This window comes from Chanos chanos, chromosome 8, assembly GCF_902362185.1.
Source record: "Chanos chanos chromosome 8, fChaCha1.1, whole genome shotgun sequence".
NCBI lineage: Eukaryota > Metazoa > Chordata > Actinopteri > Gonorynchiformes > Chanidae > Chanos > Chanos chanos.
Genome location: NC_044502.1, coordinates 36,475,566 through 36,607,732, shown reverse-complemented (window position 1 = coordinate 36,607,732; position 132,167 = coordinate 36,475,566). Strand labels below are relative to the sequence as shown.

At 40.3% G+C, this 132,167-nt stretch overlaps 11 protein-coding genes across 14 annotated transcripts; 7 read left to right on the top strand and 4 right to left on the bottom strand.

Annotated features, from left to right (window-relative positions):
* Window positions 1-5,192: 5,192 nt before the first annotated feature.
* Window positions 5,193-6,447, top strand: si:dkey-11p23.7 (V-set and Ig domain-containing protein). The gene is made up of 3 exons (XM_030783159.1): window positions 5,193-5,250; window positions 5,531-5,917; window positions 6,026-6,447. The coding sequence occupies exons 1-3, from the start codon at window positions 5,193-5,195 to the stop codon at window positions 6,445-6,447; spliced, it is 867 nt and encodes a 288-aa protein (XP_030639019.1).
* A 3,883-nt stretch (window positions 6,448-10,330) lies between these two features.
* Window positions 10,331-11,807, bottom strand: rpp25l (ribonuclease P/MRP 25 subunit-like). The gene is made up of 2 exons (XM_030782669.1): window positions 11,640-11,807; window positions 10,331-11,220 (listed from the first exon to the last, which is right to left on the bottom strand). Exon 2 carries the CDS (start codon window positions 11,202-11,204, stop codon window positions 10,554-10,556), a length of 651 nt encoding a protein of 216 aa, XP_030638529.1. The 5' UTR covers window positions 11,205-11,220; window positions 11,640-11,807; the 3' UTR covers window positions 10,331-10,553.
* Window positions 11,808-13,864: 2,057 nt separating this feature from the next.
* atp2c1 (ATPase secretory pathway Ca2+ transporting 1) lies at window positions 13,865-38,646 on the bottom strand. The gene is made up of 27 exons (XM_030781409.1): window positions 38,621-38,646; window positions 30,122-30,226; window positions 28,946-29,062; window positions 26,689-26,778; window positions 26,545-26,580; window positions 26,158-26,219; window positions 24,904-25,012; window positions 24,524-24,679; window positions 24,340-24,408; window positions 24,070-24,145; window positions 23,867-23,933; window positions 23,580-23,704; window positions 22,536-22,633; window positions 21,727-21,822; window positions 21,495-21,584; window positions 20,025-20,129; window positions 19,606-19,765; window positions 18,942-19,112; window positions 18,630-18,727; window positions 18,453-18,503; window positions 18,024-18,190; window positions 17,845-17,913; window positions 17,590-17,706; window positions 17,315-17,462; window positions 16,108-16,203; window positions 15,478-15,619; window positions 13,865-15,246 (listed from the first exon to the last, which is right to left on the bottom strand). The coding sequence occupies exons 1-27, from the start codon at window positions 38,642-38,644 to the stop codon at window positions 15,125-15,127; spliced, it is 2,766 nt and encodes a 921-aa protein (XP_030637269.1). The 5' UTR covers window positions 38,645-38,646; the 3' UTR covers window positions 13,865-15,124.
* A 1,154-nt stretch (window positions 38,647-39,800) lies between these two features.
* On the top strand, window positions 39,801-44,604 carry ubxn11 (UBX domain protein 11). The gene is given in 13 exon segments (XM_030783158.1): window positions 39,801-39,865; window positions 39,974-40,008; window positions 41,165-41,265; window positions 41,737-41,773; window positions 42,050-42,135; window positions 42,329-42,389; window positions 42,648-42,865; window positions 43,037-43,114; window positions 43,215-43,326; window positions 43,422-43,570; window positions 43,957-44,028; window positions 44,138-44,280; window positions 44,394-44,604. Coding segments are annotated over 13 exon segments (1,368 nt in total).
* Window positions 44,605-46,398: 1,794 nt separating this feature from the next.
* On the bottom strand, window positions 46,399-57,075 carry cep85 (centrosomal protein 85). Its single transcript, XM_030782000.1, has 14 exons — window positions 57,029-57,075; window positions 56,077-56,129; window positions 55,853-55,984; window positions 52,403-53,178; window positions 50,196-50,338; window positions 49,432-49,549; window positions 49,132-49,317; window positions 48,852-49,004; window positions 48,608-48,762; window positions 48,362-48,479; window positions 48,044-48,094; window positions 47,828-47,935; window positions 47,136-47,385; window positions 46,399-46,743 (listed from the first exon to the last, which is right to left on the bottom strand). The coding sequence occupies exons 2-14, from the start codon at window positions 56,114-56,116 to the stop codon at window positions 46,580-46,582; spliced, it is 2,394 nt and encodes a 797-aa protein (XP_030637860.1). The 5' UTR covers window positions 56,117-56,129; window positions 57,029-57,075; the 3' UTR covers window positions 46,399-46,579.
* Window positions 57,076-62,474: 5,399 nt separating this feature from the next.
* Window positions 62,475-64,985, top strand: LOC115819109 (tRNA selenocysteine 1-associated protein 1-like). The gene is made up of 7 exons (XM_030782655.1): window positions 62,475-62,555; window positions 63,204-63,301; window positions 63,503-63,602; window positions 63,828-63,880; window positions 64,079-64,235; window positions 64,398-64,434; window positions 64,558-64,985. The coding sequence occupies exons 1-7, from the start codon at window positions 62,532-62,534 to the stop codon at window positions 64,686-64,688; spliced, it is 600 nt and encodes a 199-aa protein (XP_030638515.1). The 5' UTR covers window positions 62,475-62,531; the 3' UTR covers window positions 64,689-64,985.
* Window positions 64,986-67,282: 2,297 nt separating this feature from the next.
* On the top strand, window positions 67,283-70,814 carry stx12l (syntaxin 12, like). The gene is made up of 9 exons (XM_030782680.1): window positions 67,283-67,382; window positions 67,652-67,721; window positions 68,005-68,104; window positions 68,189-68,326; window positions 69,481-69,524; window positions 69,661-69,766; window positions 70,167-70,239; window positions 70,427-70,509; window positions 70,722-70,814. Exons 1-9 carry the CDS (start codon window positions 67,283-67,285, stop codon window positions 70,812-70,814), a joined length of 807 nt encoding a protein of 268 aa, XP_030638540.1.
* A 5,384-nt stretch (window positions 70,815-76,198) lies between these two features.
* Window positions 76,199-77,314, top strand: popdc3 (popeye domain cAMP effector 3). Its single transcript, XM_030783157.1, has 3 exons — window positions 76,199-76,707; window positions 76,804-76,912; window positions 77,012-77,314. The coding sequence occupies exons 1-3, from the start codon at window positions 76,199-76,201 to the stop codon at window positions 77,312-77,314; spliced, it is 921 nt and encodes a 306-aa protein (XP_030639017.1).
* Window positions 77,315-80,305: 2,991 nt separating this feature from the next.
* popdc1 (popeye domain cAMP effector 1) lies at window positions 80,306-84,408 on the top strand. The gene is made up of 7 exons (XM_030783155.1): window positions 80,306-80,546; window positions 80,957-81,081; window positions 81,789-81,976; window positions 82,127-82,235; window positions 82,360-82,527; window positions 82,748-82,889; window positions 84,278-84,408. Exons 1-7 carry the CDS (start codon window positions 80,306-80,308, stop codon window positions 84,406-84,408), a joined length of 1,104 nt encoding a protein of 367 aa, XP_030639015.1.
* A 3,912-nt stretch (window positions 84,409-88,320) lies between these two features.
* On the bottom strand, window positions 88,321-99,747 carry LOC115819652 (protein lin-28 homolog B-like). Its single transcript, XM_030783154.1, has 4 exons — window positions 99,738-99,747; window positions 99,043-99,224; window positions 92,534-92,721; window positions 88,321-88,645 (listed from the first exon to the last, which is right to left on the bottom strand). The coding sequence occupies exons 1-4, from the start codon at window positions 99,745-99,747 to the stop codon at window positions 88,321-88,323; spliced, it is 705 nt and encodes a 234-aa protein (XP_030639014.1).
* A 7,976-nt stretch (window positions 99,748-107,723) lies between these two features.
* hace1 (HECT domain and ankyrin repeat containing E3 ubiquitin protein ligase 1) lies at window positions 107,724-123,380 on the top strand. 4 transcript variants are annotated; one of them, XM_030781982.1, is made up of 24 exons: window positions 107,724-107,837; window positions 108,370-108,424; window positions 108,731-108,820; window positions 109,183-109,287; window positions 111,407-111,482; window positions 111,894-112,025; window positions 112,798-112,880; window positions 113,892-113,988; window positions 114,087-114,188; window positions 114,403-114,509; window positions 114,899-115,049; window positions 116,198-116,520; window positions 117,639-117,707; window positions 117,826-117,913; window positions 118,956-119,067; window positions 119,268-119,365; window positions 119,558-119,645; window positions 119,834-119,983; window positions 120,082-120,278; window positions 120,714-120,845; window positions 121,845-121,943; window positions 122,206-122,276; window positions 122,485-122,598; window positions 123,021-123,380. In XM_030781982.1, the coding sequence occupies exons 1-24, from the start codon at window positions 107,747-107,749 to the stop codon at window positions 123,121-123,123; spliced, it is 2,733 nt and encodes a 910-aa protein (XP_030637842.1). In that variant the 5' UTR covers window positions 107,724-107,746; the 3' UTR covers window positions 123,124-123,380. The 4 variants fall into 4 exon arrangements, with proteins under 4 accessions (XP_030637842.1, XP_030637843.1, XP_030637844.1 ...); XM_030781983.1 differs by lacking the exon at window positions 111,894-112,025; XM_030781984.1 differs by lacking the exons at window positions 111,407-111,482; window positions 111,894-112,025; window positions 112,798-112,880.
* The last annotated feature ends 8,787 nt before the right edge of the window (window positions 123,381-132,167 follow it).

The window sequence follows — 132,167 nt, the reverse complement described above, 5'->3', positions numbered from 1 at the left end:
TGAATTTAGTTCCAGATTGTGTATTTCATATAAAGTAAGTACTAGACAGTTTCATGAAGATCAGCTGAACAAATATTATCCCCCATTTTTAGATTAAGCATTACCTGGAAAACATTGCAGTGAAGGATTACCATCTGGTGGACATTTTATGTATTGTATCTTCATCATTTCATTCTTATAACATTTCTACATACACAATCAATAATATTGTTTCATGCTTTCATACACTGACATTTTTTCACAGTTTGAATTTCTTTTTTCTGTATGGATCCTAACTAATACTTATAGATTTACACTCTAAATACACAAATAAATATGTATAGATTCAAGTCACAAAGTACTTCCACAAGACATAGTATTCACAGAATGTTCATTGTACAGCCTTTAGATAATTCTTAAACCAGTAATAACTATCTTACTCTTCTCATTCATGAACAGTGAAAACCCAGGGACTCCTGTCAAAAGAGATGACCCTTTCTTTGGCATTACATCATTTGGCCATGGTGCTTCACTTGATCGACGTCTCAACTTTTCATCTAAAGTTCAAAACAGCATAGTGAACTTCTGAAATGAAAATAGTTACAATTAGGAGCAACAAACAGATTTTTCTTATTCTATACAACTCTGCATCAGTAATCAGTCACTGTTGGGAAGATTATATTTTGCAGTACTATAAGGAGTATATACATACCATTCTCTGTACGTGCTGTAGAAATTCTGTCACCTTTACGATACAAATCACAATTAAAATAATATGAAATACAGGTAAAACAATTATTTAACTGAGCAGATAAGTATAATACATGTAAAACAATCTTTTTCATTCCTTACATTTTGATGAGTCACCAAAATCAAGGTCAGAGTACACAAGTTCCTCCTCTTTGTTGCCACCTGTAGGAGAACATACTGATGGACACTGGACATTTCATTCAACCACTAGAGATCAGCATGAAGTATGTTGCAGCTCCACTACACACCTTTTCAAATTACATGTTAATAACTATAACATACTGGTAATAACTAACTCACATCAATTACTTAAAAAGATAGAGAGCTAGTTAGATACCCGGTTCCTCATATTCAGTCTCCTTTCAGTCTCTCTTTCCCCCCTCTTTACAAAATGGATGTCTTTCGTGTTCATAACCAATCACTTTGTTATTAGCATAATTCTCTTCAAGATGAAATTAAATACAAGATATATATATAGAAGAAGATATATGCACCGATGGTGGTAATGATATGTCTACTCACTGATTTCTTGACTGTTAATGTATGTAGACTTTGGAGTGGTCAAACCTTAATCACAAAAGCAAATAGAGGCAGTCAAGATGGATTTTTTCTTATTTAATTCACTCAGTATTCAGAAAGTCAGCACTGATTATGCATGATTACCGGTTGGAGATTTGGTGAAAACTGTTTTTTGCTTTCTGCCTCTGCCAAAGGAAAAAAAAAAAACCTAAATCACTTAAGATGTCTCTATATATAAAAAAGGAATTTTCCAGAAGAAGTTGCTGAATAAACTCACCTATATTTTAGCATAACAGCGTCCAGTTTTCCTTCAGCGAAGAAGAGATTGGAGTGAATATTTTGCCAATACATGTCATTTCCCATAATTCCATGGTTACTCTATCAAGCACTTACCTTTTCTCCACAGATACCAGACAGCAGCCCCCAGTCCCAACAGGAGCAGCAGAAATGCACAGACACTAAGGCTGATTGTCAGAGGGCTGGGGCGAGAGGGGAACTCCCTCCGTGCAGAGCCAAATTTGTTTGCTGCCTGGCAGACGTGTACATCTTGGCTGCCAGAGCTGATGATAATGTAGGTGTGGACTTGGTGTGCATTTGTTTCTTTTACAGTATAACTCATTTGTCCCGTGGATGAAGAAAACCATGTGACCTCAGGCAGGGGTTTTCCCTCAGCGATACACTCCAGTTGCTGTTCAGGTGAGCTTGGTTCAGACACAGAGGAGAGGCTAAGAATCCGTGCTGGAGCTATTGCGAGCAAAAGGAAGAATATTAAGATGAAACGAATCCTTTATTCAATTAATGCAAAATTTCATCACAACATAGGTCAGTACCATTAAAAAAGGATGGTCATCATATCCATTACGTTATGAGACAGCCAGTCAATTCATCATGATTTAATAATTCATCATCAAAAGTGTTCATTAGTCACACTTTAAACAAATATTAACCCCTCACAGGGATCGTGGTCCAGTATGAGAAGCAGGAGGGAGATCGCTCCACTGGCTGCCTACAGCAGTCCGAATCATGTAAAAACACCAGTGTACATAACAATCAGCTGTCACCTTTAAATGCACTGCCAACAGTATAGATATAGTTTGGAAAAGGTAGTATAGACCTGGAAAATGTACAATAATTCAGTTACAGAGAGGAGTGTATTTTGACAAGAAAAGAGCGATACTCACCCCAAACATCAAGCTGTGTTCCAGGCCATTTCTGGTAACTGTTATGGCTCAGCTCCACCCTACAGAAGTACATCCCGCTGTCTGTAAACTGTAGGTTTTTGATTTGGAGAGACAGATTTCGCTGCTTGGGATTGCCAATAAGAGAGTATCGATCAGAGGGAGAACAACTCGCAGATGCTTTCATGTCTGTACTGCAGGTAAAAAATGACTGTCCAGCAAAGTCATTCAAGATCCATTTAACTGTAACTTGGCCATTGTAGTTATCCTGTTGTGGATGCGTGAAGTTACAAGGCAGGACCACATTCTGATCCACAATGCCGTCAACCTGAGGTGCAACATACATGTCCCACCTCACCCTAACTGATCCTGTAGAGAGATCTTAGCATTAGTAGATTGTTTTTCTTTACATCTTGCATTGACTTTTCACTCTAATTGATTTATCCCAGTCAAAAAGATTTGAACTTCAAACTGAAATGGGATGAAAAAAAGTATCTCATGAATCTGAATGAGTGTAGAAACCTTTGTTGCTTTGAAAACATTTCAATTCATGGACATGCTCAAACTTTGTTGTTGTTGTTTTTCTTTTTTAAATCAATGCAGGTGTTTTTTCAGGAACTTGATATTTACATTTACATCGACAATTGGCAGAATACGAACCAAGTAAATGACCAGATGTGGAGCTGTCGGTTGCATAAGTGCCATTGCTAAGAACAGTATTAGACCAGATACAAATGTAAAAATACTGAAGGAAAATAAGAGAGTGGACAACAGAAACTCAGAATATTGTAGCTGATATATTGTTTTATATTGTAATTTGCTTGGATTTCTGTTACAGAGAGATGTAGGCCTATCATTTCACCAAAGACGGTAAGGTTATTTAATGAATCACAATCATGTATTTTCACAACCCAATGACTATCCTCATTTCTATTTATTTCTGAAATAATTAAATATATCCTTTATTTTCTTCTTTTTCTTAGATCTTCCAGTCCATACCTCAGTTGTGAACTACTTAACTGCTGGACCCTTTCATATCAGAATCAGAATTTAGTTTATTGCCAAGTAGGTTTACCCCTATGAGGATTTTTTTTTTTTTTTGGAGTGTTGGTGCACCATGCAAATACAACACTAAAGTGCAACAACTAGTAACAAGTACTGAAACACAAACAATGTGAAAATTAAATGTCATGTTCTATTCATGTTCTAAGGAATTTTGGATTGAAGCCTTTACTAGCAGTCAGTACAGTACTTTTATGTGACATAAATCTTACAATTACATTTAGTCTTCTGAAAAATGTCACTGTCCCTGTACAGCAAATATCATTTAAGAGATAACATGAGTGTGTATCAGAAATAGCACAGAAGAGTAAATTTTACCTGAAAGACCACAAAGGAGAAAGGCAAAGAAGAAGAAAATATGAGACATCCTCAAGGAGACAAAAATCAAACCACGAAGAAAGAGAAATTTGCTCTTTTCCTGTCGAACATGAGATTCTGTACAATCAGGAAGCAGAGTTGAGCAATATGTTCTCTAACTGGCTGGAATCCTGTGCTAAGGCAAAGTGTTTCAAATGTAACTATTTTAGTGAGGACTGGAGTTTCTCAGTTTAACCCACAGCTGTAAAAGAGTGGTTAATACGCTTGTCACTGAAAGGCAAATTATAAATGAAATTATTTTCATGTTGGGGATGGAAATGGTGACATGAAAAAAACATTTTCATCAGAAAAAAAAAGAGAACAAGTAAAACAAATACAAAGAAACAAATAAAACGTCTTACTGTGGAGGTACAACTACCAGATTTGATGCATATCATCTTTAAAGGGTCTATTATTTATATCTTAATAAGATTGTACTGCAACATCTATATCATGCTCACAGGAGGTATAAACATGTCAACATTCACAGTCGTGACTGGTGGGATAAGAGAGTGGCTCATTGTAAATTCATGATAAGCTGTTGATCATTCTCTGGGTGTGTAGATGCGGTGAGTGTCTGTAGATGCTGTATGTCTTTAGGTGTAAAAGTCATGTTCTTACATGTTAAACGGGTTAATTTGGATATTACATGCTAAGCCTTGATCAAGAAGAACTTTCAAAGAATGAAGCAAACTATACTGATTAAACTGATGATGACGATGTAGAATTATTGCTCTGGTGGCTAGCATATTTTAGAAATGGATGGAAAAATTCTTTATATAGCTGTTTAAATTTCAGGCAAACCATTCACATAAGCTGGAGGTAAACAAACCTTAGAACCTCCACATCAGCAGCACAAAACTTTATCTCAGATATTTTTAACAACAAATTTCAGTTCAATTTCAACTACAGAACAATAATTCAAAAGAAATGCATGGTCAGTGCACTCATCTTTCACTTCTCTTTTTCTGGCTTTTTTTTTCAGCTGTGCGCAAACAGGAGCCAAAGAAAGAACAAAAATATACATTGAAGTTATATGTCACATATCATCGTGTTTTTCTTGAACACTCTGCATATAACTGTGTAAAGGTAACCAGACAATAAAGCTTTTACTTTTGAATGTTTAAATCAGTCAGCATAACATCTTTATAGACTTTTGGGAACTTTCTGAGGGAATCTCTCTTCTGAGGGAATTCAGAGCGAGTCCTATATCAAGATGAGTGACAATGTGTCTACATTGTGACTGTGCGTGTCCATGACGTTGAATCAGACGGTGGAAACAGGCAGCTGAAGATTTGATCCTCATTCTGTAGCCTCACCATAAGAGAAGAGGAGATCAGGAGAGCCATGGACACACATCTCCTCAGTGCTGCCCTGAGCCTGCTGCTTCTGCTCAATACTGCAGGTGAGCATGCTTATGAAGTACAGGGACATTAAGGGTTATGGGTCATTTCCTTTCATTTATTTTCGGGTTAGAAATTCACCTGTAAACATTAGGAAGCGTTTGTCTGTAGAGCAAAAGCCTTGTTTAAGATTGAATTGTGACATTGATCAGCTTTTTGAATAGGCTACTTGATATAGATGACGTTACAGTCAGAATGTTACACTTAACTTGTTTTCTGTTGTTCAATTTTGGACAATCCCTATGTGACATACTGAAATATAACACTTCACATCAATTCTAGCAACCCATGATGAAGATGGCTGGTCCATAAAGGGGCCTTCAGAAGTGCAGGCTGTTGAAGGTTACCCGGTGGTACTTCCCTGCTCCTACACCCACCCCCACCACACAAAGCACCCTTCCGTCCGCATAGTGTGGCAGGTTGGACATGGACAAACGGCCACCGTGCTCTTCCAGTGCACCACCCTGAACGACAGTAACCAGTGCCAGACCCGGAAAGACCAAGACCAGCGTTACCGTCTGGAGGGAAACCACCGCGAGCATGACCTCTCGCTCAGAATCAAGAGCCCTGCTCTCCAGGACAGCGGACGCTACTACTGCCGGATAGAAGTGCTTGGACATCATCACGTCAGCATCGAGAACAAAATGGGCATCTGGCTCAGAGTGGAAGGTAGGAATGTGAAACAAAGTAAATAGAGAATTAAAAATGACTTAATGGTGATGTATGATACATGGAGGTTTCTGATGTGTTTGTGTGTTGTGTGGTAATCCTGAGCAGCCGCGCCACGAATCCTGAGCCTTAGAGTGGAAAGCAGTGAGGAATCGGGATATATAGCTCTGTGCCAAGTTCGTGGCTCCCCTTTACCCAACATCCAGTGGATGGGACCAGAGGATGTTCTAGAAGGTGATCCAGCATCTCCTCTCTCACAGGAAGGTAAAGGACAGCACCACACCACCAGTCGGCTACTGGGTGTCCAGCCTGAGGGGTACTACACGTGTGCGGCTTTTAACTCCCTGGGCAAGGATCAGGCCACGCTCTATATTTTGAAACCTGATCAACAGAAGAGAGAGAACTTCCCCTCCACCCTAATATTGCTGCTCTCTTTGTCACTGGGGATCAAAGTGCTTCTGTCCTTAGGAATCGGAGCTTGGGTGGCTCAGGGAAGCTTGATGTCGTGGGTCAGCTGCCTGAAAAACTGAAGATTTATGCACACATAGATGCATATATGTTCATGCGTTTGTATGTGCTGCGTGCACACATAATCTTCTTTTGAAGACAGCACTTTTTAAAAACTGCTTTATAGTGTTTGTGCATATAGAGTTTAAAAAGGAACTTCCTCTTTGGTGCTGTCCAGCATAAGTCTACCAAACTAGCCGACACATGACTCCAACTTCCCTTTTTGGCTTGTCCTCTGTCATGTTAGATTTGTGCTGGGAAGTGAACAGTGACAAGAATCAATAGAGGCGATCTGAATCATATTAACAGTAAATTAGTTGGTAATTCTTACAGACTGATTGAAAATGAGAAGGAACAAATAAATATTTCTTATTAAATCCAATATTTGGGGATGATCTCAGTTGTTAACCTCAAACGAATTACTCATCTGCCTGTAATATTAAACTGAAATCGAAACAACACACAAGATTTTCACAGAAATGTAGCACATTACTTTCCTTCAGTATTAAAAAAAAATTCTATATGTGTACACTGTGAATCTATGTGTGTATGTGTGAATGTACTCAGCTCTTGGTTGGTTGGTTGGTTGGCCATTCCAGCAAACATGGGTGGGAGGATGAAGATAAGAGGCTTCTTAATATAATGTTCCTCTTCTCACTCTGGCCACTCACTCCTGTCATGTGCTTTTGTTAAGACTGACGTTTGGCACTACAGATGAGACAGTTTTGCCTGTAGTATGTACGTGTGTTTGTTCACACCAGCTAAGTCTAGCCATTTTGCTCTTTTAGTATTTTTTGGGGGGGGGGGGGGGTCTTCGCGCATCACATCCACTTAGTTTACATTCTGTAGATGTCCAGTTTAGTAGTTCCTGCTTGTATTTCTTTTTTATTTTGACAGAAGCTCAAATATAGTGTACTTTGAACCACTCCTTTTCTTTTGGCATGTTTTTGAGTTAGTTAGTTATTTAATATTCAGAGTTAGTTTAGCTAGAATTTGCTTCAATTTTTTTGTTTTTTGTCCTTTGTCACCATCAGTTGGTCACAACTTGCTCTACTCTCCTTATAAATATAAAACACTTTTTGCTTCTGTGTCTCTTTTTTGTATCAATCCCAAAGACAAATTTTGGGAACATAACAAATGCCGCCTATAGAGTTTGTGAAAGGTTATCAAGGACAGTTCAAATTTTGTATTCATGCTCACATTCTGAAGTATTCCCACGGTTCAGGAAAATGACAGGTTTGCCACCTTACATAAGGAAGGTAATTAAAATCAGAGTGACCTTAACTCTATACTTTATTTATAGAACATATCTTATAAATAGCTTAATGTTGTTTATATTGTTATGTGATGTTTAAACCTTCATAACAGTATTGCATATGCGGTGTACCACAGCCACACTGCTACTGGCGGGACATGACTAACTGGTCGGGTGGGGGTCGGTTAGAGCAGCTTTCAGAGCTCAGGCTTCAACTGTTTTGCGGTTTTAGAGATGCTGAGAGGGACACACAGTCTGTTTCAGTTCGCTAACTTGGTTCTCAGCCCACTGATTGAAGCCTGTCGGGTCAGCATCTGGCCAATCCAGATTGTGCAGGCAGTGGTCCAGGCCAATCCAATCCAAGACCCATGGCTCTCCTCTGCTATGTTCAAACTCTTGGCCTCTTCAGTGCTGGGATGATCACCTAAGTGCTTTTATCCAGGCAACACTGTCATGAGGCAAGCCAGCTCACTTTCTGTTTGATGATGGTTATTATCTTAGCCAGATAGGCAACAGGGTATTTGCACCCATTCAATTCATGCACATTTTTTGACTTTATTATGTGACTCGGAGAACGGAAAGCAGAAATAAAAACATGTTAACAAAAGAAAGCTTTCATAATGGCATCATTGGAGCTAACATGTATTTTAATAGCATCATCTAATATGGGATTAAAAAAAAAGATTAACTAAATCTATGTATCTAGTCAAGTTTTACCTGATTCTACAGCCACAATGATAGCTAGCCACCAAGCAAACTTTACTGAATTTGCCTAAGCATGGTCAGAGACCCCCATCCTGAATACACTATGCCAGGTTGTGTACCAAAGACTCTTAATGTAGCTTCACAAAAAAACCATGGAGACAATGGAATTTGCTACAGGGTGCCACTCTACTGAAAACACCTTTCACAGTCTCTTCATGGGGTGTCAAAAGCACATGGATCTCTTTTTTTTTCGAATCTTCAGCAAAGTTCACTAGCACAAAAAAAACACCAGAGAGCACCACTTACTTATCTGTATGCTGCAGGTACAGCAGCACAACCCTACACACAGGTGGGTCTGCACCATGACTACATTACCTTCACAGCAGTAAACAGAGGGATCCATTCGTCAGGCACTACACCAGCTGGTACAGGGTGAGAGTGAGGCTTTGTTCCTCATTCTTCTCTGTTGCCTGGTGATGATGACTTTATTTTTACATTAATAAGAACTTAGACATGATAAATCTTTATCTTAAAACTGTAACAAGTCCTGCAAAAGATCTTGATCAGTGGGTCCTACTGATTGTCACATAACACCACACAATACCACGTGAACGCCCCCCACATAATAGCACACTACACCACAAGATACCACATAAAACCACACTACACCTCAAGACACCACACTATACCACATAAAACCACACTAGACCACATAAAACCACACTACACCTCAAGACACCACACTACACCACATAAAACCACACTACACCTCAAGACACCACACTATACCACACAAAACCACACAGGACCGGTGGTATGTGGTGCTTATGTGGTGCTGAGCAGCAGGGGTGCAAAAGGTAAAAGTAGAAGTACTCTTGCTCAAAAATAAACAAAAAAAGTACTCCAAGTAGAGTTGAAGTATCCCTGAAAAAATACATAAGTGTAAAATAGTAGTAAAATACATGAGTGTAAAATAGTAGTCACTCATTTACAATTTACAAAAAGGGTTGTCAGTTTAACTCCACTTAGAGTACTTTTTAGCAAGAGTACTTCTGCTTTTACTTTTTCCACCCCTGTCGTGTGGTATTATGTGGTATTGTGTGGTATTATGTAGCAATTAGTAGTACCCTGATTTATTGCGTGTTGTGTCCATACTCTGCACTGTCAGAGTGTTTGATTGGACAATAAATTGAATTTCATATGTGGTTTCAAAGAATAATTGGCAATATAACACTTAAAACTGCTTGGTTTGTATATTCAGGGGCCAGTTTACTAGGAACATAGTACCATTCATGGAAATAGATTGCTCTGACAAACAGTGAGACATGTATCTGTGGCTTACTGAGTATAACAAGCAACCTAAGTAACTTGCTGTAAATGGTAGGCACACTGGTTTCAGACTCTTAGAAAATGCAAAGTCCTAGGGTTTTCCCATGTGACAGCATCAGCATTTAGGGTTTACTAAGAATACTTATGATGAAACAGAAGGAAATGTTAATTATTAATTCTGAATAAAACCCAAAATGTTACCAACCCATGGTACATTTGACCAGAGGCGCTTTCGCACCGGAGGAACTTTTCCATAGTTATTAAAACTGTGGGGAAAATACCCCCTTTGTCGCGTGTTTGCATCACAGGAACGTAGAACAATTATAGTTCTTAGAGCATCATTTTGAGGGGCTTTTTTAGCTCCTACTTCAGGATAGGTACTTTCGCAGCGCAATAGGAAACTTGTGACATAGGTGTACGGCCATTGGTTGAGATGTAGGTATATAGCATGAGGCAGAAAAACCTCATATCTGGGGTGGGATTTCCCCTTTAACTATATTATTCATTCAAGCAAGACCATGACCATGTTATTATCGATAACGTCTTTATTTGCTAACTGAAGAGTTGGTAACAAACATATTTTCGCATTCAGTTAATTCCAGAAAAGTTACACACAACACAGAATTTTTATACCCAAATAGATCCTTCATTCTTTTAAGGCATCTGTGTGACTTCTGGTCTACATTAGACTCTTTCTCTGGTCATTAGACCAGAGCACATTTATAAGAATGCTGTTCTTTGGTCAGTCCCCGTTGACCATAAAAGACATCCTTGACTCATACGGTGAGAGCCATTATCCATCACATACAGAACTCTGGAACACCCTACTCCATGCAGGACTCATTCTTGGCTGTTCCCTCCCTGATTTGGAGTTTTACGTCCATCACGTGGCCGTCCAGTCTGCCTGCCTGGGCCTTTTCCTCGACCAGCTCCGCCTCCCCTCTTTCTCCTCTGACCAGTTCTCTGTCCCTCTGCCTCCTCCCTGGCAGACTGCGCCCACAGGGCATCAAAGCAACCCGGGGCCTGGTACCCCGGCTGGTTCTTATCGAGCGGGTCCTTGGAAAGCAGCACCCATATGCCCGGCACATTTCTGCTGACAGTAAGGCTGTCCAAACCGGCCTCGGGCTCCAGTGGTTCCCACACCTCCTGCACTGTACGGTAGAGCAAACGAGTGTGCTGGTGCAAGCCTCGCACTCGACGCTTCAGGATCTCCACGCACGTGATCGCTTTGGCCACACTGGGTCCGGACCCTGTGAATAGGATCTGACGACAAATTTTCTGCGGCGCTCCTTTGTTTGTCTCGGGGTTCTCATCGCCGCCCTCACTTTCCACACTGGCTGGCTTCTCCTCCATACGACTCAAGGCAAATCTCATCAGATTCCGGATCTTACTTCCATCTTTCACTCGCACCTCTGGAGTGTCACTGGGTAGATCAGCGAAAGGACAGGGGCAGGGCTGCTCCACAGTGCGTGCTTTGGTATAATTCTCCATATCTCGTGACCTTCAACTGCACATAGACAGAGTAATACACTGTGAAGGGAGAAATTCGCACTCTCTCGGTTGCATAGCCTACTACTGTTGTACTGTCATGCACCAGTACATGTGTTATGTACAAAGGTTAGCTACATTTTATGGTCAACAGATTTTGTAGATTATAAGAGAAGCCGTTGTTGAGAACGATTTTTTTTTGTTATTCTACTCTACTCGTTAATTCTAGGATCCCCTGTGCTGAAAACACATTTCAGAAATGCTAACCTGTAAACAGAATGCTAAACAGAAACTAAGTCAACGATGTCAAATGACCTCCTCAGAGGAAATACCACCCAACGAACCGTCTCCACAATTTAAATTCATAAGCTGAATTAAATAAACATCTCTATGTGTTGTGTCTGCAAATAAAGCTATTTAAGGCAACAGTTCACCTACCTAATCTTGAATGACATGAAGGGGTAACTACAGTTGAGCACGCTGCTTCTTGTTGAGGAATGTTCGTCTTACTAGTAGTCAGTGACTCGCTAGCTCGGAATATCAGTTTCCAGGCGCGTCAGTGTGTTTCATATAATCAGAATCTGTCATGTGGTAAATCCATAGTTTAACATTTACTTTTGCTCAAGCCATAAGTGAACCACCTCATGTGTACTGCCGTACGCATTCATGACGGTTATACACGGCTACCGTTCAAATTTGCTGCAAACTGTTGCAAACTGTTACACGGGATTCTGGGAAATGTAGTTTGTATTTATAGTTTGGCATTTTTGAATCGTTTCCCCCAGCAGTGTCGCCATTTGACGTACATGTCTCAATTCCGTACATGTGATGTTAAGAGCAATAGTGAAACAAAATTTTTTAATAAAGTTGATAAAATTGCTGCTATGTAATTTTTCCCTTTGCAAGACCGTGCATTTTTTAAAATATTTTATCCGGTGTTTAGCAATGCTTTCATGACCCTATGGCACTATAATAATTGTTTTATGATACTTGGTGAAACAAAGTATAAAATAAGAAGAGAAGAAAATGACTGCCTTCCCTTTTTGCAGTTAAATTGTTGTTGCCAAAAATTTTTTAAATGTGGCTAAACTCTACTATCTTCTGACAGTCCATATTAGGGCAGATAATGAGTGGTATATTCTCATAAAACTTTCAAAAAGGTTAGATAAGTCCCTTGAACAAAAACAGATGGAGGTTTTACACTAAATATCCATATTTTGCCCTGACACAGAGAGTGCTGATGCAAGATAACAGAGGTTTCAGCAGAGAGTTTGGCTATATGTCGGGATCTTATGACTCTGACCTGTGATTCTGAATGTTTATCTGTTTGATCCAGATATTGGAGAATAAGCATGATCACCAATGTTACATGTGCCCAGAGTGATGTTTAAAGAATGCCCAGCCACTAATTAATCACTAAGCCAGCAAACATCAGTTGATCAGTTATGTAGGATATTAGGACCCAGCAGATGTGCTGGTGTTTTGGGGCTTAGTGGCAACCTTTATCACAGGCAATTCTCATCATAGTGTAATACAAGCCTAGCAGTTAGTAAAGCAGGATGAGACTGTAGGACGTTTGCGAAGTTGTCTGCTCTTAAGAGTGCCTTTTTCACTTGGAATTTAAGATTTCACTGTATATAATGTTTGTAATGTTGCAATTTCAAATGAAGCCAGTGGGTGTATCTCTAAATTCATGTTCATATGTTGTGCAGGTAGAGTGTGCTCAGTATAACAGTGGGATGGGAAGCTACCTTTGTGGCTTTGCTGGCTAAATCCAACCCTAAATTATCAGCGTTTAAAATGAACTAAAGCTTTTTGGTGCTGAGCAGAAGTACTATCTTTCATCAGCTTCACAAGTTCCTGGAAATACATAATATCGGGTTGCGACAATAGATATTATCGTGCAAAGCTGTTGGTTACATAAACACTTACCTATCAGATGTGGCCTTGTGGTTAGAAAAGTGTGTAATGTTACAGGGGGCACACTTAACTAGAACTGAGAGTTGATATATTTATGTGTCTCTACTACCAAAGTGGTTATTCACATGGTTTTAACTGGTCATCCTGTTGTATAGAGGGATTAAGGGAGGCCTCCTATTGTCTATAGTGAGAGAAGAAAGGGAGCTCAAGTCATTTAACCTTTGTGAGGCTCTAATTCATAAGCTATCTGATTGTCTTGTATATGAACTTGGGTTCCTGTACTTCAGTGCATCGAGAGCTTGAATATGCAGTCATGCATAAAACCAGTAGATACCCAATGAACTGTTCTTTTAAGGTAGGACAACATATATTACAATTAAGTTGGCGAGTTATTAAATTTTTCCTCTTAAGTTACATCATTTCATAGGTGCAAACAATTAGCTATGCATATTATTCGTACACAGGATAAAAGCATTTTGTTCCAGTTTAAACAGTCGCACACAGAACATTTTTAAAGATTTGTAAAAATTTTAATATACAGATGTGTTCAGAAAACACCACAACAGAGTACTGTTTCAGCTGTGCAAAACACATTAAAAATAAATAAAAATTCAAAAATCAAGCTTTACAATTGTCATACATACATTTGTTTGTTTGGGTTTTTTTTTTTTACCATTCAAACAACCGATTTCTTCAGTAAGAAAGCACACATATTTAGATCAGTCTTCCTAGAAAAAAAAAACCCCTATAGACAAAATTCAGACTGCATTATTTAAGAGGGTTGATGGTAATAGGACTAGTCAGTCAGATCGGTTTTTCAAAAACGTCACCTATCATCCACCTTCTGATAGGACTATGAGGACCTGTACCATAGTTATTCTAGTGTGACCTGCACAGGAACTGTCACACTGGCACCATAAGGCAGAAAAAGAGAGCTGTGTTTCAGTATTTGACCAAGAAATGCGTGTCGGTAAATACCAAACTATCCCAGTGTTTCATCTCTCCATGTTCCGTTATGAAGAGCGGTTCATCAGAGAACAGAACAGAACAGTGAAGTGTACAGAGTGTGTGAGTGACTAAGTGAAGTGGTACCAGTGTATGGGAAGAATTTTAGTGTGAGAACCATGAAAAAGACAAAGCCCTAAACTTCTGATTAATGAAACCTATCTGAAACATTACATTTCTGATTAATGAAAAATGTCTCAGTACAAAAATGTAAGAAAGTAAATTCCTGATGGTAGAAAAAAGGGAGGTCTTGTACTGGGAAATGGTAACCATAAGTGCCAAATTAAATAAACCAAATGTGACCCTGTTTGCAGCGTTCTTAAAGAATTTACAAATATATTTTGGTGGAATCAATGAGTCGGCGATCGTAAATAAAATGACTTTAATGATTGTTACAACACTGTCTACAAATCCAAACACATCTTTTCACACTGTCTTCTTTGATAAATAAGATTCTGCCAAAAATAGATCATTATGTAGTGGTCAGTTCCTTTAGACATTATAATGACTCACTATTAGAAGCCAGTATGCTGTAGCATGATGAACTGGAATGCAAAAAAGGTGATATTCATATTGTACCACACAACTATGGTCAACCACTTGTGCTCAAAGTAAGGTGTTTAAAAAAAAAAAGGACACCTTTAAGTCATGAAACCAAGACATCAATAGCCACTGTATTAACAGTTACAGCATCTTATAAATAAAGTTCTTCCAGATGCAGTGGAAAACTGTACAGTCTCAAAGCAGCACACCAAAGCATCTTGACAGGGAAACAGGTGCGTATGAGGGATTTTTTTTTTTTTTTAAACCAGGGCCAGCACAGTCTTATACAGTGAGTGTCGCTCTTACTAAGAACAGTAAAAGCAAAGTCAGACCGACCCAGACTTTACATTCTGGTCCATTACACCGTGAGATACCAAAAGCCCAAACCCCAATCCACACCAAAGACCCGCCACCTCTACCTCCCAACTGTCCTTTCGCCCGGGACGCAATGTGCGTCATACTTCGTGGAAAGAATCGCTGTTGTCGGGTTTCTCTGTCCTTCTCAACCTCTCAAGTTTCTTTATAAGTTCAGACACCACGCAAACGGAGGACGTGAGGCCGATGAGGAACAGCAGATCTGAAGGCATGAAAACAAAGCTATATATACTTACAACATATAGGAAATGGTTTTAAAAAAAAACCATATTAAAAACACACTACTTAAGCATTTTACTGAACAGGTCAGCAACTGTTAAAAATATACTACAGATGGCGGTGTAAAACTAGACTGAAGTAGGCATATTTTGTCACCAAAGCTATGCCCATTTCCTGTCTTTCTGTCTGTCTGGAGTCAGAGAGAGATTCATACCGAAAATGCTAAGGCTCTCCGTCTGAAAGACCCTCTGCAGTGGAGGAAAGTAGATGACCAGGAGCTGGCCCATGATGGAGCCCAGGACGGCATAACAGAAGGTTCTGTTACTGCACAGGCCCATCTCATGCACCATGCGAGTCTGTAGGTAGAAAGTGGAGGAGACAGTGAAGGAGTGAACCTAGTGCGGGAGAAGGCACAGGTTTCATAGGCCAGACCAAAATCATTATTACATCATTATGTCACTGACCCCACTCGAATATCTGATGCAACCAAGGCTTAGAGTGTATTTACTTGCAAACGATGGGTTGATGTCATTACTCAGTCAAAAGCCAACAAACACGCAGTCCTAGCCTTGCAACTAAATGTAATCGTTACGCTTTGACAACAAAGGAGAGACCAAATGATAGCAGCACGCACTGTTTGAATCCTTTGTCTCATTTGTTCTTCCCGTTCAGTTCTCTGAACCTCACCTTAGCGGAAACCACGATCGACGATTCTTTCTTAGGCAGTGAGAGAATGACAGTATGAAGGCGTCGTTTCACAGCCCTTTCATTACTGGATTAGCACAAACTGAATTTTTGGATGCCTGGCTGTCGGGGCAGGTTTAACTGGACAGGACAACTGTACCTGCGAGCGAGAACTGAGGGCGTTGAACATGTCAAAGAAGACAAAGCATGTGAAGGTCATGGTGGTGTCTCGGGGTGTGATCACATTGTCTTGTAGCTGGCAAAAAATTTGAGGGGGAGAAAAGAAAAAAAGTTTACAACAGAGTCCTCATGTGCTCCATATAAATATACCAAATTAATGCTGTCCTTTTGTTTTGTTTGCTTTTGATGTTTTTAATGAATGCTTATAATAAATATCAGCAATTGGCTCAATTCTACTTTGCGTTTAAGTTTCCTTTCATCTAATTCTTTATGCATATCCAAAATAACTAACTACATGGACAAATTAATTAAAGCAGACAAGTAAACAAAGATCAAAAACAAAACGGCGTAATTGAAATGCACCAATGCCTTTGCGTGCATCGTTCTCAAACAACTTTTAAAATTCACAGAACTAATTTCCACAGCTAGGGGGCAGAGTGCTTCTAGAATGACTGCGTCTATGGCTAAATCATCACATTCCAAAAAAGGACGAGGATCCGGAATGCGCAGTGCTAAATGACAGTCCATGATCTTCATAGTTGATTTCTGTCACGATAAGAACATATGTGAGGGGTCAGATTCAGAACTGTTCATATTAGTAAAGCTATTCCAGCCTTAACCTTTGATTTTATTTTATCCTCTTTCATTGACATTTATTTGCATTTATTAAATGAACTGCTTTTATGCATACTAATTAACAAACACATTTGTAATCATTATTATGGTACTCCATGTTGACTGTAATGCTTGTCAGATTTAATTATAGTAGTTCATAGTGTATGTGAACTATGTAAGCCCAGGTTTAATTTCTCAGGGTTTGTGCAGAAAGAAATGCGTGGATGGAGAGAAGGTGGGTATTGGAATAAACGGGCAAAATATAAGGGAGATAAGACTGCAGGTGCAGAAGTGAAATGCAGAGTGGATGTTTGGTCTTACATCTCTGATCGCTGTGCTCACATTTACAGATTTCAGTGTATGTATTTTTAATATAATCAAATATAAATGCACGTTTTGCTTTCAACATACGGATCAATGGAAGAGTGGTTTTGAGGCATAAAACCATAATGTACACATTTAAGACATATTTGTAACCCCCAAAACCCTGCTCTACTCCTGCCAACCTCTCCATTCAGTTATTCTGTAGCGCTCTGTCAGCAGGCCCAGAGACAGCTGTTAACAGGACCCACCTCTCTCCAGAAGACAAACAGAGTGCCACACACGATGATGAACGATGACACCAGGATCTTCACTATCAGACTGCGAGTGATGATGCTGTCCCTAACGTTACGCGGAGGCTTCCTGATAACATCTTTATCCACGGGCTCCACTCCCAAACTGAAAAACAGAAACACGACGATTCACAGATTTAAAACCAGTTCCAGAATTTTCCCAAAAACGTCCTTGTTCCTATAAGTTTGACTGCAAAACCCCTGTCTTTGAGTGGTGTGTGTGTGTGTGTTACCTCTGAGCAGGTGGTCCATCCATAATGATGTTGATCCACAGAATCTGCATGGCATTTAGAGGGTTGGGAAAGTTCATGAGCGTTGCCAAGGAGATAAGGGTAAGCGCAGCGATGCTCCTGAGGGAATGAGCACATTTAACTTCAGCTTTCAAATTCAATCTCTGAGGCAATTACGACATGCAAAAACGCCCTGCCCTGGCCTGGGCTTCCTAAGACAGATTGTGTACAGGTAACGAAAAACACAGGACCACTCACGTGCTCAGCTGAAAACGCACAAAGTTCTTAATGTTGTTGTAAATCCCCTTTCCTTCTTCAATGGCAGACCTGAAAATGAGCACCAAAGGCGTCAGATTAATCTGCTTTATTGTTATTTGTTGTCATAGGAACAACCCGGTTCAAAAAAAAAAAGAAAAAAGAAAAACGCTTCAGCTCACATAATGGTCTGAAAGTCGTCGTCCACCAAGATCATATCTGCCGCCTCCTTGCAGACATCTGTCCCCGTCTGACCCATCGCCACGCCGATATCTGCCGCCTTCAGGGCCACGGCGTCGTTCACTCCGTCTCCCGTCATGGCAACCACTGCTCCTATGTTCTGTAGTGACTGTCAGGAGGGGTTACGTCCGGTTAGACCATGCCACAGGCTTTTTTCTCCGCCACATCAGCTGACTGACCGTGTTTCTGACCATAACTGGCTACTAAGTCTAATACCAAATATGTTTTCATTCTTAAAAGCCATTACATGACATACATGGTCAGAATATATGGTACAACAACACAGGAACTGATGACCTATAAAGTGCACTCATTTTGATTCCCCTTAGTGTTTCATTTATAGGTTTGGTTGAGTTTCTCTCTCTACTCACCTTGACTATTTTCAATTTATGGCGGGGGCTAGCTCTGTAAAACACGGCTATCTGTATAGAAAAACAAACAGAAATTCAAACACAAATTCTTCTTTCGACCCTAGAGAGACCAGAGCTTTCCAATAGCAGTGCTATTACTGATTACACATGTTGAAGAGTATGGCAGTGTGCTTGTACCCTGGGCACTATTTGAGACAGCTGCAGAATATCCATGTTGTCCACCTCCTCTCCAGACAGAGACTGGGAACCCTTAGTGTACAGTCCCAGACGACTAGCTGTGGAGATAACAGGCGCGCAGTTAGGAGCAGGAGAGTTGGGGAGGAGGGGAGAAGAGAAAAGAGTAGGGAAAAGAACTGGTTGAGGAAACGTGAGGGGGAAAAAAAAAAAGAGGAACAGAGAAAGAATGACAAGAGGAGATAACGAAAAGACGGAGCGACCCGGGAGAACGAGGTTCTGAGGAGGACACAGGGAACGGCGGAGCTCTCTCACCGATAGACACGGCCGTCTCCTGAGAATCTCCGGTGACCATCTTGACAGCCACACTCGCGCCGATGAGGGTACCCACTGCTTCCTTCACCCCTTCCCTGGGCGGGTCGATGATGCCCACCAGTCCCAGGAAGGTAAGACTTCCCATTTCGGTACCCGAGGCAAACGCCAGAACTGGAAGGACAAAAAAAAAAGAAAAGACGAGAGCGTCCTCAGCAGTCCAGATGAGCTTCAGCTGAATTCTGTTTATTTTCATTAGCGAGACCTCTCAAAGGGACTAACGTAATTAAAGGCTGCTTGCGGAAAAACACAGATATCGAACATGACTTCTTGCGTGTCTCTCGGGAGCACCAAATCTCAGAAACGAGATTCAAATTACAGTCTGAGTACGAGGAGGGACAGCCATGGCACCAGTGGGAATGCAAAGTTGCTGCCTCAATGTGGATATGAAGTTAAGGCAGACCGTAAAGAATACTCACACCAAACCAATAGTTTGGCACAGTGGAAAATAGTCAGTTAAACAGCTGTGAGCTTCAATATGTGCCACGAACAGTCAAAGACATTAGGAAAGTCATAATGTTGCGTGAATCTAATCGATACATTTAAAGACAGGAAGGGTACGGTAGCCCCCTGCTCTGGGTTATGACCTCTTAGACTCCTGTCATACCTCTTAGGCCTGCTGTACCCATGTAACTCTTCTGCTGCTGGTACAGCTCCCTCTGTTGGTTAGTAAGAGGTAATGACACTCCTCCTTGACTGTTGTAGGAGTTGCAGAAGCGAATGACCTGCTCATAGGCTCCTTTCGCAAAGTAAGTTCCTGGTTTACCCTGGTAAATATGAGACATTGACATGGAAAAACATCAGTATGAATTCGCTTGATAAAGAACAAATGGATAACACAGAAATTTGTTAGAGTCTTGTGTCTCTAAAATACAAAATCATGGAAAAACAACCTTCATGGTCTTTAACTTTGATATGAAAACAATGACTAGACAATGTAGGTATCCTTTAGAGTCATGGCTTAATATCATGGAAGGACTATTTAAAATATGTGTTACGGTCCTTAACACAGGGACACAAACCCACCTGCTGTGTGCGGTGGACACATCGAACCACCATCCATTTCTGTTCTGAGGAGAAAGGAATTTCTTCCACTCTGATAAACTCTTGCTGCAGACCTTCCAGACCCATCTGCACAGAGAAAATACACCCAGAGCCCTTGAAGCACGCTCAGTGAAAAGACTGTTTTATTAAATCAGCAAACATTACCCAATATTTTACTAAAACCAATTCATCTATTTTCAATTCCACTGACACTGCAAGGTAAAAAGATAGAAGATGCAAAATGAGTGTGTAAGTGCTGTGTGTGTGTGTGTGTGCGCGTGCGGAAAGGTTCAGTCCTCCCATGAGACTGATTAGTTTTGGCCTTGTGCTCTGGACACGTCATTTAGCACCGAGGCAAGGTTGGAGTGGTGGGTTCCTCTCTCCACCTGCCATGTCCTGTCTGCTCTCATTAAGGCTCTGACTACTTCACAGTCTCTCACAGTCTCTCAGACTTTAACACTCCCCACCCCTGGGACTGGGTAAAGAACCACGGGCTTAGGCAGCAGCGTGTGGTGACTCATTCCGTCTGGAGGAGCAGGACGAGCTCTATCGACGGGGGGTGGGGGGGGGGGGGGTGTCCGCTGCCCTAAGAACCCAGACCTACTGAAAGCTCTTGTTAGCGAGCCCAGGTGGCCAGTGATGTGGCCCGGTGCTGTTAGTGACATACAGCAGTCTGGACCTTGTAGAGGAGAAGGATTTGGACTGATCTATCTTCTCCAAGAATAACTAATGGAATGTGGTCATATACAGCATGTCTAACTACACTGATATGCCCTGCACGTTCACACGAGTATACCTGATATTATTTTCTTCTTAGAACATGTTTTTATACGTTCTCTAAAGACAGAGTTCATTTTTCCAGCCATTACAGAGAAGGCTGAACTTTGGTCAACATAGGCTTGAAATTAGAAACTGGAAGTGCTTGTTTTACATGGCACCGACAGAAGTTCATTACTGTTGCTGCGTTTTTCTAAACTGTGTTCTTCCAAGTTAATTCATGCACACTGATTAGAATGGTGTTGTTTACAAGCAATTGGCAAGGGGAGAGATGATGTCACCCCGGCAACCTCTCTCATGGGGACATGGGAGTGAGTCTTGTTTGTCTGAAAATACATCAAATATGAGATCTGCTACTTTCACATGTTTGTTAATCCAACAAAGTCATTCTAGGTGAACATTGCACCAAGCATCTGTTGGGTAACGTGACAATATTTGTCTTGGGTGAGTCAGCGTCATTTAAAAGTGTGCAATAAGAACTTCCGTCTCTTGCTGATGTACTGAGATATCGGTCTCTTGCATTAGCATTCACCACACCTTAGAGTCAGAAATGGTTTATCAATACCATCCTCAAACTGAACTTTTAAAGCAAACACAAGGTTGGAGATAAGGATGATAAGAAAGTTGAGATATAAATATCTTGGCAGGCATATGTGATCCAGACAGGTGCAGTACCTTCATGGCCAGGGCAATGAGAGCTCCCTCAGTAGGTCGTCCCATCAGTGTGTTGTTCCTGATCACAGCATCATTACACACGCAGCCAACCTGCAAGGGCATCACATACACACACACACACACACACACACACACACACACCACGCCATACCACACCCATAGAGGACAATGATATTTCTGCAAGAATACTGCATCATGTCTGTGATTCAATACACTAGCCACTCTCTCTCACCTCTACAATTTTAGAGATGGAGGTGTTGGAGAAGCCATGGACCACCTCCCCATCCAGAAGAACCTCTCCTGCATTGTTATAACCTACACCAGTGACCTGAGAGAAAGAGAGAGAGAGAGAGAGAGCATAACATGAAATGCATAACATGAAAAAAGAGCAAAGCAAAGGGATGTAAGTGCCTGAGGATGTGGGCAAATGCTGCAGCCGAAACACATTCAAACAACAGTTGACATAAGAGTCTATTAAGACAAGCTGGGGACCTGGACAACACACAGCAATAAAACAGATTTTGCAAAGGCCCTGAAGGAGGTGACCTACTATTTAGAGAGAGCAAGGCAGGGAGAGAGAGGGGGGGGGGTGAGAAAGAGAGAAAAAGAGAGAGAGAGAGAGAGAGAGAGAGAGAGCGAGAGAGAGAGAGAGAGAAAGAGGGAGAAGGAGAGAGGGAGAGATTTTCTCCTGCAGCACTACCTGAGATTTATTAGAGCAGGCCAGCGGCACTGAACTGAATTTAGGACACTGGGAAGATCTCATCAGCTGACGGAGAGATTTCTATTTGTCCTCAGGAGAAAGACCTCCAGAGTCTTTCAAAAACTTATCACAGCAGAAACACTCTGTATTAAAAGTCTGTTTTCCCAACACAGTGCAACAGAAAGGTTGCCAGCTCTCTCAAGGAAACAGTGACATTCTCACTTTGCTCTAGATTCTACAACACGGCACCGTCATAACAGGAAGGGCCCGTCTTTCTTCCCAGCACAGAAAGTAAAGGTTGTTTGCATTTGTGAATACGTTAAAGGCAGCTGGACTCTTACCTCAGCATGGAGACCGTCTGAGGTGAAGATCTGAGTAACTGTCATTTCGTTCTTTGTCAAAGTGCCAGTCTTATCAGAACAGATGACATTGCAGCAGCCTGTAACGAAAGAATTGCTTTGGGGTCAGCTCATAGCTAGAGAATAAGACCTATTGCTGTTTACCATGTAGCACATTACACCCTGCACTGAGAACTATGCATTCTAAAGAAGTCCTGTTTAGCTTGTCCTGTAATTTGAAAATGACTCAGATGTTGAGAGAGTACACATTAAGGAGGCCACATCACTCAGGCGGCACGCAAACCTCACAGCCTCGATTATAACCTTCTCACAGCGACTTACACTGGAATGAGTCAGCTTTTGTAATTAAGTGCATGAAAACCCATAACAAGTTGCGTAATAGACGCCAAAGTTGTAATAACAGCTTTTATTAAAAGCAAATCCTTTAAAAAAAAAACAAAAACAAAAACGGTTTCCGAAACTGACACCACCGTATCATCCTTCAACAATTTACTGTATGTCTGCCTTAGCCCTGTCGACACGCTGCGAAAGACGCGTCGCTGTAAAGCAGTGACTGACAGAGTTTTAATATGGTTAGTTTGTAACGTAAAGACGGAGCCGGCCTCACTTTTATTCCGTTTTTACAAACAGCGAAGCACAAAAAATGTGCGGTAGGGCTACGGTAGGGTCTGGTCTAAATCCACTTGCCCGTTCTGAGAGCCAGGCTAAGAGCTTGTCATTAGGCTAAATGAGGGAGGCAAAAGTACTCTGTAGCTAATGGATTCTTTTATGTGACCTTCTGACCTGACTGGTCTCACATGACCGAAACAGGCTAATGCAATTGATCCAGGGCAGGGCCGGGACGACTCCGCATCATCTGCTCCTCTCTGTTAGCAACTAATGGGGAGTAAAAATTGAATCTGTGATATTTCACTCTGCTACTTTCACGCTCACTTTGACAATCTGCTGTGGATTGGACCTCACATTAACCATGCCCGGAGCCTTTAATGGAACCGAGACCTTCATTAGTTATCAAGAGGAACACACCCAGCGTCTCTACGATGGGCAGCTTTTTAACAATAGCACGCTTCTTCACCATCCTCATAACCCCCAGTGCTAAGGTTACAGTCACCACAATGGGAAGACCTTCTGGGATAGCTGCCACGGCCAAGCTACAGGAGAGAGAGAGAGAGAGAGAGAGAGAGGGAGAAGAGGTTATCGAAGACACACACACCAGGGAGCTCTGTTACACGCCAATCAACACAGTCTCCAGTTCGTCATCTACCCACAAGCTAACATTAGCGTTTGCGCTCAGAGTGGTCACCGTGACATACCTGACACCAATGGTGAACATATCTAATATGTTCTTTCCCTGGAGCCAGCCAACCATCATAATCACCCCTGAAACAAACAAGAAACAAACAGTAAACACAACAGTAAACTACGTTAGGAGTCCATCTGTAAGCAAATGACTTAGGATGGTAACTCCTCATAAAAAGCTATGACTTTTATTGGATGTTCCACACAATAGCTTTACCTATGATTCCAAAGGAGTAGAGGGAGAGCTGTTTCCCTAGCAGATCCATACTCTTTTGTAATGGGGTTTTAGGAGCCTATTCAAAAAATGAGAGAAACAAATTTACTAAAATGTGATGTTATACACCATCAGTGCACAGCTAAAAAAAAAAAAAAAAGTGTTTAAAACTGTACTGAAAATGAGACGCCAGTTATAAACCATCTGTCTTGAGAAATACTTATATAAGGTCACTAGCAATACTAGTCCATATTTCACTAGTTACACAATTACCTCCTCTGCTTGCATCATCTTGAAAACTTCTCCGAATTCAGAGTTCTCTCCTGTGCCTATCACAATGCCCTGCAATACAAAACCGTCAGGAAAATGACAAGCGTTGGCCAAGAAATGAACAAACAAACAAGCAAAAATTCATAACTGTTAAAGGGGGAAAAACAAAAAAAAAAGGTATTTGTACCTTGGCCTTTCCACATCGCACCAGTGTGCCCATGAAGGCAATGTTACTGCGAGATGTGATGTCTCCATTGGTAGCAGCAGGCTGAGGGGCTGTAGATTTGGAGCAGGGCGTGGTCTCCCCCGTCAGACTGGACTCGTCCACCGACAGATCCGCCGCCTGCGGTAGGAAGGCGGAGAAGGACAGAATCAGCCTCTGGTGTAGGTTAAACTCAGCACTGCCTGAACACTACTGATATTTTTCAAACTGGGCCATGACGACTCTCTAGTGAATTTCAAGCTAATTTGTAAGCTGGAAAGCCCTCAAGTGAAAAATGATGCAAGTGTGACTGTTGAGAGTGCACGCGCGTGTTGGGGAGGACAGGACGTCTCGTGCGGACGCACCTCAAAGAGACGCAGATCAGCTGGGACCCGTTCCCCCACAGACAGGCAGACAGTGTCTCCTGGGACCAGCTCACGAGCCAGCAGGTGCTCCAGGTGTCCTTCCCGAACGCTGGAGAGAATGACAGACAGGCTGGGAGTGAGAGCAGGGTAAGGGGCGTAGGCAGCTGAAATAAGACCAACTGATGCAAGGAGAGCTGTCAAGTCAGCATGAGAGTTAGGGTTGGTCGTGGAGACATAGCTGAGGTCAACTCATACGGGCTGACACAGCGGTATTTTGAATTCTTTTGGTACAGTTGTTACCTAAGCACATGTCTGAGGGGGAAAAAAAATGATATCACTCAAAATAAACATGGTTATGCAGCGTGAGTTTTGGGGTTTTTTTGACCCTGTGAACAGAAATGGGTTAAATATTTGTGTAAATGTGCCTAGCAGAACAATTCAGAGGCGCAGACATGGAAATGTCATTTTAAACACTAGCAGATTTGACAAAATGGTGATATTTTCCAAACATGTGGAAATGTATCCACACAGGTCACCATTTGCCATTAAATAAAATGCACAGTAAAATGGCTACCCAAAGTAAGGATGATCACGAGTACTGTGTGTCTGAGGAGAAGTGAGTAAATTCGGGAGACGTGCTGACTCAGAGGTGTGGACTTTACTGGGAACCGAATGACAAGGAGTTTCAGTGTGACTGTGTTAAACTGTCACGTGTGTCTGGAGAGGTGGCGAGGAGGAGCTCCACGGGCTGTGGACAATATCTGTATTTGAAATGTAAATGTGAGGCAGTAAGCCCCGTTTGAAGTGGAAATTGAAACCTGTCTCTCTTCCCTCTCTTTCTCTCTTTCAGTATGGTGTTTGAGAGAAGCCCGTTTTCATGCTTTTAGACCGGAGAGCCATGAGCCAGGGTTACTGGGATTCTGGATTGAATGTTCAAGGTGCTCTCTGCTCTCTGCTCTGGGAAAATCAGCACCTCTCACACACCGTAACCTCAAATATGTGTATACAGAGGCTGCTTCACCGAGAAAGACGCGGGGGAGGGAGGGGTTGGGACAGGGAGACAGAGACAGAGACAGAGAGGGAGAGAAAGAGAGAGAGAGAGAGGGAGAAGGAGAGCGGGAGAGAGATAAAGAGAGAGAGAGAGAGAGAGAGAGGGAAAGGGGGGAGAGAGAGAGGGAAAGGGGGGAGAGAGAGAGAGAGACAGAGAGACAGAGAGAAAGGGAGAGGGGAGAGAGAGAGAGAGAACTAACTTACCAGTGACACTCAGGAGGTACGAGTTTCCCCAGCTCCTCCAGGGATTTTTCAGAGCGGTATTCCTGCCAAAGCAGAGCAAGCACAGCTGAAAGCACCCTTAAGCTCAGGCATGGTGATGAAAACACAGCATCTGCAAACAGCCGCAGCTGTTTTCACTGGTGCCTTTTGGGGTTCTTTTTCACCACATGAAAATGCTCATGGATAGTAACCCAAAGAAAAGAAAATGCTCTTATGAATCTCTCTGATCATTTTCCTGTCTACGTATGCACTGGCACACCAAATCAATAACCACAGCCTCATCAGAGTGAATGGGTCTAAACCCGTATCAAAAGGGTGTGACATTTCATCAGAACAATAAGCGTGTTAAAGATTGTCCAGAATTCTTACCTGTACAAAGGCAACAGTAACTACAATAATAATGGCCTGTGAAGAGAGAAGAGAAGAGGAGATGGTTAATGGAGAGCATTTGAAAACAAGAAGGTTATCTGGAGGAGAAAACAAAGATTCAAGATTCAAGGCAGGGACTCTTACCACGGTGATACTGACGGCATCGTCAAACTGGTGCATCAACACGCTTATCACAGCTGAGGCCAGCAGCAACATGATCAAAGGATCTTTAAACTGGGGGAGAAAGAGAGCGTGTGATTAGACACACTTTACTACAGACAAAATCCATAAACTCAATATCCTGTTATTTAGGCGGAGCAGAAAGGGAAACAGTCAAACAGTCATAGAGGCATAGAGACGGTAACAGTGTGGTTGTGTAATTAAAGTTTCAGGGCTGAATAACTGCGGCGGAGCATCGGTAAACCAGCTGTGAGCGGCCGCGCGACACGATCGATACCGCTGGCCCGTTGAAAACTTGTTCTGTGTTGGGGTAAAAGTGTGACAGTTGGGTTTCGGACCGACGGAGAAAGAGTAAACACAAAGCATGGTATCCGATAAACACAAACCTGAGTGGGACGTTCTAAAAATATCCCGGTTGAAAGTCGCGCTCCGTAAACATGCAGAGAACCGCGCTTGATACAAACAGTCAAGAAACAGGCCGCTGTCCGTACACAATAAAAGCATTTTTACGGAAAACAGTTTGTTAAACAGGTTCAGACTGTTATGTAAAGATTCTTACCAGGGGCTGAACTGAGAGCTTACTTAAAAATTCTATGAGAAGTATCCTCTCTAACTGCACAGAGAGAAAGTAAAAATGAAAACAGGCTAGAATCGCACAGCAGTGCCTAGCAAACTTCTAAAACCACCTGGTGAAAAAGGTTGTGGATTCATTATTTTTCTACAGTCACAGGCAAAACAGAGGACAAGTTAACAACAAGACCTGACTGTCCCTGATCACAGTGTGTCTATTGGTTGGTAAGGAGAGGAGACATAGGGTGAGGTGAGGACTACTTCCTCTGACCATGTCAGTGAGACAAGTGTTGCAGAGACAATGGAAAACACGCATGGTAACCGGCATGTTAAGTGAAATAAATGGGGGGAAAAAAAAAGTCACTAATTTGCTAAGAGGACAGTACAAATCAATTCCATCTCCAGTCACACGAGTATAATAAGCTGGAACTTTATCTTTATGGCTACTGAAGTGTTATGCTGAAATGAGAATTGCAAATGAATAAAAGAAAGAAAAGAAGAGAGAGATTATTTTTCAACGGCGCTCACAGCCTTGTCTGAATGCAACTGCCTTTGATACATACAAGAACTGTACAAGAAGGGACGGTACTGAAAGAGAGAAAGAGAGGGAGAGAGTGTAAGAGACAGATAGAGAGTAAAAGAGAGCAAAGGCACTGAAGCACAGAGGTCCTTTGCATCCAGAAAAGAGATTTTGCATTTAAAGTGGCAGTAAAGAGCCATCTCCCTGTCGCTCTCGACGGTGAACAAGCCATTCCCCTGACAGTCTCTCTCTCTCTCTCTCTGCATGTTCACAGAGCGAAGGAACATAGCCATTGCTCATTTGAAAGCCCTGAGTCGTGCCCTGTATGTAACATTACTCTTTCTGACACCGGGCAGTGTCTGGAGGGATGCGAGAGGCTGGTGTGAAGGAACAGTAATTGAGGTCTGTCAGCTTTTCAGCAGCTGCTTTGGAAAACCTGAGAAGATTAGACGTGTTTAATCCGTAGAGGGGAAGAAGAAAAAAATGTTGAATTTGGGGAAAAAAACACAGGTCTACGATATCAGTCTATTACGCTGAGAATGAACATCGAATTTAAACAAAGAAGCCACTGTACTTACAAAAAAAAAAAAGCCTAGAAGACAACCAAAAAAAAAAAGAAAATTCTGCTTAATTGTTTTGTGATGATACTGAAGAATACGGCGGTAATAAATCAGCAAGGATGTTGACTGGCCTTATCAGAGAGCGCAAGCACAACTCCAAACAGGAAAGGGCAGGAGAAATATCAGCCGTTCAGGGTCTTTGTGGAGGAGTGAGTGTGAGAGAGAGAGAGAAAAGTTCCTTTCAGTTAGGGTGCTATATTTAGCCAATATCCACACGGCCCCTGGCTACAGCAGACGAGAGAGCCTGCGATATCTGGCTCCTTCCAAGAAGGACACTGGCAGCTATGTCCAACAGTTAAACTCCACAGCTATGTCCAACAGTTCAACTCAACAGCTATGTCCAACAGTTCAACTCCACAGCGCAGAGAGAGGAGTGTCGGGTGCAGGGGTGCTTTTTCCTGGGATTGGATAGCGTTCAGAAAGTGTGTGCTTTTTCACTGGAGGATATAACAGACTTAGGGCTTAGTCATCATTCGGTAACTATGGAAGTTTTACCAGGAGGCCGACTTACCTGAGAAATATATTTTTTCCACAGCGGTTCATCTTCGCTGATGTCGAACTCGTTCCAGCCGTGGTAGGCACGGCGACGCGTCACCTCATTGTGGTTCAAGCCTCGCTGCAGGTCAGCCTTACGGCAGATGGAGGACAGAGAGAGAGAGACACACAGATATTAAAATCCAAAAATAGTTATATGTTTATCACGAAAAAACAGCTCCTGTCCGGTACAGAACCAGATTTTAGCTGACAAATATCTTGAATACTGCAGCCATGGCAACAGCTATTAATGCTTAATTATTCTTTCACGTACTCATGACTCAGTTAGAGGGAGTATAACGCAAACGCAGAACACATTTTATAGAACATTTTGTAAACTACATATCGTAAGTCCTTGATGAAGTCCAGGTCATTTGATTAAGCATACACTGCAGTCAAGCTGTCGATTCCTGCAGAGTCGATTGTGTGTCATATTTAGTAGCAGTGACCAGGTTAGGAGCACCGAAAACGCTGGCTGGGCATCGTTTAAAACGAGGGTCAATCTGACACTGAGCACCAGTGATCTCTGACCACGTGACCTCAACCAAATAAAACTTTCCAATCACCGCCTCTCGCAACCGAACCGAGCACAAAGAACACAGCCCAAGCTCTCCCTCCGAAAACATCTCAAAGTTGTATTTAAAAAATCATCCTAACGAAGGTGTATTATTTATGCAGTCCGTGTCTCTCTCAGGAAGGAGATGCAGTAGGATGCATTAGTGAATAAATAACAAGCTTGTTGTAGCAGATGGCCTTTCCCTGGGTGCACTGATGGGGACAGACTCTGCTCTGAGAGCCATCACCGCGTGTCCTGCCTAACAGGCAGACGAGTGCTCTCTGCAGAAATACAACCTCTGCTTGGACCTCCATCATCGACCGCAATTAAATAATCTCATTTCACACAAGGTCACGCAGTGGTTTGTCAGCTGCTAGAATCTACTCTGCTGTGTGTGGTGTGGAGAGAAAGAGTGCCGAGGGCTATAAGAACTTCGTCCTGAGTTAGTTTGAGCAGATAACAGGCCCTAATCCCTTGCCAGCTGCAACCGCTGCAGCTAATGGGGAAAAAAACCCAAAAAACTAACCGACTGTCCTACCTCCTACTGAGCAGTCGTGGAGCTCTGAGAGTTTTGCCTTTTTATTTATATTGGCTTACCTGCAGCAAGCATGCGACTTCGTTTACAGGTAGTTCACTGGCTTTTTTCGATGTTAGTACCGGAACCATGGTCTCATCTTCACAATGGGGGTGGTAGTCAGGAAGCTGAAAGAAACAACCATGAGTAAAATGTCTAAAGTAAAATAAAAATGGACAAAAAAAAAAAAAAAAGCAACTCACAAATCTCACAAATCAAATTGATATACAATCCATTTCAACTAAATGTAACAGATAACGCAATCACAAAGTAATCTCTCTTTGTAAAAAGATTAGACATTATGGTGTTAGACATTAGGATTATGGGCTCTGAATATTACATGAGAAGATAGTATGACCCCGTAATCCATTACTAATATGGGAATGCACGTGCTACCATTTGTCCACATGAAGACTGGAGATTTCCAGTCTAACAAGAGCGGAAGAAAAAAGAATGTGACCTAATTTCAAAATGCACAAGCCTGAAAACCATGTATCTCTGACATGCCGTACCGCATGAAACAGCTAAGTGGTCACTATTGAAGCCTGAACTGGCTAGAGTCAGGACGATTCCAAAGGGCAGCCTGCAACAATGTCGGAACGCTGGAGGTGGATCAATGGAATGCATTAGAATTCGCAAGGACATTTTGAGAATTCCAAATGAAAATCACAGGTCGCTAACACGCCTGGCACCCGGGAACGCTTCAACGAGCGCCGTCCCGGTTAAACATTCTCCCACATTCCCACATACGCAGTCAACTGCGTATTAACGTATGCACATCCATACCTGTTTCTAGTTCAAGGACTGTTTAGGGAAGAGATGTTAAGATCAGTCTTAGACCTGCTCTGTCATCAGACAGACACATTACACGGGCTATTAAGCAGCATTCGTCCAGGATTAAATCAAGCCGTAGCCAGAGGTATTCAATAAAAAAAAAAAAAAGGATATGGTTTAAAAAAAAAAGACAACGAGGTAGCACAAGGCAGTTATCTGTGTAAAGCTGAAATGACCAGATTAGACCTAAGCCTGTGAGTGCACCTGAGCAAATCAATGACTGAATCAAAGGCACTATGCATAAAAAATGCACACAGAGGACACAGAGAACCTGACACGTTGATCAATGGTTTGGCAAAGCTTAAAAGACAAAGTAGGTCAAAGGTAATTTCAGTTAGTGATTTCAAGACAAGTTTTCTACCATGCAAGAAGGAAAACAAAGGGCCACTGCAAACCGATGAAACGTGTTACACAAACGGTTATCTTCCTCTTCGGTTATCATACCTTTTTGCTCCTGCAGCGCGCTGACTAAACACCATGCCGTTTTTCTCAAAAGAGCCGAGCTTAGACCTCAGTGTTGGCTTTTCAAGGCATTGCAATGGTCTGTTCAATGTCCTGGACTTAAATGCCATTTTAACTATGCTGCTTTCAAGCTTTATGCATCATGAAATACTTCAGTAAATAAATGAACTGTTTCAATGTTAAGTTATTCATTTTGTGGTCTGAAAACAAGCCCTGTATGGCAAAAGGGTTTCTGACAGTCTGGATTAGAGCCACAAACAACAAAGTGCGCTGAAAGGATTAGTGATGATAGTTTGTAGAGCTGTCCTCTGAATCAATATTGTACCAATGCTACCAATCAAAACAATAATAATGTCATTTATGACACGTGGCCCAGGTCTGTACAGACACGATCCTTATCTCTTTTCAGTGATCATGCATGGATTCAATTCATTTTCTATATATATATTTTTTTCTTGATTCTTTACCAGAGTGAATATTGAACAGTGGGACGTTTCAGATTAAAATTAAATGTGTGTATGGATGGAGTCATAGCATCTCAGAAAGCACGTGTTTCTAACATGAATAAACAGTTTATCAAGTCTGTCATATTATAATCTTACTGATAATCAACTGACTAAGGCGTAAACAAACTTGAGATTACTACATACGACAGTGACAACACATTTAGAATATGCAGTGGAAAGCAATGACCTTAAAGTAGCAATGCCATGTGCTTTTAATTAAAGACAAGCATGACCTCAGTTGACTGAATGATACAGAAATGCCTTTTTCAATAGGCAAGATAAGTGAAAATACATGCCAGAGAAATTACATCAGTGCACCACTTCCTCAGTACAAAGCTTTAAATAGGTTTTTATCTCTGAGGGTAAAAGCTGGTGTGTGTGTGTGCGCGTGTGCGTGCGTGAGAGAGAGAGAAAGAAAGAAAGAGAGAAAGAACAATACACTACTTGCTCTACTCTCCATCGTATATCCTAAGGTGGCAAGATCTTCCAAAAAAAAAAAAAAACCCTCCATTCCGAACATCTCGATCTCTTTTCCCACACCTTTTTTTTTTTCCTTTACACACGGTTCCTCTCAACACACCGTAGATAAAACAAAGCGTCTTACATAAGCCTCTGGCAGCGCTTTGTGTGAGCAGATCCGCGATAATTAAGAGTGGCAAGTGCTTAGACGCGAATCAGACTCCCTTTGACTTAAACCATCATGCTCCATTTTACCTTTCGGTCTAATGAATGAATGAATGCTCTCTGAGTGACATTAGGGGCTACCGTCAACAGCGTCAAAGCCAGACCTATTATCATAATAACCTCATTATCATTAACCTTAATAATCAGAATTATAAACATGCAATTTTCGCATTCATTGTATGTGCAATACATATATCATGTCTGGGGATATTTTCATTTTCAAATATTTTGACTGATCGTCGACCATACGGGTTTTATGTGAGCTGCAAAGCACAGAACTTATTCGAGGCTTATGTTAATCGGGTCAAAGGACGAAGATTCTCAGAGAACAAAGCCTTAAGACCCGCTATGACACACACTGTCAGCTCCAACACATACTTTATTCTTTGCTTTGGTCTTACTGTAACTTTGGAGCATAGATTTGTGCCAGTCCCCCCCCCCAACTGAAAATTCAAATAACATTCTAACGAGGTCTCAAAAAGAGAAGACCATCTGATACAAGCGTGTTTTACCGTAAGACAGTGAGTGCTTCCTTCTTGTACAGAACAACACTGATCTGAACAGAGACATGTGTTTTTGTTAGCCTGATAATGCTACGTCTGTGTATATGTAAGGTCATAAATGACACACCATAGGGCAAAGACACACGTCGACCAATCACGGTGCGGTACATTATCTCCAGGCTTTTGACTAGCTTGGGGAAATGGGGTGATAAAACAGGCTCTGTCAGAGTTTCAGAATGCTGTTCTCTTAGGACACAAGAATCTTCCCTCCAACAGAAGAGTTCTAGAGAATACTTAACCTAAAAATCTGTTTTGGTTCTAAGGCAACAAGGACACCCTACGGCTTTACAATCTGATGTGATTTTTTTTCCCTCTTGGAGCATCAGTTACAAAGCAAATATTTCATGTTGCTTCAACCCTCCGCCCCAAACTTGTGATACTCCAGAAACTAAGTCATGTTGTACTTGTAACTAGAGACGCAGGTAAACAAATTGAGAGATGTATTCCAAAAAGTGTTCTTCTTCATATCAGAATGCCGGTACACATTTTGAAGGTCTTGGTGCTTCTGAATTTTAGTAATTAGCCTAGTCATCGAGAAGAAACCAGGGAATTCAATTTACTCCCCCAGGCAACAGTATCTGGGACTCGGTTGGGAACCCTGGTGATTTTAACCTCAATGCGATTTCACATGTGACAGAATTAGGTAAGTGGAAGTTCAAGGCCACACATACACGGCCAGCACACCCACGGGACAGTCAGTTAGTAACAGCAGTACTGATCATAATACAGCCAGTTTGGCTCAAAGGATCAGGTAATATCCATTCTCAGAGTACATGTCTTCCAGAGCTGAAACCTAGAAAGCACACAGCTAAATTAATTCAACATACACTGATATCGGTCGTTTTTCTATACTGAGTCATCGTCAGATGGAAATGTGAGAGGAATTAAAAGTACACAGGTTTCTTTTTTTTTTTTTAGTTTCATGCAGAACTTTTCACGCCTCAATTTTAATCCTTCCTAACATCAAAACAACAATATAAAATATTGGAAAAGTAAACAAGGCTCCAAAAAAGTGTCTTTTGACTTTGTCAAACACTGGAATGCAGCAAAACATGTTAGATGTATTACGTGTCTTGAGTAGACATTAATTTGAATGTGAAGACAATGAAGTTTGCCGGCAGCAGAGACAGTACACATTAAGGGTGTGAAATGGAAGAAGAACAGATAACATCACAAACCTGTTCACATTGTATACTTAAGAACTCGCTCTCCACTTGCCCATTCACTTGCCAAACTTTTTCCTTTCAAACCTGGTCTAAAAAGTGTGGTTGTTTAAATGATAGAGTGGGAAAAAACTACTCAGAAACGTGAAAACTCTAAAAGCCGACAGAACAATGCATCACTCGCAACTTGTATTTCTCAGACACGTTGTAAATGATGGGTATTTTGAATATCCACATTACACTCAGACCACTAACAATAAATCCATATCAAACACACAACACCTACTTTTCCTCTTTTTCTTTCTCTTTGTATATCAAATTGGTCTCAGAGCCAGTCTTTTACAGAGCCAGTCAGCAACATTCATATCCATTTTAACAAATACAGAGTGCAAAACCAGTGGAAATCAATTCCGTTATTCAAAAGTCAAGGAAAACCCTCGGTTTAACATATTTGTCTTACCATGGTGATAAAATTGTGCTCCTAAACAGGAGTTGGTACCAATCAATCAGTAGAAACTTTATGAAGTTTAAAGGAGACTTCTCCTTCTCTCTGAGAACATCACAGGATTCCAAGAGGACTGCTTTAGAATGAGACCTTTCTCGTTACTGTAGAATGGAGATCCCAGTTAACTACCAATGAGACTACACCTGCACAAAATAACGCCCAAATGCAAATAAGAGGGCCAATAGGCATGATGTAACACAGAATGAACCATTCAATGTGAGCTTGAAAGTTAAAAAAAAAAAAGTTACAAAATAATCAGCCCACATACGCCTAAGTGAAAACGCTGCAGAGAAAAAGCACTGGCAAAGAAACTGGATTCTACCAAGGTGGCCTATTAATTTAACACGACATTTCACAGAAACACCAATCTGGCGTTCAAGGCAGACGACATACGACACCGGTCAGTGAGAGGCACAACGAGGACATTGTTAGCCTACAGGATCTGCTCTAGAGAAGGCATTTGCGAAATGGGGAAGGGTCTATCGGAGGTGACAGCAGAACAAGACAGGTGTTTTTTTATAACCAAGGAGAACGCACGCGCACACACACACACACATCCCACCACCGTCAGTTAAAAGGCTGGAGAAATGTAAAGCATTTCATGCTATTCACTGCCTTTAACGACAGTACCAAATAAAGCACCAAGCTCTGGGCAGTTATGATCTTTTGAATGAGACAATGAGAATTGGCACTGACATAATGGGAGAAGATAGAGCTGGTGAATGGAACTAAAAATAAGGGAACGGAGTGTTATTATTCTAAAAGGTTCATCTTTAAAGGTGTGGACTATTTGCTGTTCGACGAGAAAAATTTCATGTCAACTGAACAAAGCCTAAGAATAACATTGCTTTATTTTCACACACAATAACAAAAAGAAAAAGAAAAAAAAAGATTATGGTTCGGACCTCAAAGCTTTAATTGTGCAGCTGCATAATCCTTTAGAGCAGAGCCATATGTTGCAGACATTACTCAAACCAATCAGTCACAGAGCGATGATGTATTATAATTGAAAGCCATAGTTAAAACATATAGGGGGGGACTCAGCATATGTGAGACTTGTCTTGAATGACTAAATCGCCGATCGTGGTGAGGATAAAGTTTATCAGCGAGTCCTCAAATCTCAAACACAACCTCCGCGTGGGCTTTCATGTCCTACTGTAAGATACCACCCTCTTTATAGAGAACTCTTCAAGACAAAAAAAAAAAAAAAACAGAAAAGAAAAAACACTTAACTAATGGAATAATGAACAAGTGGAATCAAGTTTCAGGAAAGTCTGGCCATCAAACAAATGCATAAAGCATCTCTGAGGGACTCACTAAAGATGTTCAGTCCTCAATTTGCCGTACAGTGCGGTGTTAACTGCACTGATCTTCAATAATGTTCTCCATTTATTATCTGGAAAAAAGACATTAACATTACAAGGTGAGTTGGAGGGGACTTTAAATAGATTTTAATGGATGGAGAATGGGCACTGTGGACAGCAGGAACAGAGGCCACTTTATGAAAAAAAGAAAGAGAGGAAAAAAAATATCACAGGCAGCTACATTCAGGCCTGCAGGCAAAAAGACACACTGAGGCTGTCAGATAGCACAAGGATGTCAGTCTACAAGAGCAACAGACTAAGTGGCTGAAAAGCATTCAGAGGGAAGTGGCGAGGTGATGGAAAGGAGGGGGAAAGAGAAACAAGGCTGCATACTTAAGAACCTTACCACACGTTACTCTTCCACCCTTTCACACACACACGGCAAGTGCAAACACTGTGTCATACCAGTCTCCTACACCGTAACTTCTCAATCGCTCGGCCCAACAATTAGGTCTCTTTAAAACCACTCAAAACGCTTAAAAGACATCACAAAAGACGCATAAAGTTGTTTTGAGGTCTTGAGACTAGTGTTGTACAGAGAACAATTAGCCCTGAATTAAGAGTAAAATGAAAACCTACTTTTAAATGATTTGAATTTGTTTTTTGTTTTGCACTCAAGAGGAATGAATCTATGCAGTTCTCCGTGTTCTATATTGATTAATATTACGGTGAAAATCAGCAAAGGATGATTATTGTGATAAAAGTGTGGAAAATGCCACTTGAATAACCAGAGCAAGCTATCCCAGCATCATCTTTAAGTCCTCTCCAGCCTTCCCACAGTCTGTCTCCTGTTCCTTTTCATTTTAGATCTGTTAGGGGAAGACTGGGAGGACAGGTGCTAATTAAATCTGGGAGCTGCTTATTATTCACTAAACACCCTGTTACTAAATTACAAAGCAACCTGCGGCCCCTTCTGTGAACTTTAAGTCAAATCAAAAACCTAAACCCACGCAATTCTTCAAAAACTTGGACATAAAAGGGCCAAACCGTTTTCCAAGGTTTCAACTTCAACGGGGTGAAAATCGGAGGTATTATTCGGCACAACATGTCGCCACTGAAACGTGAACTGTCCGTGATCATTCACATTATAACATGACTGACTAAAAAATGGATAGGCTCTCCATGAATGGTCTGGTAATTTTTGGATACAGTCATGGTGAAATTAAAACGCAACTTCCAAATCAACAGCAGTGCACTGTGGACTCTACAGAATCGTTTTCCTCAAAAGATAAGTTATCTATTCATTTGTCATTAGCAGCAATAGTTACAATATCACAAATATTTCCTCTCAGTAGGTGGTCTTAACAGTGACAATTTTTAGGGCCTTTTAAGTGTGTCCGGATATATCTAATGGCAGTATTTGCCGTTGCCTTTGGAGTGTTGCTGTGTGTGTTGTAAGCTTAACGTGACCGTCTCCTACAGGATTTTACCAGGACAATGCTGTAAGCAGTCAGTAAAGGAGTGCAACATAGCATGCGCACTGTACAAAATCATGTTGTTAGTGATGTGGAAGCATGTAACTGACGGCACTTCATTCTTTATTTGACCTCGTCAAAGACGTCAGTCATTGTAGGCTTCAACTGTCAAGTCACTTCATTACTGATATAGCAGTCCTACTGCATTATTTCTATTGACAAATTATGCTCCTGTCTGAATGACAAAGTGGGGCGTTTAGTCAAAACATAGTCGTTAATATACTTCATTCACCTCTTCTTATTTTTCAGTTGCAAACACTGCTGTTGACCATATCTAAAGAAGACAGAATTTTACAAGAAGCCAGGATCGTAAACCGTGTTAGCTTGCTGATTTAGCCAGCTAAAGTGAATGACTGGCTTCAAACACATGCGAGTCATTAAGCTATATTAGCCTGAAAAACCCATTCAATGAGAAAATAACGAATGCGATTAAATGCGTTTTTACAGACTGCTGTGGCTCACGCTAGCATTCAGCTAGTGAGCTAACGGCTAAATAACCGGAAAATGATCTATCACTAAGCTTTGGCTAGCTACGCACAGAACAGCCAGCGGCTCCCCAGTTTATTTCGGTGTAAGACAATCTATAACGTCAAAGTTGTAATGTTAAGTACGGTGGCACATGACGAGTTATCTGGAATACTTCCTGCTGCTGGCTACCATTTGGGAGCCAAACAAGCAGCTGGCTAACTAACCTGCTAGCAGCACACGGCAATATTTATAGCTAATTCAATGGCAATTCAACATAGAGCAGAACAAAACGCTGTTGTCCTACTAGGTGAGACAAACAGTTGAAACATTCGCTTGAATTAGACAGTGCTGTCTTTAACATTAGACTTCGCCCATAACCATCGATAAAGATAAAACAATATGTTGTTCCTTTGTTTAAAATGGTCTCAGAGAACACAACGCTGTAGGAATAAGAGATGAATCGCCCCAAATACTAAAGTCACTATTCTCCAAACTTACCAGCGGTTCCTTTTTCTTCAGCATCTTCCGTAAAATCCACCGTAGCCTCTGACGGCTAATGATGAGGTCAACGCGTTTAGAGCGTGAAAAGGCGGAGCTGTAATATTAAGTTTTAATTATTGAGGGATATGTTTACAGTGCGGCTGAACAAAAATACGAAAGTTGCAAATAACAGACAAACATTGCGACAGAAAGTCATTAGCAAAATAGAGCTGTGGAACAATATTATTATTATTCCCATGAAAATATAATGGAGAAATTATGAAACATGTTGTTTATTTGCCTGTAATTAAAAGTACCACATTAACGATTCGCCGTTTTAAACCATTTTGTTGGTTAGCTATAAACGCTGGTTTTTGTATACCGGCGATCATTTTATGCTAGACAAATTCCAAGAACTGTAAATGTACAAAGTAATGAATGACGTTGAGTAGAGGGTGTAGACGAAATCACACGGAAACGTTGCGCAATTCTGCCCTCCTGTGGTCCGCGAACGCTCATGACCACTGCAAACTTGCTTTCAGAGCCTTACAATGATGCTTTATGTTTTTCCACCTAAATATAAGATAACAGACTGTCATGGATTGTATTTATACAATGACACATAGTTCTGAGGCAAGAACACACACCATCGTCATGCTGTTTTTTTATTTGTTTCTATTTGTTTTCTTGTTCACTTTTGCAGGGACAGCCCGAGCCAGGCTGACAAGCACCAAAACCAAAATACTGCAGCTTACTTACAACAGAATAGCATACTTCCCCGTTGGGGTATCGAACCCCTGTCTTCCGCGTGACAAACTGAGATACTATCCGCTATACTAACAAGAAATTGTCCTTATGTGGTTCCAAAAGACAATACTATTTTCCTCGGAGTGGTACGTTGCCAATAGCAACATTTCAAACATACGGGAAAGGAAGGCAAAATAGAGACTGCATTCAACACATTAAGTAATAGCCTACTGGAAAATGAATTGTTCATATATGCACCTGGACTTTTGAAGATTATCTTTAATTTCGATTGTATTTGTAAGAGTCTTAAAGGACAAATCGTATCATTTTTGCAGTTGTCGTTCAACTGAAGTTAAAATGTTTTATGCTTTATAGTACACTCTCTCTTCGCCCACTGACATACAGGTAAGGCCAGAAAACGTTCATCAGTTTATTCAAACGTCTCGGGACAATGACCTCTCCAATTTCTTCACTAAAAAAGTACCGAAGGACTCCCTTCCCGGATCAAAATGAAGGGTAAGTTGAATCATTTATAAAACATGATTACGTTCTGTAGAATCAACCTTCGGACACTGGACACCCTGTGTGAAACTGTGTAAATGTAATGGATGTGCTTCCATTCAGAGGGAAGGGGCCTTTCACAGCGAGACCGAACACGGGTAAGAGCACTTATCTCTGCCTTTCCACATTAGAAATTCAGAGCATTCATCAGAGTTCATTCAGTAAAAAATAATAAAGCTGGGTTTGTGATTTAGTTTAACTTTCTATTTGCGTTGAAAGAGCTATGCGACTGGGACTAACCCAAATAGTTATTAATAATTAATATCACGAATTAGTTTCTGCCCATACGGGAGATGAAGGAACATACAAGACATCTAAGAAAGAATGAAGGCCTACGACACAGTATCCTCCCAAATGCCTAAGATTTTCCTTAGCTCAAGTTTGGCTCTTTTCAGCAACCCACTCGCCCAGATAAATCTTAAAATGGCTGTGGTACTAAGACCACACAACAACCACAATCAGTTCAGAAATTTATATGCAAACAAATGTACATTAATAGAGTGTGTTTCAATTTTTATTTTCTTTTTGATGTTAAAGCTGTTTACTAATGTTATTTGTCTTTTTAGATTGTGAAGCTAATTTGCTTGCAGAGATTCCCCATAAAAATGGCCCTGCACAAGGGCCCATGAACCATCTTCCCATTACAAGACCAAAGGGGAAGCAAAGAAAGAACCAAACAACCTGTAATTTCTTGCAGTTTTTCTTTTCTTTCTTACTGTACCAGTACTTACTAACTTAGGCTCAGTTGTGTCACTTAAACTGTTGTTATACTGTCTCTGAAATTTATCTACAGAGATTACTTTTTTTTGGTCACTACAGAATTTAAGACAGTGTCATTAAAACAGTTTCTGAAGTTTATTTGTACAGTAGTAAGATTAGTCAAAACAAATCCACATCTAAGGAGTAATTTGGGTGTTAGAAGTCTAAGTAGTTGATGTTGTTCAGTTTTGGAATTTTTCACTGAACGTATTTTGATCACACAGTGATTAAGATTTAGCTCTTTTCCTTGAGGATCATGCTCTGCATTCAGGCACAGTTTTAGACACATCTTTAATTACGTTCATAATTCGGTGATCCGTACCATCTGATTGGAGGTTTCACCAGTTCATCTTGGTTGATGATATTTGCAGAGGTCACTCTCTTTCAGATACATTTCAGAATGCACAGGCACTGGTTTCCTTCTGTCAGCACAGAAAACAAACAAACAAACAAAAAAACAGTGTGTTTGTGGTTATGACTTGTTACATTTTACAGGTTCTCCCCCCAGTGACTATGAGCTGCTCTCAGCAATGATCCAGAAGATTTCTATCCTGGAGAGAAAGGTGAAAGTTCAAGCCTTGGATAATGAGAGCAAGGTGGGCATGTATGCATGCTCTATTGGGTCATACAATCTATTTACAGATTTGTAAAAAGATTCATCACTTCTGTAATCAGTACATCTCCAACAATCTTTGCCGTCAAAACATGAAATGAGAAGCATGACTTTTTTTTTTTTTTTTTTTTTACCACAAACGAGACGAGATCCGGAAAATGCATGTAGGCCTGACAACTGTATTTTAAGTAACCAGGAGCTGCTCCAAAAGTTTATTACCAATTTATCTGATAAACGCAAACATCCAACAAAAATTCTGGTTGTTCATTTTTCCACTTTGTGTAACAAAGACAAGTTTTACCGTATTGTATTGACAGTATGGAATATTGCTTTATCACTAATTTATGAGGGGATTTACTGTATTAAAGGATTGTACTGATGCATAATCCATAGAACTGTTCAACCCAATTACCTTTGCTTTTCTTAATCGTGCCTCTCTTCTTAAATGTGGCAGGTAAAAAAAATAGCGGAGCTGGAAGAGAAACTGAAACGTTTGCAAATGTCAAAAGGTAAAAGTTTGGCTTTACTCTGGCCTTTGCACATGGGTCACACAGACTTTACACTATGTACAGACAACATCACAGCAATGTTGTATGAGGTTTCACACCTCTTATTTGAACTTTTTCAATCTGTGCTCATTTGTTTATTTATTTTGATGCTATACACATTAAGTTTCCAGCATTTCCTGTTCTTTTCGCGTGATCATCTTGTGAAGTTTAACAGTTCTTTTTTAAAATTTTTTTTTATTGTGCCCTTCTTGTGTTTAGGGACAGAGGAAACCAGCAAAAACAACCCAGATAAAGATCTCTTTGAGAAGTGTCACAAGCTTCAAAAGCAAGCGCAGGAAATGGAGGTTTGGTTTCCCATGTACCACTGTGCGTGTGCATGGTAGCTTTGCCCGTCTCATATGAAACATTTACACACGTCACACTATAATAAAAAAAAGTACTGGTATATCCAGAAAGGATTTCACTCAGCAAAGACATATGTAAAAAAAATTGTTCTCGAGTAGCAGTGAACTTAACTTATGGCTGTTTGTTATGCAGAGATTTTTGAATGACTATGGCCTGATCTGGGTAGGGAGTAGTGAAGAATATGACCAGGCCAGTCAACATGCCTCTGATTCAGATGAACAAACAGAGAGCTCATGGCAAAACCTTTGGAAGCCAGGTAACACTCAGTCCAGTTACTCATATCTTGACCATTTTGCACAGCATTAGTTCAAATAAAAGTGATTTTTTTTGTCAAAACTTAAAATGTATTGGTATTTAGAGGTAGTCACGGTATACTGGGATATTGTAGTGGAATATACGGATGCATAAAATTTATGTTACTTTTGGTTAAGAGTGTATTTTCTCTTTGCAGGCACTTCTGTGGTCAAGAAATTCCACATAAACTTTGACCTGATCTTAAAGAACATCCAAGAGTTGAATGTGTTAGCAGGGGAGGGGGTTTCCTATGTGAAGGCCACTGCAGGGGGAGCCAAACTAGCTCAGCAGGATCCTGTACCTCTATGGCTCTACAGGAATGGCATCATAATGTTCAACGGGCCTTTTCGCTCTTTCAAGGAACCTAGCACTCAGGTTCACTGTTATTTGTACATTAAGCCTAGCCAAGGAGAATATCTGTCAATGATGAATTTAAGTTCATGACCGGGCTAAAGTTGTGTCTGGAAAAAACATCCATGAAAGTCTGTCATCTAGAGCTCCTCATGAATCTGTAGGCTTTTTCTCTGGTGTCTCTTGTCATTGCAGCAACTCATGCAGGACTTTATGGATGGATACTTCCCCTCTGAACTCCAGGAAAGGTTTCCTAAAGGTGTTCCCTTTCAGGTACATTTACTTTAGACAGATAGTTTATATTCAAACATTTGAATCTCACAAGAATAAAGACTGTAATCCTCTTATCCATGTCATGTGTGCACACTAACAGGTTCACGACAGGCGAAATGAAGAATTTGAAGTGAGACAAATATGTGTCAGGTTTCCAGGGAGGGGACAGAGCATCGCTGGTAGAACGGATCAGTCTTCCGATAGAGACGAATGTCTTAACGAGATCACGTTTCACAAGGGTGAAATACCAGGTGTGGTAATATAATCCACTCTCTAAACTTAACTAATAACAGGTTGTTTCAAACAGTATTTGGACAGATTCCTTGACGTGAACGGTACGACTCCTCCACAGGAAAAAAGCTGTCCATGAAACAGTTCCTAAGTAAGCTGCCAGCAACAGTAGTGAAAGCAGGCAAAGTGATTGACATTCGGGACTCAATAGAAACATGTTTACGGGTGAGTGTAAAGCACAGTGTACTCAACGTGGTAAATTTTGATTACATATTGTATGTTAGAAGCCCCTAGACCAGTCACTGAAGGCCACAGTCCCTTTTGTTTTTATACAAACCAACCACTGTGCTCTCTGAATGGCCTGAGCAGTGCAAATGCCAGTTTAACAATCTACCACTAATTAAGAAGCAAGGGTAAAACCCAGCAGAACTGGATTTGGGTACAATGTTCTATGCTGCTGTAACAGTCATACACGTCAAGTGAACTTTATAAGTAGAATGTATCATCTAACAATCTGTGTTACTATTTGCAAGAATCCAAGGGGGCATCATTTCTTGAACCTTAACTCTGAATAGAGGACAGAGACCTGCTCATATAAATATTGTTTGTAGGGCTCTTCTTATGGCACCAGTTCAGTGACTGTTATAGAAACACCCATGCAGCAGGCCTGTGAACCAAGGTATGTCATTAAATTTCAGTGCTACTTCAGGTATTGGGGTACTATTTCCTAAGAATGAATTTAAGCCTGAGTCTTGTTTGAAGGAGGAGAGTTGTTAGTGAGGCTTATCAGAGAACTCTTATCTTACATACAGCACAGCACATGGCAAGATCACTACACTGCGAGTGAGGTCAGAGAATGGAGAGCAAACCTTTCTTCTAAAAATGCACATCTCAGAGACTATTGGACAACTGCGCCAGTATTTGGATGCACACAGGTAGACGCACAAATTCTGGCACTAGAATGCGTTAGCCTGAATTATATGCATGAAGAGAAATCTTTACTTAACGGAAAACATCACAACGCTAATCTTTCTTTGTCTTTCACCAGGCAGTCCACTGGTCTTCCATATGACATCATTAGTGCGTTCCCTCGCCGATGCTACCATGACAACTCGCGAACACTCTTGTCCTGCGGTCTGAACCCAAATGCTGTCCTTTTCTTATGTCCTCGGTCACAAAAACTGAACCATAACAACCACACAGTCCAAGTCAGCAACACTCAGCAGACCAGAGATGAACCTTCTTTAGCTAGTCAGTGAAGAAAAACTACATAAACTTCACACAAAGTTGAATGGTTTGACGAGATATCACGTTGTTACATTTAACATGTGTGCTGGGTTCAGTTTCTGGTTTCATGTCATATTTGCACATTATTATGGACAATATAGTCATTTTTCTGCAAATTAATAAAACAAGTTCCACAACAAAAGTAAAGAAAAAAAACTTTTATTTTAAAAGGTCTGAAAACAATTTAAGACAAACAACATATATGTAAAAACATCTTTAGTGTTGCCAAAAGTTGATGGCATTGAAAGCTTGTGCAGCATGTTCAGTTTTATGTCAGAGCTTGAAATAAGGCTTACATTCACGCTTTTCCACACAGTCTCACATCATGTCTCTGCATCTCACCCTTTACTGTACTTCACGGTTGCATCTGGTCCCATTTTAAACGAGAAGGTTCTGCCCCCTATTACTTTCCCTGGCCTCAAACTACTAAGTTGCTTGCGGCTATATAAACATATACTGAAGCATATTATATACTTAGTCGTTGACAATTTGGAGATGCTCTGTAATTAGGTAATGAGGAACCTGATTATCAGTCTGATGGTAATGTGAAGTCTCTTTTCTATTTTAAAGCAAGAGTTTTTAATTTTTCATGTGTGTAGACTAATCTGCACTGTCAATGTGTATGTATTTAGATGACTAAATACTACAATCTCCAGCTGCCAAAGGATGACAATGTTTTTGAGAGCGTTGTAAAACCACTCAAATCACATGGATTCAGTAAATGCATTGAGTCAACATAATCACCATGATCACAAACAGCCTGCCTGAGAAAGTCAAAAAGGCACAGATGCAGATATCAGTACAAACAGGCAAAAAGATTTTGCCTTTTAACACTGTGTTTCACCTCACTGAATAACAGAAGTGACGCCAATTCTTTTCAGCTTTCTAGACCTTGTACAGAAAAGCAAACCACCCAAAAATAAAAACACAGACACATCCTTCCCTTATTTCACAAGCTCTTTGCTCTTGCACAGTGGTAGTAAAACCACAAGGCACACTTTTTCCTTGCTGCCGTTAGCAGTGCAAACTATTGCTGAATGCATCAGCACAATACGTGCGTTGAACGTGGCTCTTAACATTTGTCCTACAACAGTTTCTGCAAGGGCGTGTAGCGCAAATTTGCATACCCTGGCTGAAACGACTGTCCGAGTTAAAGGAGTTTCAAGGTGTCAGCTAATAGTAATCCATGGATAGCATTCAGAGCACTACGCACATATAATGTGAAGGAATGTTTAGACAAGCCCTGTAATCGTGTACCTTTTACACTCCTCCCTACAGGCAGAAAGCAAAGCAATCTGCAGTATTTCGCGAAAAGTTACTGTGGGTTTAATCAGTCAGGAGTATGGTGACTGAGTCCTAACACAAAGTAATGCAATTACCCTTACGGTTGACCTTGAACAGAATTGTCATGGGGACAAACCAGTTTAAATGTTAGTGATTTCACAGAGACTATCATGCTGTCAAACAGCCAGATGTTTATCAAAACCTAGCCAGATCCACACCCAACACGTTTATTGCTACAGATTTAGGGTTTTAAATAACGGTGTATTAGCGACAATGCTACCATCAGTCAAAAACAGATTAAATACATTTAGTTGATTGTCAACCACATCGTAAATGTTCCCCTAACAAGGGAAGGTTAGATTTAAATAACATACCAAAGTTTTCACTGCACAAAAAAAGTCATCAAAAGACTAAGGAAGAATTTAGAAAAATATATAAAATATTTATACAAAACAAAACAAAACATAAACTGTAGTGTGATGTTAGTCATGCTAGCCCTTTGGGAGAAATTCATGGATAACACTGGAAGGCCTATCCCCATGCTAGAGGCCTCTGTGTGAAAACAATTCCGTTTGATAATTATATTTTTTTTTTTAGCTCAAGCTTAAAAAAAAAAAAGTACAATTATATCTGCAGTATAGGTTTTGCTATAGCTGACCCTCATCACTGAGTTATGCAGTTTTCGCCCATGTCTTGGGCATAGCGATCTGAGACGGTAGTTCGCAGTTCCTCCACGTCACGTCGAAGCTGTTGGGCTTCGGCTAGTTTCTTCTGAAGCACTTCTGGACTGAGACAGTCCTCCAGTGGCTCCTCTGCCGTGGGAGGGGCTGTGACAAGTTCAGTTACCATGAGCAACCAAATCATAATACCACAGAAAATACAGTTACCATGACCGCACCTGCAAACTTTATTCCACACAATGTTACTCTCAAGAGTGCAGAGCAGGACAACCCATTTACCGAGACCACTAAAAGACATTAACCTACTTCTGCTATCAACACAAGCTGGTTTTCTGTGTCACGAGTGAGAGAAGCAACAGCAGGATTGCATGACTTCAGCTTTAAAATTTGCACAGATATGAACTAATTCGTGAAATGTGAGGGGACAAAAGAATTATGCTTTGATAACCACAATCACATCCTCACTTACTGCAATAATATTGATAATAATAATTAGTAATAGTATTAATATCAATAATATTCATTACAGTTGTACTCACAGTGTATGCCTAGCAGGAGAGAAAGGTTGGGGTCGCGACCCTGTGCTCGCTGTGTTAGGACATTGCACAGTGAGCGCAGGTCACTGAGGCAGGCTGTCATTTCTCTGTGCAGTTGCCGTGTGAGTCGGGCTCCGGTCGCCTGCGAGGGCGAGGAGTGTTCCAACGCGCTCAGCTTTCCTTTCTCGACCTCCTCAAGACGCTCCTGCAATGTCAGGTTCTGCTCCATCAGCTCCTGGTTCTGGCCCGACAGCTGAAAAAAAACCCCCCAAAAAACCGTCAGCAGCTCAATCACGCACAACAACAGTTTAAAGACTCTGCTCCCACACAGAGTCAGATTCATGTGGAGACCTACACTTCAGAGAGCAAAAAACACTTATTTAAATGAAAAACAAAGCTCTAGAGGACAACTCCGACCACACTGTTTGGAAGTGTATTACTCAGTTTCCTCATGTCCCGTACAGTGAAACAATCTGGTATAAAACAAACAAACAAAACAATACATTTCACATGTGCAGATGATTATTCAGAAACATGATTTATTTCAGAGCTTATTTGGTCCATTAAGGGAAAGAAAATTACATTTCGTGGCTGTCTTGAAAGACCTCTTCTGATCACACACACACACGCACAGAAACAACAGAATAGCGCTATATAATAACAGACTATGTGCAGTGCATAGTTTCTATGCCCACCTCCTTCATAGCGGTGTGCAACTGTAACAGGTCGTGTTCTTTCCCAGACAACTCCTCCCTCAGGGCTTGGCTACTGCACTCCTCCTGTGATACCTGCTCCTCTAGGGACTACGTAAAAATACGCACAAATGCACGTGTACATATACCTCATTCCAGACACCAGAGGCAGTGGAGTATCTACAACATGGGGGTTATGAGGTAATGTGAGACACATACCCTGATTTTTGATCCCAACTGTTCCATCATTCTGAGTTGTTTCTCAATAACCTGTAAATTGTAGTGACATAAGCAAAGGCATAAAATATAAAGTTCATGGGAAAAAGTCATTTTGACATTATTTATGTTTCACTGAGGGTGCAGTTGTGTGATTTCTGAGTGTCATGACTTGAGCACCCATGACATTCACAAGGGCAAGCTTTTGCTTAGAGCAGACTCTATTTTAAGCATGCAAGTGTTACTTTGTACCATGACATAGTAGCACCGTAATCTTGCATAATCTTCTGCTTTAAGACAACACGGATAGAGAAGACTGACCTTTTTGAGCTTCTGCTGTTCTTCCCTTAAGACACTGTTCTCTTCTCGTAGCTTCTCCGCATCCAGACTAGGCAATCTCGCCCCGTCCTCAAGGCCTTGCTGCACCCTGTTCTGGAGACTAAATACAAACAAACTCATTACTGGCTGCACTAAAGTCTCTTTGGCATTGCACTTGTGTGTGTGTGTGTGCGTGTGTGTCTGGATTTTAGATTTGAAAGTCATCAAACCCTAGTTCCTACACTGTACCTGGTGACAGTGCTCAAAAGCTCCTTCTCTCTCTGTCTCTGTTCCTCAAGCTGAGCCTCTTTGTCACGTGTTGCAGCCTGTGACTCCTCCAGCTGGGCCTCTAGGTTTCTGACGCTCGCCTGCAGCTGAGTGGCCCTTTGCTCCATCTCCTCCAGCTGAAACGTACAACAAAAACACCCCGTTGACCCTCTGACAGCGGGCACGGTATGGGTTTGATTTCGGGGCTTTGAGAGAAGTGCCGTACCTGCTTGCTTTGTGTCTGGTAGTCCTCCATGGTTGGCAGGTCGGCCAAATAGCGTTCCAGCGTCTCGATGCGCTGCTGCTTCTCTCGATTCTGCTCGGCCTCTTTCTGGCACTTCTTTTTCAAGCTGTTGATATGCTTGTCCCTGCTGCGAATCTTTAAACAAAACCAAAGGCAAAAAGGTGAGTCTCCCTGAGTACCAGATTTGTTTGTATCTGTGAGTGTGTGTGTGTGTGTGTGTGTGTATGAGCTGCTATGGAAGCCAAAAGAGCAATCTTCTCACTCTTTCCTCCTGCTTCTTCATTTCTTCAGCGTGTCTCTCGCTGCTCTCTCTCAGCATGTCGCTCAGCCGGCGGGTCTCCACCTCCACCGCTCCCAGGCGACGCTCGGCCTCCGTCTTCTCCTTGGCGAAGCAGTCGCTTCGCTCTGCAAACTGGGCCCGCAGGAAGGCGTTCTCGCGCTGGGCTTCCTGCGACATGCGTGCGTGTGCGCAATTTTCGGTTACAATTCACCATCGCCTCAGACCACAGTAATTCATCACATCCTGATAACCCAGTTCAAAGGAAACATGTGTGAGGTTCACCTGGAGTCGTAGCAGACACACGTCTGTGTAAGGTGCGCCTCGTCCCATCAGGGCCCCGTGCACCTGCAGCTCGCTCTCGCGCAGACGTTGCTCCAGTTGAGACAACTGCTGTTTCTGTCTGGAACGTACCACATCTCTCATTTTAGTCCAACCGCACGAATCGTGACAACGTGTCACTGAACGCACGCATTAACTTCTGAAAATCTAAACCTTAACCTGAGCCAAGCTTAACAAAGTCAAATGTAGGTCTGCACAGCGTGCAATCAATCATACGCTTCTGTCAACCAGCAAGATAGTCTAATAGATATATAGTTAGATACTCAGATAAGTACATAGATGGATAAACAGTGATTCGTTAATTGTGCTGTCAAATACATCTGCCACAAATGCGAGGGACATATTCTGACACGTCTTGAAGAAGATCTGCTTTGGGAAAAAAAAACCTGAATTACTGAAAATACGGTGATAGAGCATGAGGTCGATGACGGAATTGACACCCACAACTGAACATATGAACACATGAAAACGCTGTAAAAATAACTTCCTATGCAGCTCGTGAAAAACCACAAATTACGGTTGTCGATTTCAGGATGTAGATAACAACACGGCACTGCCAAATCAGAAATATCCTAAAGCATGTGAACTAAGACATCTCACGATAAAATAAAAGACAAGCATAAAAGGGAGTGTGGTGAAAAACAGTCTTGCCACCACATTTCTGAACTCTGAAATAAACAGATTGGATTCTAGATCCAGTTCTATACCTCTCAATGATGAGCTCCTTTTCTTTCAGCATGTTCTCATTGGCTTTGACAACAGCGTCCCACTTGCTGCCGTCCGTATGGAGGGAGGTTGGATAGAGGGAGGAGTACGGTCCAGAGCACGGTCCAGAGCCTGCCGTCATTAACTATGAAAAGAGAGCGACATTAGTCAGTGACTTCCTACTGAGTACATTTTTCCCTTCACTGCTGACACTAAGAGTGACTGGGCATTTGCCTTGACAAGCATTCACTAGTGTTACGGACCATTCCTTGTTTCCTCAGGTTGGGACCTGCTGCTCTTTTGTAAGACAGGGAGACACACTGCATCAGTATGACTGTCATGTTGTTAGTCAGCTATGTTCTACATTGCTGTAAAAATCCTTAGCCTGCCTAGCTGGGAAGGCTGCCTCTGTTCTCTGGCTCCCAGTGCATTAGAGGCCTTACAGGCTGCTCACAAGTAAGAGCCACTAGAAGAGTGCCCTACAGCCACAATGTACTTAAGGTAGTTCTATCTCTGAGTGTTCAGCAATCCCTCAGGCAAATCACAGGGGAGTTTCATTTTGACCTGTAAAAAGCGGCAAGCTGTTTACTTGCTTTTACAGAATGTTCTCTTTCTTTGGTAAAATGAAGGTGGAGATCATGAAATTTACAAGGGAAAACCAGATCAAATTTAGGTATACTGTAATCCAACAGAACATGTATGACCATAAAATTAAACTCTTTCTTCTACTTGTTCTTACAGTTAATATATTTTTTCACAGCTCTCTAAGGATCATTCACACTCAAACCCCACAAGCATTCGCTTCTGAAGTACTACTGAGCCGAAGTGACTGAAAGTTGAAACGGATCTTGAATATGACAGCAAGTTTTAATTTAACATCAACACAGCCTGTACTTGCTCACTCTATCCACTTACAAACGATTTCAATCAGCAGTGTAAACCTGCAACAGAGGCTTTGTACAGGATGCGGGACTTTAAAATAATCTAGCGAGGAGGAAGTCTGCAGTGAGCTCATCAGATATTGAACAATCCTTCTGCTATGAATAGGCCCAGGGCTCTACAGTGCGACGATTCCCCTCGCATGTGCGAGAAAAAAATGTTGGTGTGTGAACGTAAAAAAATATTTAGGCGCACTGGTGCAAGTTACTTCAAACGACGTGAATACTGGCCTTAATGCTGGCCTAGGAATTAAACTACAATGTTGAAAAGCACTGGTGTGAATACAACATAAGAAAACTAGAGGTCCTAAACACCCCTATATGTTACGCTTCACTTCAGCCAGACAAGACAATAATTGAAAAAAAAAAAAAGTAACACACAGCATAAAGGTAGCGTGCATGTCACATCCAGGCTGGCCAATTAAAGAGCTTTGTTCGACAGGTCAGAGTTCGCTGGGAAAGGAGGTTGTTGGCTGCTGCCGGGGAGGCACAAGTGTAACAGGAAAAGAAGTAATGTTAGCTGCACACGTCTGGTATTTACTTTTAAAGCTATGTTTGTTTTGTCATTATGAAGCATCAAATCATGACATCTGGATGTAAGGGTGGGCAACTCTAAGAACCAAGTGCTGTTAGTGCACACTGCACAAATGCTGGGTGCATGTAGGGAAATTGCTAATCTTGTCTAAAGTTTCAGACCGGAAATGCTATTTGGCCAGCTAAGCGGGTTAGCTAGATAGCTCACCAAGACAGCCAGATTTGTACATTCATTTGTGTGGTAAGGGATATTCTTTTTTGTGTTTTTGCTGTTAAGTGGTATGGAATTCCTGTCGTTGTAAACACTCTGTTGCTAACGGATTTACCAAGTGTTACGTTTGCCTGAGCCAAATCACTGTCTGAATCAGATAACCGTCAGGCCGCCATTGACAGTTATCAAGTTTAAAATACGTGCATGCCATATCTGTACATGAAAGTCGCTTTCGCGGCTAAAGCAGAAGCACTTTAAGTTAAAAGGTAAGACAAATTTTATACGAATTAAAAAAATGCTGATGTCTTATCTAATAAGGGACATACTTTCAAGTTATTTTCCTTTGTTTTTTAATACTGCGATAAATATCGTATCGTGAACTTTTTATCATGGCATTATCGTACTGTGAGTTTTTGGTATTGTTACATCCCTACTGTGCGCCCAAATTTTTGTCTTTTTTAACTTGGGCGCACAAGTGCACCTTGGGGGGAAAAAAAAGGAAGCATAGAGCCCTGAGGCCTCTGACCTGCATTTGTTCCACTTGCATGCGAAGATTCTCGAGTTTCTGTTTTTGCTGTTGCCAGCTCGCCAGTTCAGCACTGCGCTCCTGTATCAAGGGCTCGTAAGCCACAGAAGCGGTTTGTTCCCTCAGCAGAGCCTGTGTGTGCAAACCCTGAGGGTGTGAGTAAGTCCCTGCTGAGGCACAGCTGCCAGGGTGACCCGAAAGGAGACTTTTCCTTTGGCCATAAGAGTCTGATGAACTTTGACCTCCTGGCATGGTCTCAGGCAGGACCTTATATGTTTGTTCCAAAGGGTCATGGTAGACCTCACCCCCACATTCACTACTGTTTCCCAAACAGGTCATCTGAAGTCGTAGTTGAGCATCTGGGCAGAACCCTCCGAGCAAAGCCGACTGATTTAGCGTAGGCTCCACCGCAGGCACGTCAAACCTCTGACCGTCACCTAGTCGAGATTGCTCCACGGAGGGAAAAAGAGAGTGGTCCAATCCGTTCACGAGGCTACGATATCGACTCAGGCAATCTGCCTTGGGGGCAGAAGCATCCAGGTTACCCCCACCTTGTGCATCTAGGTTAGGGGAAGAGGCAGACTTGGGTAGGGAAGACTTGGAACTGGATGAACTTGAGTTTCTAGAATGAGATGAGGCTTGTGCTTCATCTGTCGTGTGTTGCTGGGACTTGAAGGCCAAAGTTCCGGCCGTGGAAGGCATGACATGAGCGGTAGGGATGGGAATCTGGCTTCGGATTGGCTGGAAAGATGGGCTGCTGCTAGAGCTGCAGAAATCTGGAATGTCAGAAAGGGAGAGGTGATAGTCAGCACGGGCAGTGATTTGACAGGACTGCCGGTGGTATACTGTGAGCTGCATGTTGCTATCGCAAGCCACCTACTACCGCACATCTGACAAGGGAACAAAGTTGGCAATTTTAAAAAGCAAGATATGGATACAAAATCAAAATACTTACGAAAGGCAATTAGCTGTAAAATGGCACTGGTACAAGGCGATTTTAAAAAACTAGATGAAAAGCAATGAGTATTTTTTGCAAAGGAACATAAAGTGAGAGTCAAAAGAATACTGAATACACTTATGATAATGTTTGCACTGTCTACCACCAAGAGGACAAAGTAGACAGTATTAAAAATGTGAACTCTGCAAACGTTTAAATGTGATCATTAAAGAGAGAAGTTCACAAAAAGTCAAAATCAGAATCTACAGTAAACCAATAAACACTCTAGTAACAAAAACCGAAACACGTGATCAGAAATGTGAGAATACAAAATGATAAAGAACCAATTGTGTGTAACAACAGAACTGGATGCTTTGCATAATTTAGCATCAAAAACGATGGAAAAAAGGAGAAAAAAATCAGGACGAAAGTAAACAATACAAAAGTACTCACCTGAAATTCATGGGCTTCAAAGCCAACAACCAAAAGAAATGCCATTTTTAATCGCTGAGCAGAGATAAACAGATGAGTCTTCTATGAAAATCCCAAAATCTGTGCAATGCATTTCTATCATTCATGTGTGCTACAAGATGAACTGTGTGGTTTCATCAAGGCCCTGTAAAACACCACTGGTTCCAGACAGAGCACAGCTCCTCAGAATAACCAACCGGCTTGGACAAGGTGAGGCCTGTGCCTCTGAAACTTAATTTTGTTTAACCGTGTGTGTGTGTGTGTGTGTGTGTGTGTGTGTGTGTGTGTGTGTGTGTGTGTGTATGCGCACACACACACAGAGAAAGGTTAGGGACATTTATAGCTCCCTCTCAAATTACTGAGTGGGCTTCTTATTTAAGCATCTGCCCTCCCTACCAACAATCCAAAGCATAAAACATCAGAAAACATTTTACACATTTTATATACACCCTGGATCTCCCATGACAAGTCACATTTAGTGATCCTAAAACACAAGCAAGCAGGAAAGTGAGTGAGACAACAAGAGAGGGGAGAGAGACCACATCAAAAGGTCTTTAGCTCTAACATTTAAATTTTGCCCTAAGGTCCGGACCACTGAATCATTTTAGAGCACCTGGTCTAGACATGTTCAAACAATTCTGAGGGATGAAGAAGATCTGAACGTGCTCATTGTCTTGCGGCCTTGCAACAAACACAAACAGAACAAACCCAAGATATGGCGATTATAATCAACTTAATGATGATGGGGAAAAATGGCTAGGCTGCTATCCACAGGAGTGGTCCCCTTATGCAAGCCAAAAAATGAAAAGATATAGACTAACATCTAAAGTTCAGCAGAACTACCCTGCCCCAAAGCTTGCATCTTAGTAGCCTTTAGTTTAAGCGTGAACTGCAACAGTTTGGTTTCTAGGTGTTGTCAAAGAAAACATGACTCTTTGACAGTTACCAGCTGTCACTTTATTAACTGCGAGTTACACTATAACTTTACAGGTCATCAGCACTACGTACTTTTTACTTATCTGAGAGGGAGAAAAGAAACTGATTCGTTGTTTTGTTTTGTTTGTAATGTCATATCAGGGCAAATAACGCTTGAAAAATAAAATTGTGTGCATTTCAAACAGATAGTATACTAGCCAAACACTCTTATTTAAATACAGTTGAATGTGAAAATATCTGAATATGTTGCCCAAAATAAACATCCACGTTTTGGCAGCTGGGTACCAAGCTCTAAAGCACATATTGCCAATACCTACTTGGCTAATTGTATGAGCCAGTCAGATCTTAATTCCAATCTAAACTACATTTTCCTCTAGTTTCATGTGAAAGGCAGTCCAAACAGTGATAAGCAGTGCAGAAGAGAAGTGTGTAGCATGGGTTCAAAGTTTCCATTTAGCCTTCCAGTTCTGGTCACCATAATGCAGGTGAAATAAAAACCTATGAGAATTTTTGGCATGGAATATAATCTCCCTTTCCAAATCTCCCAGGAGTCCCAGGATCACTGACTACATATCCGTGACTATAAATACACCTTCAGCAGCCATGCGGATGTTGCCCTCTGTTCCAGACCTCAGTCACTCTCTCAGCTACGCCCCTTAAAATGGTTACCACTTACTTAATCCCTCTGTGTTTGCCAATAAATGAAAGGAAAAGACAATTTCATCAAAAGCACCGTGGTAAAGAGTACAGCATACAGAATTTATCTTAAAATGTGTCTTGGAGAAAAATTCAAGGGCAAACCAAAGACAACCCATTCCAGAATCTAAGTTGTTCAGATAAATTATTCATTTTGAATGTGTTTTGTGTTGCTGCTTTACTATTAAGTAATGAGCTTGCCAAAACTTTTAGTCACTGTTTACAAACTTCAAGCAGTTTTACCACCGGTGTTGATGAATTTATGCCCAAAATTTACTTCCTCTGACATAACAAACTCCACTGTTATAAAATCTGGTAATAGTGTTAGGTCTGCACAGGACAAAGGCACCTTTAACAACAGTTACACTGATTGGTAATGAGGATGTCTGACTGACGATCAAAATTCTCACCTTCTGTGCTGTCAGAGGGGTTGGTGCATATTCCAGTGTCCCCACTGTCTACAGTGCTGGGCCGCCAGCCAAAACGGCTCTGGAACTTCTCAGAAACAACTGGTGTCCGCCACTCCATTTCCTGACACTCAGCTGAAGAACATACAAGGAACATGAAGCAAAACTTACATAAGCTTGTTTATAAAGAACGTGCAAGAGCAAAATCACAAAATATGAGGTTTTACCTGAGAATCTGGTATTCTGATGTTTCTTTGAGGTTGTCATTGGCCTCAGTTATCTAGGGAAGAAAAGTCACTGATGTCAATTGCTTAAAAACTGGAGAAACTGCTCAAAAATTCAGGATTCAGCATAAGACTAAAAAGTTGGTATGAAAACAACTGTGATAATGACATATCAAAGTTTCTCGTTTCTGTAATTTTCATCTTTAATATTTTGTGTGTGCGATTCAGCACACTTGGGGTGAACATTTAAATTCAGGTCACTGGACAAATTCAAACAAATGAGAGGTGCACGGTATAAAAAAGTTTGTACACTGAGACAGTATTATTACAAGCGACTACATTAAGATTGTCCATTTTTACTATAATACAAAAAGGAAACTCTTTCAGATAATGCGATGCCTTGTGGGATGCTAAAGCAATGTTAAATAGCTTGGCGTAAGTCTCACGACCAATATTCAACTGGCTGGCTAACAAGAGTAAATGACCCAAGTATCGCTGGGTGATAGCCAAACTGACTTATCCAGTTTTGTCTTTCCTGCTTTTTTAATAAAGGGCAAAGCTATTGGGAAGTTTGAAGAGCTCATCGTTGTGGGTTTCGATTAGTACCTACTGCTAAGTAGCTAAATGTGCTAAGTTAGTATAGCTAACTAGCTTAGAGCTTAGCCAACGCGAAAAGTTCTTTAAGTAATGTCCTATGAATCTTGTAACATATAAGGGATGATTTACAAATAAGACATGTACCTACGGCTATCTAGCTTAGGTTCGCTAAATAACTTAAGCTAATTCGCTGTGTCTACCGTTTCCTGACCTACGTCTGCTGCGTTGATGGGATATGGTTCCAAGCAAGCTAGCGAGTTAGCAGACCAACCAAAACTTCCTTTCGGAAAAACCACACGTGAGTGACCTCAGTGGAAAACATTACTCCGAGAAAAGGTGAAAATGCAGGATATCTTACCGAAGCGTTTAGAGAAACATCAGTAATGTTCAATACGCCAACACCGCACCGCACTGGGATAGCTAATTACTGTGATTGCTGTAGTGCTCTGAAAGCCTATGTTTTCTATCCACCGTTTTCCAACCGTTATCATGGGAGTGCTTCAAAGTCCCGCCCCGAACACAGGTCCTGGTTGAAGGTGACTGCTATGTATTTAACGCGAACACACTGAAATCAGCATCATTCCATGCGATTGATTACTGTTATTGCTGCCGTTTTCATGGATGTTATTGTTAACAACAGAAAAGAAGTGGACTTCAGTCCCGAGAAGAAAAAAATGGTGGACATCCTTATGTTCTTTGCAAGAAAGTGCAAAGTTTTTTCTTTTCTTGTTATTTCTTTTCAAACTTAAACACGTAGAGCTGTATTCCAAATAACGCAGTTTTAAATCTTGGTAATGATGTCGTTAGATGTACGGGGCTTTTCATTTATCACGTAAAATACTGTAATATGTTGCCACTACCATCTTTATTTTAGATTTAGGACAATTTTCATATATTGTTATATATGAGTATACCGCTATTTCAGGGATGCATAACGACATAACAAATCACATGAATTGGTTTCTGTTGCCTGCAACCCATGTTAGCAGAGAGTTATAAACATTACTATCAATTAAAATAGTATTATGTGTAGACACTAATGTTAAAATTAATATTTACCCAGTTACTACCAGATTGCTTTTATCAGTTCAATCTCTACTGAGAACAGGGGTGGAACAGAAGTTGAAGAAAAGAGGATGGGACATGACATCATCATCGGGTCAGTAGTGTCTACTTTCTTGTTCTTGTCACACTTGAAAGGCATGTGCCACACCCTCTGAGGAGTCTCTTAAGAAACCTAATCGTATCAAAAACGTGCATTTCAGATCAAGCACAAACAATATGAGCAAGCTTCTCCTCTGTCTCTCCTTCGTCGTCCTCTTCGTGCTCACTGCACACAATGCCCAGGTAACTAAAGAATTATCCAACTAAACGGTACATAGAGGTTTTGATGTGTGTTTTCTCCTTAGCTTCTGAAATGTCTAGCTCTTTTACAATAGCAGATTCTAAAAGAAATGTTTGTAAACTTGTACAGTACACTTACCATTGACGTATATCTTAATTACTTTATTACTGCAGGTACCTACAGTTTTGTCAACACTATATACGTAAAAATCAATGCTTGATAGATATTTATAAGTATCTAAGAATGTTCTGCTTTTACTGATCATTAGCCTAACCCACTTCATTTGAATTATTACTGTTTTGTTCTTTCATAAATGTTGAGTTGTGCAAAACATACCCATAATTACTGAGTGTCCAGTGTCACATTTATGAGGTATAGTCTGTCATCTGTTAATTACCAAGAAAACAATTACTCGGCAGCCCAAAAATGGTTGTTTTCTGATTTCTGCCTTTGTCAAACAGTTCATTTATTCTTTGTTTCAGACAATACAAAACAATTTGACAACACATTAGTATAATTCTGTATTAATAGATATCAGACCAGTGTTAATGTGCCCCGGTTCTGAAAAATTTAAATTGGGCTCTTTTTTTTTTTTTTTTTAAAAATAGGTTCAGGCTGATGATCCTTCTGTAGCAGTAAGTTGAATTATTACTATTTTATTCTTCCATAAATGTTGATTTGTGCAAAACACACCCATAATTACTGAGTGTCCATGTGTCACATTTATAAGGTATAGTCTGTTTTATTCAAAGTTGCAGTGATGCTGAACTCGGTTGAGGTACCAGAGGATCTAGCACATATTGTGATTAAATAAATATTTAAATATTAAACATTTGACAAAATGCACGGTGGGTATTCTGGTTAAGATTTTAGTGTGACGTATGAAAATATTCGTGATATATGATGAAAATAGCATTTGCTTACTGTAATTTTCACTCAAGAAAGAGTCGATTTTCAGGAAACTGGTGTCAGACGGCAGTTGCAGAGAGTTTTTGCATTCAGCTATGTGAGCTATTAAATGTTTTACTAATTGTGAGACTGAAAATTGTACAACCTCTCCTCATGTCTCCCTCTTTCTCACTCTTGTATTTAAACACTCCTGACAGCCACATGTCCAGAGGCTGATTTACAACAGCAAAAAAATCTCCCATTGTTTTATATTCACGAACAACAAAGATCGTGATCGAGTAGTGATCACAGCAGCATCAGCGTCATTTGGTTGCACGATTAGAGGAGTAAATTACCAGGAAGGTTAGATCGCCTCAGAAGCGTGTGGCAATAGAACTCAGAATGTGCCAGGATTCCAGTTCCACCTTCCTCTACTCGCGCTCTGAACATATAGGTTACCATAAAAGAAAAACAGTAACCCACACAGCATTATCAAATAATTTCAAACGTATTAACATACAACAAGCCCTTTTATCACAAATATGCTACATGGCTTTGTAATGTAAGGAAGGCCATTTTAGGACATACTAAATTCACTCATAACGTTTAACTAGCTTAACCATGTTCGATGTCTTGAAAAATCATTGAATGTTGTGGAAACGGTTTGGCTAGTACTATCAGATGAGCATTGCTAGGCCTGCTTTTCTGTATCAGTTTGTATAGACTCAAGGGTACCCAAGAGCACAGAGGAGCATTAGGGTCAACTCGACAGAAAAAATATCAGTGGTATTCCAAGACATAACTCAAACTTTTGTTTATGAAGTCAAAACTGTGTTTTGTAAGTAAACTTGAAATTTTGAGTACAAAGTCAAAATTTTGAGAATAAAGTCAAAACGTTAAGATTAAAGTCAAAGTTTTGAGAATAAAAGCGGAATTTCTGGAGAAATCTTGAAATACAATTTTTTTATGTCTATGTAGCCATTCCATTCTTTCATTTCTGTACTCTTGATGATTAATTATTTCCCACTACGGTGAATGTGGTGATCCAGGAATTCAGTTATCTAGGAGCACTAGATTTGACTATTATTGTACTGGTATATTTTAATGCTATTATTTAGTATATGTCTAGGCTAATGAAGTGTTATTTTGAATAATATCGAGGCTCTGTATAAATAAAGTTGTTCAGATTAACTGCATCTGGACTGGTTTCAGACTCTTAAGTACAGTTGGTTATTGTTAAGTGATATTAATATTCAGCCTAATGTTCACAGTGAACCATTAAGTGTAACTTGTGTATACCACTGGCACAACACTACAATGTACAAACATTTATTTATTGTATATTTTCTTATATCTGTTTATTTACTTATTTCTGTTTCAGGCTGTTGGTATGTTATATTTGACCAGTGTTCTGTAATTTATATTTTATCCTGAAGTATTAAATGTTAATCTGTTTGTAATCTGCAGGAAAAATAATCTTACATGGCGGAAACATTTTCTAACTCATTCAGGTTTAAATTTAGATATTTTATTTATGTTGTTATGAGAATTTAATGTCTGTTTTAAACACATTTTTGATTCTTTTCATTTTTAGCCCAAGGCTACTGTCCAAACTTCAACCACAAAGGTAAGAATTAAATTTAATTCATCTGCTGAATATACTGGACCTATAGTTATGCCAATTGTCTTTTTAATAATTATAGATGTTAAACTTTGCTTCAGAGAAAGGAAACAAACCTCTCTACGCCTATTCAGTGAACGTGAATTGAACCAGTATTTAAACCACTCCTTTGTCATGTGTCAAATGACCTTAATGAAAATGTAATTCAAAAAGTTTAAAAATTCTGTCTGCCTTGACATTTCTCTGAATATATTTAATACATGAATATGTGTATTATATATTCATCTGTAATATATCAATGATATGTTCTTGTTACTTTAAAGGCAGTGCCAGCAAGCAAAAATGCTTCGACTGTTCCATATCTGGGGATGATGACTCTTCCTGCCCTGCTGTTCACTCATCTCTTACAGTCCTTACCATGAAGTCTTTACAGCTTACTTGCCTGAGTTTAAATCAAACTACTGATGTAACTGTGATATTACACTTTCAGTTAAACTTACAATATTAAACTTGCAGAGAAACTTGTGTTATTAAACTTGTAATTACTACTACTGTCATTATGATATTTGACTCGCAATGTGACAAAAAGTGAAAATTAATGATAAATTAATGCAAAGGTTGTATTGTGTACAGTTTGCTTTTGATTTTATGTTTACAGTCAGCACGATGTCCGATCCTGAATGGATCATACCAATTTCTATGGATATAAATCTGTAACTGGATTATACCAATTTCCATGGATATAACTCTAGAACTGCATTATACCACTTTCTAGTTATGGGAATATCTCTTGCAGGGCTTTATAATTCTGCCCTTAGGTAACTGAAATATGTATAGTCCTGCCAAGGTCCTGAGGCCTTTCAACTGTTTCACAATGTGGAAGTGAGCTCACAGATGTAAATGTGTCAGTATGGTAAAAAAAAAAAAAAAAAAAAAAAAAACAGTACACATGAAATTTGGCGCACTGATTGATGACAGTCCCCTGATTCTTTTCACTAAGTTTCACGTCTGCCCCCCAAGCACGCTAACACCACCATCGGGTCAAAGTTGGAAGTGCGTTTACGCACATAACTTTTGAACCGTGTGCCAATTTTCAAAAATGAGGTACCACAGGATTCCTTGGATCAACCCAAGTTCAACACACCCCATGCTGTCAATTTCCGCCATATTGGAGTTTATGAAAAAGTTTTAAAAATTTTCACAGGCCACAAATTTTGTCCAATCTTCCCCAAAATTGGTCCAGACAATATTTTGACCATTCCTCACAAAATTTATTTGTTGGCATTTCGATTTGCAAAAGCGTTCACCTATTTCAGCCAATCAGAATCAGTGACAAAATTGCCAAAACGAAAGTGAACTCATATTTCAGCAACGCTCAGATGTTTCGACACCAAACTTGGTATATGGACTCAGGACACCTTCCTGAAGATGTGCAAAAAAAAATAAAATTAACACGATCAGATCAAGTTACCATGGCAGCTCTGCCCTGCTGGACTGCTTGGCCCGCTCATCGCTGCTCGCAGCTAGATTTACATTTACATTTATTTATTTAACAGACACTTTTATTGAAAATAACTTCCAAGACAGGAAGAGCATGTTAGGCGTCGACAATGGCATTGTCATCGTCATTGATTTTTAAAGGGTCAAAATCTGGTTCCATTGAAAAAACACGCAACATCTGGTAGTACACAGTGGATTGTACTAGGTAGACACAATCCTTAGTGAGCTCCTCAACAATCTGATTAATGCTTTTCAAGCTATATTCACTCAACTGCAACATACATGAACATCATGTTCATGATATTTTGTTTACCCATTATTAATGTCACTTTCGGCCCAACATCACTAATTAGAACTGTAGAGGACCTCCTGTCCACACGGGGCCACTGTTTTAATTCGTGGGTGAAACGCTTCACTCAATATTTCTCTTTACTGGAGGGATAGAAGTGTGATACAAGACATCAGTCCAGGTCGTGCAGTTTAACCTCCATAATTTGAGAATTAACAATGAGTTGTTTATGGATGGGAAACGTAAGTAAATTGTATTCAATTGACAGCTGATGTCTCCGCGAAATCTTCGGTTTGCGACGTAATGAAGCGCATTCGTGGTTATTGTAGCCACCTAGCTAACGTTAGTTTATTTGCTAGTTTGCCAGACAGCAGTTCACTAACTTGAATTGACAGCATCCGTTATACAAAATGCAAAATCCCTCACATTGCCAAGACTTCATAAAGAAAGGCATCTGTTTTTGAGCTCTTACACAACCACTTTTATGCGTACAGTGTCGGTACTCTAGGCTGTATAAACGTTTACTCGAAATTTCCTAATTGCAGCTTGACTAGCATATGTCAAACAAAATGTGTTTTACAACTTAAAACTATAAAAACTATCAGACACATTATAGAACCTGTTTAACTATATCTTACATCACAAATCCAGTTCTAAGGGAGAGCTTGTTCTTCATCTCTTCTGTTTGAACGGTTATCATTGTCACTATGCAGCACATTGTCATAACCAAGCACAACTACGAGAGATGATAGTCATCTGCCGGCTTACATGGATAGAATCATTGGTCCGCAGTTTTGATTAATGAGAAGTGTGCTTGCATGAAATTTGCTTCATGTAGTTGTTTGATGACAGTTTGCTCTTAAACTTTTAATTTTATTTTGTTTGTGAAGCTTGAACCTTATATGGATGAAAAATTTATATCTCGAGCTTTTGCTACCATGGGGGAACTGGTAGTAGGAGTAAGAATCATCCGAAATAAGATGAACTGGTAAGCACGGGTCTCACGATACATGTATTACAAGTGGCGCTCAGCCCTAATAGTGATTTTGTTTTGTTATTCCAACACTTCTGTGCTGTTGAAACTACACAGTCGTTGCATGATTAAGGAATATTTCCGAAATAAATACATATTATAAAACTTACCATATTGAGGAATATACCCACTTTTTTTAATGATTATTATTTTCAGGGGTGCTGCGGGCTACTGCTTTGTGGAGTTGGCAGATGAAGCGACAGCTGAGAGATGTCTGAGAAAAGTGAATGGGAAACCCATCCCTGGAGCCACGCCGGTAGAGTTCAGCTGGTCCTCTATGCCTGTTCTCATTTACTGTTTTCAAGTAGTAATGCACAGTTCATTTAGCATTTAAAAACCCATGTAGAGTTCTCTTACTATTCTTTTTCAGCCCTGGATTTTGGTATGGTTTTATCCATGTTAATGAAATGCTTTGTATTACTGGGTATTATAAATTCTGATCAGAAGAACTGAGCATATGTCTCTTTAATTCTCTCCTCAGCCAAGACGGTTCAAGCTAAATAAAGCTACTTATGGGAAACAAGGAGATAATAGGTAATTGTTATCTTTCAGCACAGATTTTAATTGTGAAAATGATACGTGGTGTCTGTGGTGGCTGCATTTGTTTTATGTTGCATAAAGGGCATAAAACATTTTGTATTAACAATGGATAACTGTTTTGCAAAATGTAGATATATATCTGCTTTTCTGCACAACATTTATTTGTTCTTCTCTCCATTGTCCAAGAAACAGAGGTGGATATTCGGACAACAGATACGGTCAACCTTACAGCTACAACCATAACCAGTACTACCAACAGTATCCTAACTACTACTCCAACTGGGGATATGACCAGAATACAGGCGGTTACAGCAGCTACAACTACAACCAATATGACTATAATAATCAGGTTAGTTCTCTAATTTAAGATTAATCATGCACAATTAGCGTGGAGCATTAATGTTTGAATTGTCCCACACAAAAGCACATTATTTACCTCCAGGCATTCACATATTGTAGAGGACAAAGCGTTTTTTCAGAGCTAAATCAATGTGATCAATTTCTTATTCAGACTTACGAAGAGCTGAATGAAGATGATGCACTTGAAGGTAAGTTACAGTCTTTCCTCTCTCAATGTAAATGCTGTTTTCAATAATGGTGGTATTTAACAATTAGTTAGCGTTCTTGTCAGACTCTGACCCTTTTCATATTTGTCCATGTCATTCTTCCAGATCCCTCGGTAGAGTTGGATGTGGTTGAGGCTAACAGACAATTCATTCAGGAGAGTGAAGAACTCTACGATGCACTCATAGAATGCCACTGGCCAGCTTTGGAATCACTTGACGTTTCTAAAACCCAGTAAACCATCAGACGGACCCAGAGAATTTATTCCTTATAATATTTTGATGGATATTTCCATCTGGACTCTTTAAAATTACCAGCGTGATGGTGAAAGAACATAATGTTTCTCCATTTCGGACTCAGTGGGTGCCTCATGTCTGCCTGACTCTATGTGAGCTGGTGAATCGGTCAGAGCTAAATGTGTGCACATATGGACTCTTTGATACTTCACAGAGATGATGAGCTAAATGGCTTGATTCACTTTTTATACTTGGTATGTCCTTTGAATCTCTCATGGTTAGATGGACACTTTGGTATTGTTTGGTAGGGCACGTAAACACATGCTTTCACTCTGTCTGAAGAGGAAGAGTTTTCTCACTTGCATGTGGACCAGGTACCTTTCCATCTGATTTCAAGTAGTGTTGGTTACAAAACTTTGATACTGGAATGGAAATGATGTTTTAAGTTGTTTTTGTTTACATCAACACACTACAGCAATTGAAGATTGCTTTTGGTCAGATCCTAAGAGAATGGGCATTTTAGCTTTAAGCTAACAGTGTTAAAACAAGTACTCCAGAGGCGTAGACATTCGGGCTCTTGCTCTTTTTAAAGAAAACCTCATAACAAGCAGAAGGATCTTATACACGCAAGAGTTCTTGGATGTATGTGCTCCAAATAGTTCTATTTGGGATTTTCATTGTAAAGAGTTTTATCATCAGTTGTGTCTTCAATTTACCTTTTCTTTGTAGATCGTTATCAAAAATATTGATTGCCAATGACTAAGTACTGACAAAATTCATAAAACAACTTACCACACCAAGACTTAAGGATCTGTGGCCTGATCCCAGTACTGACCGCCCCCTGGATGTTCCTCAGATGTGATTTGACACCACTTTGATATCCGCCACTTCCCATTTGCTGAATATCCTCGTGTTACATACATTTCCTCATATGAGCAATTTTTAAATGTATCCTTTGGAGGAAATTCATTGAGAATTCATGACTCAGATTTCTGTATGAATGAAAAATAAATATATTTTTCATAAATATCCTTGTCAACACAATTTTCTTTAAAAGTAAAGAATGCAATGGAATTCCAAGCAGTGGAACTGTCAGCTAAGCAGTTTTCTATGTGCTGATCTGGCATGACTTTGGTTTTGTTTTTTTTGGAATACACCACATATACAAATCCTCCATTCAACTCATGGATGTTAATGTTGATAACTAAGCCTAAAATATCCTTGCCCCTTTTCCCAGTCCCAATGACAGTCAGTTATTTAGATACTTCACATCAGCCCTTCGGAGACACAAATAATAATTGCCTCATAGATTACACCTATTATATCCCTTGGAGACTGATCTAAGGACCTAAGGAAAGGGTTGTGTTCTGCTGTAGTCTGGACCAAGCCACTCTGTGCAGTGTAATTTTGTACAATCCCACTGGTCTTTGCCTGAGGTCATGTGAGTGTGAGCTCTGTGTTAAGGATCTATTGAAGTCTTATGAAAGTCATGGGACAACACCCCCCGCCCCCCCCCAACCGCCGCAATGGTCCCTCATGAGCTCTTCATTGTCTCCACAAATCACTACTGGAAAGCTCTGTTCACTTTTAGTATAGACATTTATCACTTGCATTTTATTGGGATCAAAATGTGCATGAGTAATAGCAAGTAAATTTCATGAGTAGAAAAAAAAACTTGACCATTGTTTAATCCAAAATTCAGACGTGGATTTGAACCACTACCAGCATTAAACTCCAGTTCTTTAGAAATAGACTACACAGCACGGTGGATTAAATGTGACCTAGCTATGACGTAGAGTACGGGTTGGGTTTTGATAGAGGCATCTCTGTTGCGAGTCAAGTAGATCGGGAAAGGTCTTTTTCCTTGACGTAAGCCATTTCTCTTTATTTATACATTTAAGACTGAACGTCTATGCATGTATTTCCTGCTGGCTACAGACAACGGTTTTGCTTAATTTGACAGAAACGCACAGACACAGTGCTATCTGCTGACAGTGTTAACTGACATGGAAAGGGATAGATGGTGTCGGCGCTCAACACACGATGTAGATGATGTCGATTTCTAGAACGTATGCTGCTAAATGCAAAATACTGGAACAGAAACACACATTTTGGACGCTACCTAGTTGCCTACGTGGCTTCTTGATCACACGCACCTTGCAGTTAATACGTTTGTTTCAGGGATGGGGATGGTGGAAATGTGATTTAAAGTTGTGCCAAGAGATTCGGAATCTCATCCCCCTGAATATAGGTGTGTCGGCCTGCAAAAAATGAGCGCTTCTTACGACGTTTTTAAGTGTGCGTCTTCGCACAGCTACAGTGAAAAAAGTCACACTGACGTTATCGACCGAAATATCGCTTATTATTTCGCTAACCGTTATAGCAGCCTTCCAGAGCGCAAGTTGTTGAGCTATAGAACTGTGGTATGTAAACAACTCTGACGTTGACGTCTATGCGGCTTCGTAATGCTGAATTTTACAGCTCTTTTTTTTCAAAGAATGGTCTCTTTGAGAGTTGGGATGTAATTTAATTTCCTATCTACTTTCTATATTTGTGAACAGGATTCAACTATCTGTGCTGCCCTCGTTAGACAATCATGTCCTACGGGAAGAGCGACAGTTACCGCTCGCAGCCGCGAGATTTCAGCAACCTAATCCAAACATGCAGCTCCAACATTCAGAAAATCACACAGAACAGTGAGTGACTGTCGCTTTAAGCATGTCTTCAAACTAACGGTTGCATACCAATTCCACTCACTGCAAAACCTATCAAGATGAAGTACCTATTATGCTTAAATTCCTCATCTTTAGAATTTATCATAGTCTTTTCTGAGGTAGCAAACAGATGTCTTAGTTTCAGATTATTATACACAAAAGGCAATTGTTTGTTTGTGATAATGACATATTGATAGGATTTTTTTTATTATTAAACTGTAATGCGTGTATCTGTATTTTCCTGTACGCAGCTGGCCAAATTAAAACCATGCTATATCAGCTTGGGCACCGACCAGATACCCCTGAGCTTCAAGACAGGCTGTAAGTCTTTACCGGCTTCTGTAAATATTCAGTACATGACAGAGAGAGATTTGTTCCTGACAGGCTTTGTCTGACATCAGTAACAATTGTGCTATCATTACTTTTGTGCTTAGACAACCTGACCTCCAAGAATTCAAATTGCACTGTGTTAAAATAATTAAATGAAGAATTCCCCGTTTAGATTTTTGTGTATCAGTATTTTTAGATTTTTCATGTAGGGTACTGTGTCCAGTTGGTGATTAATGGAGTTGTGTGATCAGCCATAACTTTAGATGCTTTGTAGTCAGCAGGTACAGCATTACACTAATCAGTTGGCCAAAGAGACAAACAGACACCTAAAGGATCTTGGCTCTCTGCCTCCGCCCCTGTCTCCCTCTGAGCTGGTGAGGATGGATGTTTGATTATTCAGACGATTAAATAGCCCCATGTGTGGATATCTAAATAATGTCTGATCTCTCTTCTCTCAGCGCCAGCAGAAGATTCAGAAAGACCGCTTGATGAATGACTTTTCAGCTGCACTTAACAACTTCCAGGTGGTGCAGCGGCGTGCAGCAGAGAGAGAAAGAGAGTCGGTGGCCAGGGCTAAGGCTGGCTCACGCCTTGTGGTAATACCGATGTGAAAATATACACTTTTCCATTTACATCCATACGAGATGGACATACGCACAGGCCCAAGCTAATGATAGTGTTAAATTGTAGATTTCGTTTTCATATCGTCTGGAAAATCAAATTGGCATACGTGGCCTGCGGCTCTCTTGGTTTAAATCTTATCCCTCAGAGAGAAAGCAGTGTGTCCACTATAATAATGTGATATCGGTCCTTGGCCCTCTTCTATTCTCTATCTACGTGTTCCCTTTGGGCGACATTATTCGTAGTTACAACATTAACTTCCATTGTTAGCACAATGAGCGCTCTGAATTGGTTAACCTTGAGGCGTGTCTTTGTGCTATTAAGGGTTGGATGTCTTCAATTTTCCTGATGCTTAATGCAGGCGAGACTGAAATGCTGGTCATTGGTCCCCCTACGCATAAACATCTTTTTAGTGATCTTACCCTAAATACTGACACCTGCATCATCTCTCAAAACTCTACAGCTAAAAACCTTGGTGTGATTTTTGACTCTAGTCTCTCGCTAGTCACTCATATCAAAAACACAATCAAATCTGCCTTTTATCACCTCCGTAATATAGCTAAAATTAGGCTCTTTCTAAGTACGGCTGATGCAGAAACCATTGTTCACGCATTCGTCACGTCTCACCTCGATTACTGCAATGCTCTGTACTGTGGCCTGCCTGGCTCTATTACCAAAAGTCTTCAGCCGGTCCATAATGCTGCTGCCAGAATCCTGACCAGAGCAAGGAAGTTTGACCACATAACACCTGTCCTGGCTTCCCTTCACTGGCTTCCAATTCATGCAAGGGCAGATTTTAAGGTCCTCTTATAAACATATAAAATTTTACATGGGCTTGCCTCGGCCTACCTGTCTGACTTAATTACACCCTACAACCCCCCTCGCACCCTGTGCTCTTAAGATTCTGGACTATTAACCGTTCTAAGAGCTAAAAAGAGGTCCGCCGGGACCTGAGCCTTTTCCCACTCCTCCCCCTTCCTCTGGAATGGTTTACCTACAGAAATTAGGGAGGCAAACTCCATACTTTTAAAACCACACTAAAGGCTTATCTGTTTTCTCTAACCTATGAATAATATAATGTTGATTTGACTGGTCCAACTGTAACATTGTCCTGTCTTTGCTTTGACAGGGAGATGAAGGCGGTCGAGATGAGCAGCTCGTGTCATTTGAAAAGTATGGGAATGCCCATTTGTTAATTTAACATGTTTTAAATGAACTGGTTTCAGAGATATGAAGCTGGACTAAGGGCTATGTAAAGTGTAAAATCCTGCTTTAATGGACCTTACGGTTATGTTTGATCTGAGTATAGCAATGATGACTGGTGTCAAAGCCAGACACAGACAGAGGAGCAGCCCATCACTGAGAAAGACCTGGAGATCATTAAAGAGAGAGAGACAAACATCCAGCAACTCGAGGTGAGGGACAGAGCTGTCTAACTTCAGTGCATTTATACACTTTGGCATACTCTTAGATCGATGAATGTCTGATATCGTTAGAATAAAATTGACTTGATATATGGCATGTCATATACAAATTTGTTGACGTGTCATACACATTTGTTTAAAATAAATTAGGTTTTTTCATTCTCATAATGGAGAAACACTCCTTTTTTTTCTTGCAAACACTGAGGCTTATCATCTGAAAAATGATCCAAACGGTTTCTCAAAACTGTGTCTGGATTTGTCAGGTGGATTATGACATAAAATTCCATCCAGTTTTCCAGATGAGAGATTATCAACAGCTGTACCTGCATAGTGGAATATCTTTAATCATTAGACAAACCCTACATTGCAGTTGTTTCTGTTTTTATTTCAGGCAGATATAATGGATGTTAACCAAATCTTCAAAGACTTGGCAGTAATGATTCACGACCAGGGTGAAATGATAGGTAGGCATGGATATAAGTAAAATGGACATTGTTATTTTGATTAGTGGAGGGCATGATAGCACATCTTAGCGCATGAGTGCGTGGAGCTTGCTTAGGTGATATTCTGTTTCATAGTACAGAGTTCTCTTCACGACGTAGCATCTCCGTTTCTCTCTCACTTTGTCTTTTTCTTTGAATTGATGAACAGATAGCATAGAAGCTAATGTGGAAAGTGCAGAGTTGCATGTGGAGCGAGGAGCTGAACAGCTACAAAGGGCTGCACATTATCAGGTATAGAATATTATTTGATGATGATATTCCGCTATTTTCATTTCGCTTTCTTCTTGAGTCAATATGATCCATATATGAAATCCTAAAACATACTGTACAAACTGCATTATACTGTAAAAACTGTAAGAATTGTCTCAGTGAGTCTCCTTAGAATATAACCCGACACATTTTTTTTTTGCGTTTTACAAGATAACATGTCTCATTCTTTATAGAGGAAATCCCGCAAGAGGATGTGCATCTTGGCCCTTGTTCTGACCCTGGTGTTGACTGTCTTTGCCATAATTATTTGGCAAGCTATCAAATGAGTCGATTAAAATGTGCATAACAGTGAGGAAAATGGGATTTACTTTAATGACTGTGTGTGTGTGTGTGTGTGTGTGTGTGTGTGTGTGTGCATACTGTCATGACTTTATGGAATGAACATAGCAATTAGATGTGTTCTCCAAAAATGATTTACAAAATGTATGGCTTAAGGACGACAGTTAAAGACAACATAAAGACATAAGGCATAAGAACAACAATTTAAGACAACATTAAACTGCTACAAAAACTGCATGCACAACAGTACAATATCCATGAAGTAGAGGCTCATCACGATAATTATGCAAAAAGTTAGCAAGTCACATGACTTGTGTGTGTCACCGAGAGAAAGAAATCGCGTGTGTGTGCGCGCGTGTGTGTGTGTTGACGGTAGATTTTATCTTCACATTCCATCCATGATCACCTGGCATAAGAGCTTATTTGTAGCTTTAAAAACCCTAAATCACATTTCACCATTAAAAAATGAATAAAATTTGCAGTGCCATACATGTGCACTGCAAATGCTATAAAATTGATATGATTGTGTTTTTAGTTAATATGTAATTATTGATGCAAGACACTTTTTATTCTGTCAAGATTCTAAGAGAACAGATAATGATGACCATTAGACTCTTGAACCTGGTAGCTGTTGTTGCTTAATTTTAGACCACACTCCAATACTTCTAGAATGATCTACTATTACCATGTCACTGTCATTGTCCATGTCACTACCTTCATTTATACTACAGCACACCTATGTTTCTTTTCACTGACTTTCAATGAATTTTGGATGTGTTGGTTTTTCAGTGTGTATTGTATTGTTAAAAACTTCACAATACTTTTCTTTAAAAGATCCTTTAAGTCAAGCAGTGAAAATCCATATCAGTGTGTATCTAGAATGTTATTTAAAATAAAATCAATTTCTTTGAAATATATTGTGGTCATTTGTTGTATATGTCTGGGGTACCTTTGTTTAGGGGGTGGGATGTAAAATAAGCAAGGTTTTAATCTCAGAGATATTAAAACAAGAGAAGCTGTTTTTCAAATGAATTTAAAAACTCTTTCTTTTTTATTTACCCTGTAATTTTTGAGTTTAGCTCATAAGCAGCAGTTTTAACTTTGACCTCAAGGTGGCACTCTATACACAGAAAACATTTAAGCTGATTTTGGAATTCTGCCTGAATGTAAGTGTGAAATAAACATCGAGGGGAAAAAACGTAGTTGTTAAATACTGTACATTATGTCACCTGTGATTTCTGAGGAGAGGCCATTTTCTGAAGTGGCAAGCCCTTCGTACCCTTGATCAGGAGTCCTGGGTGATGAGCATATGTCTTGTCTGTTTGCCTGTGTGCCACTGCGGTTCAGGAGTGATTATTAGGATGGCAATGAGTGGCCCTTATTCACTTTGATTCGTCACACACATAAATACACACACAGTTATATTCAGAGTGCAGACCACCCCCGCTGTCCTTTGAAAGTGTCTGTGACTAAGGCCCTCTACGAATTTGATATGCATGTCTGATTCTGTCTGCATTCATTAGAGTGTGTCTTAATGATGATTGAAGTGGGCTACCCACTTCATTAATTCAAACCAAAGTAAACCAAGGTTATCTTCTCCCGCCACTTAAGGAAATGTTTATGTGATGAGCTAAGTAAGCATGTGGGAATTGAAGAGCCTGTGTTTTTCATGTAGCAGCAAATGAAAACCAGTGATGCCGACAGCGCAGCCGGTTTCACACTGCAATGCTGTTTTAACTGTTAAATTATTTTTTGTTTGTTTATTGGTCTTAGCCTTACATAAATGACCTCTTGAACTTTTCCCCTCAATATAAAAGTCAAGATAGACTTACATTATGTTAGTATAGTTTTATACATGTTGTAGATGTTGCTTCTACTCCTGTGCTTCTCTGGCAGTAACATTTGATATGATCTGTGAGAAATAAGACAGAAACGTGTTTACATTGGTACCACACATGCAGTGGATTCCATGGTCTGTCATTCTGTCTGCGTGTATACTGGAGGCTGATGGGGCTCTTTAATTCATGATGCTTGGACTGAGAGAGTGAGTTTTTCAAGCCATTTAGAGTGGTTTATGTGTGTTCATTTGCATTCTTGCATACGTTCCCTCTGTGTTTAAGTCCGTGTTTATGTGTCTTATGTATTATGCTAATTCATAGCTCCCTGCTAAGGTCATTGCACTTGAGACTCATCTCTACCCCGGAGTGAATGGGGGGTGCTGGTGACAATACATGTTGTCTCTCCTCCAACCTTTTCCTTTCCTTTTTCTAAAAGAAAAAAAAAGAGAAAAAAATGAAAAAATCAGTTCATCTGGAAGAGGAAATGTCTCCTGAGCAAACAGAGAGAAAAGGTCAGATAAAAATCATCCACCCGTTTCATTCTCATTATTTGTGAGGACTGAAAGGAGGAGGGAGTTTGTTTTCCGTATTCCCTTTTGTTAGATGTGGCTGTCTTCTTCTCTTTTTTTTCTCTCCCCCTACAATAACCCTCTCATTTCCCCCTTCCCTATAATATGTGACACAGATAGCCTTGACTCATTCTCTGCCGTGCTGGCCACACTGCAGATCATGATAATGATGATTGTCAGACTTTCTGTGCAGAGACAAGAGAATACAGGAAATGAGACTGGAATGTGTATGTGTGTGTGTGTGTGTGTGTGTGACCCGTTACAGTCATTTTCTAAAATTGAATTGGTGTTTTATTTTTGTTCAACTTACGAGCACCAGTCTCTCTCTATTCTTGCATTTGTATTTATACGGTATTGATGCTGTATGCTGTTTTGTTTGTAGATGCTAACAAGAAGCTAACAAGAAAACTTTCGTTATGTTAATGATGACAATAGCTGTGTTGAAATGTTTGTATTTGTGGCCTGAATATTTCGAAGGTAAGAACACATGTGGAGCCAAACTGTGTGCTGTTTTTGTAAACTATTATACTCTTCCTTTGCTTTGATGGTGTGTGATAAATTGACCTTACCTGTCACCCAAACACAAAGAAAACAGAGATATATGTATGAAGGGAGGGCAGCTCTGGGGTTGTCCTTTATTTTATATCACTGTCACACAACTGTGCCTTGTTAAACCATGTCTCTAAAATGTGAGCTCATAACCCATTCCACCCCCAAGCCCCACCTTGAAATACGACCCTACTCTCATCATTCACGTGTTCATTTCTGTACCTGTGTGTGGGAGTCCTCCTCTCCCTTAACACGCTGCTGTTTGCTTGTCATAGCACGTCTGTGGAAACAGAGAACTCAAGTGTTTTCCTCCTGAAATCAGTCTCGCCTCATTGGTATGCATGCTGCCGGAGACCATCAGTGCTGTGAGGATGGGGGTCAGTCAAATAAGCATGCCCAAATCCCCACCCACTTTGATTCATAATGAAGAAATCATTAAGCTCACCTTGTACATTCCCTACAGTGAAAGCGATTTGAGTAGTACAGCTATGTCTATTAGTTATGTGGTTTTCATTGTTTTGCCAATTTTCCTCAGTTTTACTGTGACTTATAATCAGTGAACTTGCCCTGAAGAGAAATATTTTGTAACTTATATGTGTCCACCTCTTCCTCCTTTCAAGTCACGTTTGCATATGTTTTTAATGAAAATATCAGGGGTGTATTGCTATTAAAGTGGCCATGAAATCAGGTTTGTAATTAACGAGTAACAGTGTAACTGAACCAGGAAGCCATCTACAAAAATATCTGCAGTGTTTTGTAAAATGTACTTTGCATTTTATGAGTGTAGAAGGATCCCTGTGTATTGACAGCTTTCATTTGTTTTTGCTTTTTTCTCCTCTTGCTTGGTCCCTTTCGGACAGCGCCGGCTGTCTCTCAGTCATGCACACCTAAAATGAGATTCATGAGAAAGAAAGTCTACCATCTGCCAGAGAGCAGGAGAAACATCCACACGTACACACATAGCCACAGTGACAAGAACATGTGTGGACACACGTTGTCTCAGGTAATGATATTCATAACCATGCAGACTCAATTAGTGTACTTGTGTTGAAAATGTTCAAGTCTTGAAGCAACATTAACTGTGTCCTCTGTTCACTCTGGTGGAGGTGACTGACTGAATGATATACCAGTACATCTAAAATTAATCTTCAGTGTAAAACATAAAATGTATCCAAGCAGATTCATACATACAATACTCTCTCTATCTCACTTGCTAATACACACACACACATACACGCACACGCACTTGGACATTCAACCTCTCGCAAACACACATTAACTGCCTACTGGGGTCTGGTTCTATATATAGATGTGTTTGGTGTCTGATAGCCCTGTAAAGCTGTAGTGATGGTGTCCAGGACAACCAAACAGAAGCCTTACAATACTGATGGTAAAAAAATGTTTCATATATTTACTTTTGAAAAATCTTTTACAGTTTTAAAAAATGTATGAGTACATTGTGATTCTGTAAGGACTGCAGATGTAAGAACATGCAGCCTGCTGATAAGGTCTCCAAAGAGGGAATGTTACAGACTCTCAGAGATGTAGGTCTTATTTTTTTTGGACCTCCAGAAAGAATATGAATACCTGTCCTCAATCTTTCACACAGGTAGAGTTTTCCCCTAAAACCTAGTGCATTTCAAAGTCACCTTCATCAGCTAGGTAACTCACAAGGGGAAACCTGGAGTTATTTTAGTCCAGAAAGACCACTGCTCTCTGCCAGAGGACAAAGGCACTGATTAATATCTCAGAGAGAAGAGTACTGGCGCTGGGTGGCACACACTCGTGTGCGCGTATGAGTGCGCGCACGCACACACACACATGCCTCATTAGCGCTAACATTTTTTCGCGCACTGAGCTCTCCTGTCGTTTATATTCACCATGACATCTTCCTCCAGAGGAACCAGATGAGCAACTCTTTCAATTTCAGCAGCCTTAAGTCAGGGACGTGTTTGGGCAAAGAGACTGTGCTGAAGCCTGGGGTTGTTCCAGTCGTTTCAAGATCATAATTTCTCAAATCCTTGATCAAATGCTTTGCTAAAACATTCCTTTGTCTGTCGTCTATTCAACACCTTAGACATCATGGTCAGCTGGTCAGACAGTCCTGTTATACTTTTGATGTGGGGGTTTTCCACTCATGGTTCAAGGATGTGCTGTCGGACACCAGGACCTAGCAGACAGCAGAAACACCCCAGATCATATTTTAAGAGAAGACAAAAATGAGACCACGGTAACAGCATTTTCGGTTGGAAGACATGTCATGTAGTTTGCTTCCAATAACTTTGATTATGCCGAAAGTCACCAAAGAAATAAAGTTTTGTAGACAGCATGTGAAATTCATGTTGTAGTTGTCAGTAGTCTCTGCTGAAGTGTGTGTCTGACTCACAGCGCCAAGTAGTCTAAACCTTTTCGACCATGGAGCCACCGAATCATTTTGAGACAACTAACATGACCGGGAATGCACAGCCGCTCGAGCACCCAGTTTGCGCTGAATGGAGGGAAAACCCGGAGGGGTCCGTCTTTCATCTCGCCCATATTTTCCTGGTTTTGGGATATATGGGCGGTAGTGGTTTCTATGGACTTATTTACATGTTTACATTTTTGGCACTTGGTTTCTTTTGCTCGTCAATCTGGGCATGGTCAGACCCCTGTACTACTGATACTTTTTCATGGACTTTTGCGCTTTTCGCGATTTGTGTGGCTCAGATTGTTCATGTTGCCTATCGGCTTCGTAGTGTCACATTTGAAAAGGAATTCCAAGATCTCTATAGCTCTATGTTTCAAAGGCTGGGAGTATCACTTACTCAGTTTGGTAAGATTGTCGCCTGTTGTGAGGGGGATATCCACACCATTGAGAAGGACCATTACTTCGCAATGGAAGGCAAAACCCCCATCGACAAGCTGTCCGTTCTACTGTCCGGCAGGTATTTATGAATAGCAATTTATAGCAGTGGTCCCTGTGTGTTTGTTTATGTGAAGGTGGCTATATTTTATCGTATGTGGTTCACTTCCTTCAACAGGATTCGAGTTACAGTAAACGGAGAGTTTTTGCACTATATATACCCTTTCCAGTTCCTCGATTCGCCCGAGTGGGATTCACTCAGGCCGGCGGAAGAAGGAGTTTTTCAGGTTTGGTATCTTTTGGATATAGGCTACTCTAAAACATGTTTGTCACTTTTTTATTCTTGGTAAATTAATTTAATTAATTTCTTTCATTTGTGATTTCAGGTAACACTGAGAGCAGATAACCGCTGTAAATACATTGCGTGGAGGCGCAAGAAACTGTATCTGCTGTTTGCTAAACACCGCTACATTGCAAAGATCTTTGCACTGGTTGTACGCAATGATATCGCAGACAAGTTGTACTCTCTGAACGACAAAGCTTTCGACAGCCGTGGGTTCCGATATGATCTCCGATTACCAAGCTTCTGTCACGTGCCGGGGCCAGAATTAGAAAAGACAGATGCACCTCGGCGTGTCCAGCGCCAGAACGCTACAACCAAGAAGCATCAAAGTGAACCTGAACACTAAATCGAGGGACGTTTTTTTTCTAAAAAAATTGTTTTCCTACGCCAGTTCATTGAGTTTAAAATGCATTGGATTAATAATTTATTCTTTAAAATGTCATAATTTTGTTTGTTTAACCTTATTTTATATTCTGTAGCCACGATTTCGACTCTCTGTAGGCTACTATCTAACTTAATGTTTAATTTCATTATAACCATTTCTCCAGCTTGCTGCCCTCCCTACCGCTCTCTTTTGCCACTGTACTTTTTTTCTGAAAGTCTTACTGAGTTACGGTCATTTTGTCTTAATACTGGAATAAGCCTTTCACTGAGATAAATCTTCATAGAAATCTTGTAGAAAATGGACTGAGTTGTTATGTAACCCCATTAAACCAATATTCCTGTAACTCCATTAAACCAATATTCCAATTCTATTAAAAAACTTTAACGAAGCCCCCAGATAATACTGGCTTTGATTTGTTTGGACTCTCATGCTTTTGTACGAGTATTCATTATTTGTGGTTCTTTTATTTAAATGCCAGCTTGCTCTCTGTCCCATCTATCATTTGGTTCGGCTTTTAAAACCTTTTCTCCAGCAATGTTAAGTTCATGGTTGGGGTAAGCGTTGTGACTCCTACAAAGAGCAAAGAACTGCATCGAGCTTGGAGAATTTGCAGGTGCTGTATTCCTTTTGTTAAGGTCGCTGACCACGGTGCTGATCCTCACGTGGATCCCAAACAAATATCTGTTAGCGTAATATAGTTTGTATGTCTATTTACGACAACAGAACAATAATAGCCATAAGTGTCAACAATATTAGCGTATCAAAAAGTGCCTGTGTTTATGTTGAGTGCTTTTAAAATAAGTGTTAAAATACGTTGAAAATAAATATATGTGTTCAGATATACAGATCAGGTAAAAACTATGGCTGTCATAGTAGTTGGACTGTAATCACATCCACAGTTCAAACGGGTGAACTGTAAATAATTGTGACCAAAAGCCCGTATTACACGCGTTTAAAAATAAAATTGTAACTATAACATGCTGCTGTCAAAATGTTTCTAATCAAAACAGAATATGGACGTGCCATTTGCTCGTATTCACTTCGTCTACATTTCAGTAAGCTTAACCACTGATACAAATGTAGGAAGTAAGCTCTCTGAATTGCTAAACAGTCCACCAGATAACCTACCTAAGCATGTGGAAGCAATTTTTAATATCCTAGAGATCTTAAATCATATTAAAAGTAGTGTCAATGACGTCGTTACATCTTACAAAAATGCACATTGTTGCGTAGATATGACATTTTTCCAAGGTAAAGAATGCTGACTGAGGAGTATTTTAATAATCAATGCTTTGACAGCATAGCAGTGTGTAGTACAGGGATATTTTAATATTCACACGTTAAATAACTCATACAACCATAACAGTGAATAGAATAAATCAAGAAGTGTGTCAGACAATCCGTCTCAATATGTTATTGAATGTGATCATAAAATGTATTGTTATTGGTCTATACAATACAATATCAATGCTAATATATTCGTACATTTTCTACGCGTGTGTGTGTTGCCTGCCAGCTCTTGTTTATCGGTGGTGAAATGGTTAACCATTTTGCCTGTGACAGGAAGGATAGTCATACATAATTGCAAACTCATGTTAGACGACCACAGCGATCTCTATTTCAGTTTATATCCCTTTAAATCTTTTTCATAATATGAGATGGATAGACTGAGAGAATCGAGCAGGTGATAAAAAGCTATGAATTTTGACTGTAAAATGATACTTTAAAGTCTTCCTGAAAAACTGATAGTTGGGTCTGGCTTTAAAGTCTTCCTGAAAAATTGATAGTTGGGTCTGGCTTCTTGCATCAGGATTCTTACTAATTTAAACAATAATTTGAAAATCTTAAATTTCAAATGTTACTTCACCAAGCAGTTGTCTCCCTCTTGTGGGGTGCATAGTGTCTGCAAGTGCGCAGATGCGAGGCGGCGTTGACGAGTGTCCCTTCTGCTATTGCCCATTTTAGTCAATGCCTGTCAGCTCCCTGGAATGCGCTACTCACACTGTGCAGCACCCCAGCTTGCTCGGACTAACATTTATAGCTCCACTATTCGAGCTCATTGTTTCCTTTTCCTTATTCCGTCTGACGCAGCAAATTATTTGATTTTTGCCCTTTATTGTATTGGTAAGTAGAATATGTGTTTATTTTATTTACTGGACTTCAGCCAATAGGAGTTTAAAAGAGGTTGTTGCTTGGTTGGACTGGAAAATTGGCGTTGTCTGTACGAGGTTAACTTGCTGGTCAGATCACGGATGATCTTTTTTTTTTTCTTTTTTTTTCAAAGGAGATCACATTTATTGGCTGTTGTGCCATCACTGTTATGGGTCACTTTCATTTTTCAAACAAAAAGCACTTCGTGATTGAGCAAGATATCGTGTATTTTGTCATACGACACATGCACATGTTGTCTATAAAATGTAAATGTAAACACGTAGATTTGATATAAGCTGGACTACGGCAGTCAAATTAGCATATTTTTCTCCTTTGGTTATTATGCAAAAATGCAAATGCTCTTATTTAAAAATGTATTGTATAGGCTGCCCTCCACTTTGCGTCAGTTTTTCAAAGTTAATTTCACTGTTTAAATTTACTATTTGTTTCGGCAAATGATTGTATGTTTGCATGCCCACACAACATGACAAACTTTTGTATGCACACACATTATGTCATTCTGTTTACCTGTTTGTAAAGAATAGAATTATAAATATTTGACAATAGTACTCTATGCGAGCAGTGCATGCGACTACATGAAAGTCCTACGTAAGGAACTGGGTGCCAGTGTGTATTTGGTTGTCGGGGTGACCTTATGTTAAAGAGGGATTAGTACCATTTTTCTCGATAAAACGAAACAGTGGCAAGGGACGTCTGATAACATGCTCTCTCCTGACGTTTCTCTTCCCCCATCTTCCTTTCTTCCTCGTTTCTTTTCAGTTTAGCACATTTAGCCTAGAGATGTCCACGTCCACCCCAGACATGTCTACACTGTATTACACCACCATGGCACCAATATTGTCAAGCGTGGCATCGGTTTCTAATGGTTCGGAGTTTGTATCAAACGTCACTTCATGTCAGGAATGGGAAGAAGCCCATCATCTGCTCTTCCACCTCGGCAACCTGAGTATCGCTCTTGGCCTGCTTATTCCCACCACTCTGGGCCTGCATATGATCCTACTCCGACTCATGCTGATGACAGGTGAGCCACCGGTGCCCCCTGCTGACCAATAATGAGACCAGCGTTTGGGATGTTGAACAGTTCATGATTTGTTAATGTGTCCTTTGAACAAACCCAAAGGGGGAGGAGCTCTATGTATTTGCGCTAACATTACTATTGAACAAATCCAAGACATAAAAAACCCCCACCACTGAACATGTAATAAATGCAAGGATATGATTAGCTGGTCACAACATCTGACATCCAGATATCACTGCAACACTTAGTCTGATTCTCCTGAAAACAGTATGTTCATTTGAGTTAGTTGGATTGCACTGTCTAAGGTATACTGAATAATTACATATCTGACGGCACAGTTCAGTTTTTACAATAGAGACTTGATGTATCAAAAGCTATGCCATGCTATACAACCTCTGTCTAATTCATTGCAGGGTGTTGCCTCTTCATTGCCTGGGCTACTTTGTACAGATGCACTCTGGATATCATGATCTGGAACGTGGTCTTCCTCGTGGTCAACTTTATGCACTTTTTCTACTTACTGTACAAACGCAGACCAGTGAGTTATACTTTTGATAAAAACAATTCAAGAATAGATCAAATCTTTTCATAAAGACATGGTTTAATTTAACTAGAGGCTGCCTTGCCGCTGATATGTGATGAATATATTTGCTTTGTGCACTAGCAAATCTTTGCACTTCCAAATTCTGTTTTTAGATACTTTCTTGTGGGTGGGTGGTGTTATTAGGCTTATTTGGTTGCTGTGAGGAGCTTCTTAAAATACATACAGTGAAAGGTTATTTGCTTTGTCCTATAACAGCAAAACAGACTGACACAATGAGACTGCTGCTCTCCTAAGCATAGAACAACTGCTTCTCTCCTCCTGCTCTCACCTTGAGAAACTATTCTGGACTCTCTGTCCTCAAATTTGATGTTTGGAAGCTGTGGAAATATGCCTACCCACTGAAGTGAACAGGAATATAAGTTTTAAGAAAAGTTTATCTGTGCATTCTGGTATGGTCAGTAACATATGATAACACAAAACAAAGAACAATGTCAATTGCCTCGCTGTGAGAACCTGTTTTTTTTTTCATTTTGAACGTATAATTTTTTTTATTGCATTACATAACACAACTTTTCAGCTGAGCTACCCTTGTCTTTTAATAATGCAAGACCCTTTTGATTAAAGGATGTCAGAAAAAAAACCTCTCTGGAGATGAGTCCGCTCTGTATGGAGACTATGAACATGGTTGTATTTCGTTTCAGATTAAGATTGACAGAGAGCTTAAATCGGTGTATAAACGGATGTTTGAGCCGCTTCATGTGCGAGAAGCTCTGTTCCAGAGGCTGACTGGTCAGTTCTGCACCATCCAAACCTTGAAAAAAGGTCAAGTGTACGCAGCTGAGGATAAGACCTCAGTGGACGAGCGACTCAGCATTCTTCTCAAAGGGAAGTACGTACCTCACAGGAAACGTAACCCTCGCTTTCACTTTCTATGGATTTTTGAAACAACAGAAGCTCTGATTCATGGTTGTTGTAGTGTGAAGTCATCATATTTCCATTTGTTTGGCTCAGCTGATCAAATTTATGTGTTTTTTAACAGAATGAGAGTATCTTATCGTGGCCACTTCCTCCACAATATCTACACCAATGCCTTCATCGACTCACCAGAGTTTAGATCCACTCAGATGAACAGGGGAGAGAAATTCCAGGTGAACCCTCAAAAGGAAATGATTGATGACAAGTGAATGTAATGTGTTGACATACAGCTTCAAAATGCTAAATTTATATAGCAATGTTAAGCTTGGTATATGATATGGAATTGTATATTGACAGGTCACAATCACTGCTGAGGAGAACTGCAAGTTCCTGTGCTGGTCTAGAGAGAGACTGACGTATTTCCTGGAGTCTGACTCTTTCCTGAATGAAGTGTTCAGGTACCTCATTGGAAAAGACATCACCAACAAACTGTACTCACTCAACGACCCCACTCTCAGTGACAAGGTGAGTTTAATGATTCCATGATTCCAGTACTTGCTGACAGATTCTGTTGGGATGAATGAAATGCTACACCTTAAAAACCTCACATACCATAAATGAAGTGAATGAAGGTGGGCTATATGCATGATATATGATGATGATGATGATGATGATAAATATGATGACGACCATTATGACGACGACGACAGCGACCATGATGCTGATTATTACGATGAATTCTCAGGCTGTGAAGAAGATGGACCGTCAGCCAAGCCTTTGCTCCCAGCTCTCCATGATGCAGATGAGAAACAGCATGGCCAGTACTAGTGACACGGATGACGTGTTAAACCAGATTTTGCGAGGAGGTCCCGGAGGCTCTTCGCTCCGTAAGTCTCGCTGCCATCCCGACCATCTGGCCAAACTCACTTATCATTACCGTAATGCCAGATTTAACCTCATGGGTCTCAGTGTGTCCTACAGGGATTAACAGGTACAGGGTCTATAGGCTTATGTTCCTGCCTAAAACAGACACATCTGATTCAGCTCAGAAAAAGCACATTGAGCTCCTTTATATTTAGGACAGTTAAAATTTGGGCTTGAATAAAGTCTTAAAATTGTGCTGCTCTTCAGATGGTAGGTTGCTAATCTTTGGTGTTGTGTTTTTAGCATTCCCATGTTTATATCCGTGGAAAACTTACCCAAACCAAAACATTTATCTCGGTTCACTTCTGCCCCCTTCATCACCTTGCTTTTTCTTTCCATCTCACTCACCATTTCTCCACCTGTACTACTGAACATAGGTAAAAACAATGAGCAGGATACAGACCAATGATATGTGACTCCAAGCCTCCCTAATCGTTTAGCCATTCAGGTTATCTCACTCCCTCCATTCCCAACCAGTGAATTCCGATCCAATGAAGCGTGGCATTACTAAATCTTCGAGAAGTACTCATATCCTTGTGTTCAAAACTCTTAAAATGTTTTGTAAGTGTTTCGCTGACATCATTTCCTCCTGTTCCCCTCTAGCTATGACTTCAGATCGGGCCTTACCTTGAAGGGGGTGTAAGATGGTTTATTTTCTCTCACCCCCCCCCCCCCCCCCCCCCCCCCCCCACACACCCCATCCCCCAACCCCCCATCTCCTCCTTTGAACCTGGTTTATATTTACATCTGTAACTCAAATCCTGAATAATACATCCTAAAGAGTCAACCCTGTAAACCCTAACTCTCCCCCCTGTAGTTGGCCTGATTTTAGATGAGTGACCTCTGGTAACCTGACCTGTGTTGGATTTCACCATTAACTCTGTAAAAAGGCTAGAGTTTAAAAAGAACATGAAGATAAATGTCCACCAGTGTCATAATCTCATTTCCATGTAACTCTGGCGTGAACGTCCTTTCAAACCGAGCTTTTCAACATCTTAATCACAATCTCAAACCTCGATCTCTTCAAACACAACTGAGATCACATATGGTTCACAGCTTTACAGTAGTGAACTGTCTGCTAAAATCCAAATTTTTCAGGTATTTTCACAGACCTGTGATATTACAGTAGATCAAACCACATATCTTTGACACAGAATAATACTGTTAATCCGTTATAAATATCTTAGAAGTGCTGTAATGCTCTGCAAAATTATCCACATTGATCTAACTGTATCAGAGGTATGTGGAAAAGTCTGAAATCATCTGAAAAAGCAGCTAATTTCAAATATAATGGTATGACTTCAGTTACACACAGTAGCACGTTGTCTAAGAGATACTTTCTTGTTTTCAGAAAAATCCCCCTTGACCAAGCCATCCGCGACTATGAAGCCAATTGAAGAAGGATTGGAAGATGACGTTTTTGTGTCTGACTCCGCCGTAAACGAAAAGCATGCCCCTAAGACAACCCCAGAGGAAGTGTAGTGAGAGAATGACATCACATGGACGTTAACTGTTTTATACACATTTGCAGTGTTGATCTTTATAAACAGTTGGTACAATACACTCTTAGTTATGGATTTTGGAACCCTTAGATTATGGTAGTGGTACTGATTTTTACCTGCACTTGAGGTTATATTTTCCTTAGGAAAATGTGAAAATGTGGTAATTTTGGATAAAATTAACCATTAAAAAAACACTGCAATAGCTTTATTTCAGGAAAACATGATCACATCTCATTTGGTCTTTTCTAAATATTGTTTAGTTGAACTACAGTTTCTGGCTTTGGTTTAATGGTTAAACAAAAAAATTGGATCAAATTGAAAACATTTCCATACATTCGGTCTGTTTATGGACAGTGACGCAAACCTTTTATCACATATTACAACGAATTTGCCTTCTAAGTTATTACACCTTTCTTGGCCTTGTTGCATCGAAAGAGTGATCTATATTTATACGAGACTGCTTTACGTACTGCGGAAGTGTCATTCCTGCTGTTGTCTGGGCTTTGGTTCTTCATGTACTCGGACAGCTGATTCAAAAATTCATTTCCTCTGTTCATATGAGAGTAAGCAAAAAGTCCATAAAACTAATATTTCGCTGACTGTGGTTTCTGTGGCCCGACGTTGACACGATGTTAACATGGATGTAAGGCATATGCTGTGAAAATGTTGATAAAAAAAATACTCTCTCAAATGACACAAGTTTAACTGAGGCCGAACATTATATGTATAATTTTGTGATGTGGTATTTAGTGTATGAATGGTTTTTTTTTTGCTGTTTGATTCAAATACAGAAAATGAGAATATGTTATTACTAAAGCATGTTGAACACAGATGTTTGGGATCACTTTTCTATTTCTGTAGTCTAGCACATTAGTGACACATTTGAAAAAAAATAAATAAGAAATTTTATGTTTGTTTTTCCCCCCCCCTCTTTTTGTCTTCCCACAGCACAGAGTAACATTCCAACGAGTAAGACACCAATGTTAAGTGATTTATAAAAAAATAATCAGCGGGGTTGAGGTTTCTAAGGTGTCTGTCATTTTTACACACAATGAGATGCAATGTTCAGCTGATAGTGTATGACTAGGTATGTGGTATTGAGGTGACCAGGTATGATTTGACAGAAACTAAACTACTAAACTAAACTACAGAACCTACACACAGGAGTATAAAGTAGGATTTGTACAACAAGATAAAATATGAATATAGATTTTATTTCAATCAGATTTGAAGATCTCATAAAATCCATGTTTTTACAAGTACAAAAAGGGACAAAACAAAACAAAACATAACGGTAAATACAAAATAAAAGAGAGAGAGCTAATCAGTGCTTCTTTTAAACTTACACAGATATCAGTAAAGATTTCTTTTTAATTATTATTATTATTTTTTCCAGATTTGTTACATTGACTGCTAAAGGGCAGGCTCCCCAGTGTTAACACCCATATCTCCACCTTTCTAAGTGCATTGATGAAGACTTTCTTTCAAAACACTACATATCCAGTGGACATCATCACAGACAAGTTTTAAGACATGAGGTAGCCATAGTGCTGTGTAGGTGTGTGTGTGTTTATTTGTTCTCTGCTAGTGGGGGTATTCGTATATAATGACTGGAGATGCATGTGGCTGTATAGAGAATTTTATGAGGCACAATGGGAGAACTGGGAACTGCACTCAGTGGCATTTTCTGCGTCATTCATGATGACGACTACAATGTGTGGACACTTGGAATAAAATCACGGAGAACTCAAAAAAAGTCTAGTTTAGAATTTCGTCATTGCCACTGAAGACTGATTTATAGATCTGTAATGAGGTGTGACAGGGTAGGATAAGGAACAGTGATTCTATATCACAGTGGGTGCCATCTAAGGCCTCTTGAACAATCTCCTCAAATCCGCAAGTTCGAGCAGGGATCTAGTCGTACACTTTGAAGAAAGCAGCACGGAACGCCAATCTAAGGCTCTCCTATCCTGTTCTGTGAATGATTCAGCAGAATAACTGGCAAATAAAATCATGAGGTAGGCGTTACTGTAAACAGAAAAACAGAGTAAAATTGGTTTAAAACACGTTATGTCCCCTGGCCACCAGGTGGCGATCACTTCACAATGAACATAGGGATACAACACTTTCCATCTCTGTCCAGGTCAGAAAATGAAATGCCACATACTATTCAGAGGAGGTAAACACAAATGCCCATCTAGATATAATACAGTTTAACAGTAAAATTGTGTTTTAAAAACACTTTTTTGGTAAATTCCCTGCACACTGTTCCCTGAGAATACATCCGTTCTTTTAGATTACAGTCGTGCACATCCTGCTATGGGTTTGGTTTGTGCTACAGTTTGAGTTTAGTTGCTCGCGAACATACAAGAAGTGTGTAGGCAAATGCGTGCCAACACGCGCATGCGCACATAGACACACACCCACATCCTTTCAACACATTCAATATCTGCATTTATAAAGTAGAAATGTTTGCCCAGGTTTTTTTTTATATATATATATATATTGTCTAGAGCACGATAAATCTTTGAAATAACACTTGATGATTATCACCACAACGTCATTTTAAAAAAAAATGAATTGTATTCGTTAGTGTATACAAAAAGTGATTCATCCTCGGATACCGTGAGGAGACCTTAAGACATTCAACACCGTCATAGCCAAGCTGTTATATTACACATTCCTGTTGATGGATATATAACATCATTGTCCCCATGCTCTTAAAAAAAAAAAAAAAAAAGCTTAATGTTTATCCTTGAAGCTGAGATGTGTTGTATGGGCGATTGGTACGGTATGTGTTGAGCTGATATAAACCAAAATAAAAATTCTATGTTATCTACTTGAGACACGATAAAAACCTGACTATGCTAGTTTATTTCACTATTTTTCCATTTGTTAAATATCCATGTGGCAGAACTGAAATGGTGTGGTGTAATACCTATGAATTTCGAGCCATCTTGGTAATGTTAATGTAAACAATAACAAAATAGTTATTCCTAATCCCGTCAACACAACTGCTCTTTCTTTCGAAACATTCGACGACTATTTGATATCGTAGCTATCAACTGTACATCAAAACATTTCTCCATAAGTCTTAGTCTTTCAAGCTCTTATACTTGTACTTCAAACACATACTGGCTATGTTTGGAACAAGAGTATGTGTACATTTGATGATTATGCAGCAGAATGCTTAAGTCACAGTGGATAATTTGGTATATGGCTGTTTTGAGGGTGACATCTCTGGACGTCTGATGTGCTTGTGAGGAATGCAGATTCAGGCTGTGTGGAGAGAAAGCCATGGAGCTCCTTAGGGCAAAAATCCAACTGAGTATGCCAAATCGCTAACATCCTTTTTTTTTTTTTTTTTTTAATCCTGAAATTTTGATTAGTCAGTGCTACATCATCATGTGTGATTCTTTAATCAACCACACAAACAAAGGCGCTCCATAAACTATCAGACTGTGTTCATATCTCATTTAAAAAAAAAAAAAAAAAAAGTGGGCATAGACTATGAAAGTCCCAGTTCACTAAAACCTTCACGTGCGCTGCCTGAGCCGCACAGACAAAAAAAAAAAAAAGTTCTTGGTCGTTTGAGAAACAGAGGTCCACTTTGGTTTAAGTTACTTTAACTCTTCACAGATCAGTTCATGAATTCAGATCATAAATTAATGCAGTAATGACTATTCCTTTCTTAAAGTTGAACAGGAGAGGAACAGAGGGGACGGTCTCTGAGCCTCACCTTAGTGTCTGAGGTAGATGCTGAGGTGCCACCCAAAAGTGGCAGAGCGCCAGTGGCATAGCACTATAAACGAGGAAGAGGAGAGTTGCAGGATGGCATGGAGAGAGAAAAAAAATTTTTTTGGAGGGGGTAGGAAGGGAGATGAGGACTGTATCAAGTTCTTTTCTTCTTCTGAACAGAAAATTCTTTGGGTGCTGAGTCATCTGGTGAGCTGGAGGATTTGCTGAGCGGAGAACTCTCCAGGGGAGGGTAGGAGGTCCTGGCTCCGGTTTCTGGGCTATGTGGACACGGCGCCAGGGCAGAGGTAGAGGGATATGGATCAGTGCTGTATCTTCCCTGAGTGGCAGCTAGCATAGGTGTCCTGTGCGGACAGTGAGCCACCATGTGCGTCATGCTCTGGCAGTAGTGACATTTCTTTGGCTGGGGTGGGAGGCTGCACTCTTTGGCATGATGATCTAGACCTCCACAGTTATAACACCTACAATCACATAAGAGTTTTAATGTGAGTCACTCTGAGTAACAGGAGAAAATACAAAAACAACACAGTGTCTACTTTGGTCCCGTTTGCATTAAGCGTTCTTAGTACCAGTATATGCTCTATGACTGAACAATGTGTGTGTTTATTGTTTTATAACACAGAAAATAATTAATCGACAGACTGTTAGAAAGTACTACAAACTTACAATGCTAACAGCAAGCTAATACCTGGTGTAGAATAAAAAGTTTGATCACAAATTTGAAAGTTCACTTTAAAAGACAATCACAAGAGTCTTTCAAGCCCTTGTGGTAGTAAAGGTAACATTTGCAGGAAATATGAAATTTCGTCCAAATGAGTATGAAAACGCAGAGTCTTATGCTAGCAAGTATGGGGCTTGAATGAGTGGAAGTAGAGAAATCTGACAGTCACTTTGGAGGGACAGAAGAGGCAACGAAGTGAGAGCAATCGAGCCAAAGAGGGGACAGGGCAGCTTTGGAGTAAAAACAAAGCACACTGACTAAGTACTATATTTATTACTTGAGCAATTCTAACTGTAAACTGATTAGTAAAAGGCACTGTGACATGACTAACTGCAGTTGGTGAAATGCTGACGAAGCCTGAATATCTGAACATTCTAGCAATGTAAATGCCAATAAGAAAATGTTCCCTTAAAAAAAAAAACATTAATATCTCACACAATATTAAGAATAACAGAAAAATACCAATAAGTTACTTTACTACTAAAGTTACTAAAAAGAAAAACAAGAGGAAGAAGAACAACACCAATTTCACATGAAGAAGAGAAAACATTAGAAAGAACAAAAGAAAGATAATTAGTTGCTTCTCAGCTGAAAGTGCGACCATTCTTACCTCAGTTGCATTTCTCAACGAAAGTTGAAACAGAGACAAAAAACTACCGCTAGGTGGGAGCACAGTATATTTTATAATACACGATCAAATATACGGTCAGAACACGGATGCTATGCAAACACACTTAACCCAGTAATGACTTCAGTTTCTCCCCTAATAGCCTACCCTACCCTAGATGGTGAATCGTTAACTCACTGATTTGTAAGATTCTGAAAGGAAAAGGAATTTTATGGAATAAAAGACCAGCTAGCACAAACCTGCATTATTACTGTTACAATATCTTATCTTACAACATCTTTAAACCGCAAAGTTGTATTTGGCCACGAATAATTGACGTTAATTTAACCCGTGCAATTTAGTAAAACAGTCCGTTAAAAAAAATCAGAGAATGCACCCCACCAAACCTACTGCACCGTATACAAAGAAAATCAAGATGGCATTTTGTCTTGACCATATCAGTAAATTTTTTACGCTTTGGACAAGCCATTATGACAGCGCCAGCGTATCACATTGGTTGTATCCCAAAGCGCCTGTCTCGTGTGTTCTCTATCACTAGGGGGACTACACCGAAGCGGAAACGACCAACAATACGGGACAAAGCAATGCAGTCCGTTTGAAAATGCGTGACATCCCCGGGGGCCATAGCTGAACCATTCATTTATTATGTTAAACATGCCCATATCTTGTTAAACACAATATTGTGCAGAATGCCAACGGAGGAAAAAACACACCATCTGACGGTTTAAAAAGAGAGAATAGTGAATCATTGTCTCTGAGTTTCACACCAAATTAATTACTCCCCCCCTATTAATTACTGTTAGTACACCGGTAACTACTGTCGGTAAACCACAGGTTATCATAACCGAATCCATTTTAATAGTTGTCTTGCACAGAACACTGGATTACAGTCTGACAAATCACTTTGATCAGTTAAAAAACGTTATTAATAATCAAAAGTAATTCCTTAAGATCCAAAACGGTTGTTGCGTCAAAACTGAACAGCACAATTTCCTGATCATTTTTTACACAGTTGTCATCGGTCCATCATTTATGTGCATCTGACAATCAAGCGTGTTTTGAAATTTTGAGACATTCTAATAAACCAGCGTAAAATTTCAGCTTCCTTCAACGCCCTTCCTTCTGTCTCAATGAGGACCCGTTCCTTATCACGTGACAATCTACCTCTTACAAAAAGAATGCAGATGAGGGACAGCCAGCAAAAAACACACCTTCCATACAGTTGGACCCTATATTCATGAATCACACACCTTATCACGGAGGTCTTACATCATCCCAACAATAAATACATTCATTAGCCTAAACATTCTGCTAAAACTTTCTGCTAAAATTTATGAACTCGCATTGTTCACAATACTATTGAGAGTTAGTTTACACGGTAGTCACACGCATCATCTACCGCAAATTTGAACAAGTTGTCGACCAAATATAAATCCTTTTTGAATAACTGTATCGCTGATTGGATTTGAGCATTTATCAGCTGTTGAAGGAAACAAACTTTTCCGCGTGGTTGAACTCGAGGCTTGTAGGGGGTCCCACACGGTGGCATCTTCAATTAGGGGCGTGCAAGAGAAGGGGGAAGGGCATTGGAATTCGGGTTTCATCCGACTAAGTTAGCCTCGCGTGCTACCTACCATTACCCTTACTCACTTCCCTCTTATCCCAACCCCCATCACAACACCACTTAAACCAGGGGATGGTAGAAAATCGTTTCGAAAGATAAGAGCAAGAAACCACTGCTTCCATCGAGCCCCTCATTGTAAAACGGAAGAGAACGATGACGAAACAGTGCAGTCGCAGTAAATGAATGAGCGAATAATGCTTGTGTGAATATATGTTCTTAATATAACATTACTGTAGTTTTAGGTCTGCAATGGAGGCCAAAGAAGTATTTCTTCAGATAATTACCGACGGGCACAAAACATGAAAATGACCGTACACGTCATTTCTCCCTTGTGGCTTAACATCGGAAAATGGAGGAAAACGTATAGCCCATATAGACACAGGCGGGTCATTTGAAAAGAACCAAGGGAAATGACGCTCATCAATAAGTGGTTTTTCACAGCAGCATACGTTATCAGTGCTTTACACCTGCAATTTCAGTTGCAGAGATATTTCCCTTCCTACTAAGCAAACGGAACGGAGGTTAAATGACAAAACTGACAGATAACTAATCTTTTCCATACTTCATAGTAGGACTGTGACGTTTATAACTCATGACACAAAAAAATACTGAATTTGTTGATGACTTATTAAACATAACAGGAATGTGGTTCTATAAAGGTAACTAAATACCAAAATGTATAGGATATATGGGATAGAACAGAAACAAATGTTACATGAAAAACAACCATAAATAAATAAGCAAAAACAAAGAAATAAAATTAAAAAATAAACAAAAATCCTCAGCGGGGAAACAGACTAGGAAATGATGGGTCATGTAGAAAGTTCATGTATATAAAAACAAACAAAAAACAGCATTATTTTCTATATCTGTATACTTCAAATTTTATGAGTCACTCTTTGTATTTCAAACCTTTTATTATAACAAAAATAGCCAAACATGACGCTAATTTTAGCACTCAAGCTTTAAAACCAAGATAGAAATAGCTGCACCTGCAATTTAGGAAGGAGAAGAGCTTCCGAATACAATGTTGCGATAAAACCATGGCAACAGACATAGACCAAAAGCACACCTGCCAGAGTGGAAAAGCAGCCATACTAACAAGGCTTAAACAAGTCCATCCATAATTCAGATCCAAAATGACAAACAGGACACCTACTAATTCCAAATCTCATATACAACACATCCACGGAACAAAAATGCATATGATGGCTCAAAACAAGCCATTATTGCTAACTGTTGTTCTGCTCAGCCTTTACGCGCTCTGTGTATACTTGTGGTCTAATCAATCCAAGACAACATCCCCATAACTCTTACTGTCCTGCTGTATCACGGCTTGATTACTGCACTACTTCAGGCAGATGTTGCTTACTCACCGGTCTCCCTTTGGTCTTCGTTTTTGTGGTATTGTTTTCCCTTTGGGTCTCCTCTCACTGCCTGAGCAAGGACAACCTCCAGGTCCTGTAACCCACAAAGACTCCAGGCCCTTGGAGGACTTCTTAAAGGTGAACTCCACCTCCTCTCCCTCCCGCAGGCTGCGGAAGCCTTCCATAAAGAGTTTACTCTGGAGGAGCAGGGAAGACAGGAAAGGTGGACATTAGAAACCAATACAGGTACAATCTAAAGGATGAATGCACACTTTTCCCCCTTTTTTTAATAACTGCAAGAAGCAACTTAAATTATATATATATAAAATATACAAATCACTTGGACAGCAAAGCATACCATAAAAAGAAGAGAAGAAAACGCGTACAATCTTGTTTCTTAACCAAAACAATTTTGAAAGAAATAAAAAATAACAATAAATAAATATGTAACAGATAGAAATACAGGTTGAGCATCCCTAATCCGAAAATCCAAAATGGTAAAAAATCTGAAACTTTGAGCGCCAACATGACACCACGAGTGGAAAATTCTACACCTGACCTCACTTGCTCATGTGGGGCTTTGACGCTCTGCTAGCGCCAAGATATCTCATTATGCATACTGTATTCCAAAATCCGAAAAAAATGCAAAATAGAAAACGCCTCTGGTCCCAGGCATGTCGGATAAGGGATACTCAACCTGTAACGCAAGAGATTTCAGAAGACTATTTCATGACATTTTAGAAGAATTTCTGAGAAAATTATTCATGCCAGCACCATAAAAAACAAAAAGGAAAATGGACACACTGAGTGAACCATTCACAATCTTCACATCCCTTTTTTACATTTAAATATTCATCAACCTTTTACATCTGTCTGCTCCCCCCTCTCTGTATATTTATATCTGAAACAGATAAACGCATACACACAAGCACTGACATATACGGACGCAATGCGTGTGAACCAGGGGTTGTGAAGTCAGAAAACCAAAATACCTACTGGAGTGAGAAAGACCTAATTGAGAGAGACCAAGACATGGCATGGATTTTAACATAGTTAGGGAGACAGCCAATTATTTCCACGCTTTCAAAACACTGAGCACATCACTGTTTTTAAACACCAAATTGTAGCCTTTTGGTGACTTTGGTTTATCAGTGTCAGTTTTTGCACAGTTTGCTTAAGTATGTGAAATAATTTCTAAAATGAAAAACAATTGTGACATACATCAGGCGACAACTGTAGTGAAAAGAAATGGCTTTAATAAATCAAAGCTCAAAATCGTAATTTTGAAAAATCAATTACCTGGAATCTGGCAAAGATACTGTTACAATTCCTCATACAAATCAAGGAAAAAAGTATGAAATTAACATTAATGCAATTTTGTTTCAGTTCACAAAATGCAAACAATAAGCAAATAAACGTGATGTTTCTCATTACAACATCATAAATAAAGTGATAAATATATCCAAGACTAGCCAAAGTCCAGCCTCTCTTTAAGTCTTTTGAAGAAGTTTAAAAAGTACAAAACTTGTGCATTACAGTTACATGAAATATACAGGGACACTGTGCAAGTACAGATAATCGAGTTATGAAATAGTAACAGGAACAAGTTGAATATATACATGCGAAGAATCATTTTGGTAAATTTGTGCGATTGAAACTACATGCCATTTTTGTATAATATTAACTATATTGTTTTCAGAAGTAGCTAATCCACTTAACTAATAACAACTACTTATTAATTAAATTATGCTTAATGTTCCAATATTGAAGTGAGAAAACACACATACACACACAAGGGAAAACAGAAATCCTTTCCCCCCCATCCTTAATAACTCATCGAGTTCAATGAGGATGTTTAATAAATCAAACTATTTAAACTTAAAATACAAGAAAATGCAGCTGGATATTCTCCATCATTGAAATTGGTTAACCTTCAGGAAAATATTCACAGTGTGGAGCGAACAAATGTTTTTGACAAAAATATGTCCTGATATTTCAACAACATATTTTCACCAAGGCAAGAATAAGAAAGAGAGAAAAATCCAATATTATAACACAATAAATATCCTCTAAACATGGAGGTCAGACTGAGCAACCAACAATGGGAATTTGTATTCCACCCAATATCTTCCTATAGACTCATCTGGGTTTTGGCTTGTCTCACTGTTAGACATCCTGAGGTTGTCTCTCTGTTTTCAGCCTTGGGCTGCTTGTTGTCTGACAGGCAGCCATTTTGCCTATTTTGGGTTGGGGGTGGGATGGAGAGTGGGAGGAGAGAGGGTTGAGAGAGAAGAGAGAGGTTCCAGAAAGAAGAGCTTTCTCTGAAAAATAAGCAAAGGGCATGCTTAAACGTGGGGAAAGAAAAAGATCAGAAATCAGACCAAATGAAACAAGCAAAAAAAGAGGAAAAAAAAAAGAGATTTTTAGACTTATTTTGAAATCACAAGATTCACAGATTAAAAAAAAAAAAGAAAGAAAAGTATCTATCATAAAGATGAACTAAAAAGGTTGCACAAAATAAACAAAAGGAGATCAAAAGCTTCAAAATGTGAAAAAAAAACCGATATTATTTTATTGTGATGTACACCAAACATTTTGGTTAAACCAAAAATTTGGTTTCAACTGGAACAAGCTGAAGCTTACATGCAAGTGGGTCTTCTGGCAAAGACAATATCTACAAGTAAATAGCAAAAGAAAGCTCCCGCAGAAAAATAGTAAAACAAGCAACAAACATATTTTGCAATGGCCCTCTCAGCCTCAAGAAATAAAGTCAAAACCTGTGATTTAAACCTGAAGCTAGATATCCGCAAACACAGAACACAATCTATACATACAGACAGATGAATCTAGAAAGAGTTTGTATGGAAGGATAGTTAAAGTTGCCTCCAAGTGTGTTACTCAAAGTCACAAAGCCTTACAGGAAAATGACTAAATCATTATCTTTATAAAGGGAGGGTGCACAAATGATTTGAAAACACTGGCACCGATTTTGGTTGATTCCACAGAACTGATAAACTAGAATACAGTTCGCCTACTGAAATTACAGTAATTCATCACTGGTATTTCTTATTTTACAATTATTTTTGTTCATCTTTATTAAGGGTAATGATAGTAGTTGGAGTAGCTGTATTTGTATTTGCATAACAGCAATATGACAAGCTATCTGAACAAATCAAATATTAAGCCACATTTATGTACCTGATTTCATGATCAAATGTTAATGCAAAGCAGCCTGCATGGCTGCCCTAGGTGAATGCTGATTTCTATTGTTAACTGTGGCCAGTTAAAAAGAAAGATCCAAGATACATCTGTGGAAACAAACATGGCTATTTATGCTTAATGACTAAATACCAAATGCTTTTGTTTAATGAAGCATAACAAAAAGTTTCTTAAAGACTGTGAAAGAAATGAAGCAATTATCACTTCAGTAAGATGTATGAATCAGTGAACTGTTTATTATCATTCTGTTGTGATCAACTTAACACTAAAGTAACAGCATGTAATAGTTCCCTGTTGTTTTTAAAGCAAGATATTTCTAGAAATTGTTCCATAAATATATTAAACAAATTGTACTACAACAAAACTTTGTACTTCCACAAAGAATTCTCTCCAAGCACCATAGAACATTTGTCCATTTTGTCCTATTAAACAACTGACAAAACTTTATGGTTAAACTATGCTCTATCAATTTGGAACATTTCTTTAGCTTTTACAGTGCTAAAGGTTGAACACATACAAAACACATACTTGTGTAACAAATGCATACAAATTTAAAAAAAAAAACAAAAAAACATGGTGTCAGCACTAGCAATTAGTAGCCTCTCATTCTCATGCATTTCTACTTCTCCCTATGGGGATCATTTTGAGCATCTATGGATGACTCACAAGAGGAAGTCACGTGAACAGAAGGTAGTTTTTTTTCCTTTCGTCTTTTTTTTGAAGGAGAGGGGGAAAAAAAAAGCCCATGAGCAAGAGAAACAAAGCCTGGTATTAACTGGGAAGGGTGGGGCCTGCATGCCAAACGGTGAAATGGGCTGCTGGTTAATCTTACCAGGGGCCCACTCTCACCTCCCAATGCACCAAGAAAAACCAAACCTACTCAGAGTGCAGCATGAGAATGTAAGGAATCATCACCACATCCAGCAAACCTCCAACAGTCGCTGCTGTTATCGTACAAAAGAGGATCTGGAAGTAAACGGAAGTAAACTGGCACTTTCAGCAAAACATCTGAATCCTGGTGGAAAAGCACCAGAGGTACTAGTTCTCTCTTTTGTTTTTGGAGTATCACCTCTGAGAATGGCTCCAAAGTGTACCCTCCCCCACACTTCCAGACCATGGCTCTGCTCAAAAGACAAGCAAACTTAACGACAGCGCCAAGAGATTATCTGGGGGTCAAACAATGTTTTCTTTTCTTTTTTTTTTTTTTTAAGAATCAATGCTAACCAAATATAAAACAACCTGTTTGACATACATCTCAATTCTCTAACTACGCACACAACTATGACACATTACAATATTCAGCACAGAAAACTCCCAACATCTATGTTCTGAACAGTTCAAGTCACAATTTTTTAAAAATATGTTTACATCACAAACGCTTCACATACTATGACAGCGAGGAGTGTACAGAGAGCCTAATACTAAGATCTTCACGCAGAATATTATCCCAAAGCAAACAGAAACATACAATGCAAGAACATGCTTACGACAATGATCACAGAGGGGCCAGAATTCTAGGCAATGACCAGCTGTCCTACATAGAATTAGCAATTTATCCACGACAATCCACACAGACCCACTGCCAGCACCCCAACATTAGGAAAGGGCATATGAGAGGACAGGAGAGAGATTAGCAGGTCATAGTGGACAATAAGCGTTTTAATGTGAGAGATTCTAATCTCACTGTTATTCAATGCAATGAGACACACACACACACAGCTCTCTGAAATTTCAACGGAAATTGCATTTGACAAAAACCATTTGGGACACATGTGCCATGAAACATGAAAATGACAAAGCTAATTTGTTGTTCCCTGTTCTTTTTAGAAAATACTTCAGAAAAAATACAGATGATCTCTCAACCAACTGCTTGTACTATTATTAAACAATGCTATGTTACAATGACAGTAGCAGGCCTATAATTTGGTGCTGCTGGTTTTCAGACCAAATTACACTGTAGCAGGTACCACTGTTACAAATGACCAGTTGTTATTATTATATAACAATAAATAATAGAACACAAAGATAATTTAACCCAAAGCTCAAATCACTCAGTCAAGCAGCTAAACAGGCTGCTAAGTGGTACAGAACACAAGGACAGCCAACAAATTAAGAAAGAAATTTACAGTACAAAAAAGTCCCACTGCCCTTCTCTACTTTTTAGAGTACTGCATATGTCCATATATTTTGACAGGTTCCTCATAGGTAGTAAGTCTCAAGGCAAGATCAGAAGGCTAATCCCACAGACAAGAATCAAGGCAGTCATATTCTGCTTGATAAGCTACACGTCGATATATCAACACTAATGTAACAGTTCTCCACATCGCTTCGTCTTTTAGGTGTTTTTGTGTATCATACCCTACACTTTCTCGTGATAGATTAGACCTAGGCCGTTCATTCTTGTCCGAGCCACCACTACCAAGGGTCTATGGCCGCTGTATGCTTACAAGCACATGTCTCGCTGCGGAGGGGGGAAACAACCTATATGTTCATTGCTTTCCTCCCTCGAGAGCTATAGTCATGAGTTCAAACGATTGTACGATACTACAAAACACGTGCCTTTTCTGCACCTTGTCTATGCAGTATAAAGGTGCAAAGAAACGTAACCAATTGTGATAGCGAGCTTCGGGGTTGATAAAAAGGATTATTTGGAGTTAAGTGCTCTGACATCCGCGGTCCTGTTTAGTCGAGAAGTTGTATTTGGACATACCTATCCAACTCTGAAGCAAAAGATCCTTAAACCACATTCTTTAGCGTGAGTTCTGAACCACTAACCGCCTGGACAATACATTGTTATTCGGGCTTCAAATGAGAAAAATCTCATCGAATTTCCATTCTGGTAATGGATTGCAAACAAAACCCGCACACTGACCATCGAGTTCTCGTTGTAAGAACTGTCGCCATAGAGCTGTTTAAAATGCATTATCATTCACTGAGCTCTGATGTGGGACATAAAACAGAGTAGGCCTCGCCAACATTTCCATCACAATTCAGATTTCGCAGTGGTCATTTGGGGGCAACTCGAGGACAATATGGCTGTTATGCATGGTAATCAGGAGTGTTACTGGCGATTCGCAAAGAGACCAAGAAATGACTGAGAAGACGAGTAAGTTATGCTAGGCTACATAGCCAACTTAAAGTCTTGGTAAATTCAATACATTATGATCGTTCACGGTTAAATGGCAACACAGATAAGCGGGTGATTGGTAAAGCAGTGAGACCGAGGGGAAAAACGCCACTATATTCTGTTTGCTTGCAACGAACATATTGTTTTGTTTACGCTGCTGGTACAAACTTACTTGGTGTACAAATACATCCAACGGAGGATCCACAGGATTTCCTCCGCGACTGGTCATCGATATAAATCCGAAGCCCATTCGTACATTAAACCACTTACAGTGGCCAGCGCCTTGCTGAGGCTCTGTCTCCTCTACCTGCTCGGGCGACGTCGCAGAGTCCGCTCCACTTTTTCCCACCCCTCCTGAAAAAGAGCAGCACAAATAACGTTTCAGGCGCTACAAAACGGACAAACGACCAAGCAAATAAAAACAGTGAAATATACTATGTCGTCGCATATGGCTAAAACGAGATAGCCTATCATGGACGGACTTGACTGAAAGGCGATCACTCTACTGATGCTGTACACACAGTTGCATTGTAACTTGTGCCTTTTTATCAATCGGCTATAGGCTATACTCCAAGCGCCCGTAAAAACTCTCGCTTGTTGGGACGAGTGTTGCCATTAAAACATTTTTCACATAGCCTACTGCAATATTGCCCACCGAAATTAAATCCAGTTCACTAAAATCAAAAGACAGGTGTGCTTTTAGATCGAAACTTCTACTGGACTACAACATACGTTTAACAATCAAATGTTTGCAAAACAGGACTGCAGCCTATGTACACATCTACAGCTCACAGTCAATTGCACAATCAGGTTGGTGGGCAACACAACAGACACATTCTGAACAGATACGTAGAACTATATGATAACCTTCGGCCATGTTTCTCCGTCCCGTCGTCCCAAACTTTGGAGACAGAAACGTTGTCTTGGTAAGTAGTTAGTCCTCCTCATCAATCGAACATTCCACTCTCGAGCAACCATATTTTGTCAAACATGGTCCAACGTGCTCTCCTTCTCACTTTTCCCATCTCTCTCTTCTCCCGTCACACTCGATCTGCCTCTCTTTAGCCCCAGTTCACACGTGACTTTGTCAATTGCATGCTGTCTCGCAACTAATTTCTCCTCGAATCCTGTCTAAAGGAGGGAGGGAATAAGTGCGATCCAGACGCCCGAGTAGCCAATCGTCGTTCAATAATTAAATAAAGAAAACCATCCTCTTGTTCTCCTATGTAACAATGTTACTGTAACTAGAGATGTAGGTGTAACGAGTTATACTCGATTTGTTAAGACAGTCTCTTTGAAATGTTTAGAGAGCAGATCTGCTCACTCCGTTAACACATAATCTGAATTGGATTTGAAATTATGTACATTTAACAGGAAGGACAGAAAGAATAAGCAGAATTAAAGAATTTGTCTCGGGGGAGTTACTAAGTAGCACACACACACACACACACACACACACACACATACACACACATACACTCACACACACACACACACACACACACACACACACAGACACACACACCCACACACAAAGAAAGAGGGGGTGGTCACATGATTCATAACCAACATGTGGCGGTATAGGCTATGAATCTGCCATACGTCTGCACATTATTTAACTCAACCAACCAAATGCTTAATTTAACCTAGGCATGACAATGATTTGTTTTTGTTCTGGAGTAACACCTGGATCGTTTTTATCAAAATTAATACTTTAATTTGCAAAAAACCAACACAATGCAATAAAACAATAACTGTCATGTCAGTCTAATGAAGCAACCCATACGTCCTTTAACCACATTGCTGTTTCGTATCAGTTTTGTCACTGCGCGAGAGTGCATTCAGTTCTTTTTTGCGATGAGGCACCACTTCCATGTATTTCGTTTGAAGCGTGGACGTTCCAGCTATGTTAGACCCAAGAAGAGCACGCGAGAGGACTGATCTTTGGAACAAGAGTGAGAAGAATAAAAAGAAACTAAAACATGTTAACAACTGGAGCAGAAGGTCTGTGTCGTGACATTCCTCTGCCGTTTTCAACCGTAAATGTCTAATAGGTCATTTCAACAAAGACGTATCCCAAGTCAGCAAATAGACTACCTCGTGTTTATGCGTTCAATCTTATGTATAGGCGAGACACAATTTTTTATTGAATTTGATTGAAAAAAAAAAGTTGCCTTTTTTTTTGTAAAATCATAATAGCTCTTTCGAATACTGGATTTAAGTGATGTTGAACTGGATTTAACTAAAGTTAACTGATTCAGTAGAATATCACTGTGGATAAAGTCATGTTGGAAGGATAACTTTACAATGCTTTGCATACAAATGACTCCAAAAGTTCTTTGTGGACAGCAGACCCCTCCCATTGTCGTATGTTAAGATAATAACGGGTTAAGATACTTTCATACGTTTTATCATAACGAAATGTAGCGGGGACTTCACGTACAATTTGTATTATTTAGTTGATGACTAAATTCTATATTCTATCAATATCACTTGAGTGTTGTGGAGATATTCCTCACCTAATGGTATTATGACACAACTAATGTCTTAATGATGATAAAGGTTATGTCGGGCCACCGGATAATAAGCACTACTAAAACTGATCCTAGTAGTCCATAGGGCTGAGTTTGACTAAGGAGGCGGTTAGAACACTCAACTTCTCCTGGTTTATCATTTACAGTTGCAGAATAGATTCAGCTTGAAAGTATTTCAGTGCATTCATTCATTAAACCACTACGAAACAGTCACAGTAACAGTGAGAATGAAAGAATAATGACAAGTTTAACACGTTGACGGTGAACAGAGTGAAATTAGCATCCTCCTCGCTCCATAAAATTTGTCTTTAAAAATCGTTTATGCAGACCACATCCCTGTTTTTACCGTGGTTATTTGCTCATACAATGGCTATCTCTCAGTGCAGTTTTTGATTAAGAAGCGGATACTTTAAGTGGTCATTCGAATTCGGAGTGGGGCACGACAATAAGCTACATCACACAAACTTACTTGAACAGTTGAGTTATGATAAGAGAGACTATTACATTTTTGAAGAACTGATTCTGATTACTTAAAAGCAACAAGATTACTCCTCAACCCATCTGTGATTTAATTTGCGCATATATTTATTCATAAAGCTGAATAAAAGGTCAGATCTGGTCAGAGATAAAAGGTCTGATAGTCTTAAAGAGGGTGTCAGTCATGCATTCCCAGTATTGCACAGAGGATGGTCGACATGTCTTTGAGTGTGGGGGCAGGGAAAGCTGTCGTATATTGGTGTCCCTGCTCAATCACAGGGGTTCTCCGGTCCTAGTGCAACGAGACGAACAACGTGGCAGAACTTCGATGAAAATCGATATTTCTGAAATTATATAAAATGTCACGGAATTTATACAAATCACGTGCCTCCAGCACTTATAGTCTGCATGGGAAAGTGTGTGTTAGACAATATAGATGATCAGATCATAGTCTGTAGAGTTGTTGAAAGGAATAGCCTAGTCTGAGTATATTCAGAGGTTAAGGGTTGTGTGGTCGTTTATTTTTCTTCTGGTATACACAGTGGTCATAAAAGAAAACATAAAATATATCAAAGAAAGAGAGAAAGAAAGGGTAGCGAAGAATTAAACAGATCATTTAATTTCGACACAGACAGTCCATACTAATAGCTCGCATCTACTTCAAAAGAGTAACAATTTGGCCAAAAAAATAAAAAAAATCACATGCAAATAGTATGTGATGGATGAATGGGGTCACGGTTCCTCTTGCGCCTTAAAAAGGATATCTTAAAATTATAGCACTTTTGTACCGTTTTGTTACAAAATATCTGTACACACACTCGAATGGTGGATATTTTGAATTCTATGAAGCTTATTCACAGTGTTATGAATAAACGATTAAGTCATATTAGGAATTTCGAAAAGGACCTCTCAGATATGCAAACGTTGATAAAGTAATACGTAGCCTACAATTAATTCATAGGTGAAAGATACTTATATGATGGAGGGGGTGGGGAGAAGTGAGATAGGGTGGGGATAAGAGAATGGAATAAATTAACAACTGACATGAAAGGCGGGAACTCCTGAAGCCTAGCTGTAGTAATATCACGGAAGGTGCTTGAGCCTCTAAAGAGGCAAAAACCCAAAACGTACACCCTGCAAACTGCACACCTGGAAGACAGTCAACCACCGTAAGTTGAATTTACTTAAACAAACAAATGTCAAAATGCAGTCTTAGTGCGTCATATCACAGTGACCATTTGTAGATAAATTTATTTTAAGGCGTCCACTACCGGCAAAACATGCCCATTTGGAAAACGAGAGAACGTCTCGTGAACTTTCACAGAGATAAACATTGGAAAACGGTATACAACGTATACAAACGTATTTCACTTCATTAAACGTGAATTAATTGATTATACAAGACATTCATGCAAGATTACGCCTATAGCCGTCATTGCACAGTAAAACGTTAAATGCGTTGTTTATGAAGTGGGCTTACAAGCCTATTTGCATCCAGTCCCTGCATCTAAACGGAGATGTCCACTTGGAACGCACTAACCTGAGTTTGCCGGGGAGGACTGTTGTGAAGTCATAGTTCTCTCGGTAGCCTGTAAAAGAGAGTGGCGGTTATGAAGGATAGAAAGGAGAAAATTGGATATTAGAAAATTATATGGATTCAGTTCTTGAATTGTGACGCCATTTAGCAACACAATCCCGATTTCTCTCTCCTTCCACACAATATTTTCCCGTAGATTCATATTTAATGGTGAAGTAATACCGATATGCCAAGTATTAGAGTGTGCTACCCGTCATTTTGAAAAAGGTACCGAAAAATGTGAAGACAAAAACGGAAGACATCGAAATAGTTGGACACTTTAACATTCAAAGATCTTCCACACACAGGAAAATCACAAGAATTTTGACCAGTGTCAGCTGCCCGCTTTTGTTTAACTCGTGCTGAAGGCAGCTGCATGGAACCATCCATATAAAGCACACTACAGGCAAATGTATTAAAACGATCATTCTACACATATTCTCAAGCGGACTAAAATGTTACTACCCCTTGAAAAAAGGGTTAATTATAAAAACAGAGTCCAGATCGACATCTACATTATCTCTCCTTTAAAAGTGTCATCGTCTGTTAGCTCAGTTCACAGTACTGCGAAGTGTAGAATTAAATATGACCGAACACTGAACCCATGAGTTGCCAATATGCAATATGCGATCGGTTCATAACTATACTGCAGATATGGTATGTTTCTGTACCCTATAAAGTGGTTGCTCTTTATTGATGTTATTATTTTTTGTTTCCAAACATAAAGAAAAGAACAGGCTCCCCTCTGGGAATCTAAAAACGAGATCGGGAAGCTTTAGGAAGCTATAACGTGTAAATTTAGAGAAAAGAGTGAAACAGTGGGAACTATTAAGATATGTGTATGTTCTTGGACCTGATACCCAACACCGACGTTTTTCAGCTCCAAAGCACTTGCCAATGGTCGTTAGAAAAAATAATATATATACTCTTCAGAGTAAGTGTAAAGCATGCATTCAAATGACTTTTTAAAAACAAGAAACTTTGTTTTTATGCAGAGCTACCTTGAAAGTATTCCATTTATCACATGCTGTTGATTACTGGGCCCTGATCTCCCCTTAAACACTTCTATAGAGTATGAATTCACCACAGTCACTAAGTAGAAACTGCCCTTTTTTTCTTCAAGCATAGCTCTTCTCATCTGTGAATTGATCATGTATGGTCACTTTCCCAGATGGTGCACGAACATCATAATGTAAGCAGCTCAGTGGTCAATTAGTTAAGTGATTTCTATTGACTTCAATTTTAAATATTTCAGGTCAATTTGAACAAAACTCAGTTTCAAGTAACGACACTGATAAATCGAAAACATTTATTTCACTATGTTGAGGTTACAGAGCAGACATACTACTGTTTTGCAATTAAGCTGAAGATATTTACGCCCCCTCGTGTCCAGATTTATAAACCCCTTTTAGTGGTACAGAAATAGCAGAACGGCGAGAGTTAATTTTCAAAAGGGCTACAAACGGTCAATTTCTTAACGCCACTTTGGTTAACTCAGAGAAACCATCGAGCGGTATCAAAGATGAGATACTCAAATCCTCCTTTTTCACAGAGTTCAGAAGAAATCGATTGGATGTCAGCCAATGAGTGCATGATTTCTGGAGTAGTGGGTTACGTATGAACCCGGAAGAACATGATATAGCTACACTGTGTCCACAGCGTAGTTTGTTAAATTGTATTAAAACCAAACTCTTGTAGAAATTTAGCACACAATATCCCATTGCGTAAATACTGCATTTGTACCCTAACTGACGAAAGGTTAGACCCCCATAGTTTCTCCAGGGAAAGGCATATGCAGATGCTTACCGGTTGTGCGCCATTGCCGAGGCTAATAACGATTCTTAACACTGTTGGATGTCAGTTGCTTAGAAGAAAATCTTGGTTTTGATGTACTACAGATGTAAATGTGGTTCTACGCCTGGTGCTCTTTTGTGCCTGTAGCGTTATGCTGCCACAAGCCATAGCACTCAATCGTCTTGCATCTACACACCCTCACCTGCACTCCACAATACAGTAGAAGTGATTGGTCTTTTCACACAGCGGTAAACTGAAAATGCGATTTGTAGCCGCTTTGCAGTAGCCCACTGTGAGCGCATTGCCATAAGAATCGATACTAAAGATATGGTTTCATGTAAACGACGGAATTGCGTTCATCTGCGGAAATTCATAGCACTAGAAATACTGGCACCGATATATTAGCACAAAGTAACTAATAATTCATAAGCGATTTAAGAAATTTGGAATCCTATCACATTTATAACAGCCAGGATTCAGGTGAACTTGTTGCTCTCTTTGGCCTCCTGGTGGCTACGCCTTGCATTGACGCGCTTCATTTGTGCGTTGTTGGTGGAAGCAAAACAGCTCTTAACTCATGGCTATCGGAACGCTGACAAACACACATCCCCAAATCAATGTGTGGTACTGAACGAGTATATCCTTACACAATGCGCGAATAAAAGCCGATTCAAAAGAATTTATCAACCCCATCATTCCAAACATAGACACTGGTTTTTCAATCCAGTTCAATTAAACTTGAGTGGTATAACAGTTTTATAACAATAATTCTCACAAAGCTTTACAGTATACAGAGGCGAGGACATCTTGGTGATTAAGAGGTAAGGAGACAAAATTCGCTTCGGTTGAGAACTTGGAAGAAACCAAGTCTTATAAGGGGGAGTCCATTCTTCTCTGGTTGGCACTGGATTGTTAGAGTATGGAGACAAGATATGAAGGGCACCATGAAGATAACTTAATAAAAATAGTTTGTGGCTCTGAAGGACTAAAATAGAATTTATGAGGTTATATATAAAGCGCTGAGCATGAGTAACCAACCTAATGTTTTATAATGAAGTGAATTCCTCTACAACATCTGCTGCAGTGACACATGATACCTTCCAAAAAATTAATAAAAATTAATTTTACTCTATCTATCTATCTATCTATCTATCTATCTATCTATCTATCTATCTATCTATCTATCTATCTATCTATCTATCTATCTATCAACTAACTACTGACTGACTGAACGACTGACTAACCAACTATTGCATCATCCTATATATCTCATGGTTTTCTTTTTCTTTTTACAGGTTATGGACACCATACTTGCAGTGTTTTTCTAGTATTTGTTCAGTTGTGTGTTTTTTAAAATCTTGAAAGAAAGCATTTTTTTGTTAATAATAAACTGTTTTTGAAGAATACTTTTGCCTGTGAGCATTTGTGATAAATAATCAGAAACTTTGGAATAGATTTGTTCATGTTTATCTTCTTTGCAAGGACAAACCCATTGTTGTGCATTGCAAACACCTTGACAAATGAAAATGAAAAAAGAAAACTTTTTTTTCTTTGTTACCTCATCTGAACCCTGGTCTTTATTTGATAATGAATAATAAAATATTTTTGAAGAATTGAAAAACTTTAGGTACTTCATAGAAGAACATATTAAAGTTACAATGCAAAATGATTCAGCAATAGTTAGTATCATCCTTATGGTTAATAATGAATAACATAACTCTAAATAGATTTTTTTACTTTTTATGTGGAGACTGTCTACGTAAGGTTTCTTTGGACTGTTCATTTTGTTTTCTAGTTTATTTTTCTTCATTTATATTCAATAGTGACTTGCCACTAAATGACATCTTCAGAATATTACAAGGACAAGAAATTTATCTTTTTTCCCCCAGTAAATAAAACATAAGAGACACCAAGTTACTACAGTTCTAGTCAAATACATCTGAGAAATCAAACAACTTTATATTATTGGAAAGTTATTCGATGATCAGGGTGTTACCCAGTGAAGCACAGGCTACATTCAGAAGGTGTGTTAGCCTGTTAAAAATCTCAGACATCTGATAGAACATGGATTTCTGAAAATAAGGCAACAGATTCCAGTATTTTTAGAGCATTTTAAACATGTACACACACTCTCTCTCTCTCTTTCTCGCTCTCTCTCTCTCTCTCTCTCTGTGGTCACATCTTGCAACATTCCCATTTCTCATCATTTCACGGATGACAACCCCGCCTGTGTAACACAGAAAGGAACTATGCTACCCAGAATCCACTGCGAGTGTGCGTAATAAAAACAGGAAGAGTGACTACACAAGGAAATAATGCTGAGTGAATCAATGGAGAAGAGTGGTTCGATTTTAAGCTTCAGCATCAGGCTATGATTCACCTCCTCCTCTCTTAGCTAGATGGATGACCCAGGGACCTTTATCTGTATTCTTCAGAGAGAATAAGTATACACTCTGCTCACTTTAACCCGTTTCATCAAGGTATAGTCTACACATATGATGGAACGGGCGATGGAGCAGTTAAATGTACAGCTGAATCGGCTGACGCGCTCACTACGCCGCGCCAGGACAGTAGAACTCCCAGAAGGTAAGATTACTATAACAATAGCTCATAATTTAGCCTTTCTTTTGATACATGCTTCATTTCAGCTTCTGGAGGGTAGGGGAATTACAGCTACCGGATCTTGTTTTTATTTCCTCGCTTTGTATGTTGATGTAAACAAGGGATACTTCTTTATTTCAGATCACCACCATCCGTAAATCAACTGTATTTTGTATGTTGTTGAATTTATCTTGTGTTAGCCTATGTGGTATTGGTAAGAGAATTTAGATTTATATTCATAAGTTTAGAGAATCACGGCCAGTCCCACCCTTCCCATTCCGACGTACGTCTGCCCTTTGAACTAAAAAAAAAGAAAGAAAGAAAAAAAAAGACCAGATAGTTGATTCATAACCTGGACAAAGCCTGCACAGCAACGCAAACATTTGTTTCCAGCATAAAGAGACAATAAAAAATGTTTACATCACAGAAAGATCATAGCAGAGAAACGTGCTGTACTGTTGTTAGCTAATAAACTAGTATTGTAAAATGTGCTTAAGTTAGTCATTTTGCTCCACAGACAATGAGACGGCTGTCTATACTCTCATGCCAATGGTGATGGCCGACCAGCACAGGTAAGAATGTAATAATAGTAACAACAACAAGAGCGATGATGATAATAATAATAATAATAATAGTTGTAATTATAATGATGTGAACATGTCAGAGTCATGTCCTCCATCTGCTGCCAGTCCCATTGAATTTGGGGTGGTGCCTTTGGTTTGATTGTGGAAAAACATTTAATCTGTGAAAATATGTAGCATAATAATGATTAGATGTTCTACAAATGAGGTAGTTCCACACAGTTCTACACAGGAGGTTTGTATTTATTTCTCTGTGATGGAGAGATTTTCATAAAATTGTTCTTTATGCCTTTAAAGGTCAGTGTCAGAATTGCTCATGAACTCCAAGTTTGACGTCAACTACGCCTTTGGTCGAGTGAAGAGGAGCTTGCTTCATATTGCTGCCAAGTAAGGAAACGACAGGAAGTTCGAATACTCTGTACTGTTTTACCAGTAACTTGATGGTTCAGACAAACAAACATCTATGGTATGTTTGTTTGCCTTTCAACCCTTGGCTTGAAAGAAAATTCTCAGACAAGGCATACAGTAAGACCAGATTACATAATTTTCTAAATTCCAGGCTTTTCAGACTGGTAATATTGCTTTGGCTGATTGCTTAACAGTTGTAATTTCAGCTTTAGCTAGGAGAAGCGTTTCTGACAGTTCTGTCGTAGTGGACCACATTTTCAACTAAGTGTAGCTCCTGTGTTGCGTTAGGTTTCTGGTGCTATGCCTTGTTGTTACAGAATACATATGTTTTGACCCTACAGTTGTGGTTCAGTCGAGTGTCTGGTTCTGTTACTGAAGAGAGGAGCGAACCCAAACTACCAGGATATCTCTGGATGCACCCCTCTCCACCTGGCTGCCAGAAATGGGTAGGATGCTTCTCCCTCAAATACAATGCATTGCTGCCACCTACTGGCCATAAGCTGCAACATACTAAGTATTTGTTGGCAACCAGATCCCTCCTGCCAGATTTTCTAACATGATTTACACAGGGCAACGTTATTTTTAAGCACCACACTACTGTAATGAGCAATTATTGGTACATTGCAAATAACCTGACTAGTGACTAGATTTGCAGAAGCTGTACAATTTTTGCTTGCATTAAAGGATTAGTAATTCAGGCCCTTATGTACCAAATGAGCAAAAATGAAAAACTTGCGAGAGAACATGTTTTCAGACCTTGCAAGTCCTAGACATTGCAAAGTCATATATATATATATATATATATATATATATATATATATATATATATATATATTCATATATTCAATATATATTCAATATATATTCAATTGGAAATATTCAACCCCCTCACCTTAAAATCATAAAAGATAGTGACGTGACTCGAGGTTATTAAAAATATAAGGCAAAAAGCCTCATTAAACAACAAAAAATATTTATTAATGCATATCTGAGTTATTTTGAGAACATAAATTGACTTAACTTTGAGTTCAAATGAAAAATATTACTGTTTTCGCAAAGGTGCATGTGCACTATTATTCAACCCCCAGCTTCAGTACTTTGTGGAACATCCTTTTAGCATTTGTAACTTCTAAAAAGTGTTTTTGGTAAATGCTGACAGGCTTCTTACACCTCTCTATTAGAATCTTTGGCCATTTTTCATGTGCAAAAGCCTCTAGCTCATTGATCTTTGACGGCTTCCGTGCTGCAACTGCCTGGTTTAAATCCTGACAAAGATTTTCCGTGGAATTTATATCCATGGACTGAGAAGGCCACTCCAGAACATTCTAGGATCTGTTTCTCAACCAAGCTTTGGTTGACTTGGAGGTGTGCCTGGGATCATTCTCTTGCTGGAGAGTTTAATGTCACCAAGCTTCAATTTACCAACAGAAGGCGTCTCTTCAGAATGGCCTGGTATTTTTAGGAATCTATAATGCCGGTTACAAAGTCAAGACTGCCAGTTCCTGCAGCAGAAAAACATCACCACATCATCAATGACCTACTTCCAAGCTTGACTGTGGGGATGGTATTCTTCTGGTCACAAGCCTGGCCTTTGTCATGCCAGACATACTGCTGGTCCATCTGTCCAAACAGTTCCAGTTTAGTTGTATCAGTCCATAGAACCGTCTCCTAAAACTCTGCAGTCCCTCCTCCTGGCACATTCTAGTCGACCTTTTGATTTTCCTCTTGGTCAAGAGTGGAGTGCGTCTTGGAGTCCGGCCATGAAGTCCTTGTTTATTCAGTGTTCGTCTTATGGTTGCCACCGAAGCACCGTCGTGCATGTTTTGTGGTAACACGAGGGTTTTTATTGGTCGTCCTGATTAAGTTTCTAAGGGCTCTCGATGAAATTTTGGGCTTTCTCCCACAGCCAAGCAGGTTTGCAGCTGTGCCATAAGTTTTAAACTTCCTTATAATGCTCCCAATGGTGTCTCTTGGAATGTAAAATTTTGAGAAATCTTCTTATTCCCAGTGCCCTTCAGGTACAATGAAATAATTTCCTCACTCAGCTTTTGTGAAAGCTCCTGAGTCTTACCCATGATTGCAACTCATCTTCAACACTTTCATGGGTGGGGTTCTATATTCAAGCTGAAGCAAATTAAGGATCATTATAGAGTTCCCAAAGGCTTAATTATGTTTTAACTCCACTCTAGGCCATGAAAACTAGCAGAAGGTTTTAGAAACAGCAATATTATATAGGGGCTGAATAATTGTGACGTGGCTAGATTAACAAAATATCCTGTTACATTTTCCTGGTTCATTTTATGTATCATTCAACTGATAAAGAAGTTATCCAAAACAAAATCTAGCTCATTGAAAAAACTTTCATCGGTAAACCCTTACAGTCTTTGGGGGGGGTGGGGGGCTATTAATATTTCCGATTGCGAATGTATGTGTGTGTGTGTGTGTGTGTGTGTGTGTGTGAGAGTGAGTGTGTGAGATTCTGCATATTGCGTCCCCGACTTTGTGCTATAAGTCTTATAATCTGCTCTCCTCCATCTGTCTTTTATGTCTTTTTTTTTCCCCCAGACAGAAGAAGTGCATGGGAAAACTGTTAGAGTACAACGCAGATGTGAATATCTGCAACAATGAAGGGCTCACAGCTGTGAGTACTGATGAAACCTGGGCTTAAGAGTTTACTTAAAACTATAAAAACTGTCTATAGGTTGTTGATTAGATGTTTTCTGTGACTGCACTTAAAATGCCCAGCTTATCTGTTTTTGCTTTAAAGACAAGGCGTATACATTTCACACATGAATTCAACATACCTGTCAAATAACAGAGCTGAAGTGTCAAGCATTAAATATGTGAAAGTAAAAAACAAAAAAAAAAAAAAATTGAACATCAGTTTTATACTTCAGTCATACATTCGATTTCACGATGACTGCTTTCATGGCTGACACATCCCATTATTAATAATCAAAAGAGACAGGCATACGGAATGAGCATGATTGTACGTGTACTGGTTTGGAAACCGGCTCATGTTTTGTTCCCCTGCGTCTCGGTTTGTGTCCAGATCCACTGGTTAGCTGTAAACGGAAGAACAGAGTTACTTCATGACTTGGTTCAGCATGTGATGAACGTGGATGTGGAGGATGCGATGGGACAGACAGCTCTGCATGTGGCGTGTCAGAACGGACACAAGACCGTAAGCAGATACGGGACAGCAAGAGCTCGGCCTCAAACACACCACTGCATTATGGGTCATTATACCATGGCCAATAACATGTGTCATTTGATATTACATTTTTTTAGTTTGACAGGGATTAAAGGTGAACTGTGATGTTTAATGGTCAGCGTAATATTCAATCTTTACGCCCGTGACCTTATGGCTTTGGCTGTTAGCTGGCACTCTGTGTTAAGCTACACTATCAAAGGTATCATCTCAGCGTGAAGGAGTTTATCAAATATGTCTTGCTGATGTTACTTTGGAGCCAAACTCAACAGACTTCAGGCTTTTAAAATGAGAAAGGAGAGACAGATGAGATGGACTCTGAGGAAAAAAAAAAAAAAATCAATATCCACATTTCTGAAATCTTCTGACTGTTCTGTGAGGGTAAAACTGTCTGGATCTTTGAAGTGATATTGTTCCATGTTTCCTACGTTGTTGCTGTGAATGTATACTTCATATCATGTTCTGTTATTTATAATTAAGTGAATAAGCTTTTGTTTTACCCTGTCTCTCGGTCTAGGAGCCAACGAAAGGGATCTTTTTTTTTTTTTTTTCTGATCTTACTTGGTCTGAAAAAACAGTCTAATGCTGGTATCAATCAACATGTGGTCGATCCCCACATCGAAATTCCTATATTGAGATAAACCAATTATTTTTAAAGGATGCAGTATAAAAACCCCATATTTGATCGTGGCCTTGACGTGCATGTATCTTTGTTCTTAGAATTCAGTGTCTTTCCCTCTTCCAGACAGTACTGTGTCTCCTGGAGAGTGGAGCGGACATTAACAGGCCTAATGTCTCTGGGGCGACCCCTCTTTACTTTGCCTGCAGGTGACTCTTCCTCTTCTTCCTCTTCTTCTTCTTCTTCTTCTTTTTTTTAACATCACCATCATTACTAAAGCAAACATCATTGAAAACAATCAACGCAAATGGAAACTCTTATGTAGCCGTAATGGGTCGGACGGTTTATTTTGCTTCGGTTCGAGCTTTTAATGATGGTGCCTGTAGGTTTATAATAAGAACCTGCTTAGATGTGGGAATAGCTTATTTGGATGAAAATAACAGTGATCAAGTTGGACATCTTTCCGCATGTATGAAAAACTTAATTAGTGCTTCTTAACGACGTCAGTTCTGCCATTCTGCCTCCGAGAACGTAGGGCTCTCACAAAAAGCTAGAGAGAAGATAAGAGTAACGGGACGGGAAAAAAAAATCTCTCTTTCTCTCTCTCTCTCTCTCTCTCTGCTGCACAAAAAGACTAATGAGATTGCCTTTGGATGAGAGTGTAATACTGAGGAGCTGTTCAATCTGCCTTTGTTTCTCGCTGTGTATCATGCTTGACACACTCGGATGAGCTGCGTTGCCGAGCAACACTGCGCTCTCCTATTCTCTTGTTTTGATTACACATGGCAGTAGATGTCTGTCTGCTCACGGCTGATGATACAGCCCCCTACAACAAAACATGTATTAGAAGGGATAATTAAAATGCATAATTAAAGTCAAGGTGATTGATAGGAGTTTGAAAACGAGCGTAGTACCCCACAATATCTGATATTCCTTTTTGAAAATGAACCAAATATATTTAAGAGGTTGAACATGCTTTGTTCTTAGTCACGGTGGTTGACTCTGATTGTCTTAGCTCTGTGTAATTGTCTAAATGAGTTACAAGGTAAGAAATGTATATTGCTTGATTAGTTTCTGCCTAAAAGCTTTGATTGATGTAGGTTTTTTTTATACTGTGAGGGAGACTTTGTAAGGACAATTGGCTCTGGTTTGTTGTATGAGGTGTTTGAGTTTAGCGGAGTTGAAAGGACAATTTTGACTCTTTTTTTTTTTTTTTCCAGTCATGGGCAGAGGGACACAGCACAAATTCTTCTCCAGAGGGGTGCCAAGTACCTGCCAGACAAGAATGGAGTCACGCCTCTAGACCTCTGTGTCCAGGTAAACAAGTCTCTCTCTCTCTCTCTCTCTTTTTCTGCCAAACACATACACACACACACACAGACAAAGACTCATACTCTCTTTCTGATTGCCTTTAGGGTGGATATGGAGAGACATGTGAGATTCTCATTCAGCATCACAGCAGGCTGTTTCAGACCCTAATCCAGATGACACAGAATGATGACATCAAAGAGAACATGGTGCATTATCACTCTTTATGACTAACATGTGCGACAGTTTTTCTCCCTGAACTGTGATGTGTATGACTCAAACCTATCTTTGTTTTTTTTGTATGCGTGCGTGTGTGTGTGCTTGTGTGTGCTTGTGTGTGTATATGTGTGTGTGTGTGTGTGTGTGTGTGTGTACATGTGTGCATGCATGTGTGTCTTTGTGTGTGTGGACATGTGCACACAGCTCAGGCAGGTTCTAGAGCATGTCTCCCAACAGAGTGACAGTAATTATCAGAGGATCCTCACCAGTCTGGGTGAAGTGGCAACTACTAATGGACACAAGCTGCTCAGGTGTTCCTTAATGAGACAGAGAGGCCAGGGGTCTCCCATGATATCTGTCTGGACACATGTATCATATCACATTACAACATATCACATTTATCCATAGACATATTTTTAATCCTTAATAAGTGCTCTCAAGCTTGTTATGCATTATTTTTTTTTTTAATTATTATTATGAAGCACCATCTGTAGAAGCTAGTGTTTTGAATAGAAGCTTCTTGGTGCTGAGCTGCTATGAATTTAAGTTAAGTACAATTACGAAAGGATATGCATAATGTACATTATGCTTCCGTTTGTGCGACAGAATAACATATCTGAAATATAGATTTACCAAAATAAGATTTCGATACACAGAGCCTTTCAACATTAACTCATCACTCTCTCTATTCCTCTGTCAGTTTGTCCAGTAACTTCGAGGCCCAAATGAAGAGCCTGTTACGAATCGTCCGAATTTTTTGCCACGTTTTCCGTCTCGGCCCCTCGTCTCCCAACAACGGCAACGACATGGGATATAACGGGAACAAGACTCCACGCAGTCAGGTCTTCAAGGTGAGTGCTGTTTAACGTTCAGGTCCTGTCGTAAGATGTTGATTACACGTGCAATCCGTAAATCTCAATCATTCCCACGTTGCAGTTGAGGCAGTTGTCCAGAAGAGGTCACTGGAGGATTACCACACAGGTTCAGCTGACATTTTTTTGGGTGACACGCTTATCAATTCAGTGCAGTTCAATTCAATTTAATTCAGCTCAATTGAATTCAGTTTGGGGCAATAAGGATTTATTGGCTTAATTTATAAAATGCTGCCAAAGCAGGTTTGAGATATCTGAAATATTCATGCATTCACATACATATACAGGCCAATATACCAGTTAGCTTACTATGCTACGCTTAATACATAAGAGTTCAACTTTTTTTTGAAACTGTGTGTGTATGTTTGTAATAGAAAGATTTGGCAGAGGGGAGCACACTGGCTGTACTTCAGGTAATGGAAAGCAGCTCCATATTTTTCAACCGTACAGACACACTGATCATTCTTTCCCGATACGTAGGGAGGCTGCTCCTTATCTGTGATTGTGGGGAACTCTAATAAGTGCTTCTAATTCTTCGAGGAGTTTCATTTTCAATTTGCTGATTTCTGTGAAGAATTGCGTCTCTAACTCCGATGCTTCCTCGTGGTAATGGGAGCACAGTCTGTCCTCTCTAGACAGCCAGGTCTGTCTATGTCAGCCGCATTTACTGGCCACGCTGTGCTCACTCAGTCTGTACAGCGTCTCTCTCTCTCTCTCTCTCTCTCTGTCTCTCTCTCTCTTTCCCTTTCTCTCTGTCTCTCTCTTTCATCTCCCATTAAATGTTATTTAGATGTTCTTTGAAATATTCTGTGGAGAAAGCGTACCCTAGCACACAGTATTTTGTCGGGTGTTTTTTTTTTTTATCTACCTCAGGAGAGGTGGAAAAGGTCAGCTGGATACTGGGATGCCGTAGTTCTTGTACCCTTTAGTTTTGGATTATAATAATACACTTAAAACACTCGAAGAACCCCTCAAACCGCTGAGCCATAAGATGAAAAAGTTTTTACAGAATTAATAGAGGTAAATGTTTTATTAAGCTTCATTAATGTCCATTAACAACCTCTCTCTCTCTCTCTCTCTCTCTCTCTCTCTGCCTTTCTTTCTCTCTCTCTCACTCTTTCTCTCAGCCTTTGGAGCTTCTGTGGCATTCCCTGGATGAATGGCTGGTCTTGATCTCCACTGAGCTGGAGAAGAGTCGTGGTGATGTTACCACGTCTTCGGGGAGCGAGATCGCCTCTTTGCTTCTGAAGCAGCGTGAGGTCGACCCCTCGGCTCCCGAGGCGAACTCGCTGTCGACTACGGTGCTGGCCCCCACGCTAGACCCCGAGGTTGCCATGAAGACCTCTGAGGCTTATGCTAGCAGCGAGGATGTCATCTCCATGACAGCCAATCGGCTGAGCGCGGTGATACAGGCTTTTTACATGTGCTGTTCCTGTCAGATGCCCCAGGGGTAAGAGCAACATCCTAACCCCTCAGCTACGACCTGTGAATGTGTTGACTTGTTTATTTGCCTTCCGGATAAAATCAGTCAAACAAAAGCAAAAAGAGATGTCTGAACATGACAGCCTTTTTATGCTATTGGGTTAAAACACACAGTTAGAGAGTGAAGGGGACTGACCCCCATATAAAAAATGGGTGTTTTTTTAATACAGTGTTTTGAAACTTCACAGGCTGCAGTGCTTAGACAATACCGGAGTGACAATGGTATAAAACACTGATTAAATACTGATAAAAATTCATATGACACTGGACAGTTATTTGTACATGGCTCTCTTCTTGCTTTGCCCTGTTTGCTGTAGTCACTGTCCTTTTCTTCCTTGTCAACAAGTTCTCTTCCATTTCACTTGTTACTGCATTAGCTCATTGTCCCAAAGTCTTTGTGTTGACATTTTCAGTAAGGATGTTTGGAAGCCGCAACAGAAGGAGGACAGAGTTTGTGGAGCTTGTTGTTTGTTTTTATGTGTGTGTGTGAGAGAGAGAGAGAGAGAGAGAGAGAGAGAGAGAGAGAAGGTAAACGAGAGCAGAAAGAGAGTGAGTTGGTTAGCCCAAGCTTATATCTCTGTTCGCAAACAGCTGTATAAATCTCCTCATCAGAGCTCCCCTCTGTGAGAAAACCTTTGAAATAATGGAGCTCGTAATGTCTCCTCACACTTCTCCTTCCATGCTTTGCCCCCGTAGCTATCTAATTATATGTAATTAGATCATTAAACCCATTCTTAATTAACACTGAGCTGAGGCACTCATATTGGCAAGTCGGAGTTGAATGTCTTGCTGTTTTGTTTTTTTTTCCCCTCCTCTCTTCCTCCCTGACCTGCTTTTCATTAGCGGCCAGGGCTGATGGTAGCTCTCCCTTTGGAAAACATTGTTTAAATAATTCAGCTTATTGTGTTTGCTGATGGAACGGGTCGACAATTAGAATGTTAAGGATATCTGTGCGGTCTCACCTTCTCCCCTCTACTCTCTTTCTTTCTGTCTTTTGCTTTTTCTTTAGATGTTATGAAATATTGCTTTTATCCTCTGATTATGACATGATCTTACTGTCACCCCTTTTTCTTCTCTCTTGCCCAGGATGACGTCACCTCGATTCATCGAGTTCGTCTGCAGGCACGACGAGGTACTCAAGTGTTTTGTAACCCGGTAAGTGATGCTTGTCTTTCTTACCTTTTAAGTTCCGGTTCTGATATTTCTCCCGTCAGTGTCTGCTCGAGCTCTTAATCACTTCCTCCTCTTTGTCTAACCTTTTCTTTGTCCGCAGGAATCCTAAGATCATCTTTAATCATTTCCACTTTCTGCTGGAGTGCCCTGAGCTGATGTCCCGCTTCATGCACATCATCAAAGCCCAGGTAAGCGCTAAGCTACAGGTAAGCGCTAAGCCACAGGTAAGCGCTAAGCTACAGGAAAGCACTAAGATACAGGTAATCACACTGGCCAGATAAGCAAACAGGGCGTGTTAGCACACAGACCAGTTAAACACAAAGACCAGGTAAGCAGGTCATTGACCAAAAGGTTGCCCTATCCAAATAGTAATAGTTATAAAGTGCTATAGGTATAAAACTCGTCATGCATCAGCGAGCAAATATCTCGACACCAGGAACCGTATCGAGGATAGTACATCTACCAGAAGATTTCAAAATGTAGTGAGACTAAACTCGCCATTGGTTTTTGGCTTTTTTGATTTTTATATAATTGCTGAGTAGACCTCCGGGGGGTTGTCTCACAGCAGGAGTTCCATTCGGGTTTAGAGACCTTAGAAACAGCCTGGTTGACTTTTCCTTCTTTTTATGAAGAGTTCCAACCATGTCCCTCTTTCATGGACCTGTCGTCGTATGACTTTGAAACGTCCGTGACGCCATTATCTGTTATTGCATCGATAACACTTAAGTCCCCATTATATAGCTCCATAAATTTTTTAAGTGCTGTTTCAAGTTGAGCTCACATTGTTGTCTGTATTCATATCTCAGAACCTTGTGCTCAGAGCCTTGTTACCCTTGGATTAGGGTCCACTTGGGAATACGCCGCAGTTTTAATTACAGATTTTGACCCGACCAATCCGATTTCATCTCCCGATTTCCCTCTCGGTGTTCTGTGCGAGGTGCCTTGGGGGAAAAAGGATTCCTTTCAGTTGAATTAATTTCTACCTCTCACAGGCTTCTTTCTCTCTGCTTTTTGGAGAACAAAGCCTTTCAAACATTATGCAAATGGCTGACAGATTCATCCTTCCCAGTGTTTCGAGCGTTTATATCACCAGCTCCGACATTCAGTGTAGTTAGCGCTTTAACGAGCGGACAATTAACGGACCTGAGGTCTCGTTTAGGGCCCAGGTGGAGAGCTGCAGGGCTTAACGAACATAAATGAGACCATAATGAACTGTTGTTTTCTCTTTAGCCCTTTAAGGACAGAAGCGAGTGGTTCTATGAGCATTTGCTGGCTGGGCAGCCTGACACAGACATGGTCCATCGGCCGGTCAATGAGAACGACATTCTGCTCATACACAGAGGTAGAATTTACCACATGCTGGGGATATACTGCAACACATACGCTGTATCTTTCACTGCTCCTAGTGTGTATATACAAGATGGGTCAAATGCAGAGGACAAATTTCCCCACGGGGATCAGTAAAAAGTAATTCTTCTTCTTCTTCTTCTCTCCACTTTTCCCCTATCTCTGTCTTTCTCTTCTTTCCGTCCATCCTCACAGAGTCCATTTTCCGCAGCAGCTGTGAGGTCGTATCAAAATCGACCAATGAGAAACTCAAACAAGGCATTGCTGTGCGTTTCCATGGTGAAGAGGGAATGGTAAGACCAAGCATATTGTCTTACTAGCAATCAGTGAACAACCCTCAGCCCTACCTACTTTCATATCCTTGCAGTTAACAAAGTATGGCAAAGCTGTTACAATGACCGTTTTTCGTAGGGGGCCTTAAGTTCTTACTGATTGTTTCCAGTGCTGGCCACAGCATAAGCTAACCTTTGACCTCTGTGTGTCAGGGTCAGGGAGTTGTTCGGGAGTGGTTTGACATCCTCTCCAATGAGATCATTAACCCAGACTATGCTCTCTTCACCCAGTCAGCAGATGGTAAGCAACATTGCTGTGTATTGGCAAGCTTTTGTGTCATAGACTGTGAACTCTGTCTTTGTCATGGAAACTCTTGCATAAGAGTGTCAGGAGTATAGATTGTTTGTTTACGCTTATTAACCCACATAGGAAACACTAAATGAAATTGGATCTGTGTGTGTGTGCGCGTGCGTGCGTGCGTGAGACAGGCACAACTTTTCAACCAAACAGTAATTCCTCTGTCAACCCGGACCATCTGAACTACTTCCGATTTGCTGGTCAAATCCTCGGTTTGGCATTGTATCATCGACAGCTGGTCAACATATACTTTACCCGCTCCTTCTATAAGCACATACTGGGTAACTAATGCATATATACACCATACGTGTCTCCTACATATTCATATATGTATATGAATGTCTCATTTCTAATGAGCCTCTGCATATTATATCCATAGGCATTCCAGTCAACTACCAGGATGTGTCCTCAATCGATCCAGAGTATGCCAAGAACCTGCAGTGGATTCTGGACAATGACATCAGTGACCTTGGTCTAGAGCTCACATTCTCTGTGGAGACAGATGTGTTTGGAGCCATGGAGGAGGTGCCTCTCAAACCAGGAGGAACCTGCATACAGGTCACCCAGGAAAACAAGGTCTGTGTCCCAAAGGTGGTGGACCATGTGTCCTTCTCGACTCCCTTAGTATCCAAGACACAAAGAAGCACTAGTGGAAAAGCTTAAAATCAACATCCCATCGATTTGTGTATTCTCTGAATAAGTCCGGTATAAAAGACTCTTTAATGATGTGGTTAGTTTCCTCTTCTTTTCTGAAAAGCGCATCATTGATGAATAGTCGACGTGTTGTGTTCTGAGCGAGGAGAGGACAGCTGTGTTTTTTTTTTTTTCTTTTTTTTTCTTTTAGTTTAAAGCTTGTCGCCAGAGCTTTGATGTGTGGTCTCTGTCTCACTATCTCTCTCTTGCTTTCGCTCTCTCTCTCTCTCTCTGTCTGTCTTTTTCTGTCTCTCTCTCTCTCTCTCTCTCTTTCTCTCTCTCTCTCTCTGTCTGTCTCTCTCTCTGTCTCTCTCTCAGGCAGAATATGTCCAGCTGGTGACGGAGTTGAGGATGACTCGAGCCATACAGCCTCAGATCAATGCCTTCTTGCAGGGCTTCCACACCTTCATTCCTCCCTCTCTCATTCAGCTCTTTGATGAATATGAACTGGTCAGTATCTTCCTTTTCTCCTCTCTCTCTCACTCTCTCTCTCACTCTCTCTCTCTCTCTCTCTCTCTCTCTCTGTCTCTCTCTCCCCACTTGTGGTTGAATCTCCTCTTATCAGCTTCTCCTCCCCTTCCATTTCCTACTCACTTCACCTAGTTTAGTTTTCTTCTCTCCATCCCCTTTACAATCTCTCCACCCTTCCCTCATTTCCCCCCCCTCTTTCTGAGGGATGTGGTTGATAGATTGATTCTCTGGAGGTCACTATGTTGATGGGGTCACCTTGAGAGCCCTTCCCTCCTGTCCCAACCCCCCCCCCCCCCTTTCTGTCTGTGTCGGCAGAATCCAGGTGGCCGCCCTCTCCCTTGTTCTTCTAGATCAATAGGCTTCTGTGGTTTGTGGGCTTTTATTGGACATGTGTGTGCAGAGACATGGCTAGGTCACACAGTCATGCCCAGCCTGAGACACAAACTAAGAGAGAGGATTGAGACAGAGAGAGAGAGAGAGAGAGAGAGAGGGGTGGGGGAGAGCTGGATATTGGAGGGCTTTCGACCAAGTTCTCCTCACATCTTTGTTCTCTTCCAATCACCCTGTTAATCAGGACACTTAGAGAGACTGCTGCTCACACTGCCATAATGAGAAGGCTCGCTCTGAACACAGGAGCTGTGATGAACGCTGGTCTCTGTGACCCGCTGTGTGTTGTGCTTGGCTCACGACTCATGTTCGACCCCTGTGTCGAGAGTTTCACGTGGAACAGGAGGGACAGACTCGTCTCTGTCAGACCCCCTTATCAGCCTATAGATCTCACTGAACCGGCTGTTGTATTGATTGGATGCTGTTGCTATAACTCGTTCACTGGTGGTGTACTGTACCATTGTGATATAGTTGTCTGTGTGTGTCTGCATGTGTCTGTGTGTGGGTGTGTCTGTCTTTGTGCATGTCCATGTGTGTGTCCGTGTGCGTGTATATACGTGTGTGTTTTTGTGTGTGTGTGTGTGGTTATAGGAGCTGCTGTTGTCTGGTATGCCAGAGATTGATGTGATGGACTGGAAGAGGAACACAGAGTACACGAGTGGATATGATCTGCAGGAGCCAGTCATTCAGGTTAGCCACCACCTCCTGAACACAGCTGTGTACTTACACTGTCTCATCAAATATGTGCATGTCGAGAGTCAATACCATTCTCTCTCTCTCTCTCTCTCTCTCTCTCTCTCTCTCTCTCTCTCTCTCTCTCTCTCTCTCTCTCTCTCTCTCTTTTGTAGCTCTCATAGTGCTTTTTAGTGGCACTCGTGTCTATTTTCTTGTCTCTCATGTTGATTTTCCTGTTCTCTGGAGTGAAGCTGATGCATTCATTCATGTCTTTCAGTGGTTTTGGGAGGTAGTGGAGAGCCTTACACAGGAGGAGAGAGTTCTTCTGTTGCAGTTTGTCACAGGAAGGTAAGATACATATTTCTTTCATCACACCCAATTCTATTAATGTCTCATTAACTTCTAATTAATATGTTTTCACACAAAATACACTCACATGTATTGTACAAAATACATACGATACTAAATAGATCTACCCCATGTTATATCTCCAGCCTGGTTCTGTTGTCTCATTGTTTATTTGTCGTTCTCTGTTTTTGTTCTTCCTCTTTCTCAGTTCACGGGTTCCTCACGGTGGATTTGCTTTTCTTATGGGTGGCAGCGGTTTGCAGAAATTTACCATTGCAGCTGTGCCCTACAGCTCAAATTTACTGCCTACCTCAAGCACTTGGTAAGATAAAGAGGCACATACTCATACATACTCCCACTGACACTCAAAGCGTAACACAAACGCACTGGCATTTTGCACCACTAGAGGGCAGTATGGTTCTTCAATTCTCTCACACTTTTCCATAAACAGCTCAAACTCCTAGGGTAGCTCTATAGCTTGGTAAAATGGATGCGGAGAGGTCGTGTGGACTGATATGGTAAAAAGAGAGGCGTTTTTACCAATGCAAGCAGGGTTTCCAAATCTGACATGAATGTCCTTCACCACAGGGAGTGATTCTAGCCTAAAAACACAGTGCCATGGTAACCAGACACATCCTATTGTGACCTGCAGTCAGTCTGAACTGTTCTGACCTCTCCTTCTCACTCTCCCTCTCTCTTTCTCCCCCCTCTCTCTTGCTCTCTCTCTCTCTCTGTCCTCTGTAGCATCAACATGCTCAAACTCCCTGAATACCCCAGCAAGGAGATCCTGCGAGACAGACTGCTGGTCGCTCTGCATTGTGGGAGCTATGGCTACACCATGGCATGATGCTGGCCCATCTGTGTTTGCTGTCCCATGCAATTACACACACACACGCGTGTGTGTGTGTGTGTGTGTGTGTGTGTGTTTCAATGCAGGGATTTTCCTCCAACACTCCTTTTGCTTTTCATACAGCCTTTTGTTTATTCAAATGATGTTATTTCTAGACACGAACTTGAGGGACAGGATATATGTTTACCCTTTTATAGTTGAAAAAAGGAGCTTAAATATATGAATGAAACATCCCTGCTGCATAAAAAGTAAAAGTTTATGTTTGCCAATGACCCCTACATATGCTGCCAGTCTAATGACATCTCAGTACCACCTCTGAATGCAGGTCTTTACTCCTGAAACTAGCTGCATATGTCTCTTACAGATTAATGCTGTTTATTTTGCTGTGGAAAAATAAGTGCATTCTGTGCACATGTGTGTGTGTGTGTGTGTGTGTGTGTGTGTGTGTGTGCATGTGTGTTTGTGTGTCTGTGAGTGTATGTATTTTGTGTCTGTATGTTAGTTGAAACGATAATGTGTGTGCTTTTTGTTTTCAAGACAGGAAGAGTAGGTTATGAGTGGTTTATTTGTCTGTGAGGAAAATGTGATATTTGTGGTGTAGTCCCATGGTTTTGATTTCTCCTGTAGCCATTTACAGGCATCCCTGTCTGTGAACGGGATTGTCTCAGACTGCTTGCTTAGTGATCCATGTGTCTTTTACCTGTGTGTCTTGCCGACTGTGCTGTGCTCTGTTTTGGTGTCATGGGTAGTTACCTTTTTCAGGGTTCAGTGTCTCTGTTGTCTTATTTCTCTTCTCTTCGATGTGTTTTAGTTCATCAGCCAGTTTTTTTTTCTCGAAACCTTTTATGTTTTAAAACGTTTCATTCCGTGTAGAATCAGTAGCACAAGATGTGATTGGCCAAGGTATTTTTAAGACTACAATCATTGGCCATGCTACTTGTTCTACAAATTCAGATGCTGTTGACATACAAATTGTGTTACTAAATTTGGTTGTTTGTACGTGTTTTGTGTGTATGTTTTTTTTGTTTGTTTGTTTGTTTGCTTTTTTTGGCAGCATGGAACAAAGATTTCGTCAGATGTGCCAAAAAACAAAAATTAATCTCTTATGCCATTTTTCTTCCAAAAGATATTTATGCTGACAAGTTAAGCATTTTTGAAAAGGGACAAAAATTCATATCATTTTATGAATGTAACACTTCATCTTCTTATTGGACTACATATGACTTAGGCAAAGTATATTAGAATATGAAATTGTAGATATTTGTTCATACTTTGTATGATTTATCAGTATTGTTTTGGTTGTACTATTTGTTTTCTCATTTGTAAAACAGATGTTGTTATTGTTTATTGTATACAAATGCATTTATAGATAATTCAGCATATAACAGCTGAACATTAAAGTATGTATTTTACCATAGGCAGTGAGTTTTGCTTATTCTTTTGTATGTGTGTGTGTGTGTGCGCACGTGTGTGTGCCCGCGCGCGTGTGTGTGCGAGTGTGTGTGCACGTGTGTGCGAGTGTGTGTGTCTGTGTGTGTGGAAAATTAAGGCCAGTGTCCCTAATAAACAGCATCTGTTTGCTCAGTCACCTCTCCACCTCCCCTCACTCTTCTATGCACACAGATAAGCATGACACACTTTGACTCTACCCCATTAGAGACGTAACCTTGAAATGCAGTGGCCAGTGTACCAAAGGCTTCACTGCAGTGATTCAAAACATTCAAACAATGCCATAACGTTCCCTCTAACACAAGGGCTACTCACCGTGGCAACACTTAATCTCAAATATGAAACAGCAGACATGAGAAAAGTGTTTCTTTAGTACAACCTTCTCTCTATGGCAACCCCATTGAAATTACAACTTGCTCGCCATGGCAACGCTCCATCCTGTACATAACTCCCTCAGCATGGAGCTGGCCGTAGGGTGGGTTCGACATGTCAACCCAACATATGTCACCATGACAGCCGAGGAGAAACAGGGACTAAAAGGAGGTGGGGGGTGGGGTGGTATAGAGGGAAAACTGGAAAAGCGAGGGGGGTAATATAGAGGACAAGAACAAAGAATAAAAGTCTTGTGTGTATGTACAGTGTATGTGCTTGGACGCACATAAAAAGTGTTTCTTTCTTTTCTTTTTCTTTTTTTTTTTTTTTTTGCTTGTATGCTTGTCATTTCAGTCTGGTTGAGGTTTTTTTTTTTTGTGTGTCCTTGTTTCTACCTTTTTTTCCACGAGATGTGCATAAATTTAAAGTCCACGTTCAATTCTGTTTCTATCTGTTCCAGTTCAATTGAAGTTCCAGTCCATGAAATCAGAGAGATTGAAGGTTTTTCGCCCCACCCAAAAGCTTTCTCATCCAACCATGCTTCTGTGGAAGGTATTGGAATGACTGACATGTCTCACTACACTCTGCTACATTAGTTTAGTCATCACACGGCTGCAATCACTTTAATTTACACATCAGCTCTCACGGTAACAATCTGCATTTACAAACACACACACACACACACACACACACACACATTCACTTTTGATGCTTACCACAATAAACCTCATGTCAGCGTGTCATTTTGGATTGGAAATGATAGTGGAAGACCTTTGGACAGTACATCTGCTGGTTAAAGCTTGTTGTTGCAGGCGCTCAGACAGAGATAAATGCACCCCTCTGTCTCAGCCCATGGAGTTATTACCTCCACATCAGCTCCATGCTGATTACTTCCTCTGTGTTCATCTTCTATCCTGTATGTGTGTGTGTGTGTGTGTGATGCACAGTGCAACATCATTTGAGAGAAAGTTTTCTCGACAGAGAATGTATCATCTTGTAGTGTGTGCTTCATGCTCCATACATATTCTCTCTCTCTCTCTCTCTCTCTTGCTCTGTCACACACACACATATGCGCACACACTCCTGTCATAAGAACTTTGTTACATAGGAATATCTGATTTTGCATGTTTATCTTAATGGTGTGTAATAATAATGCACGGTCTTGGTCTAATCGACCTCTACTGAAGTCTGTCAGTTGGTGTGAGTGGTTCACCATTGTCATACTCTCAGGGAAAAAATTGGGATGGAGGGTTTGGGCTAGAGTGCTGAAGGATTGTTGGGGGGGGGGGGGGGCGTCAAGTAATGAAACACAATTTTCCCTCTTTTCACTGGATGGATGGCATAGTTGTTGGACTATCCCTTTGTCTATGTGTCTGTCACAAGCGCACACAGCTACATAACTTTAATATTTACACAGTCTCATTCATTTCAAGTTTCTCTCCCTTCTTGTCCAACAAATCTTCTGATCTTTGTTTTCACAGTTTATTCAATATGCAATTTACAGATTCTTTCACCCAGCAGAACGCTGTACAAAAAAAATGATAAATGAGGTGATTGGCATGGCTTGTAATTTGATCTGGGTAAAAGCATCTGCCAAACTGAGCAAAACTTTAATTTTAATATGCCCTGTTTCTGTGTTTTTTTTTTCTTTTTTTGTATAATTAAACATCCAATGACAGAAGAGGTTATTTTAATTAGGCGTATGCGTGTGATAGTTTGACAGAATAAATTCAGCAGATTTTCGAATGCTGCTGTGCTACCGGAGGCAGAAAGGTTGATTGTTCTTTAATGACATCACAGCATCACAGATAACTGTCACTGTCACACTCTGTGCTCCTCCCACCCCCTCAACTTCCCCCCAATTATTGCTGGTGCCAGCACAACTCTAACTGGGAGGAACAAATTACCATTAAGCTTCACCTTGTCTCTGCGGTGCGTTTTATCAAATTATATGTGAAAGTCAAGAAAGGTATCTATAGCATGGAGATACTATGGTGCTTAGTAAGCACTTAAGAAAGCAAAGACACGCAGCCTGTTAACGCTGTCCTCCGAGCATTGCTCCGTGAGACAATACGTTCTGGCCTCTTGATGACCGTCTCTATGAGACTGCTATTTCAGGATTAGCTGCTAAAGTCAGTACTCTATTCCTTAACCCCCTTGTCATTTCCAGAAAACCAGTCAAACCCCAGGTCAGACAAAAGCAGTGGATAAAGCAATAAGGCATCTATAGGGCAATTAGCCTTTGCTACAGGGCTGCCCATGTCCTGCATAATAGAGAGAAGAATAGCAGGGGTTGATGTGGCTAGTTCTGTTCTCTAGACCACTCTTCGTTCTTTTGGCTGGCTTCCTCGGACCACGGTGACTTCCAGAGATGTGAGGATACAGGTCTTAAGGACGGTATAAAATTAGCCAAGTGCACGTCCTGTTAAAATGAAGTACAGCCTCCTTGTCAATGCGGTTCTAGTTCATCTTTATATCTTACTGAAGTAAAAGACTTAACCTCTGAGCTGTGAATGGTTTAACATTTTTTTTTTTAAAATGTTTTTATACAGCATTTGCTGTTTTATTTGGGATCAGATTGAACAAAATAATGGCAGAAGGCCAGGTACTCAGAGAGCCGCAATCCCATAATCCTTCTCCCCGTGTCTCACTACGATGTCCCATTGAGGCAGACTGCAGCTCTCACAGACGGTTACCGTGATTGGACGACAGCCCTAACGTGCTCTGACACCCTCGTTACAGGAGCTGCTTTTGCTCGTTAATTCACTCAGCGCTCCCGCAATGTGGCATGGAGGGTGGTGGTGGGGGCCAGCCCCATCTCAGACGTAGGGAGCGAGGGAACAGCTTTGCCAGATTGTATCGTTTTTTCTAGGCGCATTGAATATGCAGTGTCCGTGGTCTTGTATGAATTGCTTTTGACATGCTGTGTGAATGTTTGGCCAGACTATCTTCAGCTGGCATCCAGGAATCCTCCACAGTGTCACACTGATATTTAAACAAGGATGACTTCACACATTTTCACAGTCTCTCTCTCTCTCTCTCTCTCTCTCTCTCTTTCTCTCTTTCTCTCTCTCTCTCTCTCTCTCTCTCTCTCTCTCTCTGTGTCACTCGCTCTCTCTCCTCTCTAACCCACATACTTTCTTGGATTTTGGAAGGGTGAACTGAAAAAATCATGGTTCTGTTCACCTGCATAGGCAAACATCATTTTCCATTGTTTCTGCCATGTAACGTGTGTGTCCCTTAGTTCCTAGTTATAGGGATGAGAAGAAAAACCAGAGAGGACACTATAACATCCATAAAAAGCAAAGTGACCTTATCTCTGAATGGGGTGACTGAACACGATCACTTTTCCAATGACACCACAGTCACTCACACCCAAATATTCACAAGAATTCACGCTTGCTCTGCTGCTATTTCTGAAAAGCCCGGATCAATTTGGAACATGATTGTAGACCATTCTGCTATGGCTTTGTGTGGGGGGAAAAGGCAATGATAAATTTGATTCGATATTAATATTTCATATCAAGTTAAAGTGCTTTACCAGGCTAAAATCTCTCCAGGAGCCTTTTAACCATTTATAGCCAATCCTGTTAGCATTGTTTTGTGCCTGCCTTCTACAAACTACCACCTCCCCAACTACCCCCCCACCCCCCCACCCCCGCCTTTCTAGTCTCTACAAAGAGCCAACCACCCGGTAAACAAACAAACAAACATATCTGACTCTCATCCATTTTAAGGCACCAAAAAAAAAAAAAAAATCATTTTCATTGTCATATGAATTGTATTTGATATGTTTTATAATCAATAACACAGGCATATATGAAAGCTATCACATTTGCACCCCCTCCCCCAAAGTCCCTCTTTCCTAGATCCTCTCTGTACCTGTTTTACCTTTTAACAGGAGCCGGGGAGACTCAGCGAGAGAGGGGGAGTGGAGGGGGAGTCTGACAGGGAGGCTCAGACAGGGTATGGGTTCTGAAGGTTGCGCTGGTTTGTGCTCTCCGACAGGAGCAGATGGCTTAGATTGAGTTGACAGTGGGAGGTGAAGGGTGCCGTGGGCGGTTTCAACTTTGTTCGAGTTGACCCGACGCCCCCGGTCTGAGGAGAGAACTAAATGCCGAGGTCAGATTCAAAAAGGAGAACTCTGTGTACTGTTAACACAAGGTCAGTACAATAGCAAGCCGCACGATTTGGATTGGATAAATAAAGATGTATATATGTTCAGTTTTCTACGTTTGGAAGAATTTCTATATATTGTTTTTTTTTTTTTACCATATAGTTATTCATTTTGCATATGTATGTCACAAGCAGTCTACTGGGTTTGGCTGTAGGCTGAATATGTTTTGCTTGTGTGTTTTACGCTTACTAACCTTTGCTCACTTTTATACTGTGTCTATCTTTGTAGATGACAATTGCTTCATATTCATGATTGTATCACTTGTGCTGTGTATCACAAGCCTTTGACTGGAATTGCAATTAATCGTGTGATCATGCTGACACAATGTTTCAGGAGTGGTAGCGTACGAAGATCAGCTCGGAGAGGTACACCCACCTGTGACTCACCGGCTGCCTCCGCTGATACGACGCCCATGAAAGAATACAAGGAATGCAGTGTGAATTGGAAGTGGAAGGTCCCTCTGAGTGGAATCCCGACCTGACATACGAGTGATTTGTTACGAGTAATTATTTGTTATTGAAATGCAATTTTTCCCCTGTGCTTTGTAAACAGTGGCTCTGCTGCTATTGTGAGACTTTTTTTGCGAGACTTGATCTTGGTCCTGTATCAAACTATAATCTCTGCGCTATGAATGTAATAGGAAAATTGAACGCTGCTCTATTAGATTTGCTGTTGCTCCCCCTGTGTTTGGCTTATTGCAACGTCTTTGTTCTCTCCTCTTCTTTATTTTTTTCTGTTTTTACATTGTGTCTCTCTAGAGGATGTTTATACGCCCAACACACCAAAAAAATGAAAAAAATGAAACTTAGCTGTTCTCATGTGTTGGGCTGGATGTTCTACGGTGGGATCTCTTGCTTGCACACAAATGATAAAGCTCCAGGTACTGCCTACTACGATTTTGACATGTAGCATATGTGTGTGTGTGTGTGTGTGTGTGTATGTGAGAAACAGAGAGAGAGAGAGAGAGAGAGAAAGAGGTGGGGGGTGTTTGATAGTGTGCATACATGTATTCATTTCTATTTTTATCCTTCACTGTAGTACTGATTGTCAGCTATATTATCTATCGCTCATGAATACACATCAATGCTTTACTGAGTCCACAGTTCAGAGGGTCAAAGCGTTAAATGTGTTCCTGTGTTTGAATTCCTCTCACCTCTGTTTGACATTGGCTCTGATGTCAGGAGCTGGGGACGTGCTTTGCGCTCAGACAGTTGCGAACTACATCGTCTTTATTCAGCTGTGTTTGGAGCTTTCCTCGGTAGGGCTTTGCAGCCTGGTCCACATATTGATCAGGTCATTCTATCCCTCCAACTCAATGTCAAAATGTCTTACTGCCTTCTGAACTGCCTGTTCATTTTTTTTTTCGGTCTATTTTGGAAATATTTGTTTAAAAATCATTTTGCTTGCTTCTATCTTTTGATGGCTTTGTTTTTGTGTTTTTTTACTTTGTTTTAGCTCTGACGGAATCTGTGTAATTAGCCATTGTAGGAGTAATTATGTTTTTGTTGACAATGTGTTCAGATTCTGTGACAGTATTGCTCGTTGGTGGACTGATTAAAGAGCAGTGAGAGTTTTGGGAGGTTCTGGGAAATATTCATCAGTTACAAATCCATTCCATGACTGAGCAGTTCATCTCTCTCCAGTTCTACTTCAGTCTCAAATGGTCGTTTTCTAGAAAGGACACTGATGTTTGAGACAGAATGATTCTCTCTCTCTCTCTCTCTCTCTCTCTCTCTCTCTCTCTCTTTCTCTCTCTGTGTTGGGGGGGAGCAGACAGATAAACAGGCCGACAGTTAAAGCCAGAGGTAAAAATATATTGTCTGATGATTAAGATCTGAGACCAGAGAGAGAGGTGATCATAAAGTCAGGTGTGTCACTCATAATTTTAGAATCTCTTTGCTCATACTCTAACAGGTCAAGAGCAGAAATTTTTGTTTTGAAGTCATTGTCAAAATACTCCTCATTTTATTATGTTTGAACCTCTTAATTTGCCTCATAAATTCATTGAAACTCATCATAGTGTAACAGGTGTGACTGTCACGGTGTGTCCCTTTAAATATCCACACTTCAGCTCTGATTTTCATAACTAATTGGTATTCTTAGTTTGTGCCTGTGTTGGTGGCCACCTGAGGGGGCTCCAGGTCAAATGGAACAATGGGGGTGTGCTTTATTTTGTAAGCCTAATTTACCTCTCTCCCATAGCACGCTCTATATTTTAATCTTTTTAGCCGCACGTTCAGTTAAACAGAATGGATGATACACATAGCTCCTTTCAATACTTAAAACTGATGAATGAACATGCCATTTTCTGAAAAATATGTTGATAAATCCTTCTGTAATTAAAAGTGTGGCTTGTTCATTCCACATTCTTGCCCTGTTAGATCCAAATGCCTGAACCTTTTAGGCTAGAGAAGACCATCTGAGGTTTGGAAATCCTGGTATGTTATATTTGTCTTTTTCTTGTTTCCTACCTAATATTTACTTTACCTCTTGTATGTCCTATTCTTTAAGCACTCCACCACTACGAGGCTACATCCTGTTCAATGGATCGGTAAGAGAGTCAGTTATCTCTGGCAAGGGCAGGCTGAAAAATCAACATTTCAAAGCGCTCTTAAAGTGTGACAGATAACAAACAACACTCCCTGATACTTCTTTAGTAACACTAAAACCAGAACAAGCTACATTTCGTACTTTTAAATGAAGAGGAGACATATCATCTTGTACAGGGTGGGAATATCATGTGAAGTTCTTTGATGAGGTGACCCCCCCCCCCCCCCCCCGCCCACCTAACAGCCCCACTCCCCCAAGCCCCCAATAGATATTCCTTGTGGCCTGCTGTCCTTGGCAGTGCTGAAATGTGGAATTAAATCAATGCAGCTGTTAAAGCTGAAGGTGAAATGTAGCTGGAGAATGTCTTGAGGGTCTTTTTTTTTTAAACTTTGAACAAACTACATCTTTTTGGTTCACAACTACCAAGAGCATTCAACAGTTTCTATAATCATGCGCAGTACAATTTAGCTCACCGATCTGACAGCTGTAGAAT

What these genes read in the sequence shown, in the direction of transcription:
- stx12l (XM_030782680.1), top strand. Translation starts at nt 67,283, where the DNA reads ATGTCCTACGGGAAGAGCGACAGTTACCGCTCGCAGCCGCGAGATTTC. An exon ending in CCTGAGCTTCAAGACAGGCT is followed by an intron (nt 67,722 to 68,004) that starts GTAAGTCTTTAC and finishes GATGCTTTGTAG; the next exon opens with TCAGCAGGTACAGCATTACA. An exon ending in CGACCAGGGTGAAATGATAG is followed by an intron (nt 70,240 to 70,426) that starts GTAGGCATGGAT and finishes ATTGATGAACAG; the next exon opens with ATAGCATAGAAGCTAATGTG.
- popdc3 (XM_030783157.1), top strand. Translation starts at nt 76,199, where the DNA reads ATGGAGCCACCGAATCATTTTGAGACAACTAACATGACCGGGAATGCA. An exon ending in TCCGTTCTACTGTCCGGCAG is followed by an intron (nt 76,708 to 76,803) that starts GTATTTATGAAT and finishes TTCCTTCAACAG; the next exon opens with GATTCGAGTTACAGTAAACG. An exon ending in CGGAAGAAGGAGTTTTTCAG is followed by an intron (nt 76,913 to 77,011) that starts GTTTGGTATCTT and finishes TTGTGATTTCAG; the next exon opens with GTAACACTGAGAGCAGATAA.
- hace1 (XM_030781982.1), top strand. Translation starts at nt 107,747, where the DNA reads ATGATGGAACGGGCGATGGAGCAGTTAAATGTACAGCTGAATCGGCTG. An exon ending in CCTCTTTACTTTGCCTGCAG is followed by an intron (nt 112,881 to 113,891) that starts GTGACTCTTCCT and finishes TTTTTTTTCCAG; the next exon opens with TCATGGGCAGAGGGACACAG. An exon ending in CTCAAGTGTTTTGTAACCCG is followed by an intron (nt 117,708 to 117,825) that starts GTAAGTGATGCT and finishes CTTTGTCCGCAG; the next exon opens with GAATCCTAAGATCATCTTTA.
- LOC115819109 (XM_030782655.1), top strand. Translation starts at nt 62,532, where the DNA reads ATGAGTTGTTTATGGATGGGAAAC. An exon ending in ATCCGAAATAAGATGAACTG is followed by an intron (nt 63,302 to 63,502) that starts GTAAGCACGGGT and finishes TATTATTTTCAG; the next exon opens with GGGTGCTGCGGGCTACTGCT. An exon ending in GGGAAACAAGGAGATAATAG is followed by an intron (nt 63,881 to 64,078) that starts GTAATTGTTATC and finishes TCCAAGAAACAG; the next exon opens with AGGTGGATATTCGGACAACA.
- LOC115819652 (XM_030783154.1), bottom strand. An exon ending in TGGATGTATTTGTACACCAA is followed by an intron (nt 92,722 to 99,042) that starts GTAAGTTTGTAC and finishes CTGCTCCTCCAG; the next exon opens with AGTAAACTCTTTATGGAAGG. An exon ending in CGAAGACCAAAGGGAGACCG is followed by an intron (nt 88,646 to 92,533) that starts GTGAGTAAGCAA and finishes ATGTGATTGTAG; the next exon opens with GTGTTATAACTGTGGAGGTC.
- atp2c1 (XM_030781409.1), bottom strand. Translation starts at nt 38,644, where the DNA reads ATGCTGAAGAAAAAGGAACCGCTG. An exon ending in CAGACGGTCTCCATGCTGAG is followed by an intron (nt 21,823 to 22,535) that starts GTAAGAGTCCAG and finishes TCTTTCTCTCAG; the next exon opens with GTCACTGGTGTAGGTTATAA. An exon ending in GGGTACAGCAGGCCTAAGAG is followed by an intron (nt 19,113 to 19,605) that starts GTATGACAGGAG and finishes TTGTCCTTCCAG; the next exon opens with TTCTGGCGTTTGCCTCGGGT.
- cep85 (XM_030782000.1), bottom strand. Translation starts at nt 56,116, where the DNA reads ATGACAACCTCAAAGAAACATCAGAATACCAGATTCTCAG. An exon ending in AAGGAGCTCATCATTGAGAG is followed by an intron (nt 49,550 to 50,195) that starts GTATAGAACTGG and finishes GGTACGTTCCAG; the next exon opens with ACAGAAACAGCAGTTGTCTC. An exon ending in TGAAGAAGCAGGAGGAAAGA is followed by an intron (nt 49,005 to 49,131) that starts GTGAGAAGATTG and finishes TTTTGTTTAAAG; the next exon opens with ATTCGCAGCAGGGACAAGCA.
- rpp25l (XM_030782669.1), bottom strand. Translation starts at nt 11,204, where the DNA reads ATGGAGAATTATACCAAAGCACGCACTGTGGAGCAGCCCTGCCCCTGT.
- popdc1 (XM_030783155.1), top strand. Translation starts at nt 80,306, where the DNA reads ATGTCCACGTCCACCCCAGACATGTCTACACTGTATTACACCACCATG. An exon ending in CCGACTCATGCTGATGACAG is followed by an intron (nt 80,547 to 80,956) that starts GTGAGCCACCGG and finishes AATTCATTGCAG; the next exon opens with GGTGTTGCCTCTTCATTGCC. An exon ending in TCCCGGAGGCTCTTCGCTCC is followed by an intron (nt 82,890 to 84,277) that starts GTAAGTCTCGCT and finishes TCTTGTTTTCAG; the next exon opens with AAAAATCCCCCTTGACCAAG.
- si:dkey-11p23.7 (XM_030783159.1), top strand. Translation starts at nt 5,193, where the DNA reads ATGGACACACATCTCCTCAGTGCTGCCCTGAGCCTGCTGCTTCTGCTC. An exon ending in GCTTCTGCTCAATACTGCAG is followed by an intron (nt 5,251 to 5,530) that starts GTGAGCATGCTT and finishes CATCAATTCTAG; the next exon opens with CAACCCATGATGAAGATGGC. An exon ending in CATCTGGCTCAGAGTGGAAG is followed by an intron (nt 5,918 to 6,025) that starts GTAGGAATGTGA and finishes AATCCTGAGCAG; the next exon opens with CCGCGCCACGAATCCTGAGC.